The following is a 144,179-nucleotide window of genomic DNA, read 5'->3' as shown; positions in this document are numbered from 1 at the left end:
CCCAGTAGATGTACACACACACAAAAACACACATGTATTTACACATACATATAACCAGCCACACAGATACAGACAGAGACTCTCAGCACTCACACAAACAGCACTGATGGCCTCATCCTATTCCTCTCCCAGGCTGATGAGGATAAATGTTCATTATTGGGAAATATATACACATCCCCAGCAGTGACCCTTTAGTCTGTAGGTGATCTCAGGACAGGGTCTCCTCATGACTCAGAGGTCAGTGTCACCCCCAGTCCGTGGAGCTGAAACCCTCCTGGGATGTCCTTGGGGGGGCCAGGGTAGGGACTCAGATCCCTGATTGATTGATCAGGGTTCCCTCCCTCCCAGGTTTGGGCTGCTCTGCTCCTTCATGCCTGGAGAAACCAGCTTCTTATGACACATCCTAATGGGGCTGCTGTTCAGGTGCTGATTTACTGCCTAAAGTACTAGCAAGGTTTTGCTAGTAGTCTCGAGCACTTTTCAGTAAAAACCATTTTCCATCACTTCATAGTTTCCTCTTTTGTTATTTTAATTCAACAGTTTTTCATGACCTAAGCAAATATACTGAGGTGCTGTGTGGTATTAACTAGTTACTTTTCTTCCTCTAAGATATGTCTATGTATCTGTGGTACTGTAATAATTTGCATGTGCTCGTAAAATATTTTGGAACCTAAAAGTACTTGTATAACTCACCTCTACACTGCCTTTTCTTCAGATGTTCATAGCTGAGTACTTAAGAAAAAAATTAATAACTACTATTTTGTGTTCAAACTCAATAAGAAAGATGAAGGATTTCATGGTCACAGACTTCAGGTCAAATGCTTGTGCACTTTAAAAACAGCATTAGGGAAATTAAAAAATACTGCAGTCATTTGCACTGAATGAAACCTTCTTTCCCCAACTCCTTGAATTAATTTTTTTCATGCTCATTTCTGTAATATAACAACCTCTTTTAAATTACTCCAAGAATTTCCCTTTTTCTAGCTTGTGTTGATAGGCATATAATTACAGTCAAAACAATGGCAAAATACTGTGATTTCCATTTGAAATTTAATTGCCTTACCTGCATAATCAGTGCAGTGTGAATTAGGCATAGGTGTAGAGCAGACAGAAGGTTTCTTTTAATTAAAATTATTTCCTTTCTCTTTACTATTTTGAACAGGTGCATTTCAGTTCTCTAGACTTTTAGAAGTTCTTACTTTATGACTGGAGAGTGTGTGCGCATATTTTTAATTGATATAGGCAATGATTTATTGCCAGTTTTCTTTGAAATGTCTTAGTAAAACAGTCCTTTGCTGGAAATGTCCCTTTTGCACTGATGATTCTGCAGCTTATTTATAGAATCCTGGAACTCAAGGTTTTGGTTTTAATCAGGTTTACTCTTTAAAATTAAGGCAGCACATAAATAATCTTGTGGCATTAAATCAAAGCAGTTGTCATGCTTGTCAAATGTCTGTAGTCTGCACAATTAAAAGCCCTCAGAGAAGTGGGGCTGGGGGGCAGTAGGGTTTGAAAGAGAATTTACAATGAAAAAGAATCTTCTCTTAAACAATCAACAGGATGCTAATGAGGTCAGGATAAGCATTTTTGCTTGGTAGTTAATGCAAGAATGCTTGAGCTTTATCAAGAAGGAAGTAGGGAGCTTAAAAATCTACTTGCTTCATACATATGGAGATTGGTCCCTCTTCAGTACTCTGTCACACTTTCCCCAGGGCAGCTGTTAAAAGGTGGCTTGTCCCCAGAGTTTTTAATTAAGCTTCATACCCTTAATCTGAAATCTAAATTTATATTCCTCAGAGCTTTTGAGGGGAGGGGAAAGGTTTGCTTTTTTTTTTTTTGGTAATGACCTGGGGTTTTTTTAATCTAAATCTAGAACTAACTTTCAGAAATCATTAGAAATAAAAATACACTTTATTTTATTGATGAAAAGCAGGCAAATGAAATCTTTCATAGTTTGTCTTGAAAATTTGTGTCTCTACTGGGGAAAAAAAAGAGGTCTTTCTTAATGTGCCAGCCCATTTTTCAACATATAGAATTGTAGTGGTTTGAACCAGGTTTCCCCCTGAAGCTGAAAGTGGTAACCCCCAGGGGGTGGTGACCCTTGGGGCTTGACCCAATCAGTGCTCCTGCAAAATATAAACATATCTCTGGAGACCGGAAAAGAAGCAGTGGTACTTGTTGTTAGAAGAAGAGGTGGCCATGTTGTAGAGGCCACGAGGAGAAGGGGCTCTGGCCCCTTGGGGGCCTCTGCCCCCCCCAGCCCCCGGTTGGGGGGCTGCAGGGACTCAGAACTGAACTAAGTGCCTGTGTCTGAGATGCCGAAGGAGTTTTCTCCACTGCGAGTGGGTGACGGAGCAGCAGGGACAGCAGCGTCTGAAGTGCAGTGGCAAAGAGCCAACTGATAAGGACCAGAAGGAGGAACATAAGCCAGTATGCTGCATGGAAGACACAGAGATGTCTGAGGAGAAAGGAAAGCAGAAAGGCAGCACCTGAAAGAGGACTGAGCCAGCAGCAGGAACAGAGTTTCGGGGTAAGAATTGGATAACCCAAACCCCCAAACTCACTGGAGATTCCTCTGAGAGAGAGGAGGATGATTAGACTCACTTGGAAGAGTCCTAAAGTGCAGTATGCACTGCTGAGAGGAGCTAAGAAGCTCCGGCCTCCTGACAGATAAGGCAGGACGGCCAAAGGAATGTGTGTGGAGGGGGTGACCTTGGGCTTCCCCCCCCCTCCTTGCTGCAGCTTCAGAGAAGCTGGCAGCCATCTTTGAGTCAGAGCATGGGAGCTCTGCACAGGGGCTTGATTTCCCCTGAGGATACCAGACTGTCACGAAGACCCCCGTGCTTCGTGATATGACCGTGGTGATGCGACCTTGTCTGGGGTTACGTAGTCCACGGAAAGACCCCCGTTTGAGGACGGAGGGCCGAGGGGCTTGGAGACCCCCTCGTGTGTGCTGGCAGAGAGCCAGCAACTACTACTGCTGCCTGGAAGAGAAGAAGAGAGCCTGCTGCCTAGAGAAACCTGCTGCTCAGAGACTGGAAAGGGTCTTTTCTTCTTCTTCTCTCCTGGACTTTTATTTGGAGGGAGAAGAGATTTGCCCCATTGTAAATATTACTGTCATGGTTGAGATAGATATAGAGTTAAGATTGTATGCAGTGTATTATAGTATTTATTTATGTGTATAGTCTTTGTAATATATTCCTTCCCCCCATATTGAGTCTCGTGTTTTTGTCTGGAAAACCCATCTCACATGGGGTTGAGATGTGGTTGGGGGGCTAGGAATCAGAATTGGATTTTGGGCCTGCTCAAACCATGACAAGAATATACAACGAGTATTCGTTCTTCTCATTTTTCTTGCCTCAGGGATGCTGGATGATAATGCATAGTGGAGCTGTTTTATGATCTTTTAAGGTGTTCAGGGACAAGTACGTATTTAATCATTCAGTTGTCTGACTAGACATGGCAGAATAAAATGTGTTCATAGAAGATATACCTTCAAATACTTAGTGTTAAACGGGATATGCTGTAGAGAAGGTGGTCCTCTTATTGTTAAATAACATCTTGGGAGGCATACTTAGGAATTGCAGCTGCTGCCTTTTAAAAGTACGTTTATATATATATATATATATATGACACATACATATATACATACAAAATATGTTTATAAATATATATGAAGAGAGAAATCCTTTACTATATGATTCTGCATGGAAATGCTTTATTTTTATGTACACATACAAGAAAATTGTCAAACTAACATAGTTAATAAGGAGGTCTATACCACTTCAACATAGCTTCAGTACTCTTAATTTTGGAAACAATGCCAATTTCCATGGGTTTTTTTGGCAGTGAAATCTGCCCTGCAGCTTCCAATGACTTTAATATTTATTAAAATGCACATCAAGAACTGGTTTTGTCTGATTACTGGTCAGTTATTCTTTGAATACCATTGAAATAGAGAGAATCAGAACATGAGTTGTTGTTTAAGAATAGTTAAGCATGTTTATTTTACTTGGGTTTTTTTGTTTTTCATTAAGCTTTCCTAAAGAATATGCTCTTTCTCTATGGTCAAAATGCAAATTCAGTGTTAAGGGCAGATATTTTGAAAACATATATATTTCAAGCATATAAAATTCCTTCTGGTCATCTGTCTAAAATAACACAAGACATAAAGCCTTAAATAGCTACATTTGTGAATACCAGCGGTTTGAATCTATAGGTCTTCTTTCTCAGGCTCCAGGGCCTCTGATCCTTTACCACTCTCTCCTGCCGTTGGCTACTTTGTTTTTTCTTCTTTTTTATTTCATAAATTATTTGAAGAGATCATATTACTTATTTTCCAGGTCTGGTATTTTTAAAGGGCACAATTGTTTTCTGCAGATAGAGATTATATCTTGAAAATATGGTCCTAGTAGAAATTCTTGAGGCTGTTTGTGTTGTCATTGCTTGTGTGATTACAGCCAGGCTTTGTCAGCATGTTTAAATATGATTCTGAACACTTAAATGGGCTTGATACATGGATAGCTGGCACAAACAAGCACAGTCTTGTGTCAGACATATTGAGCATTAATATTCTTAATTAATGCAATTTTTTAGAAGTGGGCAAGCCCATTGAGAATTTTCAACGGTATGAGATCCGTACTCTTAATTCCTGATCTCAACCACATTCCTCCCTGTTTGATCACACATGGACAAGTGAGCAGGTGCAAAGAAGGAAAAATTATAGATTATATGCTCTTGTTTGTAAATGAGTGGGTGTATTTCATCCTTGTTTTGATTGATGGAAGCTTTATTCCAGGAAAGGTTATTCTCAATTTGTTATTCATATTTTGGATGATCAGAGTAGACTAGAAAATGCTTTTCCAAACAAGCTTGCTCTACTACCAGAGCCTATATGAATGAATTTTCAGGCTTTAAAAGAAGAAAAGGGAAAGGGAGGTAAGTGTCCAACACAGATGTTCTCATGAGTGTGTATTTAACCAGGAACAACCCCCTTCTTCACAAGCACACCTTCACAGGACATGGATGAAGTCATAGGTTTCTGCTCTGTATTTGAGACCTCAGTTTAAGTTTTGAATCCATAAGCGACTGCAGTCTATGCACAGATTTAGAGGTTCACAGCTCCCCATATCAGCTTTGCTGGAATGAGAAACTTATTAAAATACAAAAAAGAAGTAGGTCTAATGTTTGTGTTACTGTGCAGAAATAAATTCAAACTTAAGATACTGAAAATCAGATTTTATTTTTTTTCCGAAGCTGAAGAGGGTTTTTTTATCATTATTCATCATTACTATAATTGGCTTTTTTGCTTTCTATCTGAACACTGAGTCAATGACTGTAGTAAAAACACTCAATTTTGAAACTCAGTAAGCCAATATGATTTAAAAATGTTTTTGATACTGTAGTAGAATTACATTTTATGAGCTTTATGAGAGGAAACTGCTAGTATTTTCACAGACCATAAAAGCAAACTTTTTCAGGATGGTGTCAGCTTATTTTACAGCCATTTTGAACTTGCCTGGACACAACATATCATCTCTCTTCAGCTTCAGGCAGCAATTGTCAAAAGCTGTGCTACAGTTATGTTTCCTCACCAGTCATTTCTGCTGATTCCTTTCATCTCTGGCTCATCTGTTTCTTTTTGTACAGCTTATAGTCTACTATGTCAAGTATTTTTTAGACGCCATTGGCCAGGATGGTCTCCAATACCAGGCAGAGATGGAAGAGTTTGGGGCAGCTGCAGATCTGCCAAAGGACGGCAGTGGTCCACAGCATGCTGGAACATGGTGCCTTCCTCAAACACACCAAAGGGCAGTAGCCACTACAGTAGGCGACACACAGTGAAGCAAACCAAAGGAAATAGAGCTGGGGTGTCGAAAGTTTAGTCAAACTCAATGATCCTTGTTGGTGCCTTCCAACTCAGCATGTTCTGTGATTCTGTGAGACATGCTCTTGGAAGGAGGTACTCTGTGCTGTATGTCTCTGAGGGGCTGCAGTCCTGGGCAGCCCACCTGAGAGCAGGTATACTCCTGAGGGATGGCAGATTTATACCTGGTTTCCTCCTGTAGCATTATTTTATTTATTTTTACTTGTAAAGTTTTGAATTCTAGACCACCCCAACAAATATAAACTCTGAAATGTCTTTTCCATTAACTGCTTTTAAAGTTGTCTTTTAGCCATAGTTCTGCAGATCACACTCATTTTTTTAAAAAAGTGAGAACAGCACACTTTCACACAGTTACACATGGCAAATGAGCATTCATATAATCAGTCTTTGCAGAATGTTGTAAAGGATGTTCCAGTGCAAGTTTTAACTTTAGCATAAGTAAAGGAAGAAATAAAACCATATATTACTGTATCACCTAATATAAGTCTCATCCAAACTTAGCCATTTTTGCAGTGGTCAAGATGTCAGATTTTCCTAAGCCTTCTGCTAAACAGTACAGCATCATTCTTCCCTCACTACTCTTCTGTCAACTCTGCATAAGTAAGCAGTCAAGTTCTTGAGGTGGCATTTCCCTTTCCAGCTTGCCACATCAAACAGCTGAAGGTTCATGTTGTAAAGACATTGTTTTTCCAGCAGGAACACTGGCAGTCTGGAATTTCCATTTATGCTCAGCTGGCTGCCTTACCAGCTGTAGTTTGATAGCTACTGCAATTAATTTACACATAAAATGAAGGCTTCACTGTGCACTGCTGGGACAATTTACACCTAGCTGGCAGAACAATCACCTTTCTAATTACAATGCTGCTCCCGCACTGCCATGTCTGACCTTGCTGATAAATCTGAGTCAGACAAGTGTACAGGAACCTGTATTTCACAAACTGTCACCATTTGCAAACTGAAATCAGAATTGAAACTTTCATTGATTTGAAAGGGAAAATTCTTCATTTTAATGACTCAAATGTAGCTTTTGGTCAGAGAGAAAAGAATAACATCAGGAAAACTGGCCTTCACACATAATTTCATGTGGAAGAATGCATTATTTTGTTGTCTCCTAAGTATTGGTATTGGTTTAACTAATGCTAGGTTTATAAATAATGGCTTGAGCCTGAAAGCAGATGCATAGATCTATAAACTACCATCTACATACTCATATTTAAAACAATGTAACTTCTTTTTCTGTGTTGTATATCTTCTGGATTTGGAAGGAAAAAGTGCTGTATGTGATCATCTGGTGTCCTATAATGTAGTTAGCCCAGATTCAAAGAGGAACTTTTGTGTGATTATGTGGACTTGGTTGATAAAAAAGTTCAGCATAAGTATTACAACCTGGTTGTCAGAGCATTTGGGTAAGTTACAGATTGTATTTACCAGCACTTGATCACTATGCAAAAAATGTAAAGGATACTGGAAATGAAAGAAGGAGCAACAGCTGGATGCCTGACTATTGTGTTTGTTAGGGCACTTGCATAAGATATTTTTCATTTATACCTGTGCTTCTAGGGTAGCTCTCCCCTCTCCACATACTTCTATGGCTTTTTGATGCAAACAATATTGGGGTAATGCTGGAGTTGTTCCTCAGGATATGCTCCTGGAGTTATTCCCAGGGTATGCCTCTTAGATGTCCCTCACAGAGCAGGATGCCTAGTTTGTGACTGTCAAACGGCTTATGTACAGCATAAGGGTTGTTCCAGTTGCTTGGATGAGCAGAGGATGTGCCACATTGAACTTTGGAATGTTTGCCCCGAACTTTTTGGACATTTAACTAAGATTCATTACTTACAATCATTATTTACATCAGGTCACTCCTTTCAAGACTGAAATGTTAGGCACCTTGAAAGGGTAGTTTGACCCACATATGATCTGAACTGCTGTCTAGCTTGTATCTTACTGACATGAAAGACCCTGATCATCTGCCTTGCTGAAGTCTCTAACTCCTATGAGATCTCTCTGTGTTAGACATTTAACTCTGAATTTGGCTTCCCATATGATGCTGTCATGGTTTGAACAGCCTCAAAATCCAATTCTTGATTCCTAGCCCCCCTCCCACATCTCAACCCAGTGTGAGATGGGTTTTCCAGACAAAAACACAAGACTCAGTATGGGGGGAAGGAATATATATTACAGTGACTGTACACATAAATAAATAGTATAATACATTACATACAATCTTAACTCTATCTCTACCATGACAATAATATTTACAATGGGCCAAATCTCTTCTCCCTCCAAATAAAAGTCCAGGAGAGAAGAAGAAGGAAAGACTCCTTCCAGTCTCTGAGCAGCAGGTCTCTCTAGGGCAGGAGGCTCTCTGTGTCTTTCATGAAGCAGCAGTTGCAGCTGGATTTTTGCCAATGCACACGAGGGGCATCCAAGCCCCTCTCGGCCCCTCGTCTCCAAATGAAGGGTCTTTCCGTGGGCTGCGTTACCCCAAACAAGGTTGCTCCACCACAGTCATATCAACGAAGTGCGGAAGCATTCGTGACGGTCTGGTATCTTCAGGGGAAATCAAGCCCCTTTACAGAGCTCCCATGCTCGGACTCAAGATGGCTGCCAGCTTCTCTGAAGCTGCAGCAAGGGGCGCCCAAGGTCACCCCCTCCACACACATTTCTTTGGCCATCCTGGCTTAGGTCTCAGGAGACCTGAGCTTCTTGCTCCTCTCTCAGCAGTCTCTGAGGCTCTTCCATCTCCCTCCTCCTTGGAGGGGTCTCAAAGGAGTTTGGGGAGTTTGGGTTGTTCAGTTCTTACCCCCGAAACTTGCTCTCTGCAGTGGCTCAGTTCTCTTCCTGCTGCTGCTTTCCTTTTCTTCAAACAACTCTGTCTCTGCTTCAGCTGCATGCTGGCTTCTGCTGCTTACTTCGGTCCTTATCTGTTGGCTCTTTGCCACTGCTCTCCTCCATCCACTGCTGCTCTGCTGCTTCTCTTAGTGTCTCCTACTGCTGCTTACCAGAGAGAAACTCCCCCAGCTCTTAGCCACAGGCACTCAGCCCAGTTTAACACTGTTCTGAGTCCCCGTAACCCCCCAAGCAGCAAGGAGGGGCCCAAAAGTTGATGTTATGGTTTAGAGTTGGCTCCCTGCCAAGTCTCCAAACCTTACCAGATGCCCTGGTAGACACCGTGCAGGCATACGTTATTCAAGAATCAAGTGAAAAGTGAAAGAAGAGTTAAGTCTAACCAACTACAACTAGATTTTTCTAGGTTTCAGGCTCTTTGAGAAAAGGTTCTTTCACCAAGTATTTGAATGTTACCTAGCAGACAGACTGACCTTGGCAGGGGTTTCTTGATTGCTTGTAAGACCTTAAAGGTTATTAAAACCAGTAAAGAAATCACTAAATGGAGATGCACAATTCTATTCTCAGAATCAAAACTCTGGAAAAGGGCTTGTCTGGATTTTACATACTGTGAGTCACTGCTTTTCTATGTTGAATCTTGAATATCTGACTTCAAAACAAAAAATCTGAATTGATGTAAATTGTGAACGTACTGGAAAAGCTACCCAAAAATGCACAAAAAGCTTGCACTAAAAAATGCATGATAATTTAAAATAACATTAAGTCTTCAACATGTTTCTGATGGGAAATTATCCCAATTTATCCCAATAAACTTCTGAATTTTATTTTTAAAATTTTAGTGCATGAGAAGGGAGGCTATTTTTGGTATATAAGACCAAGATAGTCTGAAAATGCTATAAGAGAAAAATTGTCTGCTTTCAATTTTCAATCCACTTTTCATTTTAAGTGTCTTATTGTAATTATAAAATAGTAAATGGTTTCACAGCAAATTTGACTGCAAGTTAAATTTCATAAATTTAATTTTCTATCAAAACAATTCAAAGGATTTCCCAGTTCTAATGATAATCTTGAGCCCTGATAATATTATTTCATTTTCATCTTGTGGATGAATAAATTAACTCCATATAAAAATTTTAAGTTTTGAAATATGTGCAGGAGAATCCCCAGATACTGAGGTAAGAAGAAATATTATGATGCGAAGAAAGCTTGACAAAGACAGTAAATTCAAGAGCAGTGATGTTTGAAATTATAACGATCAAATCTAAATATTGTTTAATTAAAGAGAATTTTCTTTGCAGTCCTGGTCACCATGCCTTCAGATGGGAAGACAAGAAGTGGCTGTGAAATAATACATATTTTTATCCTGAGCAGTTGTTCATTTAATGTCTTTTTTTGACAGGTATAAGATAGGAGTTGTTTTAGAATTATTTCTTATAACTAAAGTAGTGAAAAAGTCTGAACAAAAGTGGAACATAAGTAAATATTGAATAAAAATTAAAACTACAATAACTTACCCAGAATTAGTTGGTGGTAAGACTTTTAAATTTTCAGGATGCTTCTAGAGATTTTTTTTTTCTTTTCGAGTATACGAATTCTGATGATCTCATTCTGACCCAGGATTTAGAAGAGAAAATAACTGGTTCCAGAGGTAAGTTCAGTGTCTTCTATCTATATGAACCTCAGGAGCTTCATGTGGTTCAATTATAATGTGAATGTATCTCTGGAAAAAGGTTAGCCTGTCCTTCATGATTCACAAAATATATACATGTGTATTTCCTATGTGTGAAAATACCAAGAAGAATAGGGATAACCTACTTAAAGCAAACAGGAAAAGAACATAGCTAGTAGGACTCATATTAGCTACTAAAATAATCAGGCTCAAAGAGATCCTATCTTACAATAATGACATTCTTGCTGATGAGTACTTTTGGACATACACCAGACTGCATCAATCTAGCTTTTTCATTTCCTTTTAACCCCTTTCACCAACTCCAGGTACTGAACTTTGCATGTTAAGAGATGGCTATAAGAAATAACTTTGCTGAAAGTACTCCATGCAGTACTAAAGTGTTACCAAACCAGCATCTCCATGGATTTAAAAATGCATAACCTCTTGGTGGAGCATGATCTGTTTACTGGCACTCTGGTGACCTTTACTAGACACCTAAATAACAGGCTCAAAACCAACCTTGGTATATAATGTGGTCATCTGAATTCAGGCATAACAATAGCTTATATATCACAGTAGTGTTCACTTTATTTGAGGAAGAACATCTCTTATATATCAACATAGATGTGGGTGCCGTGTACACATCTGTGTGTTTCATATTAACACTGTAGAAGCATACAGCTTCCAATGTTCTTATTATTTTTTTTTGTCTTTCTTCATCAGTTTCCATCTCTGAGACCTATCCCTCAATGTGATATATTTGAGATTGTGTTGTTTGGTTTTTTTCTTCAGATTCTTTCCCCTGAGCACCTTTCTTATTTTTCTAGATAATTTTTCTTCCAAGTCATCATTTTGACTTTTCTTTTTCCTCCAGCTCTTCTCTCTCTGCCTCCCTCTTTCTAGTGCACAGAATTCCACACTGATTGGTGTCACACTGCTTTGCTTCATATATCTGAATAAGGTGGAAATCACAGAACTAGTTTGTCTTGCTATTAATTTAATTTCATAAAACTGACTTAAAAAACAAAAAACATAAACTTATAGTAGGGTTCCATAGTGAAACCCTTAAATGTAATAGAAAACTTATTGTCCCACTGTCACATAAATCAGTGTATCTAGTATTTACAAAACCGAGCATCATATGGAAATGTTAGAGTTCTGGATCGTCAGTAGATAATTATAGGAATGTTATTTTCTATGAACTTCTGTAAGATAGAGTTTTTCTCTCATATACATGGACTCTTTGAGTCGTGGTTTGTTTTTAATATTTATTATTCAAGCTCTTTGTTCAGCATTTTCTTTTCCTCTTGCACCTCATTTTATACTGGCTGCCATGACATTTTTTCATGCTATACAGTAAGGATGTAAATTGTATTTCCTAGTCTCAAGTTGCCAGTTTAAATGAAGTTTTGAGTATGTACCAGCCAACAGCTACTTATCAAATCACCAACCTAAGGGCCCATTCAGCCATCACCTCCCTCAACTTGTTTACATAAGCTGTAGAAAAGCTATCAGATAATGAAGTGGGCTTTTTTCTGCTATATTTGTTTTGACCTTAACTAGTAACTTGAATGCACTACATCTGTTCTGACAGAGTATTCAAAGTGTTCCCAGTGGAGCAAAGAGCTCACATATTTCAGTAATGTAGCTACTAATTATCCACTGGATGGTGCAAACACATATTTCATTGTGAAGAGAGGTTTGCTTCGTATGTTATTTCTTTCAAGTACTTTTGATCTAAATAAAGCCAGTAGGTGAACAACTTGAGCCATTAAACTCCAGGCAAGAGCTTTTATGGAAACCTGATAAACCGCTTCTGACCATACCTCTAGTCTGAGGAGACAGGAATATAAATTCTCCCACGCAAATGTTGAGGGAATTGTCTGACCCACATTATGTCCCAGTGAGTTGTACAGAGTCTGTGTGATGGTGCTCAGACACACAGTTGTGACAATGTAGATATATATAGATTACCATTGCAAGGTCATGCATCTGGGTTGGGGCAATCCCAAGAACAAACACAGGCTGAGGGATGAAGGGATTGGGAGCAGCCCTGGGGAGAAGGACTTAGGGTTACTGGCCACAAGCCGGCAATGTGTGCTTGCAGCCCAGAAAGCCAATGCTATCCTGGGCTGCAACAAAAGCATTGTGGCCAGCAGGTCAAGGGAGGTGATTCTCCCCCTCTAATCAGCTCTCATGAGACCCCACCTGTAGTACTGTGTCCAGCTCTGGGGTCCTCAACATAGGAAGGACATGGACCTGCTGGAGTTGGTCCAAAGGAGGGCCACAAAGACGATCAGAGGGCTGAAGCACTTCTCCTATGAAGACAGGCTGAGAGAGTTGGAGCTGTTCAGCCTGGATAAGAGAAGTTTCTGGGGAGACCTTATTGTGACCTTTCAATACTTAAAGGGAGCTTATAAAAATAATGTGGAGGGAGACTTTTTGCCAAGACCTGTAGCGACAGGACAAGAGGCAACAGTTTTAAGTTGAAAGAAGGTAGGTTTATATTGAACAGAAATTAAAACTTTTTTTAAAATGAAGGTGGTGAAACACTGGTTGCCCAGAGAGGTGGTGGATGCACCATCTGTGGAAAATTTTAAGATCAAGTTGGACAGGGCTCTGAGTAACACCTGATTTAGCTGGAGATGCCCCTGCTCATTGCAAGGGGGTTGGACCAGATGATCTTTGAAGGTCCCTTCCATCTCCAACCATTCCATGATTTTCAAACTTTACTTTTTAGTTTTCACGTTTGAATTCAGTATAGTCTTACACGTAATGCATGAATATTGAGCTTTTCTGGTGCTGCTGGAGAGGAAGAAATACATGTTTTGTGGTGCATGAAGGGCTACTGTGGTTGTAGATACTCCTTCCAAGCACCTCACACACATTTTCTTCTAGTAGATGTGGCTCCAGTTTTTTGATAGACTGTAACATACTCTCTGTACCATACTCTCTAATCTAAATTATGGCAGAGTTGCCAAATGAGAGTAGTTCCACAGAACTCTTTGTCATTATGTTGTCTCCAAAGCTTTTTGTCTGGAAATACTTACAGTAAGAACTGAACTATGAATTATAGATCCACACTCTTGAAAATATTAAGGATAATTTTCTGTATCAAATCTGCTTTCATCTTTGGACCCTCATGTGTTGACCCTATAACTGACAGTCTGCAGGGGACAAAGTGGTTTCCGCACATAGTTTATACAACATCAGATGCATCAGAGAGCAGGATTGTCTTTCTGCTGCTTGAGGCCTTGCAGCTTCATTATGATTGTTTTACCTCATATAAGTACAAACTCGATGAACTGAAATAGAAGAATTAAACTTTTTAGAGTGCTGCAGGTGGAGTTTTGAGGTGCTAACCTACACACTATCAAATCTAACACTTTAAGTATATATTATGTGCAGAGGTATTCCCCTGAGAAGTACTAAAATGATTTCTCTAGGATTGCACTACTTTTTCCCTTGTTTTATACAACTAGAAAAAGTAAAAAGGACAAATTGATCACTCTCAAGTGTTAATTATGAACATCTTAATTGAATCTCCATTAATTTGTCTCTATACTCACCATCTAATTCTCATAGAATCTCCTGGCATTTGTAAAATAGGCACAGCAAAAAAATTTTCTGCTGACGTTTGTAGATACATCAGGAGGTAACTGCCATAAAGGTTGCATTAAGCTTTTCAATTAAAACAGACATAAATTTCTCTATTTCACGCTTTAATGATCAAATGTAATCTTCAAAGTTTCTAATAGCCATTAAATTTTTCTAGAATGTTTGTAAGCTAAAACAAACTGTTCCAATAGTAGCAGAACTAATGAAACTTGCTTTCCTATTGTCACCAGTCCTTGCACACCAGTCCACATTTGTATATTTTGTCATGCAACTACCACAGCAGGAGTGTCACTTTTCTGGAGCTGTGCACCTGCTTAATGGATAACAGATTTTTTTTTCCTGTATGTTGGCTGCTGCCACTTGAAAGAGATTTGGACTAAGCTCTTTCTGATTTTCCATTACTAAAGAAATAAATTGTATCTTTCTTCTCCCTGGAAGTAAATGTCTAACAAGGGGGAAAAAAATAATACTTTAATATCCTTAAAAATTTGTCCACTTTGAAACGTGAACGAAATAAGCCTATTGAGGGGACAGCAAAAGTATAATCACTTGAGTTTTACTTTTAAGGAAAGCTCATTAAATTTGATAAGCTCTATAAAAAAATGAGATGGGACAAGGTTTTGAAATGCAGCTTTAAGGACATCACTTCAAAGTTTTTGCTTTGGTCGTGTCTGTGTCCTGTCCCCTATTTTGTCAAGTCCTACCTTTCCCTCACCCCCCGTCATGGATTTCATCATAACTGAGTAGAAGTTTATTCCAGTTGCTTATAGAAATCACAAGCGAGAGGGGCTGTGGTATGAATCAAGGGGTGGAAGGGAAGCTACTTCACCTGATGCCTGGCAGCACACCTGGTGTGAAGCCACAGTGGCATGGATGCTGTTGCAACTCTGGTTTCCCCAAGAAATATATTTCTACCTGAATCAGTGACTCTTATTTCAAGTAATGGTTTGTGCTGCAGTAGTTACTTAAAATCAACAGTGACTGCGTGTGAAGTGAACTGATAAGAAAAGCAAAGATTCAAAAATCAGAAATTAAAGAATTAATTTTCCTGAAGCCTCTGCACTGTGAAATAGAAGGGCTGGAATAACTGTCTTAAGCTTCTTGCAATTAGCTTCCAACTATGTAGACATACAGCGCTATGTAAGCAGTTGCTATTTGCACTGTGAGTTTTTGTTTCTTGAATCAGTGCAGCAATTAACAGTGGTATTGCTGTGATGGGGGGGGCTTTCTGTTTTTGTTTAACAAAAGAACATCCTTTATTACTCTGGCAGAAGTATAAGCCACTTCGTCACAGTTTTCTTTGAAAAGGAGTCAGCTTGTTCTGTTGCTTTGCTGAAAGCAACTGTGACTCAGAAGATAAAAGCAGTTATGAACAAAAGACATTCATTTACATTCAGGCATCATTGCTTGCACAAGTATGTGAAAGAAATCTGCTTTTTAGTATGTATTTCAAAACTGAACGAAGAAAAGCAATATTACCCATGGATTTAAAATGTGCTCTTGTTAGTATTGAAGAAGGAAGTAATTTAAAACAATGATGAAGTTTTAAATTCTCTCAAATCTCATTTGCTGGTGCAATCTCTGATGACATTCCTCAGATGGGAAGTTAAGATTTTAAAACTTCAGGATGGATGGGACATGAAACCTTAAGCTTCTGACAAACTCCAGTCAGAGATAGATAAAACTGAGATTTGAAATTTAGATCTTGAGAGTGAAGTACTTGAGCAGAAGAGATTCCAGACCCTGGAGGAAGACAGAGATAAGAAGTGATTTTGACTTGGATACCACCCTCAGACAAAAATATAGACTGTAATTTTGAGATTTAGGACTGTCTGTAGTTAAAGAATAGGAACTGTATTTTCTTTCAGCACTTACTAGAAGGCAATTATTTTGAAGTTAAGTGATGACTGGTTTTCCTTTCAGTGTGGTGATGGTGTCCTGATGCGGTAGTGAATTTCAATAGCTTGGGTTTTCCTTTGTCAGAAGGCTTGAGAGGGAAAGAAGGAGCTATGACACAGCTGGTGACTATGATACCACTCCAGTTGTTGACTTACCAGTTTCAAGAGTTTATTTTGAAATAAAAATCTCCTATGCTCATTAACATTCTAACTTCGATGTTTTAAAGAGTGTTTTTCAATGTTAGAAACTAATAGCAATGTAAAAAACCCAAAATGTATCCCTGTTGTATTTTAAGTTTTCAGCATTTTAATTTCCAGATGGATCAAAGTCTCAATTTCATCTGGTTTTCTCTTTTAGTTGTAGACTTTTAAGACACTGTGATTTAAGGTTTTTTTCTCACTGCTATCTTGAAATGTGAGGTTAAAAATACTACAATGACTGGGAAAATACCACACCATTCTTACAAAGAGTTTCAAGCTCTTTGCTTGTTTCTTAATTCCTGTAGTTTTTGGTTTGAACTAGCTGTTCCCACCTTACTCTGGCCTGTAACTCAAACATGTGTTTAGCCTTCTTTCATTTCCATGCATATATCCATTGTCTTGATGGTAACTCTAAAACAAATTACAAAATGATTTCTTATTTTTCAGCCTTTCCTTGAAGGCAATGTGAATTTTGATATTTGCCTTTGAGGAAATTGTCATCAGGTCATGTGTAAGGAAAGCCACAATACTATCCAGACAATATAAACAGGTGGATAGATCCTTTTAATTTTTCTTTTTACATAAGCTTAATTAATCTAAATTATGCAGAAAAGCCTATGTTTATAAAGCTAACCTTTTAATCTTCATTTCCTCCTTCTGTTTGTGAGGAGTGCAAGGTATCTCATAACAAACCTGTGGCACATCTAAAAATCTAGTTAAGGGAATAAACTAGTGGAAGTACTGGCTTTAAAATGTGTAAGCACTGACATTCAGAATCTTTATTAGTATTCCTTTGCAATTTTTATTCCTTTTCTATTGAAGTCATGGAAAATAGAATTTATCTCCCTAGAGGTAATCTAATACCTGTGAGCTGCCATAACAATTAACTAATAAAAAAGTGCCCTACTGGCTAATGTTTATAAATCTGTGAGTTCAAATTTTACTGTGATTTTCTTAATTTAAAACAAGTAAATGATTTTTTTTCACATATTTTGCAACCACTTGGTATGTGTAAAATACTTTTATGTAAAGGATGTTTGCATATTAAGCGTGGCAATAATTCATCATGTTACAGAATCAACTCTCTGTATTTTATTTTTTGATTGAAAAATTTACTTCTCAGCCACAATAAGTTTTAATAGTGTTTCTCCCTTTGAAAAGGGTAGAAGGCAATTCTCTGCAGTAGTCTCTTTGCCTAGAATGGATCTGTGCTTTTATGTTTCTTGGTTCATGATTCTCTAAGTAGAAGCTTTACTGCTGGATCCGTAGGTCTAAATCAATATTATTTGTCCGTTTTAAACACATTTCAAAAGTGTTTGTCCTATACATGAATGTGTACTCTTTATCTGTAGTGTGAAAACAACACAAAAAATCTAAACAGTTCTAAATTTCTGCATGTTGCAATTAAGGGAACACATTTCCTTCAATTAAGAGCCAAAATTTCTCTTGTGGTATCTGACATAGTAGTTATAAGGAAATTTCAGTTTCCCATCCAACATTAAAAAAAATCCATTTTACAGTTGAAACACATATGCAGTATTTTGTGTTTTTATTTCTGTACAGTACTGCTGTCATCTTCAAATGTATAATTCTTTTGAAAATCTGTATAATAATTCACAAGCCTCTGTACATTCTTGGCCTGTGTTCAAATTGATCAATAGTTGCATCCTTGAAGAAATTTGATACCTACAGCCAGCTTTTCTCTATTCCAGAAAGTCTTAACAGAATACAAATATGTGTAAAGCTTTTATCTCAAAAAATATTGACAGAAAGATTTCATCTGTGTTTGAAGAATGAACTTTTGAAAAGTGTTTCCAGTGTTCCTTAGTATGATCTTACAGAATACATTGTAGTTGACTAAACTTTTTAATAACTTCTCCCTAATTACTGTATGTAGTTGTACATAGACTGAAGGAAAAAGCACAGGAGTGTCTTGATTGAAAAGCCATTGTAACATATAAGAAAGCTGATCACCGTTGTAACATATAAGAAAGCTGATAAGAAACCATCACTAGAGGCTGGGTTTACATGTTCGAACCAGGCCTAATATATCAAAAATTCTCATTAAAAAACTGACAATCACTACTTATGCACCTGCCAAGCTCTTATTACCAGCATGGGGTTTGTTCATGACTTCACTGTCATACCTGGAGTTTCGGTCAACCTCCTGCACTATACTGCAGTATGCATCACTGGCAAAAATTTCTGAGATGCAGTCTAACCTCTGGAAGAAGACAAACTTTTCATGTGGCCTTATCACATTCACAGTCCGTATAATGTAACACAATGAGGCGGTCTCATGCAGAAGCCAAAAAGAAAGCTAGCAGGTCTATGATTGTCACTGAACTCAGAGTTTGGGTTAAGTTGCTCCTCAGCCTTCTGTTGCCTGGGATCACTGTAGACCAAAGAATGACTGCAGGAGCTGAAGCAAGATCAAGGAATGCTGGCCAGGCTTAAACAGCCAAGATGTACTTAACAGATAGGTACATATATATATATGATGTACCTAACACTGGCCCATATAGAATAAATATTAGTAAATATGACACTTTTATATTCTATTTGTTAATATTAATGATTTTCAACATGTTGTAGAAGAGTACTATTCTAAGCAGAGTTAGTGTGCTGAGACTTTGTGACTACAGTGCTGTTTTGAGGAACATTTCTGAAACACATACATAATCTGCCCTTTAAAATAGCCATAATTTAAAACGATGAAGTGGATTTGGTATGCATGTCACTTTCTTGCAGTCTTTACAGAAATAAAATGTGGTTATACTAGTCTAGTGGTTTAGACAACCAGAAATCATCTCTGTGGAGATACAGCTTATTAGCTAAGCAGATAAATATTTTCCCCAGCTATTTTGTTTTTTTCTTATTCTGTTCTCGGTATTGACAAACAGTGTCTTGAAACACATGGCACCCCCCTTGTTTTTCTGAATGTTGCATGAATGAGTGATCTCCAGATTTCTCTTAGGTAGGATACCTAGTTGCATGAGAAAGACAGCTTTATTTACAACTATATCTCTAAAAAATTGAAGGGTTTCTTGTCTCAGGAAGAACCAAGTGACACAGCTCACACTACAGGGCAGAGTGTTTCCCTCTCTCCTCTCTTTTCAGCGTCCCCGGCAATGTCTCAAGAGGGTTTGGATAACTACTAGAATCTTCACCCTTGTCAAATGTTTCTTTTAATGTAAACTTAATTTTGTTCAGACTGGAAGTGTATGTTTGCTCTCTGAAGATGTAGAAATTAAATCACTTTTTAATGTTAGTACTACAACTCTAAAGCCTGTCAAGTGAGCCATGTTACCTTGTCTTGAAAGCTGCTGTCACACATGAAGGCCAAGAGCTATGTCTCTACTTTCATCAAGCAGACTGTTATGTTCACCAGGTGCTAAAGTTAAGCAAAGTTCAGAAGTGTGAGTGATAGGCACACGGGACAGATGTAAAGCATAGAGGATTTGGAGTACCGTATGGGTAAAAGTAATTTTGCATGACCTTTTGAGTCTGTGCATAGAAGCATACAACTTCATTAATAACCAGGGAACAGCTGTTCAGAAGAAGACAGTGCTAGTAGATCAGGTCATCAGCCAAATCTGAAGCCCTTCAGCAGACTGGAACATCTATTATTTTGTTTTCCTTTCTCAAGTGTTTTGCTAGTCAAGGACTGAGCAGTCATATAAAAATACCTATGTGTCCAAGAGGAGTTTCAGTAATTTTAATAAGCTGTCAAATATTTTGTAGAAAATTCTGTGTTGCTATTATGACAGATAAAGCTTTCAGTGAAGTTGAGTATTTACTAATTCTATTTTAAGAAATGCAAATTTTTGCCACTTTATCTTAATATTTGGAGTAGATTGAAAATTTTTTAAATAGTTTGATAGGAAATAGTAACATTTATTGAATTTTACAGACTGGTATAATCTGAATCTAAACCACTGAATATGAAAATCTTTATTCTCGAAATATAATGTGCTTGAATTTAAGCAACTACAGCATTTGGTGCAAAACTCTATTGTTCCTTGAGGACTTTTACATTGGTTTAGTCTTGTTTTTTTTCTAAACTTCAGTCCTTCACTGTTAACAACGAAAGTTAGACTTTCAGAAAGGGTAACTGAATACAGTTGATATTTTTAGGTATACAGAAAAAAATTCAAATGTGAACCCTGATGGTAAGCCTTAAACACACTTTTGTAGCCATCTAAAGATAGAACATGAAACATAAACGATAATGAGATTCATGGCGTGTAACATCAGATGACAGGATCCTATCTGTTCATTCACATTTCACAGGTCACTGACTGACAGAAATTCACTAAACTCCATAATCAGTATTTGATAGGCATGTCTGATCAGGAAGGTATTAATTATTGATGGAAGATCATCATTTACCACTTATTTGGTTAGCTTGTTTCAAATACTATCCATTTCTAATTTAAAATATGCTTACTTTTTAATTGGAATACTTTGATATGTTCTTCCAGACTGTAATTACACTTAATGCTTAAAGCACTGAGGAAGTAAAGGATGATCTTTCTCAAAGTCATCCCTAGAAAAAAGAGAGATGGATACTTGGATGGAGAAGGGAAATTTTCAGAGCTAAATATGCATGGGTGCATTGTATCTTTGCAGGGCATTAAAACTTGACCCTAAATTCTGGCACTGAAATCACGTACAAGTACATAATCATATTGTTTTCTGAAGAAGTTTAGAAATGTTTTTATGTGGTCTTTAGAAGTTATCATGTTAAAAATCCTTTTTATTTTAATGTAGATTCACTTTTTCGGTGTGTGGACTAGGAAATATTTTGCCTCTAGTTATAACAGAATGTTGCCTGTCCTAATGTTTTAATCAGTGCTAAAAAAGTGGGGCAGATTTTCAGTCAGATCAAAGGCAACCTTACCAAAATCATTGGTATCATCTGATCTCCCAGAGAGCTAGCTGTTCTATTTGAAAATCTGGCTGAGTGTATAACCTGAAGATGTTGCTTCTTTTTCTTTTTTTGAGACTTCCATTTTTATCCGATTATGGTTTTTGTCTATCATGCCTGTTAACTGCTTCAGAACCTCTGGGGAAAACAAACAACAAAACAAACAAATCAACACTGTTTATAAGAAAATACCTTTTTGTTCAAATTGATTTTCTACAGTGACTTACTGTCCTTTACTTTTCATCATGATAACACTCATGTGGCAGAGGGGACAAGTGATTTAATTTGGTTGAATGTATCTGTATGTCATAGGGCTATTTGAAAGGGAGGCACAAGTGCTCAACCAGTAAAGAAAAGAAATGTAGTAAAGGTCTCTCGAAGCCAGGCTTCATTAAAAGTTCTGAGCAGAAAACGTCTTTTTCTTTTATTGATGCTGTGCAAGTCAAACAGGGGAGGACTAAGCCACAACATGAATCAATGGAGGAAATGAGCTTTACTAGAGTGAATTGATATTTGAAAGTGTGCAACTGGTGTTACCATTTTTTCCAGCATGAGCTTAACATGTGCTACTGGCAGAAAATTCCTACTAGCATTCAATATTTTAGAGATTTGACAAATTATCTGCTTGTAATCCGTTGATGATGTGAGATCACCCTTCACAAGAATTTTAAAGTCTATTCTTTTATGTGGTAAACAATCAAATATGAAGCATTACAAGGTGTTTTATTTACAGAACTAGTATTTATACCATAGACATATATAATTTTGTTGATACGGAAATCGTGATCAAGAAAAACACACTATTCTTTCTATGGTACCTACTTCCTGCTCCAGATTTTCTCCCTAGTGCTTGTAAACATGGATGTACTTGTGCATAACTGGAATAAGTTTCATCTAGGGCTATGTGATTTTATTGATACACATTTTTGCTCTAATGTTGTGCTGGAGTCATAAAAAAATTGTGTATCACAATTGGCAATGATCTAATACTTCAAAGATATTCAATTAGGTAATTAGCAATGTAACTAGGGAAATAAAAAAAGTTAAATATTTCAAAATAATATTTACAGTAGCACTGGAAAGATCCCTTGTTATATTGCCATGTTGTTTAGATCAGCAAAGAGCACACTGAAATCTTGTTGTGACTAATGATTAATTCAAAATCAGTTCTTCTTAATTAATTTTTTTTTTCTTTCAGTAATATGAAGTTAAATACGTGTGCCTCTGAGACATTTTTTTGCATGGTCCTAAAGGGTTCTTTTAATGCAGTGAATCAGGCAACCTTTCAAAAATAGCCTATCCCCATTTTTAAGAGTTTGAGTATTCAGGCATTTTGGAAACTATCTGCAACTGGACTTCACCTAGAGCTTCTCTGTTTTGTAGAAGTCCATGATCCAGAAAAGTTCGTGGAAGTTGTATAAGTTATTATTTACCTGATACAACAAAGAACAAAGTAACACAGAAGGAAATACAAGTAAAATATAATAGTAAGCAATGTTTTGGCCTCTGTTAAAACTGAAAATTTATTATTTTGCATTTACTTTTTGTTGTAGAGCCTGTGAATGTATATATACATCTGTATACCTCCATTTGTTTTATAATCAGTGTGTGAATCAAGGACTAGATGCAGGCAGGATTTTAGCAGGATTCTTGCAGGGCTTAGTTTACTCCCTTATACGGAATCATTAGTTGCTTGTGGTCCATGTACTCAGGGCAAGCATAATAAACAGCATTTGCAGTTCTGCTGCAGTTTGTTTTCCAAGCTGAACTTTGTATCCTGGAAGTCCTTGTGGTGCCATACTCCTCTGATGTCACCACACTTTAAGACTTTCCAAAGGCAGGCATAGGAGGGTTAATCCATTACGGTAACACTGGTAAGGCATTTACGTTTCAAAAGCAATCTTCAAACGGAAATGTGCCTCACCAACCTGAAAATCCAGATGCTTGGATCTTTCCATCAAGAGGAGTGGAGTGGTCTTTGAAACAAGACTGGAGTGAGTCTTGTGATTGTGTGACCAGATCAATACGTGAAATATGCTGCTATCAAAGCTTCCTTTTTCACCAAAAATGAAAACTGTTGCTAAGCTCTTAATGAGTAAAGGAGATAGGACAGCTGTTTTGTAAAGCTAAGCTCAGATGTAGTTGTGATAAAGAAGAGGATCTGATCTCAAAATTTGCTTGTGCTTTTAATAGTCCATTTTAAAAATAAACAACAGACATTTGCCACCTAGGAGGTCTATGTGAATGGGGGAAGGGATATACATCTGGACCTCAAAAAGTTATTCTCTGCCTAACTGTAGTTCCTAGGCTTGTACTATAGACTCTAAAGTTCTGCAAATAAGCAGATGAACTCTGGGTGAGAAGTAAAATCATGTAATTCCTAATGGGTGCAACTACAAAGCAAATGGTATTGAGCTGGGCATTGTATATACTCTAGTAAGTGTCTCTGCCCACTTTGTTTTGTGTTACCCTATTTTACCTCTCTGTCACTGCATCCGTATTTAGAATGAGAGTAATACATGACACAATTGTTTTTTTAATAATGTTGCTTGGAGAAATAATTATTCAGAGTGTACAAAGAGTTCTGAAAATGTAAAATTCTGTATGAATTCACAGATGGCATTTGATTCCACATCTAGAGAGAAAGCTGTGTTTCTAAATATGCTACTTAGGTAATTATTATCAACACTTTGACAACATGAGTAGTATATTAGAAAATGTTTAGGTAATACCAAAGGAACTATTATAAAAAAAAGGAAAAAATGACTGCTAGTTCACTACTTGGAAAGGACTTTATAACTTATTGCAAATAGTAGAAAAGGTTAATCTATGAATTACAAAAAATAAGATACTGACTATTCCTCATATGCATTACATTTCTTAATTTGTTCTAATTTAGTGACAGATTTTTGAATCTGAGATGTTAGACAATTACATCTGCTTTCATGATAAAGAAACAGAATGTTCTCATGCATTCAAGCTATAAAATAACCCTTTGTATAGCATAGGTTAAGCAGTTTCATGATTTTGAGGGTTTCTAAATCATTCAAGCCAAGGTACTGGTGAGCTAGTGCTCTTACACGATTGTTTTAAAGTGACTGCCCATTGCTAGCTGTGTTCTTCCACTACTCTGGGAACTAAAGACTATAAAGAAGCTTGTTTAAAGAATGCTTACTGCTTCTTTTAGCATAGAGAGTACTAATGTGCCATTGAAAAAAGATTAAAAAGTACAGAGATTTGTCATCATCTTGGGGTCTTCAGTGAAATTATATCTTATGAGAAGAGACGGGGATTTGGGGACACTTCTGCAAGAGATGTAAAAGCACTAAATGGGTCATAAAGCAACTAACAGTGGCAGCCATATATGGGACTTACTGGTTGCTGTAAAGGAGGATAAGAATAATTATTTTCACATGTAGCATCAGGAATTATTAATAATGAAATGGTGCCTTAACTCCCCAAAGATAGATCAGTGCAAGAAAATAGTTGGAAAAGAGACCTGAGATATTTTACTAGCTGAAGGTCTAAGAGCAAACCTTTCCTAAGGAAACCTGTTTTTTCCCAAGATGAGTCATTTCAGACAAAGGACCAATGTATGCCCTTGCACTAGTTTCCCTGGCCAGCTACCCCTTCTTTGCTGAAAGGTTACAGAGAGACCCCTGTGAGCATTTTGTCTATGCTTCTATCCCCATATCTGGAGCTAAGAAGGTCTCTATTCACAGGTTCTACCGTTCATATATACCATTTCAGGAGGTAATTTAATGTTTTATATCACCCTTTTGAATAAGACAAGTAAAAACGTCATCTACACTTGTGATTATAGTTTTCAAAGTTTCAATCAAAGGCAGCAAGCAAGATGCCTTTAGAACCATTTCAGAAATTTTAAAAATTTACTCTTGCATTTCCCATCCTTGAACCTTTACCGACAATGTGATTTAGTCTTTCACCTGCCTTCACCTAAAAAGTTAGTCATGCATAAAAAATTTGTCATGTTACTCAGACAACTGATTCCTTAGATCAGGGCCTGTTGGAATTTTTGGGTTGGTTTATTTTTTTTTCTCTGCTGCTGAAGTTTTTTAGTTTTCCTCTAGCTAGTTTAGTTTACATTAAATTAAGTGGAGCACTAATGTTTCTTTCTGTCTCTATTTTGTTTCTCTCAATGTTCATCAGTTTCATCAGAAGATTTTCTAAAAAATTTCTGCTGCTTTTTAAGGTTTCCTGAGTCACTTGCACATTAATAAGGCAGTGTAATTTCCCCTTATGTATCTCAACACCTAATTCTCATTTTGACAATTTTTACGCAGCCTGTGCAATACCTTTGAAGAAAAGTATAGAATAATTTTAGAGTTAGACATATCAAGACAGGTTCTCTGAAACAGGAAATAGGGCTTATGGGCATCTTGCCTGTCTTTTTCTTCTAGAAGGCTTTTCTTTTTGCTGAGGCCCTAAATATGATTCATGTTGGACAGCTGAAATAATTTAAATCAGCTGCGTCATTTAAATGCCATAATCTGGAAATTCTGACAACATCCAAAAGACAGAGCCTTTTTGGCCTGAAAGCTAAAGCATAATATTTTATTTGTTGACCCAATAAAGGCATTGCATTATCTACCTTGTCAGTAGACCCTGACATTCGTAGTCCTGGCCCTTACCCTGGGACACAGGGTATTTTGATAAATTACTTATGAAAAGGCTGGGCAGAAAACAGGCACAGTGACAGTAGCATATCTCTCTTCCCTATCTCATTCTAACATGAGAGACAGTGTGTTTAGTTTTTCCAGTATGGGACATGTCAGAACAATTATAGTAATTGAATCTGGTAGCAGACATATTTGTGCTTTGCAGATATTGTAAGATAGCACTTTATGTTTTCTGTCTTGATTCTCCTGTAATGGCCCCCACCTCTTCCCACCAAGAATACCGACTGAGGTAATAGCTTTTAGGCTTGTTAAGGAGTTAGCCCTTAAAGTGCACATCACACCAGCTTTTTTATGTGTATTGACTTCTCACAGAATGTCAAGAGAAAGCTGTGGATTCATCGTTGCCCAGACTCTATTTTCAAAGCCATTCCTTCATACCCAGAGTTTCAAGGTCGAAAACTTGTCCCAAAAGTTGGCTCAAGCAAAAGGGAGGTTTCTACAGGAGCGTAGAGCTTGGCCATGAGGAAGACAGAGCTCACTGGCTGCTGGGCCAATGCAGTGCAGGAACATTTTGAACTGGTCATGGGCAGGGCTTAAAGTTCAGCACTCCCTCTCTAAGGAAACCCCAAATCCAGGCCTTACTAAAATAAAACATTCTGCAGCTGGCTACTGGCTCCCCTGGCTACTGGTGCTCTCCAGGGACTTCTTTTATAGGTGTTGGGGTGCTTGGTTGACATTGCTTCTGGCCTCTCCCAGGTCTCATCAGCCACTGTGGCATGATCTGTGGACTGCTGGCAGGTCTCTTTTCTCCCCTGAGGTTCCCCTAGATCAGGACACACCCCTGTGCACCACACTAGAGTACCCCACTGCAGCAACTGAGAACAGATCTCACTGGGAAAAAAAAACCTATCTTGTTAAATCTCTCATGTTTTTAAGGTTAGATATGGATGACATACTTGCTTTTCAGAAGTCAGTAGTATTCCAGGTGAAATACTTTTAACCTCTTTAATGTTTGTTTGTTGTGGTTTTTTTCTTTCTGAAGATGTTTTTGTTCCTTTTTCCTCCTCTACATACTTTAAGTAAACAAGTGAAAATGGTATAGAACTTTAAGACTGTTCTTGTGCCCACACCAGTTGGATGAATAGGAATGTTGTGGGCTTTCTTGGGTTGGAAATGCCAAAATTCTTTTAGTACATGAGGGTTCATCTAAATGACATAATAGTGTCTTTAAAATAGGGCAGGTGCTGAATAAATGATTCATATGTCCTGAAGTTCAAGAATATTGAGTTTTAGGAAGAAATTTTTGTAAGGGATCTTGGGGTTGAAAGAATGGGAATTAATGAAAGTATTATTCAGAAAACATGACAGAGTGAATTAATATAATCATGATGTGTTGCCTGCAGGAACTGAGGAACAAAAAAATAGCCTGATGGGTCCTGCAGAAACCTTGATTCAAAGAATCTCTGATCTAATACAGTTTTGTAGGTTGGAAAGGGGACCTCTGGTGGCCTAGTGGTTAGGATGCGGCACTCTCACTGCTGCGACCCAGGTTCAATTCCCGGTCCCCCAGACAGATGGAGCTCGTCAGCCCTGTGAGGCCATCCATCTATGAGAAGGTCACTCTAAACAAACCTACGTCCTGAGGACCTCACTGCCATTGTCCAAGCTTGCTTGGCCCCGGCAGATGAACCTTAGGATTAAAGGGTGGGCTGTGCCTCACCTAAAAAATCCATTGCGCAGGCTTGAAAGGTAAAAGACCTTTCCCAAAATCTTCGTTCGCGAAGACTGGTCATTATTATTATTAGGTTGGAAAGTTATGAACCTTAAAAAGAGTACCTGTAATCTATGAGGTACTCATTTCAGTACAAAAGAAAGGTTGTATTTAGGTTGTGAGTTTTCTTTTATCTTTTTCTGGTCTTCCAGGCCTTGCCCAATAAGTATGCAAGGATGCAGAATTTCATGAGAGGAAAGTCCTGCTTATCAAACCTGATTTCCCTCTATGACAAGGTAACCCACCCAGCTGATCAAGGGAAGCCAGTTGATGTCATCTTTTTGGATTTCAGTAAAGCTTTCAATACTGTCTCTCACAGTATCCTTCTGGACAAAATATCCAACACACATCATAAACACATCATGCGGTGGGTGAGCAATTGGCTCATGGGTCAAGCACAGAGGGTAACAGTGAATGGGGTGACATCAGACTGTTGACCTGTCACTAGTGGGGTTCCACAGGGCTCCATCTGTGAGATCCTGGATCCAAATCTCACTGAATTGTTGATATGGGTTGGAACCAACTCACTGTAAGCGTGTGTGCATATGAGGAAAGGCTGGGCCTAGACCTGCAGGTCCATGGTAAGGCCTGCACATCAGGCCTGTGCTGAGGGCACAGGGCAGAGCCAGAAGGCAAGGCCTGCTGCCCACACAGAGCACATGGCCGAGCTTCAGGCCCTGCAGCCGGGCTGTCAGTCAAGGCAGAGCTGCCTGGTAGCCCACCCACACCACACCCCTGCAGCCTGTGACTGGCTACAGCACAACTCACTCTGGCCTGGAAGGCACTGACTGGATATCCTGCCTGGGAGGGAAAACTGAACTCTATAAATACATGAGACTCCATGCAATCTCTCTCTTCTACCTCTCCAGATAGCACCATGAGAATCATCGAATCTTGTCGGTAACTATTTTCCTCTCCTTTCTCTCCTTCATTCTTTCTTTACCCCTTTTAATCTGTGTTCTTCTTTTATTCTTTTCGTTCTCTTGTGGGTAACTTAAAACCAATGAACTATGTTTTACTAAAGCTGGTATATGGATTGTTTAAGTGGGTATTTCCTGTGGAATGGGTTTTAGTGCTGAATGTTTTAGTGAAATGCTTTTTTCTTGGTTGTATTTTACATCTGTTAAAACCCTGTGCCAAAATATCTAATTTTTCTCACTAAATTAAAAAGAATTTCTCTTAGAGAAGAGTGTGTGACTCTTTCTCTGGACACTAATTAGAGGTTGTAATGAACCAAAAGGCTTTTAAAAAGTCTTAAATAAAAAATGGAACCACTCTGGGCAGTTTATAGCTTCATCTGGAACGCAACACGATTTTAGGCCCTGTGCTCTTCAACACCTTCATTAATGACTTGAATACAGGACTGGAAGGGATACTCAGCAAGTTTGAAGACGACACAAAACTGGATGGAGCTGCTGACTCCCTTAAAGGCAGGGAGGCCCTGCAGAGAGACCTCGACAAATTTGAGGACTGGGCAATCACCAACCATAGGAAGTGAAACAAGGGAAACTGCTGGATTCTGCACCTGGGATGAGGCAACCCTGGATGTACGTACAGACTGGGGAATGAGATGCTGGAAAGCAGTGTTGTGGAAAGGGACCTGAAGGTCTTGGCCGATGGCAAGTTGAATATGAGTCAGCAGTGCCCTGTTAACCAGGAGGGCCAACTGTGTCCTGGGGGGCATCAGGCAAAGCATCACCAGCTGATCAAGGGAGGGGATTGTCCTGCTCTGCTCTGCACTGATGCAGCCTCACCTTGAATATTGTGTGTGGTTTTGGGCACCACAGTGTAAGAAAGATATTCAGTTATTGGAGAGTGTCCAAAGGAGGGCAATGAAGATGGTGAAGGGCCTTGAGGGGAAGCCTTATGAGGAGTGGCTGAGGTGACTTGGTCTGTTCAGCCTGGAGAAGAGGAGACTGAGGGGGGACCTCATCATAGTCTACAAATTCCTTGTGAGGGGAAGAGGAGGGACAGGCACTGATCTCTTCTCTGTGATAACCAGTGACAGGACCCAAAGGAATGGCCTGAAGTTGTGTCAGGGGAGGTTTACTTTGGATATTAGAAAAGGTTCTTCACCCAGAGGGTGGTTGGGTTCTGGAACAGGCTCCCCAGGGAAGTGATCACAGCACCAAGCCTGCCCAAGTTCAAGAAGTGTTTGGACACTGCTCTCAAGCACATGGTGTGACTCTTGGGTACGGTCCTGTGTAGGGCTAAGAGTTGGACTCAATAATCCTTATGGGTGCCTTCCAACTCAGCATATTCTGTGACTCTGTGATAGTAATTTAAATTTCATTTGAGTTCAGGTAGCATGTTTAGTGCTAGAGTCTTGGACTTACCTCTTACAGTGGAAGATAACTTTGGAAGTACCACACAGGAAGACCAAGCCTGTAGCAAATAAATATTAGAAAATGTTCTTCTGCTTGTGTTTTATTTCTTCAATCCAACTAGTTGTCCATATCTTTTTCACTTCTTGCAAATGGAGGGGGAGATTTTCAGCTAATCTCTCTTAGAAAGAAATAAAATATTAGCTATTAGTCCTCTTTCCTTGGAGCATCAAATGTTCTGGGTTGAGTTTCTGTATGTTGTTTAATAGACCAAAATCTTAGGGAACAATGTTTCTTCCAGAAGGTTTTGTCAGAAGAAAAGTCCTTTAACTGTACTACATAAAATGCCTCTTAGCTTTCAAATTTTTTTTTTCTTTTCTGGAAATAATATCTTTGCACTTATCTGAAAGGTCTTTACATTAATTTAGTCTCATAATTCTCTTATAAGGCAGAAGGGCATTATTCTTCTGTCATGGACAGAATATAACCATTAAGTTTAAGTAACTTCTATCAGGTCATATATGGAGTCACTTCAGAGTCACCATGGTGCAAGATTGCTGAACATATTCTTTTCTCTTCATCTATTGTGCCTACTCTCACATACAGACATTGTCCCCAAAGATCATGGAGACAGATATATCAGTGGGAAGCTTTGTTGTCTTATAAGTGGTAGATAAAATTTTGAAAAATATGTGTCAAGTGGGGCATTTTGCTTCACTGTGAAGGATTAAAAGAGGAAGATTATATTTCTACCCTTCAGAGCAACAAAACAAAATGTTTGGCATAGGAGGAATCCTAGGACTAATTAAAACCAGTGAGAATTTGTATAAGACAGTTTTCTTTTCATGAAAGAAAGAAAATAACAAAACAACAAAAAAATCAAACCAAAACAAAAAACAAACAAACAAACAAAAAGAACCTAGAACCATAGTCCAAGCTTGCTGAGGGATGAGTAGGAATAAGAATAAGATGTGTGTACGAGTGTTCTTCTGAAGGAGAATTTCTGTTAGCATTTGGGTTAAAAAAAGGGCTGCAGTTTGGGCAATGATTTCCATTTTATGTGCATACATTTCACAGATGTGTGTTAAAGCCCTCCTCTTCTAAGTTCATGTATTTAGAAATAAATTAAAAAAACCTCCATGTTACACCTGTGAAATGTATCTTGAGATGACAACGAGTTATAGTAGGTTAGCAGTCCACTGTAAACCATTGGCTCTCTCCTGTGCTAGAACAAGCATGGTCTGTGAGTGCAAGAGCAGGAATCTATTTAGAACTTAAATGTCCACAATGGAGCACACTGAAAACTTGGAAATGGTTTAATAAAGAAATTAGGAAATTTTAGCTCTTGGAGAAAGAGAAAAGAAAAAAAATTAGAAAAAGAAAAACTCAGCAATAAGAAAAAACAATTAAAAATCCCACTTCAGTGAGAGATATAACAAACCCAGTCAACTTAGTGTTTATTTTAATTTAAAGGGACATTAAAGGTAAATCGATTACAGTGCAGAGGTACCTAGCAATTGGGATTTTTAAAAGTGAGTAGCTTATTAAAGTATCAGAAAAATGCAAAGTACTAAAGAAAGGCAGATTTCATGCAAATACGTTTCCATGTTTTCAGCACGACGACCCTGTAATGCTTGAGTCTTACGTTAAGATTTAAATTTAGATTAAATACGGTGAGGTGTGTGGTCTGTGCTACGGTCAAGTACTTGATCGTAAATCACTTGTTTAGCCTAAAGATTTGTGACTTTTCTGTAAAAGCTGTTTTCTTATTGGTATTTTAATCCATACTGCCAAATGTCCCTTAATCCTCAATTTAACCTACAGCTAGGTTTGTTCAGAGCATTTATGTTGTCCTTTAAGGAATGCTTGAATGCTTACATTTTAATTCCCTCAAAATCATCCATCCACCTCATTTGCACTTTTGAAGGTGGGAGTATATGGTATGTATCACTGGATGGGTTAGGGATCAAGTTGCATGGCTCTTTGATTACGCCGTGGTTTGGGTTTTGGGGCAGAGATGAGGAAAGGCCCCCACAGAGCAGTAAACAGACAAGTAAACCGTTGCCTGAATGTCCAGAATCAGTGGATTTTCCCTGAGCAGATGTTTGCAGTTGAAGTATTTGATGTCACATCTACTACTTTGATCTTAGGTAGCAGTAAGCAGATATTTTCTTTTTATGCATGTTAAATTTTGCTGGTGAGATGTGAAAGTAAATGTGTCATACTCCATCTCTTTGCTATCAGCGTGGAATAGAAGGGGAATGTTATGGATGGTGGGACTATGTAATCACTATGCAGAGCATATGGACTGACAAGCAATGCTAACAGAGGAGATGTTGTCCTTTTATACCACATTTTGTCCATGCAGATGATACAGATACATGTCTGTCAGTGACTAAATAGGACAAGACTATGTCCTTTTATTGATATATTTATTATCCAACTGCAACAATAAAAAAGGTGACTGCAGACAAAGTTTTCTGTGAAAGTGGATTTGTTTCTTACCCCATATCTAGGGTTTCATCTTAGCAAGGACATTGTCACATTTCTTTACACAGATGTTATGTGTCTGTCCATCAATGGAGTCAGTGTGGGTCACAGATATAGTGACAGTGAAAAGGCGTGGTCTCTATTATAATTTCATTTAGCTTCCAAATGATGAGATTTTGCTAGTTTTCATTTCATTCCAAGGTGAAAATCTTGGTTAACCACACTTCAATTAGAAAACTACTCACTTTGTTTCTGACAGAAAAACCCAGCAGGGAAGAATGATTTTTTGAAGTGGTAAGAACAAAACAGTCTGTGCCATCTTTCCTCACCCTAGTAAGATTAATTTCTGGCAGATCTATTCATTATACATCCAGAAGTGGAATATCAGTTCCAAAGAAAACCAAAAGCAATGAGTAAGTCAGCTTCACTTCCTTACAATGCTAGCAACGTATAGTGGCCTCATTAGCTAAATCAGAAATGCCACATAACTCTGAAGCCGTGACATTGTTTCCCCTAAAAACAGTAGGAAATCACTTGCTTTTATAATGAAATATAATTTGTGATGTGGGCTGTGCTTTCTAGATGTAGCCTGAAACAATTTTCATAGTGGTTAAAGAGTCTATTTATTGAGCGTAAGGGAACTAGAGGCCAAATGCATTACATCTTTTCAGCTGAATTCAATTTGTGGTTCTAGAATGGAGACTAGGCTTTTACTTATAAGGCTTGTAGTGAGAGTAAGAACAGAAAAGTCCTTTGCTCTTTTTGCTACTCATTTCTGGGACTGAAATGTGAAGTCTGAAATTTTATAAAGGTGCAGAACAGCACTTCAGGATTTTTTAAATAGCCTATTCTTCTTAATGGGCTTTTAAAAAACCTATTCTGGGTGTTTTTGAAGTTGTAGCTTATTTCAGCTTTTATCTAGTACTTCTTCCTTTACTCCACACTAACTGCATTGTGATAAGCCGAAACTGTCTACATTATATATCTGTGTTTCAGGGCAAGGCAGATAGAATATCTGTTTTGCTTTGTGGTTTTGTTTTGGTTTGGTTTGGTTTTTTACCTAAAGATTCACATTTTTTATTAGAATACCACAACATTTACTTGTTTATGTATCTTCAAATTGTTTATTGCTAAAACCAGCATTCAAGTTCAATCCTCACTGCAGTCCTAGGAGCAGATCCTCATATGGGTTAATTTTTGTAGTTGCCAGATATTTTGATGAAGCACCGACCACTTTATGTCAACAGAGCACTGTCTCTGCTCAGATTTAATGTTTCATCCATCTTGCTGGGAGTTTTCTCATCTTTCCTTGAAGGAAAAATAGAGTTATAGGAAAGAGACAATATCCTCTGTAACTGTAAATCATTGTAGGATTGATTTTGGAGGGAGGAGGAGATGGGGAGACAAAAGTATAAGAGGTGAGATATTTGGCCATAATAGGCAGACAAAATGGGAATTCATTGCAGTGCAGTACCATATATTGCTTCTTTCAGGAAAGATCTTTCTCACACAAAGGTGGCATCTGTAAGAGCTGGTAAATATCCAGCCTGCATGTACTGCAGTGGGCTAGGAAACTGTGGGGACGAGTTGCACTTGGACGTATCTGCCACCTGTATTCTGCCCACAAATGTCACCCTGGGAGTACAGTGGGAGCTCAATGCACTAGAAAATGTCACTGATCTGAATTAAAGTCAGGAAAGGGTGATTTCTGCATCAAATTGTGCAAGCCTAAACAGGAAGGCATCAGTATTCAGCATGAGCTGATAACAGGTTTAAAAGATGTAGTATAATCAGAGCTACCAGGAGACAGCATAGACACATCATTCCTTGTCTGCTGCTGAAGAATAGAAATTACATTGTCCCAAAAGGCTCTGTTGAAATAGAACTTCATGTCTGTGCTTTGTGCAGTATGAAAAGTTGTAATACTTGGAGATAGGTAAACCAAAAGTTTCTTTTTTCTTTTTTATTTTTTCATACTTATCTGAGGAAATACGAGAAGTTTTAGTATAGTGATATTTTCTAAGAGGAGTTGTTGAAGGTGTCCGCATACTGTAATGCCTACAGCAGGAAACAACAACTTAAACAGCCTCAGGGAAAGCTTTTAAATGGACTACAGGATACCCAATAGGCTCTGTTTTGAGGGTTGCTCTTGGTTTGACTGAAACCTAAGAAAAAAAATAAAAAAATTAAAGGAAATATTACCCAGTAAAAGGTCTTTGAGAGGGCCACATCTTACTTTCCAGTCTCTGCTGAGTGAATAACGAGGGAATCGACACTGCCAGTTGTCATGCATGAAGAAATAAATAACAAAATGTGAAAGAGAAACAGTTTTATGTAGTTCAGTTAAGAATCATGACAGTAACAGAATAAAATGAGGCATGTAGAAATCTACCTGGTTTTTTGGAATAAGAAGCATAGCAAGGCACTTTTTTCATTAGGTCCGCTGATACCTCTGACTAGTTTCTATGAGTACAACAGTCTCATTTGAAACCCACAGTCACCTCATAATGCTGGGCTGCTGTGGAGTGTCACTTATGCATAGTTCAGGTGGATGGAGCATTGCTCAAAGGGAAAGCCAGGAAATGTCTCAGCTATAAAATTTGAATCCTTAAATGGTGATTCATAAGAATTCTCAAGTGCCGGGGAGTCTTTATAGTTTTGCATAGTATCAGCTCTTCTAGTGAGATAAACGCGAAGCCATAATTAAGCTTTGTGGTTATTATAAAAATAAATCAGAACTTACTTAAAAATAATGGAAAAAGGTATGATTTCTCATTCTTCCTAAAATGCTAAAAGTGTATAGAAATTTTCACTTGTAACTTCTGTTAGAATTAAGGAGGGTGATACATTTATCCATGTACTGTAATGGACTGATCTGCATGCACTGATCGTGTCCAGAATCATAACTTCTATTTACAGAAATGTAATCTTTCTATATATTTAGTAAAGACCAATCTGATTCTGAGTGAGGATAAGGATGGTTGGTCAAATGAGAGTCAGTTGTGTGCACAACAAATAATGTTGCGCAACTTATAAATGAAAGGTCCATGAAGCATGGCATCAGTTCTTACACAGACAGGAAAGCAATAGGAACAGTTCCTTGCTTTCCGTGTTTGCCTTTTTAGCTGCCTGTGTTAGTTTTGCAATACCAAATCAATTTATCAGCAGTGAGATTCTGTAAGAAGGGCCTCATTGCTTGTCAGTCATGCACAAAGAAAGCTATTGTTCAGGACCACAGTGTCAGGCAAAATGGGCATATTCTATTTTCCCCTTTTCTCAAAGTATGAGCTTTTGACAGTGGCTGTTACTTTCTTAAAAGGGATTAAGTTTCAGATATTTCTGAAAGCCTGGAGAATGATCCTAAATACCTTAAAGAGGCTAAAGCACCAAGTCAGCCTCTATCAGTTGAAGAGTGATTAATTCTTGGGACCAACAGGAACCAAATGTCAATTTTCCCTGACACACTGCACATATAACATTGATATATTGCTCACAAAATCTCCCTTCTTCCTCATTGCAGCTATTAGATTACCAGGCACCCTCACAGAAGAGGGTTTATTCCCATTTTATTCCACATCATGGTGTGTAGTAAACTTATGTAGGATAATATAAAAAAGCCTGGAATGAATTAACAATCTGGGATCTTCAAAAATCCAACCCTTGGCAGAGCTGACCTTGTCCTGGGTGCAGGTATGGCATGTTAATGTCTGTCTGGTTCAGAGCTTAGGATTGAATTAGAGCTAATCATTGCAGGCAGCATTGCAGGACAGTGAGAACAAACAGCGATATACAAATAAAGCAAAAGAAATTTCTGCTAAATAAGGAAGGATTGAATGACTGACTGGGTGGTTTTCTTTATTATTTTGCAATGAAAAATTTGAATTTGCTACTGACATACTGTTAAAGCCAGTAGCATTAAAGTGGAACTGGAATGTTAATAATTTAACTCTTTCTTTCTCATACTTCTGGCTTAATGCACCTTTAATTAATCTTTTGGAACAAGTGCTTTGCTTTTCTTGGAACGGTGAAAAAGCTGTTGGTAATACTCCATTGCTTATTTAGGGATTGCATTTTGTAACAATCAATGCAATTAATAAATGTTACTTGAATATTCTGAAGCAAAATGAAATGTTAGACCTTTGCAATGCTTTCTGTACTCTTTTTACGTGTAACTCTTAGCATGCTGCTAAAATAGCAAAGTGATAACAATAAAATGATTATTCCTTTTTGTTAATTTTCTCAGTGCTTTTCCTACAGCAAGTACTGCTGAGCATGTGAATGATATGTCACTAAATCTTACCTTTTACATACAAATAAAGTGGAAGAACAAAAAGTGAATTATCGATGCTGTTGAAGTCGATGGGAAAATTACCCTGACTTTATCAGAGGCCAGTGTGAACTTAGAATGAACTCTACGTGTATGAAAGTTCAGTTCTGACAGTAGGTACTGAAAGCACAGCTGGCTGGCCAATAACCTCAGCATCTCACGAGTGCCTATTCACTTGCCGTAACTTTTAGTCACAGCTCAGGTAACAGTCGAGATAGGGTAATGAGCTCGGGTAAGATCTGCTCCAGAAGAGGTATATCCCACCCATTTGCTATTTGTGTGGGGACAATGGGGAAGGGAAAGCAGAATTAAAAAGGAAGGAATCAAAACCGTCTGATTTTTCTAAGGGGGAAGAAGGTACATAGTGCTTAATGGGTGATGGTAGACTCCTTATGGGGTCTAAGAGAAGAGTCTATCTGTTTCTATTCAAGAATATAACTGAGGAATTTTTTCCACTGCTCTGATATCCATGGAAAAAGATAAAATTTGCTGGGAATATTGCTTATGCAAAGGAGCTTCTGTTCTCATTAAAGTTCCCCCCATGCTGGCATATAGCTCAATTTGCTGCTACTCAGTCTTATTTCAATACCTGGCATTTGATGCATCAACAGGGAAAGAATCCTCCTGAACTGTAATCACGGGCCTATGGCAACGGATGGTGGTAATGACTCCCCTGGGGCTCTGTTTGTGGACAGAATTAAGATCTTCTGTGACGTACCCAGTATTGCTTTGCTTGAGGCAAAAGAGTTTGCATGAGTAAGATACCTTTAAAGCAGAATAATTGGTGTTCAGTGAGACATTTGTTAGATACTTCTGTTTTTTCCCAGACCAGTGTGGTTGGGTTGACCCCAGTCGGATGCCAAGTGCCCACAGAAACCGCTTTATCACTCCTCCCCTCAGCTGGACAGGGGAGAGAAAATGTAATGAAAGGCTTTCTGGTGAAGATAAGAACAGGGTGTTTTACTGGGTGTTTTGTGAAACAGAAATACCATTGGAACATCTGCTTTCCAGATACTCTTTTCTCAGGGACATCAAATGTTGCTGAAAGTTATTAACTGCTCATGGGCTGGGGAAGTTTTTACTTTCGGAAACTACATTTTTCATGACATATAAATGATAATAAATGCATGCTTTCTACTGATAGATTCTTTTAGTGAATCACTGCTATACAGAATGAATTTTCAGCAGCCCTACATTAAGCATGCATACTAGTCAGCAATAAGGTGTGCTGAGATTCCACCTCAGGGCAAACATAATTTAGAATCATTAATAATGTCTAATGACAATCCTGGAATGATAACAAAAGCCTTGAAAGTATAGCCACAGGACCAAGAGGGGACCTCGGACTACAAACACAGATGAATACTTATTGATCAGTCTGGAAGCAACTGGAGACAAACTGGGTTTAGAGCATAATAAAAACTTTGTTTGGTTTACCTGTGCTGACTGAAGAGGCAGTAGTGGAACTGAGGTGTGTATTCTAAAGAGTGTTGAAACAGGGACCACCTGCTGGAAGAAACTGTATATTGTGAAAAAGGGTAAGGAAAACTGGTAAATTTCCATTAAATCTTTTGCCAAGTACTGTATACAGGGTTCAGGTACCTTAATCATAAATAGAATTGTGCATCCACCTGTGAAAATTTACCATAATTCATTATACACGTATCTTTAGATTGTTTCTGCAAATCTGCAAGACAAATAACTGAGTTCACTGTTTCCATACTTCAGGAATGAACATGCAGAATTGATCAGTGTGATAGTCTCTACTGTACTAATATACGCACAAGTATTGTCACTGAAGAAAATTCTACCTGAGTATTTGGTTAAGGTTTGCTTGATTATGTTTTGATCAATTAGTTTGGTTATATGCCTTTGAGAACTGGGTATTAAACCTGAATGCAACAGGACTTTGGGAAGGGCTTCAAAATGTCAGTCTGTATTCACTGTCACAGATATATTTTTCTCTCTATGTTTGGAAATAATGCCCTCAATATAGCCACTGTGGCAAATCCTGCTAGTTGTCTGTTCAGCTGGTCAAGCATTACAATTTGGTTCATCCTTTCAAGTGGCTTAGAATAAATGAGATTTTCCACAGTTGAATTCTTAAATTGCCTGAAGCTGAATGCAGCCATGGATGATGCCGCAAAAAGGGTGGAAGTTGCATCACACTGTTCATCAGTATACTGGGAAAGTAACCATCTGAAAGCATGGGAATGAGGTAAATGTTATCTGTTAAAAAAACAAAACAAAACCAATCCCAAAACAATTACATTATTTGCTCCAGTGTTACAAAAATGTGGAAAATATCAGAAATAGTTGTTCATTTTTCTGAGTAGAAGAAAAGCTAAGAAACTGTAATAATTAAAGATGAAGTATTTGATTTCCTCTTAAAGTACAGGAAACAGGTGATTGGCAATATCAGAAAAAAACAGATTGTGTCAGGTTGACCTTGGTCAGCTGCCAGACAACCACACTGCTGGTCTCTCACTCCCACAGAAAAGGGATATTGTAAGGAACAAAAAATACCTTAGCACATGCTATGTAAAGAGGGGAGGAAAAAAGCAGGCAGAAAGAAATTATAGCATTCATATATGCAGACACCTGGAAGGGATGGCCAAAATATTCTCACTGCTTTGTTCTTGGTGTGGTTCCCATGGCAGGCTGCTGGAGCACTTGCCTTGCTGCTTTTTGATTTTCAAAATATTAGCTTTGAATGAAAAATACCGAGCTCAGTTTTGGCAAAGATTCAGAAAGACATTTTATCAAAAAACTAAGGACTTATGTGTTTCAAATGATCTGCTAGAAACTCAGCAGGTTGGAACCCATGTTGGAAGTGGCATATGCCATCATGGAGCCCCTTACAAGTTGAGCCTCACACAACCTCTGTCTTAGCATGCTCCCACCTGGCTCCTGGAGATAAAGCAGAAAGAGGATGGGGAGAAATGCTACTCAAATAAGTGTTTGTCTAAGTGCTAATATGATTTTGCGTGGGCCATCAGTTATAAAGCTTATGTCAGAGAACTCTGGCCTGAAATTAATTAATCTCTACTGGTTTAAACTGCAGGTATTTATGAGCTTGCTGCAGTCCTGGTGTTATGGGCAAACAGGGCTCAGGGGAAACTGGAGCAGTACATGTAAGGATCCCTGTCATATGCACAAGCAGTACAGAGAAAGAAGTGAAGTTGAGAAAGTGTTCCTAGTAAGCACAGTGGCCTTAGGTTGTGAAATAGCAGATCCTTAGAGTTTCTTTAGAAATGTTATACGTGTAGCAGTAGTAGTTGGTATAAATTTCTTTTACTGACCTCTTTTGTGCACAGGGAGGCAGGCTGAGATTATACGAAAGACTTAGGTATTATATGATACAGATCTAGGAATTATAGAAGAACCAGGTGTAAATTTTAGAGTTTTGGTTTATTTTGGAGATCTCCCTATCTGAAGTTTCACAGGCTGAAATGTCTACAGAGTTAGATCAGGGATCAGCAGTAATTTGTAAAAAATCAGAGGCAGATTAACCAAAATATTGATAGGTATTTGAGTCGTAATTCTCTTGGTATTATGGGAAATGGCCTGTATTATAATGTTATCACAATCATAAAGTGTAAATACCTTTCTCCTATTGGCATTAGACAGATGTGTGGAGCAGAAGAGAGTGAACAAAAGGTCACTGTCTATCCCCATTCTTATTTATTTGTAGTGGTTTGAGGACTTTTTTGGGGTTCTTTTCTTTCACTCCTTCCTTCTCCAATCAACTTTTGGTGTTTACTTGGAAATTTGAGAAACCAATATATTTTGTAATTAATTCCTCTGCAATTGCTTTTTTTGCAAACATCTCATCTATATCAGGTTCTAAGACTGGTGTTTCACTTTCAGTCTAACAGACAGCAAGGAACATGTTCCCTATCAAACTGGGCATGGACTTAGTCCTTACACTTTTGTTAGTGAAGGGGGTTAATTTTTATCCCAGTCTGAACTCCTCTTTGATGCTTTTGCTGCTGAAGAGCTTTTGTGCTTTTCATCTCTGGGCCAAGTAGAATGCTGCATGGCTGAATTTCAGAAGAGATTTTCTCTAAGAGTGTTCTTTATTCACAAAGAAGTAAATGGCTCTTGCAGAGTGAGGAGAGGGGGTAAGTCACAATTTGAAGAGAGTCAGAAAGAAAGCGGTCTCCTGAATTAACACAAGCAGTTGAGATATAGATTATTGGTGGCTTGTGGATAAAGCCTGAAGAAGATCATATTGTAAAGCAGATAGATATTGGATGGTAATATATCAGTGATGTATATCTGCAGCTGACTATGAATGACCAAAATATTGCAAAGAAACTGAGCAAATTCTTAGGACACACACCCATAGCTGGCAGTAAAACATCCAAACACCATTTTTAAAGGCTTAGATCCTTCTAAAGGTATAAAAAACACCTTCAGAAGGATGTGAGTACACATGGCAATTAGAATGCCTACACAAAGAATTGTATGTCAGGTGTTAAGTGCCCCAAACTTTGAAACAAGTTCGTTTCTTTAAGCTAGTTTCCAGGATTTACTAGCTCTTGTAGTGCTGTTGGAATAACTTTACCTAAACAAATGCACACAGTTGGGACTTCCAGTTGATTTTTTTTCCTGATTTAAAAATCTGGAACTATTTGAGCACTTCTATTTTATAAGAAGGTGTTCAGAGCTTGCAGTTTCTCAGTGAGATTGGAATTGGCTAGGCTGACATGGAGATGTGCAATGATGTGCTAATTCAAAGCTGATCACCCTTGCCTGAAAGTTGTATGGACATAACATAGGCACATGTCCATTCGTGTCTCTGAAAGGCTTCCCAACCTGGACTGGGCTGTGCCTTGTTATCTTACAGCCTGGGCAACTTGTCTGGTGTAACCAGATGATTACCTTCTTCTTTGCTCTTGATAAGGTTGCCACCACTTTCAGGGCAGCCAGACTGTGAGAGCAGGAAGAGCTTGGTTTCAGGTAATGCAAGTAGGGTTGCATTACCTGAAACCAAGTTTGCACCTGCTGTGCCTTTATAGAAAACTCCTCACTGTAAGAAATTTAAAAAGAGCTGCCTGAAGCCAATACCCTGGTAGGTTTAACAAAAGTGGCCTGTCAAGAAATTGTTGGCTCTGTAAACACAGTAAAGCATTGCACAGAAAACACAATTCTACAGTAGGGTAAGAACTCTGTTGATTTCATGTACCCCTAGGGGCTGATTGTTGTTCCAAGTGGAGGATGCTTTCATATCTATTGAAACTGCAGTTTTAAATTCAGATGGTCTCTGTTGTGCTCTGATTATTTTATGAAGGGCCTTGCATTCCAACTCCATGCTGGCATACTAATTTGATAGTTATTTCTTTTCTAATTTCTTAGTCTCAGACCTAATGTTTACACTCCTTCTAATTGTTTTTTATTATTACATTTACTGTTTTAAGTTCTGATTTCTCTGTGTACCTTAAGTAGCTCGCTGCCAGTGCATCTTTGCTACACCACTGTGCACACAGTGTTCATTGCCTGTATTCGCATAATGAGTTAATCTTTGTTGGCTGTTTACTTTGCGGAAAGAATTAAACATTTAACTGATAATAATTGCAATCTATCAAACTGCATGGTCACCCCACAAATGATCAAAGTATGTTTGCTAAAAGTTCTAATGAATATTATGAGCTTTCATTTCCCATATTGACAGCCAACTAGAAACTTTATCAGAAGAAAAATTGGGAACTTATTAGGCCAGTTGCTCTGGAATTAATAAAAGCAAAATATTTCTAAAAAAACCTCAACAAACCAAACCTGTTTTTTGTTAACAATAATGATTTATCTTAATATAATATTAATTTGAGGCCAACAGAGAAAAATATGTACTTTTCCGAGCTATAGTTTTAAATTAAGTGCCTTGCCTTGCTGTTCACTGAGCTTATAATGCTAAAATTTTCTTTGCAAGCAGAACACCCAAAGCTTTAATTTCTTCAACCAGATTAAATAATTCTAAAGTCACATATTAACTTAACCAGCACATCTAGCCTAAATTCCTCAATGTACCTTTGTGTAGAAAAGACTTAGCAAGTCTTAGCATGGTTTTCTCTATTCATAGATGAAACTTTAGAGGTTGAATTTTCAAATAGCTTAATCTAATCTTAGTGAAATTATCATTCGGATTGAATAAAACAAAAATGTGTCAACATTGGCCTTTACCATATGGAAGAGTGGAAAGTGCAGCTAGGTTTCTTGGTCTTTGTGAGCAGCACATTCTTTTTGTGACTGACTTTTTCATAAACATAAACCATGAGACTGCTACTGTATTTCAAGGGCTTCTTCATACATTCTCTCCCACGTCTTGAAATTGCAATAGAAACTGCTAGGACAAATACTAAGGAGAAGGCTCTTTCCTGCAGATCTTACAGGAGCTAAGGTGGAGGGGGACAAACATTCTTCTCCATGTTGTACAGTTGTGGATCTGCAGCATGGAGAACTTGTGATTTGCATTCCACTGCCCATGAGCAGGGATGTGAAGTCAGGAACTAAGCGCAACTCTGCAGACAAAAGACCTTTGGAGACATATATGTGTTTTCTACACTGTTCATACTTTTAAGTAACACTCAGACACTATATTTAGAGTATTCTGTTTGGGACAAGCTTTCAGACAGATTTCTATTAGGAGCTGTGACAACTTCTAAAGAGTAGCAGGCTAAGCAAAGCATTGTGCAAGGAGCCTATGCCTAGTATCATGAGGCCATTTCCAACCTCATTGAGAAAATGCAAGCTCCAAACACCTTCTTAGAAAATGGAAGTGCTCTAATGACTGTATGGTCTTCAACCTGGAATTTGCAAGTAATGGTTCAAGTACCCCTTTAAAGTTACTGGTTTGAGTGCATCCTTCTACTTGAAGATAACAAACCCTTTAAAATAAATTTGTAATCTTATACTGTTGCAGTAATTGTGTAATTTTGAGGTTGTTTTTTAAAAAGATGTAAGTGATATGAGTATACGAGAACCTTAGAGATAGACACTGGCAACTGTGGTAGATAGTTGGAAGACCAGTTCTGACATTTACCTCCTCTGATCTTTAAAGTCAAGTCAAATTGTCTGCTTACAACCCAGACCATGCTATATCATAAAGAATGTTAATGTATTTCTTTAAATCTTTCAAACTTCTTCAGTAGCTGAAATTTATAGCGGGATACGTTCATGTGGGGGGAAAATAAACTATTCTTACACTGGGGTTTTGACAGTTTCATCTTCTCTACTGTAACAAACGACAGTTTAACTGCTCATAACACAAGTGGAGGAGTGATTTTTCCATGTGTACGCTTTTACTCATGTTACAGGTTCACCTTGCAACCTTGATGGGGCTCCCACTCCCCATCTGAGCATCTAGAAAACAACCTCCACAAAATAAAATGATGTCTCTCTACTGCTTTAATGATATAAACCAGGTAGTGGAAGGATCTGGTAAGAATCAAAGTGGTACAAAGAGTGGGAGTATTTAACATAGGGGCAGGGATTACAGAAGATAGCAGCTTTAAGTTGTTTTAGCTATATGTAAGAGCATGTCCTTGGAGTTCTTTATTATGCCTTTCTGCAATGAATGTATTTTAAATAATTCCTTGTTGTTTTGAGGGGCAGTGCTGATGGAGAGGGGGACTATTTTTATGGGAGACATTTGAAAGGGTTTGCTACTCTGAAAAGAATCAATGTACTTTTGGAAAACCTTTGATGAAATTTGTTGTCAAAATTTTGTTGAGGAAAACAGTCCCATTATTATTCACCACAGAGAAAGAGCTAGCAGCTTCAAGGTGAAAGATCTTATTGTTTTCCTTAGCATAGTGTGTTAGTATTGCATGATGTTAATAGCTGTTTGAAACTCTATGCTGACAGAGGAAGAACAACTGACACTAAGAACAGCCATAGTGGTAGGCTGCAGCATAAAAACAGAACAATGGTTGTTAAACACTACACTGAGATTCTCCCACTGCTGCAGTTCTGGATGCTTTGGAAGCTTCAAATCTACTGCATATTGATGGTGAAGGCAATTACTCAGGATATAAAATTAGTTTCTCTAAAGGAAAAAGCTGCGAGACTCCAAGTGATTTGTTGAAAATTCATTAATTTTCACGGGAGTCTGAAAGGGTTGGTGTATCTAGAGACCATGGTTTCCCCTCACTTCCAGGTTCTGTACAAAATGAATTTCCTACAAATATCTGAATGACTCCAAAGTGATTTAGACAGATGGTCTAACTGGCTTCATGGGTCTGTAATTTCCCACAGAAGGAATTCCTTGCCAAAATTGTATTTGTTCCAAACTTTGGTTTTCTATTTTCTAGCAGGAGGCTTTTCTCTGTTGATTTAGAGCTAGAGGAAAAATAACATTATAACTAAACACCATCCTGAATCAACATGGGGAAAAAGTTCTTTTGGATCGGAAATCTTTACCTAGAAAGTCCATGATAGAAATTGTGATAGTATACACATTACGGCATTGTTCACAACAGTGGGTTTTACAAATCAAGAAAAAACAAATACTTGTAATTTGCCTTCTAAGTGAAAATTGTGCTGCAGGAGGTAGCCTTGATAACTCCAGAAAATTTACCTTATTTAAACCATCAAAAATTTTGAGGAGAGGGAGGTTCAAATGGAGTGTTGTGTTGGCTTATGAATGTCTGTATTAAACTAAAGCAGCATTTTAAAGTCTGAGTCCATTTTAAACTAATTCCCACAATATGGATGAATCTGATACCAGGATAGGCTTTGAGTTAGAGCACAGGACATTCCAAGAGCGGATGAAATCTTTTGAGAGAGTAAACACCAATTTCTTTGAAATTGTTAACTTCCCTTGGAGTTTTTATTTCTGTGGTGTTTGTTTCCTTAAAAACCTACTCCAAAAAAGCCTGCTTTCCCCATTCATCATTCCAAGCAAATTTCATGTATTCTCCTTGCCTCTTATTGTTGAGCAGGAAACTGACTTGATGAAATATTAGTCAAGTGTCAGTTCCCAATTTAACCCCATCTAAACTAATTTTTCAAACCACATTGATATCTCCCTATGCACCACTGGACTGTATATTATGCTTTAAGGCCTTTTGTTTTTTTGTGGTGAAACAGAATCAAACAACATTATGCTCTGGAGCTGTGGGGCTTTTTTAATTTACTGGTGGTTTGGTACTGGAGGCACAGGGAAGATGTTTTTTCCGTGATAATTTGCTGAGTATACAAAACTTTCTGAATCTGTTAGGTGAAGTAATAAAACTGGTACCTCATTCATGATCTGAAATTTAAAATATTGTTCTCCTGTAGGTCAGATTTTGAACAAAAATTAAATCTGAAAGGACATGATCTGTGTATATGAAAATGGCATTTTAGATTATTGGAAACTACGTTGAGTAATTTAGTTTTGAAGACCTGTACTTCTGTCTACTTATGAGTGATTAGTTAATAAATAAACTGCCGGAAGAGGTGTCATGAATATAGTCCACTGATTTGTAGAAACAGTGCAAACACTGCAGCTCTCCAAACAATTTCTTTGCAGGAAATAAATACCAGTAAGTTCTTCTGGCACAGATACAATGTTACATTTCAAACAAGTTTTGAATTTTTATCTGCTTAAAACAGTCAAAATTGTATCTTCAGTTCTAGTCCAATGTCATCATGGCTAGGCTTCGTGAACGAAGATTTGGGAAGGACTCTACCCACATTTGCTACAAGTGCGCTGGTGGCTAAAGAGGCCAGTGCAAGACAGCTAGTCCAATATGGTATATAGGTATATACTATACTTTAAATGGGAAAATGTATGCTGTCATTATCATTCTTAAATTCTTCAAATACCTTTTTTTGCTGTTCTTCATGAGATTGCTCCATCTCTACTTCCTTGTGTTGGTTTTGGGGGGAATTATTTTTTATGATTTGCCTAAAATATATCAAAGAGAACTGCAAGAGATCATATCCCATTAATACTAACTGAATTATTATTTTTTTAAAATATATTTTAGGGACCGAAAGATAAGATAGCAGAGTAAACTCACTGTATAACTTGGGCTGTGAAACTTGGAACAGACTATATAGTTTAGAATGACATGTTCTAGAATTACATGTTATCTCATAAAATCAGATCATGACTGAATATATTGATCTGCTGATTTATTATTTAAAAAGTAACTGTGTTCTACCGGTTAGTTATCTGCACTGTAAAACGCCAACCTCTTCCAGTTTGTTACTGTAGCTCCTCATTCCTAATCTCCCACATTCTCGTTGGTGATATGATTTTCTTGTTTGGTGGGTGGGGTGAGGGGGAAGATGTCAGGCTAGACTAAAAAGATGTCAGAAACCTCCACATCAGACAGTCACTAAATCCCCTAGTCTAACCTAGTAATCTTCTCTCCAATGAACTTAATTACAATGTATCTCATAGGACCTGAACTGTATAAGTTTCCTGGTATCCATCAGTTTTGCAGTCATCTGGAAATGTTCTGAGAGTGTTATAATTTCACCCACTTCACTGGATTTGTTGCAGTTTCTGATCCTGTTGCATTGCAACTCCCGTTATGTGTTCTTGCACTGTGTGGAAAAGCCCTATGAACCAGCCCTCTTTTCTCAAGAAATGAATTGCTTGCAGTTGTTGGTTTTCAGTAACAATGGCTAATAATGTACCTTTTTTCTCAAATGCTTACAGGCTCATAATTTCCTTCCCTGGGAAGCTGCTGCTGTAACTCACTAGTGAGTGAGGGACCTGCCAGTAATCTGAGCATTGCTCTTAGTAGGGACAGAGAGAACACGTATCCTGAAACTGTATGATGCTAACTCCATTCTGCTTGCCAAATTTCTTGCCATCCTTGAAGCATCATCCCTGTATCAAAAATGTAAATAACTGAAGGGAGTACATGTTCACCACTACTTATCCAGACAAGCAATAAAGGATGAGGAGGTGATGAAATGCAGATTGGCCATAAAGCAGTGTCAGTACTGTGCATTATATGACATCATAGCTTTGTTTTAATCTGGCATTTCCCAACTTCTTTCTGAATGTCAACTCAGCCGTTCTGCTTTTATTCTGTATTGTGATCTCTTGTCATTAATGATAGCATGCTATACTGAAATTCAGCCTATTTACTGGGATCCTTTAATGTTATTCAAACATAGCTCCTCTAGAAATCTATGGATTATCTAGAAAGTACTTTAAGACAACACAAATGGTTTAGAGAAGCTGAGACTGTTTATCTGTTGACCTAATGATTGAGTTGGACATCTTAAACCAGCTAATCCCAGAGTTTAGAGTATAAGTATTTTTCCTACCACACCTATAATATTTTGTTTTAAAGCTTAGTTGCTTTAGTTGCTTCCACTGCCAGTATTTCTCTTGTTGCATGAACACTATATATAGTAATGTGGAAATCATTCACATTTGCAGAAGTCATTTTTACAAAAACAAGTAAGAATTAGTGGGGGTTTTTTTGTTTGTTTGTTTTTGGGGTTTTTGTTTGTTTGTTTTGGGTTTTGTTTGTTTGGTTTGGTTTTTGTTTTTTTTTTTTTGTTTTTTAGACAGGTACTCAAAGTTTCCAGAAGTAAAATAACTTGTCAAAAGACAACAGGGTAGACATCATCAGATGAAAAATATTTTGCTATATTCCTGCTGTTTATCTGAAAAGGCTGAATCATGCTGCAGAGGCAAGCTGAAGGAGGTAGTCTGGAAAATGCATGTCTTTTGGAAATAACACAGATGTTTCTATTCAGTATGGCATCCCAACTGATGGTCAGGACGATATGACAGACAGGCAGAGGCAGCAGTGCTTAGCTGCCTCCAGTAGGAGCCTGGGTCAGGACTGCTGACAGCTTATTTGGGAGTGTCATCTTCCTACAACTGGCTTCTCAGTTTTTCCAAGCTGGAGACTTAGTTAGTGTCTGGGGGGGGTTGCATGATTATGTTTATTTTACCTCATGTTTAATTACACATTTTAGGGACAAGCAAGGAAACACTTCTTATCCTTTAGTGCTTGGATTGTCACTGGGGATTGGGAACAATGAGACAGCTAAAAATAGAGAGAGAAAAAGCCTGAGGTAGATACAATCAAGATGGAAAGCAGGGAAAAAGAAACTGGAAGAGGCAACCAGGAAAATACAAATAGATTTAGAGATAGAAACTGTCTACATGTCAGTTAAATAGTTCCCTGAAAGAAAATAGGGAGATGAATGGAGAAATTTATATATAAATGAGCAAAGCAGGATGAGGGAGTCCTCAAACTGGGGGTAATACAACATAATGAGCATGTCTTCAGGTATCTGTTGTTAAAATGGTCATTTGTTTTTAGGCTGTCTTTGATCCAAAGAAGATGAGATTGGTTTCCCTGACTACTATCACTTCAAGCTCTATTTCAGTCTACTTGTAACATGTGTCAATGTCCTGTTTCTGTCATGGGGCACAATGGGATTTTATATTATTAGCAGGTATTAAGATTTAGCATTTGCATAGAATTTTCATGCACTAAATGTTTTACGATGTTCTCTAATTAATCATCTCAGCACCTACACAGACTGTATGAAAATGCAGCTGTTTTGCAGATGGGGAAACTGCAGCTGATTGAATTGCTGGAGGCAATTCAAAAAGTGCTTTTATCAATGCCAGCACTTGGTAGTCAGGCTGTTTGCTTTTGATTTATTTGTATTTGACTCCTCTTCCCTGTTATTGTGTACTGTACCTCTTTGGATTAATTTGATGCAATATTGATGAAAGTTGTTAATATTTAGGGTCAGCTCTGCAGTGCCTCTGTCTTTGCTGGGGGACAAGGAATACAAAATGGTAGCTATTTGGGTGGCAAGAGTCCCTGGGTTACTCATAATCCTAGCACAAGAGCCAATTTCCTTGACAAACTTCTGCTGCTGCTAAAGGAACTGATGACTTCGTAATTGGTAATCAACCATGGTCTCTTTAGAAAAGTGCATGGCATTTCTAGAAACAGATACATATTAGTGTTCTAGTATTAGTCACCATCCAGATGTTTGTTATTTGGCTGTTTTGAGATATATTCCAAAAAATGTTACCTTGAAAAAAAGAGAGACTGCTATTAAGGTTAAAAGAACAGGTATTACGGAAGTCATAACATTCTTTGGCCTCTGTGTCAGGCAAATACTCTGTTCCATCAGTTCTTGTCATAATTCTTTCCTCATCCTTGACAGCTTCTTTTATTAATGTGGGTGAGATAACACAGTTCACAAAAGTCCAAAAATATTTAAAACATATTTTTTTTTGCTAGACAGCAAAAAAAGATAAACTCCTGAACTTATGAAATGCACAGTCAGTAAAATAGATATTAGTGACAAAACCTTAGTCAGTGTTCACTCTAAGGTTGCATATAATTTCAGAAATGTTTCCGCGTGTTCTAATGTGTTTTATAATTTGAATTCGTGTATCTGCTCAATTTCTGTATGGATATTCTTTTTATCTAACAAAGTTATTTTTCAAGAACTGTACAGTAATGTTTAGTTTATCTCACAGGAATGTGGTAACAATATTGAATAAGTCTAAATTCAACATTTGTGGCTTCTGTTAGACTTTGAAAAGATTTCTTCTATCATGCATTCTAATACAAATATTTTGGGATTCCAGACATTCTGTAAAGAAAATAGTATTGCAGGTGTTGACAAAACATAGCATTTTCCCTACTTTTTTAATCAAATAAAGAATTACTTAATGCCTAACTTGCACTATGTAACACCATCTGGTAATGCTACCTACATAACTAGGATGCATTTGAAGAATTTATACTGCTTAGTTACTAAACAAGCTACAGTAGACACGTGATCAATTATGCTGATTACTTATGCTTCACAGTATAAAGATGACTTCATCTAAAAATACAGCTAGTAAGTAACTTTTTGCTAGAGAAGCTAAATCTTTTTTCTTTGATAAAGAAGCAATTGGAAGCATCAAGGTACTAAGGGTCTGATATTACAAGGTATGGATCAATTTACCAACTTTTTATGCTAAATGATTACCAAGACCAAAAATCTCTTTAAAGATAACTGCAGAAATGGGGCCTTTCACTTCAATTTAAAGTGGTGCAACTATTACTTGGGCTGAAATGAAACTGAAATCCTAAGAATGCATAGATCTAATAATAAAAATATATATTCAGTATTTGTCTTTTAGAAACTCTGGGTAGTTGAAGGAGGAAGCACAAATGTCAAGAAACTTCAGAATAATTGTTGTAAATTTACTAAGGGAAAATGAGTATCTTGTGGTAAGAACAGGTATACTGTTCAAGACCAAGCCAAAAATAATCTTGTTTACAAAAAGCTGTTTAAGAACTTGATGTCACTAAAGAATCACTAGGCAGTTTTATGGAAAGACTTCGTAAATCCACAAGCTTGTAAGTTTTGGTTGAAGCTTGGCAAGCAAAAAGACAAGCTCAACCTTCACATTGAAGTCAAGAGATCATCAGTCAAAACTATCTGTATGAATGAATGAGTATTACAAAAGATCAGTACAGTTACTCTGAGGGGAAGGCTGTGGGTCAAAACGCAACAAATGCCTGTTCTGTACGTAGTGTATTACAGGAGAAAAAAGCAGACAAGCGTGTCTCACTTCCTGCGTGAATGCCTCTGTTCTGAAATTTTCCTAAAAGTTTTGCTCCAAGAGAGTTTCTGAACCTTACAGAATATGCTAAGCTGGGAGGAACCCACAGGGATCATCAAGTCCAACTCCTGGCCCTTCACAGGACACCCCAAGAATCATACCATGTGCTTGAGAGTGTTGTCCAAATGCTTCTTAACTCAGACAGGCTTAGTGCTGTGATCACTTCCCTGGGAAGCATGTTCTAGTGCTCAACCACGCTCTGGGTGAAAAACCTTTTCCTGATACCTAACCTATTGGCCTTGTAAACCAAGCTAATCCCACTGTCTGAACTCTTTCAACCTTCCCAATACTCAGGCAGTGAACTTCTGAGTAACTTATGAGACAGAGCTTTGAAACAGAAAGTTCTACAGGTGAGGTGGTATATGAGAAACAGACCAAAGTCCACTTCACCATAATGCCTCTTGTAGCAGAGAATGAAAAATATAGGGTAGAGAGAAATGGGAATTATTGCATCTACTGAGAGAATACCTTTAAGTACAGTTGAAAAGCCCTGAACAGAAGAGGCCAACAAAATACAAAAACGAAGAGGGGAAAAAAATCTTCCAAAATTAAAAGAACAAACAATCTAAAAAAAATATAGAGTGGGTATGAGGGAGAGAGAAGACATGTCTAGTGATGGTAAGGATGAGGCAAAACAGATCACAGTTTTTCTCCATTTTTCCATATAAATACATTAATAAACAAAATTTAGGAATAAATTTTAATAACTGTTCTAATTTGAGATTTTCTTTCCATGTGACATACGCTCTCTGCATAAGTGAACAAGAAACCCTTGAGTGGCCTGCTATTCATATCTCTGAAAAACAACTATAATTTTTAAAGATTATAATTTCATTAAGACAAGAAAACTAATTATGTTTTATAACATAAAATTATTTATTTTACTCTTAAAAAGACAGGAATATAAAGTGTTTTTTCATTGCATTTTTTGAACAACCCATTTTCTCAACATTATCCACAAAGTCAGAACAGAGAATTTGTTTTTCATTTGTTGACCTCTTGTGTACATGAACACACACTAGCAGTTGTTCCTAAATAGAAAAAAAATTCCCTCTGTCAGACCCTAACAAAATATGAAGGTTTTAGGACTGTGCTACAAGGAGATGACAATGATAGAATGACTTGGGAAGAGGTTCAAGGCTTTATAAGATCAAGCATCCTACAAGTTGCCTTCTGCTAACTGAAAATGAGACTGTGCACATAGCCTGTATGGGAAAATTTGGTCATCAAATTTAAGGTACTTCATTTTGAAAAACTATATTCTGAAAATCTTTGCTATTTATTTTACAGTATGTACATTTAAACAGCCTGGTTGATTTTAGGTGAGACTGATGTATCAATCAATCAATCAATCAATCAGCATCCTTTTAAAGGATGTAACCAAAACTGGAAAATAAAGTGCTTGTTTGCTTCATCTATGTATTCTGCACTCTTATGGTCCTCATGTCTTTCAGCAGCATAGGTCTGTAGATTGCCTCCAACTTTTCCATGTAGTCTAAATAATCACTCACTTGAAATCCATGGAGTGCTTCTTCCTGAACAAATACACACAAAAAACATTTATTAGCTAGGAAAAAAAGATGCACAACTCAAATTTAATGAACTCTAAGCTTCTAAAGATAGCCCATTTTGTTCTGCTTGTCATAGACTGGGTGTTTAAAATAGATTTTATTACAATTTAGTTAGAAATACATATTTGGCAAGATCTGCTTCCAGACAGTTTTTTCTAATTACAGACTTGGTATCAGATAGTTTTATTTCATGTGGATATTGTCTATCTCATTTTTGGAGAGCATGACATTGAAGATTTTTAAGAAAAACAAAGTAAGCTTTAAGAAGGGAAAGCCAGGTACTAAAATATTCTTTTGAAAAAAAGATTTCTACACCAACACGGGGCATGATAAGTGTGGCTTTTATATGCAGCCAGATTCTCAAGAAAACCAGGAGATTAATAGTAGATGCATATTTTTAGAATCAGTGATAAGGGGAAGACCTGTATGAAGTGCTTAAATAAAACCAAAGTATTTCTGCATCACCACAAGTGAGTAATTCTTTGCAATTCCAAAACACAGAGTAAAAGAAGTTGCCCTGAGAAAAAAGAAACAAACAGACCATGTTCCTTGTAATGGCTACTATATTAGAGGGAGAAGGCAGATGCACCATGGAAAGCAGGATCCTGAAGAATAGTTAGGTAAAATGGGTGAATTCGTTGCTGTTGTGTACCCCTCATCTACTAATCAGTATTACCACTGCTGGCACCATGTGTTGCAAAAAATTCTCTGCAGCCAGACAGTCCCTGTGGACACATGTTGTACGTCTGGTGTATTGACTGTGCATCTCTGCTAAGTGGAATTCTCCTGAGAACATACATTCAGGCTTGGAAGGCTGCACTTTGGCATCTGAACAGGAATTCAAAATGGTCTTTCTTTGTATTTCTGCTCTCCTATACACAGGCAAAAGCGAAGGTACAATTTAACCTTTCAAGTTGTTCTTCATGCACTGTGAGAAGGCTGACTACAGTGGAATATAAAATATATATATCATATATATAGCTGAAATTGAATGGCGTGTAGTGACAGGACAGGGGGGAATGGCTTCAAACTCAGAGTAGGTTTAGATTAGATATTAGGAAGAACTTGACTGTGAGGATGGTGAGGCACTGGCACAGGTTGTTCAGAGCAGCTGTGGATGCCCCCCCTGGAAGTGCTAAAGGCCAGACTGGATGGGGCTTTGAGCAACCTGGTCTAGCTGAAGGTGTCCCTGCCTATGGCAGGAGGTTGAAACTGGATGGTCTTTAGAGTCCCTTCCAACCCAAACCATTCTATGGTTCTATTTTTCTTTTTTTTTTTTAATTTCTCATTAATATAACAGCACCATGTCAAATCTTTGGCCTGTTTATACTGTAAGTGGCAACATACAAATTCTCTCTTCTATAATTTACATATACTATCCAGTAATGCCATAAAGATGTAGCTTTTAAGCCACATTGTCCAAAACCAGGGAAAACTAAACAATACATTCATTAGACTGTGTACCGAACATTTTCAAGGAAACTGACTGACCTGACATATCATTCACATTTAAGAATATGTAAGTTGGATGCAAACTAGTCAGAAAACTACTATTCTTAGGACAGACTAAGATGCAGTTCTCAGAAGAATTTTTGACAGGAGAAAAAAGACCAGAGAAAATGGCAAAAATGTCTCTGTGAAGAAGAGTAAAATATTGTATCCATTTGTGACTGCAGCTACAGCTAAGCAGTACCCTGCAAAAAATCAAAAAAACCCAAACATAATTTATAATATCAAAAGGATATGAAATTGTGTGGCTGGTTGTACAGTAATTGCCATCTCATCAATATGAAAGCTTGCTGAGCTTGCTGCCACATCTCTTCAAGCTTCAGTAAGAGACCACTGTGTAAACTCACCTTTTCTGGAGAGCATCTATTTTAATGAGATTGGGTCCACATACATGCCTTACTGTGGCTATTTACTTTGCTTATGAAGGGAACTGATTAGGACAAAACACAGGAAAGCTATTCTCTAGAAAATACTATGCCACAGTTTCCTGCCAGGGAATGAATCAAATTGAAGTATTATCCCACTCACTTAAAATAACTAAGTGAAACTCAGTAAGAGTTCCAGATTAAGTATGTTTTCAGTATTGAGAGCCTTGCTTCTCCTCAGCAATTGAAAAATTAAAAAAGAAACCATTACTTTAAGAAAAACCTGAAGATCCTGGGCTTCAGTGTGCTTCAGAATGTCTTGCTGTAGGTGTCTGAACACAGAAATACACATATATATTTGATAATCAGGACCAAGTAAAATACAGATAGCAATGTAGTGACAGATCTCACTCCAGTCCATGTAATTCCAGAAACACTGAGTTATCCACTGCAGACAAATCTAGATGAGAATGAAATTATATATAATTAAATCATTGTAGACAGTCATAACTGATCAGCTTTATCTCTTTTCTATAAGATAGAACTCTTTTCCTATAACAATTAAAGGGATGATGTACAAAAGAAGCCAAGAATCACCATTTTTAAAGCACAGCCTCTGAACAGACTTCTAGCAAGTTCACCTAAACTTAACACCCTGCATCCATGCATCTCACTTATTTGAGTATATTCTAGCAACTCCTGAGGTTGAGACATAAGACTCAAAGTCCAAGGAAAGCAAAGGTCATTTTTTTCAAGACTTTGTTTTAAATGTGGCCCAAAGGGCAATGACAGTGATGAAGGTGTGTTCAATGTGGTTTTTCCTTTACATTACTTCTTTGCCTTATAAGTGAATATTAGGCCCTTCCTTAAGACACATTTTCATTTAATGAAGTGGGTATGGAACACAGCTAGTGACTCCTTTTCCTGTTCTAAATTACAATGTATTAAGATGTATACTGGACATTTCATTTAGTTCTAGACCACAAATCTTCTGCTAATCAGTCCTTAAGTGTTTAAAAATATGCAGCAGGAGAAGTACCAGGATTCTAATTAGATGACAACAGCCGTACTCTGGCAGTAAATCTGTTTTGAGGTATTTATTGATGCACACAATCACTTAAATACATCAGAACTGTTTCCACAGTTCAGAGTTTGTTTCTTTTTAATGCTGCAGTAGAACTGCAAAATCACACAAAAGATACAGTGGCACCCACCAGTGGCATTTCAGTAACGCGATAAATAGATGAAAAAATCCTTGCCAGCAGTTTAGAACAGTAACTAGTCTATTACTGAGGGCACACAATTAAAAAAAGTGTAATTTGCACAAGAATAGGTGAAGAAGTGACTCTCCCCATGTGTTTTCACACCCCAAAAGAAGGAACCTTATTCTAAGCACCTCATTCCTATGCTGAGATAAATTTCCTCATCTGCCAATCTTCTCAAAGACCAACTCCAAGCTATTTTAAGCAATACCTGAACCACACTGGCATCTGCCCCCATTAAGAAGTCTCTTCAGCTGCAAATCTTGCAGCAAAAAGGAATTTTGAAGGCGTAAGACGAACAACATTTTCCTTGCCTCAGCACAGCAATAAGCTTTCTTTCTGTGGTGCAATGTCTTCTGCATTGGCCATCTAACTCATTACTGCATGAAGCTCTTTATGCTTCATCATGATTGCAGTCTTTATAAGTAATGCTTCATACCAAAGAATTGTTATAAGTACACAAAATGAAAGCTATCATTATAGATAACTATTCTTCTTTAATAACATCTCTTTACTATAAAAGAATATTGTGTTACCTGACTGTAATAGATATGGTAGCTCATATAAAATTAATTTTGCTCTAATATCACTGGAACTGCTTCCTATTATATAACTATTCCAAATTACTCATTTCCCACCTATAGAAAATTTAGAGAATTATTCCAGATACTTGGTTTAGTTTTAATGCTAAATATGAACATTTAGTATATATTATTTATATCAAGTTTTCCGCATGAATATGTAACAGAAGGTCATCAGCTTCAGTACACTGTTGTTATTCTACCAGTCAGGTGCTTTCTATTTTCAGATGCTCTAAGTCACTATGTGGTCAATACCATCTCTTACCCCCCGTTTCATAACCACTACACAAGCGCTGCGCAAAAAAACCACAGTAGTTCCTCAGCATTCTTGATTTTGTGCATTTAAGTCAAAAGGTTGATGATACTTTAATACACTTTGATCAGTTACCTGGGATGGAGTGAAGCCAGACATGTGGAAGGCTGAACAGACAAGTGGCAACTCAGCTTTCAGCAACATTTCAATGTGGTGAGCACTGCAAAAATAGACTGGATGGATGCCATATTCCACTGTTGTAACAGGCAGGTGAATCTGGTTAACATAATCATCAACAAAAAAATTGAGGAATAGGATCACAGACTACAGAAATTTGTTTTTTATAATACTTTGCTGAGAACAATATATAAAAATATACACTTACACGTAAGATAAGTAATTCTGATTATTTTAGAGACAGGAAACAGAATAAACAAAAAAGGACACACTACCATCAATAAAAACTTGTAGTAAAACTAAAGAAAAGTGTTGATAACATATCCTGATTATTCCTTTTAATTAGAGTCTAGTTTTTTACATTAGTTCTTTTTTAATTGTCAAAGGGTTGGAGAAACCATTGTTATATTTTAAACAAAGGAACAGAAAGAAAAAAAGACCAATTTCTGTTGGATTTTTTCCCCATTTGCTGGTGGAATGGAACTTCTATGGTATTTGAAGTTTTTTTTCTGTAAGCACATTTCTTTGTAGGACGTGTGGAGTGTATGAGTGAAATTCTATTTTGTGCAGCAAAAGCAGCAGAGGTTTTATCCCTATGGAAGGCTCTGGATATCAATGCCCAGTTTCTAGGTAATGAGTCCTTGGCACCAATGGTTTTCAGCACAATTATATTCACACAATGGAGCAAATTTCAGCACGAATTTCATTAGGCTGGAACAACCTCAGGGCCAAACTCAGTGCTGTGAATGGACCAATACGGTCATCCCTTCTAGTGACAAGACAGATCTACTGATATTAATGCGTACATTATTCTACATGTAGAAGAGGTATGGAATCTACTCCACGCATCTTATACCCCAGAGTTCTCTAGTAGAGACTAGAGTTGGTTTAGAGTGTATGTTCAAAACATTCAAGGCAACATGACAATGTCCAAAGGGTTTTATTTTAAATAGATGGAAACACCCTAATGAAAGATAGAAATGATGTTTTCTATACTACAAACTTGATCCAAAACACCGATAATTTAAAATTCTCAATCACATAGTATTTTTGCAGTAAGAATGTTTAAAATTTAGTAAATACATTCTAATGTATCAAGTAAATTTCAAAACCAATACTTTTACTAAAAAAAAATCAGATGGATAGACTTGCACACTATAATAATTAAAAAAGGTCATTCAACAGTATTGCAGCCTTCGCACAGAATTTAATGCCACTAACGAGGTTTGCTTTACTGCCAGCTCTAAGATTCAATAACATTGTCTTTACTATCACTCCCCTTGATATTTCACTCCTTTTAAACAACAATTTGAGCAACTGTCAAAACTATATTGTTCTGAGACAATTTTCCAGGGCTACATATTTAGTTAGGGGGCTTTAATGTAAACTTAATGCATTAAAAAAAAAACAAAAAAACCTCCCAAAATTAGGAAATTAATCAAGTCTCCCTTATAAACTTTCAAAGCTGCCTTTCAGAAAGACACAGATTTTAAATTCTTACAGATAAATGCAGTCTTGGTAGCCAGAGAAATGCTGAAACAAGAAGACGTGAAAATCGCTGAAGAAACGTCAGCGTCCTCTCCCTGTCCCCTGACATTATGAGGAAGATGGAAGATGCAAACCAGTCATAGCCAGCATAGCGCTCCTGCAAGCAGCCTGAATGAGAAGGTTAAGGAACTCAGGCAGAGATCTCCTCCTCACTGCCCTGCAGGAACTACAGCCCTTCTCCTCCCCAGGCCGTGCTCACAGAGGCAAGAGCTGGTTTTTTAGACATGGGCCAAGGGGAATATAGCTGCACAGAAGGCAGCATCTTGAGGCACAATTGTCTCTCAAACTGAATTAAGAGAAACAATTTGTTTTCCCCATACACTAATTTTCTTTCAGTCCATAAGTAGTCAAGGTAAACCAACAAAAGTAAACAAAACCCAAGCAAATGCAAAAAACCCTGCACCAAAACAAGTGTGCTTATAAAGTACAAGAAAGGAGAACAGTGGAGAACATGAGTTGTTAAAATTATAGAAAAAAAAACAAAGTAAAAGAAAAGCTTTAAAAACGAAATTAAGCATATTGTGACTAATATATCTTAAGTGTATTTAAGAGTGATACGCAAGTCTAATGGAATAGAATAGAGCAAAGCTTGTTGGAAAGGTGTATCTGTTTTGTTTAAAAAAAAACAAGTTCCACATTAGATCTAAAAGAGTCAGAAGTCAAAACATTCCTGTTGATCAGATTACATTCACTTATCATTACACAGGCAAAACCATTAACAGTGCTGGTATTGTGGAAGTACCACAAATACTCATTAATGCTCAAAGCTGCATTGCTGCAGACTCTTTATAACATACAAAAATGTGATCCCACTCCAAAACAGTTAATGATGAAAATGAATGAGACTTGCACTTCTGAAAAAAGTATGGGAACAAAAGGGTGAACATTTTCTTGGGTGCACTGGGTGTGCATTTTAACTTATCAGATTCTCAAAGTAAAAGTGCTGCTTTTTAAAAATTGTTTTCCGTAAATATTACACATCTATGCCACTACCAAAAGCCCAAAGCAAGACTTCAAATTCCATTGGCATTTTTAGGCAATATAATTTATACCATCAACAAAGGATACAAAGCGAAGATACCACAGTTCTTTGCTGTTGTTTCAGGAATTTCTCACAATTCATTAACACGAAACACAGGCCATTTTCAGCATCTTCTTTTAGCAAGTTTAAATGTTTTCCATATCTAGCACAAAAAGTTCAAAACCAAAACTGTTTAAATACTTTTTTTAATTCCTAAAAGCAAGAATTCATATTTAATAGTCCTGTAACAGTAAATCTGTCATAGCATTGTTCATCACTGTGTTGTAGATGTACACATAAATGATTAAAGAAAACCTATTATGCTCCACCTAGGAAGGATACACACCAAACATCATCTACTCAGTGTTACAGTTCCTCACCTAAACTCCTTTTAGTTCAGTTTTGGAGACTGTCATGGGGAGGAGCAAGTACTCAAACAGGACTCAGTTTCTTCACATACAATATTTAGAATTCGATATAACTATATTGTACATGTAATTATTATAATCAGAATTCAAATATTACTGCTAAAGATAGCAACCTGTGAAAGTACAGACATCTTAGCTTTTTCTTCATCACAGCTCTGAAAATTACCAGCCAAATAAAATGTTTAAATGGCATATAAGTAAGCTTAGCTAAACAGAACCATTTAGAGAAGTAATGCAAGGAAAAAAAGACACATAATTCAGGATAATGCAATTTTATGGTAAATCTTACTAGCAAGTTACAATTAGTCTTTACAAAAATGCAGGATAATAGCATATATAATCTGTAAAGATAATTTAATTATGTACTAAGACTTTTTTTAATTTACAGTTAGAATTCATTTTCTTGAAGTTTATCTTGGATTAGATAGTATAAAGCAATGAGTTGATGGATTAAGCATCATTAAAGTCATTCCATGAAAATCAAACAAATCCTAGAAATACTCTAAGGAAATATTTTAATACCATGTACCTGACTGTCATTTCAACACCAAGCTGCTGCACAGATGAAAGGCTTTCTTTCTTCACATCTATTTCCATGGCTAAAACAGAAGGAAATAAATTAAATAAAGTATTATGGAAAATATGATTTTAACTGAATACGAATGAAAAGCTTCTTTTATGTATGCATACCAATTCTCCAGAACTGTTTCTTATTCGAAATTAGTTTAGCAGAGTTTGGAAAGGATACATCAAGAAACTGCATTCTTCATATATTGTTTTTTATGAAAATCACCTTCTTTATAAGGAAATCCTCACAGTTAATATGATTATCATTAGCTTAACAGCATGATGTAAGCGAGCAACACCATTTTCAGTCCCATTTCTTAGTAGTACTTTACCATTTTTTGCCTAGAAATCAGGCAAGGCAACATATTCTGATCTATTTTCTTCCATTCCAGTAGCCTTAAAGTCTCTTAGCAGTAATTCCAACTTTATTAAAGAAAGTTCTATTTTGATATGAATCACAGAAAACTTTATAACTGATGGATTTTAAAAATCCTGTATTTCTATGCATTTTTTTCACACAGTAACACATACTCCATTTTCTGTATTTGTTTAAATTAAAAATCCAAGTTAGAAAAATTAAAGAAACCTCTGCTGTAGTATTTTCTTAAATTTTAAATTCTAATTTCAATTAAAAATGGGCATTTTTTCTATCATGAACATGTATCATCTAATAGAACTATACTTCAGACAAACATTACAGTCTAATAATATTACGAGTTACAAAACTGAGGGCTTAAACCTTTAATATAATTCTTTGAAAGCGCTACTTAAAAAACAGCAACAAATGAAACAAATAAAAAACCCTAATAACTGACAACATTTGTTAAAAATGTAATAGATATGGCAGCAGAAGTTAAAATGTATTCATGTAAATGATAAATGTAAAAATCTGATTAAGCAGATCACACAGTAACTTAATATGTATTTTTTCTATATCCTCAGACAGATAGAGAAATCAAATTGAAGGATTCCCTTGCTACTCATTCAAGTAAAGGCTCTATGTTCCCGGTAAGCAAACAGGGACTAAGGGATTAAAAATGAAATAGGTTCAGGAAGGAAAGCCCCACCAACCCCCCCAAAAAAAGGCACTCTGCTCAAACGAGTTGAGGTATGTTGAAATTTTTATGAAGAAAATAATACAACAAAATTACAAATTACACTCAAAAATGAAGCAGTAAAATTCAGCAGAGGGAGTATGGCAAGAAAAAAACCCTCACTCTGTTTTACAACTTTCACAGAGGACAATAATTTAAAGTGTTAGAGTAATGAGAAATTATCTTGTACTTTTGACAAATACATTTATGTATAAGAAAAATCAACTGACCTTCAAGTAAAATGAATTTATTCAATAATCTGATGGTATTGAAATATAAACCCACATCAGAGAGGGGTTTTTTTACCCGAAGAACAGAAGCTTCAATACCTTTTGTATAGCATACCAGCAATGCAATATTTGGAAGAATACTTATAAAATTACAGGGCCTTTCAGTTAAAAACCCAGAGATAACTGAAACAGTTCTTAACTTTTTACAGCTCCTGTTCCAAGTTACCTGTTTGCTCAGTCTGCAATTACCATACTAAGTCAATTCATTTTCAAGTTCCTGCATGCAACCGTGAAGGCAAGAGGCATACTTACATTTTAGAAAATAGGGGGAATTTGAATGAGTTGGTGATGGCTAATGGCTAATTCACTCCTAACACCACCATTTATTTAATGGCAAGAGAGATGCAAGGGGTACATCAACCTCTAAGCCACAATACAGCTCTGCCTACATTCTGAGATGGATCTTCTTGCAGGTGGCAATGCAAGAGCTGGGATTCCAGTCCAGCAAGGGTGTAATGAGGAATAGCTCAATCCACAGTCTGAGCCCACTTTCCATTTTGTAACAGTTTACAAGTACTAAATGCTTATTTCTCATTAACATTAAAAAACTACAACTGACTTCACTGATTCTCATTGTCTTTTCTTCTCTGTTGTAATAATTTGTTAGTTGCTGAAACGGGTTTTCTCCCTATCAGTTTTCCTTTTGATATTTTCCCCTGTATTGTTAAAGAAGATAAAATTAACATAGAGTTTGGATTGAATAATAATTTTCTATCACACGGTATCTTATCAAGGCAAAAACTCTTGCTTTTAGACACCACTGTATTTGACATAATCATAGTTCTGTACTCTGCTAATCCACAACTCACGATGGGAACATGCAAACTATGGTTCTTTGTCCTGGGTAAAAAGTTTTTATTTTCCATTTGGTTTACCACTTCAAAGAGTGGGAAGACTAGGCTTTAGAACACTATAAAGTCATTTAGAATACACAAAGGACAACCTCCCACTGATTAAAAACTGGACCTAGAAACCTTAAATGCTCCATTAAACTTAGAAAAATGTTATTAAAACCAAGGGAAATATTTAAATACTGCGTATTGCAATCCACGATTAAAAAGCTGACTAGTAAGCTTGGAGGAAAATGTTGTGACTGTACTATTGTAATGATGCCCATACCTCTGAATCAATACACTCAGTTAATTTTCTACAAAACTTATTTGACAGATATTTTTTAATACACCAGATATAACTGCCTTGAAACACAATAGTCTTCATAACAAAAGGCATGGACATATCAGTTTTCTAAATAAGAATGCCGTTTATCCTCAAAGGCCAGAACACCTCTCTGAACTGTGAATTAATAACAACATGATACAGCACTCTGGCTATTATTAAACGGAATGAAAAACATGCTTTGGTAGCTACCTTTTTATTTATCTAATAAAACAAAAAAATCTATGTTGAACAGATATTTTACACTTCTTTCTTTAAAAATGCAAAACACTGTAAACTAGAAATTGAGCCAAAATTAAACTAGCGACTTGAAGGATACCAGAATTCTCTGGGAGCTGATGTACAATTTTAAAAAATTGTTATAATAGAAAGCACCTCAGTGGGCAGTACTTTTCAGAATGTTTTGTAGCATTCAGGAGCGCAAAATCAGACCACCATAAGGCATGATTTCCAAAGGCTCCTACGTATAATTATTGAACTCGATCTATAGCTATAAACATTTCAGAGTAAGTTAACTGGCATACACAATTCTGTAGTATTCTCTCTCATCAGACTAGACTTCAATCAACTTTACAACTTACATGAAAGATTGCTTTCTTATTCATTTTCCCTCTTACCATGATGAATCTTTTATGTGTTTAAATCAGAAAACGAGCTACACTGCATTCATACTGAAATGACAGGATGCCAAGCTGAAACAGCTTACAGCATATTTCAGAGAACTTGTATGGTCTTTAGATAATATTTAATTTATTTCCCTCTTTAAAGTGCTGTTACCCCAAAGAAACGACTGGCTTCCTTTTGTGTTGAGTGAAGAAGATTATTAAAGCTCTCACATTATTGATTTAGCTTTTTCACTCCCTCATGCCCTGGCCAAATGTTTTTACGTCTACATAAATGATCTTTGGAAAATGTTAATGCATGCTAAATTTTAACTTCAGTGATGTTCAGAAAGATGAGTTTTCTTTGTATGGATGGAAAAGACTTTTGATTCAAAGGAACTATGCAAGTAACTATTCTGCAAGCATTCTGGATTCTGAAAATCCCATGATAACCAGGGTCACCTGCATTATTCCTGCAGATACTTCAAAAATCTTACAAGCATGTAGTAGGTACGTTTGCTATCAGATCTCTAGTCCTTGGCTTGGTCCATATAAACTGAAATTGTGGAACTCATAATTTATTTTTTTTGTTAAAAAAGAGCAGATTTTTTCTTATTGTTCAACAGGTACCTAAACATTGCCCATGGACAGGTGCCCAAGCAGTCAATATAAATCTTTATGTTCTGTCAGTATCCATCCTCTCTCTGATGTTCTTAAGAAAGTTTTCTATTTTAAAACATTATTTGCACTTGGGGCACAGCAAAAGTCATGAGTTTCTCTATGTTCCGCTCTGTCATTTGCTACAATTTTTTGACGGTGTCACCTCCTCCACCAGGCTACTCATCTAGAGTATTTCTGACAGTCTGAATCTCATATTCCTTGTTAGAATATATAATTGTCTATAAAAAAATCTTATTTCAAAAAAACGTATTACTATGTTGGATTTGAACTGCGAATGGAGACAGTATAAACAACATTCAAGAGTACTTGCTGGAGAATGTTGTTGGCTTCTCAGAGATAGGTAATCTCATGTGCTATTCCACCCCGAGTATTGAACGTATATGTTATGTCATCAGTACACTTGTCATAACAGTACAAAATCAAAATATTCATATTAGAGCTTCTTTATGTATAGGTCATAACAAATACTCAAGCTATTTTTGGCAACAGCCTCATTAAGAATGACCCACGCTTTCAATCCATTACCTAAAGTGGCAATGGGAAAAATGCTCTCTGCTGACAGCATCCTTAAAGTGTAGAACAGTCTTTAAAGAAGTGGATTAATCAAATAACGCAGGAAGAATGTAAGAATGCCCTTCCTTTTCCTTCCCTTTAAGACCAATTTGGGGTTGAAAACCTGTATTTCTCATTTGCTACTCCTTCTGAACAGCTCTATACTGACACCTTCCCACTGGTGTTTTTAAAATTTCTTAGTTCATTACTCAACCCACCTGACCCTTCAAAGATTAAGAGCTCATTTAATGGTAGGAAGTTCATATGAGATTTTGTTCAGCTGGAGAACTAAGCCTCATTGAAAAGAAGGAACACATTGTGACATTTGAGTGTTATGGCCAAGGCCTGAAATCCCTGAGGTTCTGTCCCTTTGGCAGTACATGGAGGAGCTGCTTCAGAAAGTCCATTGGAAAAAGAAGACTCGACTGCAAGGGCATCTGCAAAAGTAGAGCTACCAAAAAAACCTGCCAATCAAAAAAGGTTGCAGCATTCCCAAATTTGGGCAGTTTGCAACATATGGTGGAGGTCAATTAAGAAGCACAGACACCAACATATTAAATGACTCTGCACATGGAATTTCTCTGATAAATGGGTTTGCTGAAACCTTGAGAAAACTTAGACATTTCCACAAAACATTTCTTTTGCATTGAACTGGAATTTGCTAACAGAAAGAGCAAGAGGCTGTTTTAGGAACTTCATATCCCTAAGGCATAATGCATAGTATTTTATACTATAGCAAATTTCAGTTTCTTGCCATTCTATTGCCTATTACAGCTACGCATCAATGATTTGGTTTTCAGTATTTTGGGTTTTATTAAGAAGAAAGAAAAATGAAAGCAAACTAGAAAGTATTAATTCTAGGAAAGGGAATAGACAGAGATCATTAACACATAACGCACAGATTCAGTCATCAATCCACGTCACAGCAGTGTCATTGCTGCTAGCAGCAAGTAAACTTCATGTAAGATTTTTGTTGGTTTATAATTAAAAATTGCAACTGCATAGTGGTTTATCAGATTTTTCCTTCTCTCATCTTGAAAATGATAACAACCCAAACTAATTTGATTTTTTCCTATTTGCAATTTTATAATAGACTGAAATCCTGAGGGGTTCCACAGCAGATGGATGACTGTGTTATTCTAATTACAACTAGCTACACGTTTACAAAGCTGTCATTTTTTAAGATAATCAATTTCTCATGCCAAGAAATATGATAAAAACTGAATATCTTTGTGCTGTACTGAATCCACTTTCATGAAAAATGTGACTTGTCTTCATTAAAGAACTATCAGAAACTGTTTCCAGTTCCTCAGACCCAAATTTATTTCAGAGAATGGTGGACACGAGCAATTGCCAAGTGCATGTTTGGCTTACTTAGATGTGGAGCTAGAAAGATGTTACCTTCTTACTTATTAACTTTACCTAATACAGAAAAATGTCTCTACTGTAACAGTAGTTTTAGGATTTAGCTTAGACAGCTCTTACATGTGAGCGTACGAAAAAGAAACTGTGAAATAATGTCATTCAATAATTCTCTCTGAAGACATCGCAATGCTTCATGAAGATTAGTAGAAAACTGTGGGAAATGCACAGAAATTTGATCACTCATTATTCAATCAGTGATAAACCTAATTTTAAACAAATAAGGTCTGATAAAGATTTGAGTGTGTTTTGTTTATCTCTCCAGTACAAATATAGGAAGCATAATGCACACTTGGGTACTCAAAGTGCATTACCCTACCTTCATAGGAATGCCACACTGTATATTTTATGATGTAAAAGAGAACCTGAAATGAGTGTGAATTTAGCTATACAACCAATTTCTACAATCAAGTCCTTTTACTGTTTCAGAGTGGAGTATGATCATAGGTTCAATTTTAGAGCCAGACTTTTGTTTCATGTCAATCAGTATTAATTTATTGGCCTAAACTAGCTTCCCTGGTCAACCCTTATTGCTACACCTCTCTGAAAAAGGTGCTATGAAATCTTAATAGCTATTTTCCTATAAAACTTAAAAGAAACCCTTGATGAAACAAGTGGTGTTTGACTGAGTAACATTCTCTGTTGGACTGGAGAACTCTACGCAAAAGAAGTCTGTGCTAATGGTGTTGCTGACAGGGAAAGAACACAATAAGACACCATGAGCCCTTTGCTTACATTTCACATCAGTTTCTTACCACCAGATTACTGACTATCCTTGAGAAGATCTCTCACTCTCCTATTTCCAAGCTTGTCTTCATTAAAGCACGTGCAATATGAAAAGCATTTTGCACATGAAAACTGTTCATCAGACAACCCTTTAAATGTTGCAGCCTTTATTTGATATTTGAATAGGCAAACTTATCCAGAATTAATGTCCAATGGTGCCTGAATAGTGCCCATTCAGAAAACACAAAAAGCAGTATCAGACAGGCTGAGTTGTTTATCATGAAAAGAAAATCTGCCAAGTTCAAGAAAAGCAAGAACCGAGGCTTTCACTCTGTTATCTCTGTCTCTGTATCTATTTTTTGGGATTTTTCATCCTAAAATATTAATTCAATGTATGCAACTGTCACGGGATTTTCAAATGTGGTCTTTCTTCAAAGATGGCATTAAATTTTAGATAAATAATGCAGTGGTGTTGCCACCGCCACCTAATCAGTTTATGGTGAAATCACTTACATAGAAGATCTAGGTTCAACCTTCCTGAACGTGTTTTAAATCCTAGCTTTGACCAAAATGTTAAGAAGAGAGGATTAAAACTAAGGTATTCAACATCTAAGTGAACACAGTAAGGCCTACTGCTTCTTTTCCTTAGAGTTTTTTCACATTATATGGAAGCACTTAGCTATCATGATTAAGAAAGAGCAGGATTGCTGTATTTGCTGGGCAAGACATCCATTTGGAGGCTGCACAGATGTTTGTTCTTCCCCTAGGTTAGTTTTTCCCTTATTCAAACCACATGGGTTTTCCTGTTTTTTTAACAGGAAACACTAAGAACCTTGCAAACTTAGGTCTGCAGGCTATACTTTTCTCCAAAGAAATGAGAGATACACATTCCCCAAGGCAGAAAAGAAAATCCCACCTGGGCCTTCAATTTGACTGGAGAATGTGTGGTATTTGGAACTAAAGAAAGAGATGCACGTCAAGGAGCAAGAGGGGCAGTCTAGGTGTCAAATAAATAATTTACAACATAAAGACATTTTGTGAGGTTTTAAAGGAAAAATCAAAATAATTGCTTGAATTAGAAAGTGTCAGAAATATGTAATTAGCAAGCCTTATGAGTCCATGAAATTATTTTATTGATCATTCTGACTCAAAAGAAATTGAAAAGTAAATGACAATCTAATGCAGGACAACACAAAACACTTCCAGGATCTTCTAAGAAAAAATAAAATTGTGATAAAATGTGACACTTCAGTAACTCTCTTCATTAAGCAAAGAGACAGATTCTCAAATAAAATTGAGGGTGTTCTGTTTGCAAGCTTTCAGACAGTAAAGGCCACTACATAAATGAAAGAGAGCCTCTAAATTACTAAAGGGTTTTATGCTTTGAAACTTCAAAGGCAAGCCTGAAGTCTCCAAGGATACTATATTTGCATCCTATGGATAAGAAAATAAAATATCAGTATAAATAACAGACTCTCCCCAAAGCAGGCTTAGTTCTCCACACTTAGTGGCACAGTAAGTACTCTAAATGGCTGAACTACAACCTAAGAGGAGTCCTGGACAAACAGTAAAGAATGAAAAGTGCATTTTCCAGCAGATATTAACATTGCTTCTAAATCTTCTAATTTTGCCAGTGCTTCAAAGCATTAAAATACATTACTTTACACTCAGAATAAATCAGCTTTATCATTCATCCTTTGTTCTTGGCTGTAAGCATGACATCTGTAAAAAACTAACACTCAGATTACTCTGACAACAATAACAGTTCTTTAACACATATCCTTTAATGCAATATAAATTGCATACCTTTTAGTTGATTATATGTTGTGGGGCTTTCAAAAGGTGTGCCAGATTGCTTACACCATCTAAATATTTATGCCACCAGCTTTGCAAATCGTGCTATAATAGCTGTCAACAAATACTCTGAATCATACCCTCACCTGTTCTGCATCTCCATTTTTCCCTTACACACATAGAAATGTGAAAGCCCATCACTAATAATTACCTGTACTCTTTAATCAAGCACATTATCTTTTGCTCCAAAGTGAGATATTTCCCACCAGTTAAGTAACGAATTTCTGAACTGTGAAAGAACATTTTAAACAACTCCCAAAACGCTACAGTTACATTTAGAAGGAAAGTAATTTAAATATGAAGAGGCTGCATGGCAATAAATTATTAGGAAACTGACCTTTATAGTTTCCCGTGCTGAAATAACAGTCCGTTCGGCTTTCAGAAAGATGTGACACGAACTTTTCAATTAATTCTGCCAAAACTGCAAAATGTAAAAACCCATTAAAACATTAGAGGCAATGAACAAAATGTGGAACTACATTAATTAAAAAAATGACAATATGTGAGAAAGTAAAGCTATTTAAATTCCTGCATATTTATTCATGTTTTTATGGGGCAACAACTCAAAGCATGCATTGTGCTTTCACATTCCTAACACCATTCCTAACTTAAATTAAATTTTAATAGCTTCACTCAAAATATATTCAGTGTAAACAGAGAGTCCCATATTATCTCTATATCCTCCAAGGATTACTTCAGAATTTGTCACACGGTTTCAATATGAAATGAAAATTAACTATAATTAAACTATAATATTTTACCATATTTATCTCTGTATGTAGACAGGAAATAAAATCCCAAATAAAACCAACTCACATACAACAAAAAACTGACACCACCACAAAATTATGCTAACAAAAGTACATGAAGTTTTAAGGGCTGTTTACACAAAAAGTCAATATAAAACCCCCTCAAGATAAACCATCACAAGATAAAAATTATTCACTTAAAATTATGCAACAGGAGCACTTCCTTTGGGGAATTCTGTAGTTAGCGATGACCGTGAAGGTTCTTATTCAGTTCTTGCTATGGAACTTTTGAGTCTGCAGATACTGCATAGATGAGTGAGATGCTGACATCTGTTCACTATGGGAGGAAATCTTATCTCCCACTTTGAGAGGAAGCGAGCCAGGAAGTTAACAAGAACTCTCAATGACAAATCATTATCAAAACTGTTCCTGATACCTCAATTCTGCAAGTCTGAGGCTACGGCAACTGAGCACATGACATCATACAAGTTTAAACAATGGATACAAGGAGCCTTTACCCATACTGCTGGGAGGAAGCCTGTAGAAGGTAAGCTTTATTAAGAATTTAAGATAAGAACAATGAACAGCTGTTATCTCCACAAACAGGATTTAAAGCATAGTGATATAACCTTCTTCTCACAATAATGCAAAGCAAGGGAGTGTATTTAGAGAACAACAAGTGCTGCTACTTATGGGATTTCCTGTTTACAGGCTGCATGTTACCATTTCCTTGGCAGCACCTCAATTTAATAGCAATGAAGCTTCAGCTCCTGTTCCCCTGTTCCTGCACATAACTCCATGCACCCACAGGTGGTTTTGCTGGTCTTAAACCAAATAATTCGTAGAATCATAGAATGGCCTGGGTTGGAAGGGACTTTAAAGATCATCTAGTTCCACTACACCGTTTAAGCAAATAACTGTATGAGCAGCTGTAGCAGCACAAGTAAGGCATAACAATCTGTGATGGAGGTGCAATGGAGAAAACTAAAAAACTCTTGAATTTGCCTCGCTGACAGGAAAACTATCACAGGAGACTGCAGAGCAAGTTCTTTCAGGAATGAGGAGGAGGAGAAAGACAGAACCTCTACCCACAGTCTGATGCTTGTTATGCCAGAAAAACAATGAAAAAAAAGATATCATAAAGATAATTAACTCTTCTTCCAACCATTTTTAACTAACATACTGACATTAAATCACGATTTTTTTTTTGTTTTGATTAGTTGTTTAAAACATTTACAGAAATTAATTTACAGTAAATGAGTCCATAAAAAGTTTTTAAAAGCCTGACTTTTGGTAATACTAAAGAAGTTTCACTACAACAGCTAAACATGAATTTATAGTTAGAGTTACAAACCCAACAGTAACAAAATTAATTTTGCATTGCAAAGGACTATTAATTAAAACAAAAAAAATTACATATGTAATCTATATTCCTAAGCAATCTTATAGTGAAAAGAAACTGCTAATTAAATATAACGTAGCTATTTTTAATCATGGTTAATAAACCACATAGGGCTAGGAAAAGCAATTTATTTTACAGAAGAGTAACAATTTATTCATTTTGGGAGAATAAACAAGCTCACTAATCTCCACTAATGTGCTTAGTGGAATTTAGCCCACAAACAATATACCAAATATTTGTGTAAAATGAGCAAACGTGTCTATTCCTGGAGCTGTAGATAGTAAAAAGCAGAAATTAAATTTGAAATTTTTAACTAGCTATATGTTTACTGTATGACTATTAGTATGCCATACTATGATAATAAACAAGAACTATGTTAAGACTAAAATACCCCATGATTCAGAAAATTTAAAACCAAGTCAGGACATTGCACATTTCTTTCCTTTTTGTTGGAAGACATCCACAAGCTTGACCTAGTAGTTGAATACTTCAGTTTAGCGCTTAAGTTAATAAGAGAAGCGACAGCACAACTGCTAAGCAATTTTTTCAAACTCAAGCACTAAATTGATTTCCAGCATTTGAAAGTATTTATCTATGTGCCTGTCAGGATCTTTGAAAAGCTGTTAATCAAGTTTGAGAGAGGAAGACACAAATGAGAATTTATCAAAACACACGTGGTTCATACATAAATAGAGGGTTTTCACAAGACACTGTCTCTCCCAAAGGAATGTCCATGTGAAATGACAAGTAGCTATTTTAATTTTTGTCTTTTAATACTAAATCATTTAGCTACCATTTGGACACTATCATGGAAACTGTTTTACTGATTCTTCATATAACCAGAAAAGTAGACAAAAGAAATTTCAGCAGGTTCATTGTACAGTACAGTCAGTATTGCTGTAAAAGCCCAATTTCTCATGCAGAGTTTATATGGCCTACCAACTCGGTGAAAATGTTGATTTTCTTAAATTATGGTAGCTTGGCTGTATTAGTGTTGAACATTTTAGGAGACTGGCAATCACCTAATGCAAATTTAATTCACACACAAAATAAAAAGAATTTTAATGTAGGTATGTATAATCATATACAAAATAAATGAAAGAGTTTTAATCATTGCAGTATGCTCATAAAATATCCAAATTCCTAAAGGATTTTTTTTTCTTTGGTACGAAAGGAAGGTAATTGAAATGGCTTTAAAACTGCATAAGAGCACTGATTGAAAAAATTGATGTGATTAAATCTGTTTTATTAGGCAACGACCATGAGAGGTTATCTGATCCCTACTCTGAAATTTTTAAGTCAAAAAGATCAAAAACTGCAAAAAGTATCAGATTTTTTTGAATCATCTAATGTAACTAGTGTTACTGGATCATACTCTATGATCATATTCCATGATCCATACTGGATCATATTCTATGTATGATCCAGATGCTTCAAATCAGTTTAAGGGAAAATACAAAAACCCCTCTCTTAAGAGCTAACAGTATTTCTGCTTGACTTGTGTTAGAGGTTAAAAATTCAAGAGTGAAAAATCTTGGACCGATGACTTTTTTGAGTAGTGTCAGAAATTTTCAACTCCATCAACCATACTTCAGTATAATAAATGTATGAAAAACACAGTTAGCAATTCCACTCTTAATGGCAAAAACAAGGAGGACTTTCAACTACTGTACATTAAAATGACAAAGGAACAACCTCCAATTTCTTTGAAAAGAAGAAAACAAGATAATAAGAATTCTGTCAGTGATTCCATTAGAGATAAAGATTGCATATCTTCTTTATTAATGGAAAAAACAACCTTTCAAATCCTACCCAAATGCCATAATCTTTACACACCTGCATGCACATTCACATGCATTCACATGGCTTACAGGATATTCATTTGGAAATGGCTCCAAACTGGTTTGGAGGACAGAAGAAAGAAGTTTTGATCTGCAATTGTTCTTCCTCTTTAATATGAAAGACCCACTGTTCCACTCTAATTCTGACACAAGCTTCCTTGAAAAATCAAGGACATAAAAAGGTAAACAACTCTTTTGTATTATTCTAAAAACTTCTTTTGCAAATACAGTATTTTTAAAGCGGTCATACCGAAAAATAAGAACAGACCACAGGCAGAGTCAAGATCTGAGTGATCTTGAAGGTGGAAGATTTGGTCCACATTAAAAAGCACTTAATTGAGCTCAGAGAATCTGTGTTCTTCTCACAGAGAAGAATAGGCTCCTCTGAGGATCAATTCAGAATTGAAATCTAATGCAGTTACCCTGATGTGGTTTTTCTGAAATCACAACATAGAGAATTCTCTCTCATACTTAAGTTAAGACTATGGAAGACTAGAATGCAAGAACAAAGTTAGTCAAATCTTCTTTAGCTAGACATAATGAAGACTGAAATGAAATACTTTTCTTAAAAAAAGAAACAGCATCATAGAATGGTTTGGGTTGGAAGGGACTTTTAAAGGTCATCTACTCCAATGCCTCTGCAATGAGCAGGTTCATACTCAAGTAGATGAGGTTGCTCACAGACCAGTCCAACCTGACCTTGAACATTTCCAGGGACGGGACACATACCACAATTCAGGACAACCTGATCCAGTGGTTCACCACCCTCATTACAAAAAATGTCTACCTCTACCCCCTTTTAGTTTAAAAACATTACCCCTTCTCCTACTGCAACAGGTGCTGCTAAAACATTTGTCCCAATCTTTTTAATAAGTCCCCTTTCAAGTACTGAAAGGCCACAATAAGCTGAAGCCTTCTCTTTTGCAGGCTGAATGACCTCAGCTCTCTCAGCCTATCTTCATAGGAGAGGAGCCCTAGCTCTCTGATCATCTTAGTGGCCCTCCTCTGGACTTGTTTCAACAGGCCCATGTCTTTCCTGTGCCAATGACCCCAGAGATGGACAGAATAATCCAGGTGAGGCCCAGGGGAAGGATCACCTCCCTCAACCTGCCTGCCATGCTTCTTCTGATGCAGTCCAGGATCCAGTTGGCCTTCTGGGATGCAAGTGCACATTTGGCAGCTCATGTCCAGCTTCCCATCCACTAGCACCCCCAAGTCCTTCTCAGCAGGGCTTCTCTCAGTCCCTTCATACCCCAGCCTGTACTGCAGGTGCCGGACCTCGCACTTGACTTGTTAAACCTAATGAGGTTCACAGGGGCCCACTTCTCTAGCTTGATTAGGTTCCCCTGGATGATATCTCATCCTTCAGGTGTCTCAGCTGCACTGCCCAGCTTAGTGTCATCTGCAAAATTGTTGAGATTGCACTCAATTTCATGGATTCAATTGTCTATGTCATTGATGAATGTATTTAACAGCACTAGTCTGAATATGGACCCCTGAGGGATATCACTTATCAGTGACCTCTGTGTGGACATTAGGCCAACAACCATTACCCTCTGGATGCAAGGCAGTTTTCTCAGTCCACCCAACAAATCAATCCATAACTCTCCAACTGAGAGTTCATATAGATAGCATCCATGTCTCTTCTCTTGTCCACTGATATTGCTGCTCCATCATAAAGGCCATTAGATTGGTCAGGCAGGACTTTCCTTTGCTGAAGCCGTGCTGACTTTCTTGCATCACCTCCCTGTCCTGCATGTGCTTCAGCATAGCTTTTAGGAGGTTCTGTTCCATGATCTTCCCAGCCACAGAAGTAAGGCTGACAGATTGGTGGAAGGGTCCCCCTTCCAACCGTTTTTAAAATTTTTCCTTTATCCAGCCACCTGGGACTTCATCTGACAACCATGACTTTTCAAAGATCATGCAGAGTGTCTTGGCAACTACATCAGCCAATTCCATCAGGACTCTGGTATGCATCTCACCAGGTCCTATAGACTTACGAACATTCAGGTTCCTGAGATGGTTATGAATCTGATCTTTTCTTATGCTGGGAGAGACTGTGCTTCCCCAGTCCCTGTCTTGCCGTCCATCCATTTGAGAGGCATGGGAAGAGAGATGGACAGTGAAGACTGAGGCAAAATACTAAAATGTAGTATTCCACTGCCTTTGAATACAGGAGAACCTTTCCATCAAAAACTAAATTGCCTCTTATCTTTACTTCTATACACAGAAGGGGTGATGACTGAGATAACCCTCCTTGTTGAGATTCTGGCAGCTGTACAGCATACCTTGATATAAGTTGCATTTACAATGCCCGATTAGGCTACTTTGATAAACTGCCAAAGTTTAGCATTTTGTTATCTTGAATTAAGAACACCACAACAGCACACAACAGTCATACCTAATGAAAACATCCATCTTATTGTTTCTTTATCCCATGGGGAAAGTTCTGCAGTTACTTTCAACTTTTTGCCGCAATTCCTAAAGGCTGCAGCACAAATACATCACAAACAATGACACTGACTCAAAGGATCACAGTATTTTCTGTCAACATGTTTCAACAGAACTAGCTGAGATGATGCAGAGCTCACAAGACATTAATGGATTCCAGAACACTTTGTTGATTGTAACCGCTCTCTCCATCATCCATTTCACTTGTAAAAACTGAAGAAAAATCCTATGTTTTCCATTAAGAACTCACATGCAATTTCAAGAGCTGCTGTCTTTTCTTTTGTTGTTTGGTTGTTTTTAAAAAAACAACTTGATGGCAAATTCATAGGCCCTAAAGAATACTGGTGATCCAAATCCAGATCCTCAGGGAGACAGGTGATGGAAACTCCAAATGACTCCATGGAGAAAGTAATTTTAGCTGAGTCTACTATCCCTATCCACATCCACGTATGGATATAAAGCTTGAGAAGAATCATTAGGATTTGGGGACTGAGTATCTCTCATTATGAAGGGAGCTAGCACATAATTGATATGATCTCTGCTACACTCTTAATTTATTTTACTTTGGGTTTATAGTCTCCTAAGAGAGGGAGAGGATTAAGGATGTTGAATCTCTCCAAAAGTCAGTTGCCAATACAACATTAACTGGGAACAGATGAAAAAAGAAAAATCCTACACTTTCAGTCCTGACACATTAAAAGACATACAAGTCTGAAGAAGGTTTGTATCTCTGTTTAGCAGCTCAATAAAGCCTTTCAAAACTGGGTCTTGGTGTCTGAGCACAGAAATTACCTCAAAGCTACAGTCTGCTTTAGCAGAGAAAATGTCAATCCAAGGATAAAGATGGACATTCCCAAAAGTAATGCATCACCAGAGCATTTAGCACGAAAGTATTGACCAAGTCAACGTGAGCGTAATCAACACCAGAAGCGTGAATTAGAGATACTGGTACTATACAGTTTGCTCAGAATTTTCTGATGGAGTTCAAGCAGGTTCTATAGATTTAGCATCTGGTAATCCTGATACCAGATCACAAAACAGTTTTAATAAATCAATACACGCTATACTATACAGTCATTGAATCCAATGTTGTCTTTGCTCATTATGTTCTGGTTCAACTCGAGTTAATGTCACTCTCCCTTAAAAAGGGCCCACTACAGGAAGCGCAAACATGCATCTTTGTTCTGTAAACCTTAGAGATTGCTCCATCTGTAATTACAGAGAAAGTTTTGATTTCTGGGCATCTGGACTGAAGTCTCTCAGTCCTCTGAAATTTAGGAGAGCTTCACATGCTGCAAAAGATACACAGCAGCACAGCTGTTTCTCTTAAAAGGGATTCAATGAACATGATGTCTCAAACCACAGAGCTTGCAGATCTTTTCCTGCTTCTGAAATATCTCCAAGCGCATATACAACATCTGAAGAGCTGTGCATCCATATTAAATTACGAGTACTTACACTGAGTTCATATTACTATCACTTTGTAATGTGTTTTCATTTACTTTCTGATTCACTATGCTATTCGGTTTCTATTTCATACTTAACTTTTTGTATTATTTGTGAAAGCACTTGCAGATGTCCATGTGAGGCTTAACAACAGTTCCACAGATACTTTCTTGTTGACTTTTACTCCCAGTTCCATCTCAGTTGGAAACAGTTATCCAGAAGCAAGCATAATTTTTTGCTTTGGGTTATGAAATCTTAATGACTGTCCTTAATTCCTCATTCTAGATGGTACCTCCAACCAAGTTGCAGAAAACAAACTACACAAGTTTTAAGGCTATGTACAGATAACTACAAAACACAAAAGGAAATACTATTCCTTTTCTTTCTAAGCCACCTACTTTAAATGTGTGCTGTTTATTGAAAAAAGTATGTTTTTTTCAGCAAGTAAGTGTTTTTAGATGCTGGAACACAGATGAACAATTTTCAACAAAAGTTTCATATAATCCCAGATGAGATCAGTCTAGAAAAAATATTGCTTTCAAATAAAATTGGTTTTACAAAGACTAAATTATTTGTGCTTCAAAATATGAAACACCAAAAAAACCCCTCACGGAACTACAATATCAGAGTCATACAAGAAAAGTAAAAATACATTTTTGATAGAAAAATCTAGGGTTTTTTTATTGCTACTCTTCAATATATTTTTCTTATACTAAGAGAAGCTCATATAAAATACATCCAGCTATTTTTGAATGGTGATGAATCTCTATTTATATACCTGTTTCACAAAGCTGCCTGAATAGGTGCATTTGTGGATGTGTACTATATAATGTATATCATTAAGTGTATACATGCATTACATACAAATATCTATGTATTTTGCTACATATGTATTCTGCCTACACACACATTCTTCCAAATCAAAGGTGAAAGCTCTAATTTACAATCCCCTAAGACTACAGACTCAAACTTGTTTCAAACAAGCTGTAAGAACAGAAAGCTCAGAATTTAAAAAAAATAATGGCCCATCTTCGCGAACGAAGATTTGGGGAAAGGTCTTTTACCTTTCCAGCCTGCGCAATGGATTTTTTAGGTGAGACACAGCCTGCGCTGAACTGAGCCCACCCTTTAATCCTAAGGTTCATCTGCCGGGGCCAAGCAAGCTTGGACAATGGCAGTGAGGTCCTCAGGACGTAGGTTTGTTTAGAGTGTCCTTCTCATAGATGGATGGCCACACAGGGCTAACGACCTCCATCAGGCCAGGAGACCGGGATTTGAACCCGTGGTCGCAGCAGTGAAAGTCCTGCACGCTAACCACTAGGCCACCAGGGGTCTCAACACAGAATTTAGAATCATTCAATAATTACTGAGTTTTACCACATTATACAAATGACAACTTTAAATCAGTTCCTGTAAAAATAACTTAGTCTTGTGTCAGGGGAGGTTTAGGCTGGATATTAGAAAGAGGTTCTTCACCCAGAGGGTGGGTGGGCACTGGAACAGGCTCCCCAGGAAAGTAGTCACAGCACCAAGCCTGCCAGAGTTCAAGAAGCATTTGGATGATACTCCTGGGCATATGGTGTGACTCTTGGGGTTGTCTTGTGCAGGGCCAGAAGTTGGACTCAATGATCCTTGTGGGTCCCTTCCAACTCGGCATATTCTGTGATTCTATGAAACTGCTGTATAACTTTTATATTGCTATATAATTAATCATAAAATTCAGATCTCTTATGTAAAACAAAAATGGTGGGTTACTTTTATCCTTTATAAATGATCTTCATCTTTTACTGTCAGTTCTATTAACTGCATATCTACATAATATAAAGGGAAATCTTTGGCATCTGTAAACACAAAGTTAAACTACGTACTGACCATTTGACTATAATCAGAATCATAGAATCATAGAAACAACCGGGTTGGAAAAGACCTCCGAGATCATCAAGTCCAACCCTTGATCCAACACTGCACTAAGTGCCACATCCAGTCTCATCTTAAAAACCTCCAGAGAAGGTGAATCCACTACCTCCCTGGGCAGCTCATTCCAATGTCTGATTACTCTCTCCGTAAAAAATTTCTTCCTAATATCCAACCTAAACCTCCCCTGGCACAGCTTAAGACTGTGCTCTCTTGTCCTAATGCCTGGGGAAAGAGACTGATGCCCACCTGTCTACAACCTCCTTTCAGGGAGCTGCAGAGAGTAATGAGATCTCCCCTGAGCCTCCTCTACTCCAGGCTGAACAACCCCAGCTCCCTCAGCTGCTCCTCATAGACTTGTGCTCCTGTCCCTTCACCAGCCTTGTTGCTCTTCTCTTAACCTGCTTCAGCACCTCAACATCCTTCCTGAACTGAGGGGCCTAGAGCTGGACACAGCACTCCAGGTGTGGCCTCACCAGCGCTGAGTACTGGTCCTGATCCAGAATCACTTCCCTGGTCCTGCTGGCCACACTGTTCCTGATCCAGGCCAGGATGCCACTGGCCCTCTTGGCCACCTGGGCACACTGCTGGCTCATGTTCAGCTTCCTGTCAATCCAAACTCCCAGGTCCCTCTCTGCCTGGCTGCTCTCCAGCTACTCTGTGCCCAGCCTGTAGCGCTGCAGGGGGTTGTTGTGGTTAAAGTGCAGGACCCGGCACTTGGCCTTGTTGAACCTCATCCTGTTGGAATCAGATCGTCTCACCAGTTTGTCCAGGTCCCTCCGAAGAGCCCTCCTGCCTTCCAGCTGATCGACACTCCTCCCCAACTTGGTGTCATCTGCAAATTTGCTAATGGTACACTCAATCCCCTCAACCAGATCATCAATAAAGATATTAAACAGAACTGGGCCCAACACTGATCCCTGGGGGACACCACTAGTGACCGGCCGCCAACTGGATGCAGCACCGTTCACCACCATTCTCTGGGCCCAGCCCTCCAGCCAGTTTCTAATCCAACACAGAGTGCCCCTGTCCAAGCCATGGGCTGCCAGCTTTTTTGGAAGTATGCTGTGGGAGATGGTGTCAAAGGCATTGCTGAAGTCCAGATAGACCACATCCACAGCCTTCCCCTCATCCATCATGAGGGTCACCTGATCATAAAAGGAGATCAGGTTGGTCAGACAGGACCTGCCCCTCCTAAACCCGTGCTGGCTGGGTCTGATCCCTTGTCCATCCAGTAGGTGTTGTGTGATTGCACTTAGGGTGATCTACTCCATAACCTTGCCAGGCACTGAGGTCAGGCTGACGGGCCTGTAGTTTCCCGGGTCCTCCTTGCAGCCCTTTTTGTGGATCAGTGTGACATTTGCCAACTTCCAATCATCTGGGACATCCCCAGTGAGCCAGGACTGTTGGTAAATGATGGAGAGCGGCTTGGCAAGCTCTTCCACCAGCTCCTTCATCACCCTATGATGGATCCCATCTGGTCCCATAGACTTGTGAGGATCCAAGTGGCTCAGCCGGTCACTAACTGTTTCCTCCAGGATTATGGGGGGGCTATTCGCCTTCCTGTCTCTGTCCACCAGTTCCGGAAGCCAGTTGTCCTGAAGACAACCTGTCTTACTGTTGAAAACTGAGGTAAAGAAGGTGTTAAGTACCTCAGCCTTTTCCTCATCTTTGGTAATTATGTTCCCCCCATGTCCAACAAAGAATGGAGGTTTTCCTTGCCCCTCCTTTTGCTATTGATGTATTTGCAGAAGCACTTCTTGTTATCCCTAACAGAAGTGGCTAGATTGAGTTCAAATTGTGCCTTTGTCTAATTTTCTTTCTACATGACCTAACTATATTCCTAAACTCTTCCTGAGTAGTCAGCCCTTTTCTCCATAGAAGGTAAGCTCTCTTTTTTCCCCTAATTTCCTTTAAAATCTTCCTGTTCAGCTAGGCTGGCCATCTTCCCCCCTCGGCTCACCTTTTGGCACACTGAGACAGCCTGCTCCTGAGCGTTCAAGACTTGCTTCTTGAACACGTCCATCCCTCCTGGACCCCTTTGTTTTCAAGGGCTGTTTCCCAAGCTATTCTCTGAACTAGTCTTCTGAATTTGCTGAAATTTGCCCTCCAGAAGTCCAGGGCAGAAGTTTTATTGATGGCCCTCTTTGCATCCCTGAGTATTGAAAACTCTATCATTTCATGGTCACTGTGCCCCAGATGGCCTCTGACTACCACATCTCCCACCTGCCCATCTCTGTTTGCGAGCAGCATGTCTAGCTGGCCCCCACCCCTGGTATGCTCATTTACCAGCTGAAGCAGGAAATTATCCTCCATACATTCTAGGATTCTCCTAGACTGCCTCTTCTCTGTTGTGTTGAGTTCCCAGCAGACATCCGGCTGGTTAAAGTCGCCCACAGGAAAAAGGGCTGGTGATTTTGAGACATCTGCCAGCTGCCTGTAGAATAATTCATCACCCTCATCATCCTGACTGCGTGGTCTATAACAGACTCCCACCAGAATGGCAGCCTTCTTGGCCTTCCCTCTGATTTTGATCCACAGGCACTCAACCTTATTGTTACTGACTTCAAGTTCCACAGAGTCAAGAGACTCTCTAACATACAGAGCCGCCCCTCCACCTCTCCTACCTTGCCTTTCCCTTCTGAAGAGCTTGTAGCCACCCATGGCAGCACTCCAGTCATGTGAGACATCCCACCACATTTCCGTGATGGCAACTGTGTCACAGCTTTCCTGCTGCACGATGGCTTCCAGCTCCTCGTTTGTTACCCACACTGTGTGCATTGGTGTACATGCACTTCAGCTGCGCTGCTGGTATAACTTCTAACTCTGGCTTTCCACCCTTAGGCTCATCTCTGGAGAGCCTGGTTTCAACCCCTTCCCCCTTCAAACTTAGTTTAAAGCCCTCACGATCAGCCCTGACAACTTATCGGCTAGAGTCCTTTTGCCCTTGCTAGACAGATGAAGCCTGTAATTCTTATGGAAATGGAAGCCAGCAATTTCCGAAAACACCTAGCTTCTTTTTGCTGCACAAGTTTATATGGTATTGCAAGTGAATTATTATGTCTGATCACTGACAATTTATGTCATATGGATGATCATTGTTTTTGCTTTGGCTGGTTTGTTTTTTAACTGATCTGTACCAATGCTCCTGCATGACTGCACTGGTCACTAGAAAATAACATGTGAAAATTAATAAAAAATGTGAATGAGTGAGTTCTTTGATGTTTAGTATGGCTTAATTATGAAATTTTTTAGTGAAATTGGCTTTTAATATAATTTCCCAATCCATTTAAAGTCATTCACTGATCTCTGAGAAACGTGTGTTTTCTTTCAGGCTCTCTTTTTCATTTTCTCAGCATGTCAATAATGGACTCTTTAGAGATCAAAAACAAAAACTCACATTTTAGCCTTCTTTCTGTGACAAATTTCACAACAGAGGGATTATGGTCATAAAGACATAAAGAGAGAAAAATAGGACATAAAGCACAAACCCTATTTTCTTGAGAAAATCCCACTGAAATAGTTTCTAAAATCAATGCAAAATTTTTGACTACTTGTATTGATAATGTAATCCTCAAAGAAATTTTAAAGAACAGTTGCTTACCTGCAAACAGGTCTTCTGTTTGCTTCCTTTGTTAAATTTATTGAGTCATACTCACCTGGTCCACTGATACTATCCGATCTGGCTTTCATGACTTGGCAGAACTGTTTTCTATAATTTTCTGTCCACCCAGTTGGCTTCTCTGGACTTTTCAAGAGTGTCAAGAGCTTGTCAAGATCGTTATCTAGAAGAAATGAAAAATTAGTGTTATTTTGCAATGATCACAGAACGATAGAATGATTTGGGTTAAACAGGACCTTAAAGGCCATCTAGTTCCAACCCCATTGCCATGGGTAGTTTTGGCAGAACTCATACCTTTGGAAAAAGAAATTATATAAATATGTCTTATCCTAAGAGAATTTTTAAACTGGAGAAGCAGTCCTAAAGCTGATGACATTCTGCTTTATACAAAACAGAAATATTCATTGTACCTACTGATGACTTTTTTGCTTATTTTGGCTGGGGTAGAGTTAATTTTCTTCACAGTGGCTAAGAGTGATATTGACATGATTATAGTTGATATGGTGGTATTAAGTCAAAGGTTGGACTCAATGATCTCTGAGATCTTTTCCAACCTAATTGATTCTGCGATTGCATTTGTCTTCCCAAGTAACTGCTACGTGTCATGGGGCCCTGCTCTCCTGGAGATGGCTAAAGACATGCCTGCCCATGGGAATCAGGGAATTAATTTCTTGTTTTGCTTTGCTTGTGTGTGTGGCTTTTGCTTTCCCTATTACAGAATCATAGAATATACTGAGTGGGACCAACAAGGATCATTGAGTCCAACTCCTGGCCCTGCACAGAACACCTCAAGAGTCACACCATGTGTCTGAGAGCAGTGTGCAAACACTTCTTGAACTCTGGCAGGCTTGGTGCTGTGACTACTTCCCTGGGGAGCCTGTTCCAGTGCCCACCCACCCTCTGGGTGAACAACCTTATTTCTAATATCCAACCTAAACGTCCCCTGACACAACTTCAGGCCATTCCCTTGGGTCCTGTCACTGGTCACCACAGAGAAGAGATCAGTGCCTGACTCCCCTCTTCCCCTCACAAGGAAGTCTCAGTCTCCTCCAGGCTGAACAGATCAAGTGACCTCAGCTGCTCCTCATACAGCTTCCCCTTAAGGCCCTTCACCATCTTCATTGCCCTCCTTTGGACATTAATAGCTTAGTATCTTTCTTATATTGTGATACCCAAACTGCACACAATATTCAAGGTGAGGTCACCCCAGTGCAGAGCAGAGAGGGACAATCCCCTCCCTTGACTGGCTGGCGATGCTTTGCCTGATGCCCCCCAGGGTTGGCCCTCCTGGCTGCCACGGCACTGCTGACTCATATTCAACTTGCTGTTGATCAGGACCCCAAGGTCCTTTTCTGTGGCACTACTCTCCAGCCCCTCATTCCCTAGTGAGATGGCAGCACAGTTCTGTAGAACATGAAATGAAGCATGATAAGACAGCAACATAATACTGTTCCACAGAAAATTTCTGCTTCTTTCTGTAAGAAGGTTTCCCTCAGATGCTGCTGCTTTGGATGTGCATGCCTTCAGGCTTCTAGGACACCTATTGAGTAAATTTGCCAAAAATATATTGGGCTCCTTGTGTTATGAGAATTCTTACAATGGCTTTGCTGATAATCTCCAGTGTTTCTCAACACATAAGGACTTAAATTTGGGACAAAACATTAGACTAAAAGTATACTTCTGCTGTTGCTGAAATGTCCCCTTGCAAGTTTTGTGTTAACTTTTAGAGAAATTCAGAAATTTTAATTAAGTTTTCTGAAGAATCTAGGTGTACCCAACATGCTCCAGCCCAGAGCCACAGGTTTTTTGCTGGTTCTGTCAGAGGCTGAAACAATATAATTTAAGCATTCTTTTTAACTTCTGAATGGTTGACTTTTTACCTGAGCATTATTAAAACACAGTCTTTGGTATAATCGTTATATATGAGGCACAAATATAATGTTTTTCATGACATGTTCAGCTTGCTTATAAAAGACATTTGTGGGACAGTTTATGAAAAAGATTTTAATGAAATATTTATTTTTGATGAAAAGAAAGAATTTCAAAGATTGCTCCTTAGTGTTACTCTTGCCTTGCTACTAAAGATACATTATCTCTTTACAATAGGGAAACATGCCTTCAAAGTTAAAATTGTCATTGATGCCATGACAAAAGGACAGTATGTTCTCTTCTCTCTTGGCTAGAAGTGATTTTTTTCACTTCTGTCTTCTACTGAGTTGGAGGCAATTACACATACTTTACCAATTTTCTAGAATAAAATATCACAGTCTCTGGAACTCAATTTCATAAGCAGCTGACGCTCACAGAAGTTTGAAAACAGAACCATAGTGACAAATGCAGAACTAGCATGTGTAATCATACATGACAATATTAAGTTGGCTTTCAACAGTATGATGTCTGTACTTAAAGCCTTAAGAGTTCTTTATTTAAATAAAAAATCTTATGTAACCAAAATGTCTGTCTTGGAATTCACACTGAACAATGAACATTAGCAAGCTACCATTAAGCGTGATGATGCTGAGCACTGAAAATTATATGCAAGATAGCAATTAAATAATGTATACATATGCTTTGGGAAATCAAAGAGGACATAATTTCTTACCATAAGCAACATTTGTTCAAAAATTTTAATATATTGGGAACAGTTGACTATTTAAATTGGTTTTCTGAAGCCAGAACAAATTTCAAGTTCAAATGCCAAGTAATTTTACAAAGTAATTTTGTGCAAGATAAAACTGATCAAAATCCTACAAAATGGAAACAGTCAATTAGACTGCCTCTCGTTAGGCAGCTTGGTTCCCAGAGTACTTGATGCTGCTATTAAATACTTTCTGGTCAACTTGAGGGGAAAAAGAAAAAGATGGTATCTGTGAGAAGGTAAATCCACATGCCCTTGCTCCAGCTGTACACACTCCCTCTGCTGTGGGACCATGCAGTTCCCATCATTACGAAAGGATTGTAGCCGACACTACTACTAACTAAGGGATGAAGGTTCTTCAGACCTTGCAAGCTCTTCTTTGTTCTTTGTTTCTACATTTTGGGCACTACAGAAATTAATTCTGTCATGAAACGTAACAATTGTTTGAGCCAGTCTATGGCTATTTAAAATATTTGCTGTTACTTTCTTCTTTGTAGTATTTCAGTTTCAAAATACTATTTTCAAACTATCTTATTCTTTTAAAATTACTGGAATATTTTCAATAGAATTCCAATTTTGCATATAATTTATTTTAAGCTCATCTAAGACCCTAATGATTTATAATTAGTAAATTGTATCCCTGTCATTGGAAATTATTATACAATACACAACATTTTAAAATAAGTTTATTATAGTAATTATTATAATTAATAATGTTTCCAAATTAATTAACCTGAAATGTCTCTGTTATCCTCAAATAACTAGTCCTCAGTTTCTTTCCAAATAACATGCACTGATACTTAGAACAGCCTATTTATCAAAATTTAATGTGAAAAAGGATTTAACTCTTACAGTATTGTCAGTAGGACTTCTAGTTCTTTCTCTGCTCTTTTCTGTTACTTCTGTAACACGTGAATATTGAAGAAAATCTTACAACTACAAAGCAACACTCCTCTGTACAAGTTAAATAGTCGTTTTACTTCCTAATGGATTGCATTAAATCAGTTTGGCAGACAAGAACCAGAAACTACAAGCTAAGATTTAATCAGTCAACTCACCAGAGACAAGGGTGAAACTCTGAATCCTCTGAAGGAAATACAACTACTAAAAAGTATCCTCCAATAATTTCAAGAAAGCAGGATTTCAAGATCATGGCATCTCTGCTGCCCCCTCCTGGCTTCTTGGTATGACCCCTAGATTTTTCTTTGCACAGTTTGTGTCTCTAATATTCTTCCTCTCCTATAGGTTTTACAAGCTTAAATATTTGTGATTGCTGAAATGTGCACACGCTACTATCCAGCAGGGTCAATGAATCCAAAATTGTACTGTTTAAACATGTAACCTTCTACAGTGTTCATTTATGCTCCAACAACAGGATAAGGAAATAAAGGTTGCAGGATTAACAGTATTTTCGGAACTTTTGCTAAATACCATGGACCACCGCACTTGCCTTAAGGTTCCTCTGGGAAGGTAGTATTTAATATAGAAGGATCTTAAGCAACTTGGAAGATAACCAATGCAGATAGGCATGTGCTCTGCCTGTCATCAGAACAGTGAGTGGCAAGCCCTACTGAGAATAGGAAATCATTTTTATATAACCAGTGGACTTCCTTTCTCTCAGTCAAGGAGGATGCAAGACTTAGGATCGTCAGAGAGCACACAAGAATGTTCAAACTCAAATGACAGAGAAACAAGCTTAAGATCCATGCAACCAAGATTCTGTAGTGGTCATGTATTTAATACATCCATTACATTCTGTAACTGGCATTATATAGTGGAAACTTGCTGCTTCTCATTTTCTTCCAGGTAAACCACTTGCTCCCCTAACTTGTCATTAAATGTGGACTACCGCTTCTACCAGCAGGTCATCATAGTACAAAGGAAAGAAAGAAAAAGAAAAAAAAAAAGAGAATCTTGGGAGGTTTTTTGAATGAAAATTGCTTCCAAAAAACTCACGATAGCAAATAAACACCAACTCACTTTCACAATTTAGAATGCAACTATAACTTGCCCAATGGTATTACCATAGACCTGGAACTCAAACAACCACACAGTCCTGGGCTACCTGTATTACTTGTTACTGAGCGTGGGCTTTCACACTACCACTAGAGGTGTTCTAAACACACAGCAATGCCAATAAAAGAAGTTCTGCTTTTCTTTATTCTCTTTTCTGGTATGTCATTAAATGAGTTCACTAGTTAGCCTAAATTAATGACTTTACTTTCTTTTTTTCTGGAAGAAATATCAGAACTGCTGAATGGGGTAAAGGGACAGAAGGTGAAGGAACAGCAGAAGGAAGGGAAAAAAAGTCAATAGAAAGAAAAAGTGAGGAGGAAAAAGAGTAAGACCTTCCTCTACTGATGCTAGTGAGCTTTTAAATATATCATGAGTGAAAAGAAACTAACGTAAATTTAATCTGCTGCACTCCTGCTTTTTTCCTCATATGTGGTTATATTTTGCCATCCCATCTCTTGCTTTGTGCTAGCATTGGTTGCTCTGTGTAGTCATGTGAAAAAAAAAAAAACAACCATCACATTTACTAGTTTATGAAGCTATGAAACTGCACTACAAATAAGCTACAGTTACCTGCATGTATGAAATCTCAACCACCACACCATAACTGCAAGTTTAAATTGACCTCCTTCCCTGAAAGATGCTGCTTTATAATTCTTCAAATAATTCTTCAGCTAGCTTTTGTGTCTAAAGCAAGTAAGACCTAGGAAAATTCATCAATGTTTTAGAAAACATAAGAAATGCAACAAATCCTTTCTCATCTGATTATGCATTGTGATAAAAGTGTTTTTCTGTGACAAAGAAACTAAGATCTGTAAATCCATGTGTCTCTTATTCAAAACCTAAATTGAGAGATAATGAATAACCTGACGATATTGTATTTGACTACTACATGAAAACAAATCCATATAAGGATATATAATTTAGGAAGCCCCATGTACAGTTCTCATAGACCTGTTTACTTACTGCTCTTTCATCTTTCATTAACTTAGTGGACTTAGAAGCAAAAGATATGAGTCTCATACATGAATATTGAGACAAATATAAAAAGGAGGACAAGTTAAAGAAGTGCAGGTGATAAAGACGTTTATGTGAAATTACAAGGGATAACAGGAAAGCTAATATAGCTGATTCTTTGACAGAGGAAGTTTAGAATAAAAATTAAGAAGCAACTGCTAGTTTCAAACAGGTAGTAAAAAAACAGTGCTGAGATCAGATTTAAGAACAAAATCCAAAACAAAACCCAAAACAAAACCAAACATACCAAAACAAACAAAAAAAACCCAAAAAATCCCCCCAGCGAAACCAAACAGAAACATGGCAGCATGTTCCCATTTAAGTTAGAAGTACAAAGCAAAGAACTCAGAGAACAGTGGCTGAGATAAATTATCAAAATACTTTAAGAACATTACCAAAGATTTTTGGTAGCAATTCTGGACTGTAGGAGTCTAGAAGGAAGTAAGAGTACTGAATGGTGGGATACTTAAGTTTAGGGAAATGCTAAGCAGTGAATACATCATTGCAGAACATTTACGGACACTTCTTCAGTCACACTCATTACCAACTGTCATAACTGCAGAGCTAGAAGTAGAAAAGGAAAACATCGTCTGTGCAAATATAACAGTGAATATTACAGTTTAATAGAGTTCTAAAGAATTCTAAAGAGTTTAACTTTTAAAAATCTACACTATAGTTAATATCACAAGTAAAAAAAATAACTTTTTCATAGTTGTTTCCTGAATGATAAAGAACTATCACTTTTTGAAAACCACTTGATAGTTCTTTCTCAAATTATCTTAATGAAATAATAATTGAACAATTAAAACAAAAGAAAAGCAACAGGTGTCTTGCTACAGTGTAAACAAGTGGAAACGGCATAATTAATTTCCACATGTAAATAATGATTCACATAAATCATTTGAAGCTTCACTATAAATTATCTTAGACAGCAGTGCATCATTAATATACTGCTAACCAATAGTTTTCAAACTTTAAGTACCGGCTGAAAGAATTCGTGCATATTAATACACAACCAAGCAAGTTTATTTTTCTATAAATCCTTTCCGACAGACACATATACCACATGGACAAATACCTAACATCTGCAAAACCAGTGCAGATAGTTGTAAATAGTGAAGCACTACAGATTTTCCCCAAGTACAAATACACTTTTGGAGTGAGTCTACTTACTCAAAGTGTCATCATGAAATGGAGGAATTACTCCAATACTCCAATTCAGTTACTAATTGTACCAACATAAATTACAATAAATTAATTTTTGATGCAATGAGTCCAAATATCCACTTGCTGATGTCTCTGAGCACTACAGTTGCACAGAATAATAGCAAGAGTGTTAAATAAGTGTTCTCTTAGTTGTAGCCTTCAGGCCTTGGTGCTGGGAAACACATGTTCTATCAGAACAATCTGAGTTAGCACTGCTCTGCTTTTTCTTACAGCTCTTTAGTTCTCCTCCCTTTCCACCCCAAACTGAACACCCAAAAAGGTGCCAATGTTACACGTTTACCACTGTCACAGAATCAACTAGGTTGGAAAAAACCTCTGAGACTGAGTCTAACCTTTGACCTAGCATCCCCTTGCCAACCAGGCCACGGCAGTAAGTCCCACATCCAGTCTATTCTTAAATACCTCCAGGGATGGTGACTCTACCACCACCTTGGGCAGCCCATTCTGATGCCCCTTCAAAAGAATTTAGAGAGAGAAAAAAAAATCCACATTTCTTAGGTTTTCTTTATAGAAAACTCAGCGTGAATAAGTCCTTTTTAGTATCAACCCCTCTTACATTACTTTCAGCATAAGAGTCAAAGTGGTTTCCATGGCTTGTGTTATACTAGACACAGTCACAGGCTATATGAGGTCTAGAGCAGTGGAAATGAAGCTTCCTGTTCCCTGACCTCAATTCAGCTCACTAGTTCCAAAATATTCAGTAAGCAATTTCAGCTTGCACTCAGAAAGACACCTTCCATTAGTTGAGACACTCTTCTGGGAAACAAACGTTCTGTTATTGCAGCTGTCTTTCAACTCCATCTAAAAGGAGGGTCAAAACCAGCAGTATCAGCAGTGTCATATTTGAGAGCACATCTGTAAACTTTATTATTATTTTTTTAACTCTCCCCTGGCTATCTCCCATATCTATTCTATAGATATATTAAAAAAAATCAACTCAGGTTATGTTTTAACATCTGATATCACAACTGTATGATGGACACAGGATGTATTTTCAAAGCAGAAAGAAAAGGTAAGCTTCTCTTTAGGTGTCCATGTCACAAGGGCAATAAGAGAGGAGGCAAGTAAGAGGTCAGGACAGACAGAATAAAACCTACGGTTACTGCTTTTACAGCCAAAAAAACCTTTATATTCTTTAATAGTAATAAGAATCTAGTAGACTTAATTATTCGTGTCCTAGAAAAGCCCAAAAAAAGAGGACAGGAATGATACCACACAGGTTACATAATGGAACACTGCAGTATTAAATCTGAACACAGATAGGTTCAGGGAACCACAGAAACATTGTGCTGGCTTTCCATCCTTGATGACAGATACGATGAAGCAGTCATGCATTCCTCCTCATACGATGTACAAGTGTTTTTTCATGGCTGCAGAATTCTTGCATAAGTCCATGTGAACCCTGTCCATCTCCTAGCACTGAAGTAGAATTAAAATTTAACAAGTGTTTTTCTAACCTGTTTTTAAACCTCTGAGCAAGCTGTGCAAGTAACACACAACATGAATTCTGAATATTCAAAACCCCAAAGAACTTGTGTAAAGGTGCTCTTCTATCTTGTATAAATGTAATGTACAGATCTTTATCATAATCATATTTTTAACCTCTCTTGTGAAAGAGGACTTCTATCACTGCCATATTGTAGTGCTGAAGAATACAGTTCAGATATTCTCCATTTTCTACTCTTGCTCTTGATGTCTGTTTTCCCAAGCAGTGGAATAGTGATTTATGAATTTTATTCTTTTCATTTTTGGTCTATTTATTTCAACACTTTCTTTCAAAATAACTTACGCATACTGAAAGCTTCAGTCTGGCAAATCATATGTTCACAGTTTTGTGATTTTGGAGTACTGAAACAGAACACTTTCAATGTTTGTTTTCCTTTTTCCAAATAACAAACAGAAAATATTTGGTCTCTGAAACTAAACGTTCTGTTCATTTTGCAGTTATATAATCTTTTACTTAAGATACTTTTAATACCAAAAATGCCACTTCAAATTGAAATACTTCTTTGATACCATTATTTCAATTATTCATCAAATTAATTTGCAAACCCTTGAAAATTTATTTCAGCAAACTTACTATTAATCAAAGTTTTACCCAAGTTTTCCTAGCTGGTTGTCATCTGCAAAACGGACAATTGTAATCGTTATTCCATTAGCCCACTATGTAATGATGAGCAAGAGAATTGCTCTGAACAAGAGAACAGAGAAGTTCTGAGGGATACAATACGATATGCTTTTCCAACCCAAGAGAGATACTACCGCCTCCCTGAAGACATATTTAAAACAACTGGGCACCCACTTTTTATATGATTGTTGTCTTATGAATATTGCCTTGGGAAGCCTGGAACAGTATTAGAAAAGATATAGAAAACTCCCTTCTTTTATAATTACATGGCCTTTCCTCTTGTGAGAGGAGGGAATCACCTTTTCAAGTTATTTTTTCCTAGAGATTTACAAACAGACTGTTTTGTCTTCTACAGTTAATATAGAATTTCTACCACTTCTGAAAATCTGTCTCTGCTAAGGAAATTAGCAAATAATTTCCAATACGTACATCTCAAGGATATAGTAAACATGAACAAATACAATGAATTATTTATTTACTAAACTATTAATCAGATTCTTTTGCATTGTCTATGCAAACTAAAACCTCAAACAGGTTTCTCTGTGTGAATTAAACTGCTGTGACTAGTCACTTCTTCAAAGGATTCTTCAGTCTGCTCACATTCCAAATTGATGTTCAATGTGGAAACCAACTATCCTAAAAGCTGTCTATTTCACACACCACCAAGCTCTGTAAACATGGGGAAGTGAATCACGAAAATAGTGTAAAAAAAAAATCTGTAGCTTAACCATACTGTCTTGCTTCAGTTACTAGAGGGATGATATAAATGTACCTTATGAGTCACCCACCTGACACAAGCCAAAAGGTTAATCTTGACGTTTGCATAAGAATTAGATTACTAAACAGAGCTTTGCAGATTGACAGTTGCACAAAGCCAGACAAGCAAAACCAAACCAATTTATTTAGCTCAGAATGCAGCCAACAATAAAATATCCTTAAGTACTTAAATAGATTATAATCCGTGGGATGTGAGGGGGGAAGTGGAGGGGCAAGGAGGAAGGAAAAGGAAATTTTAAAATTGACCAGGATGCTTGTGTGACATCTACACTGCTTGCATGCTTTGTATGTACCTTGTCTGAATTCAGCTTTCCTAGGAATTTCTGCAAGATAGCACTTTGGCAAAGGGAACGATGAAAACATTGGCCAAGGATATGGATCACTGCCCTAGAAACAGTACCAGAAATAAATTAATTTAGGAGAAGAATTGATAGCTTTTGTGCAATTAACACACAAAGGTGCAGTTCCCAGAATTACTACCTATGCACCAAAATTACACTTGATATTACAATTTGCAATCAGATGTGCCATAACTTAAAAAAAGATACAAAATCCAAAAAGTATTTGAGCCAGAGTTTTTTATGATATATACCACTGACAGTTTTGATTTTACAGCTTTTATTTCAACCACAGAGGAAATTGCAAGTTTTATAAAAATTTAAAAAAACCCACAAAACACAAAACTGTATTTCCAATTTCATACACTGATCTAAGTGTCTTGGTTGTGCTGACAGTAATTTGCATTTCATCTTTATGAGACTGACAGCCAGTGAGAACTAGAACACTTAAAGGAGTTGCTTAACAAACACTCTACATTAGAGCATTGATGAAAGCTCCAGGTATTAGATACTGCATACGAAAACCCAAGCATCGAAAAAATATAAAATAAAAAGAAGACAAATGGAAAGCTAATAAAAAAATCCACAGAAATATAAAAGCAAAAAAAAAAGAAACTGTATTCGTTTAAAAGTAACATCGAAATGGAGCAAAATACACTTGTCATCTGAATGCAGTATGTCCTAGGTACATGCCAATCCCCAGACAGTGGGAACAATTTTTTCAGTATATCACTTCTTTAAATGTTAGCACTTTATAAAGCTAAAGGTGGTCTGGTATTTCTTAATGTTAAGTAATTTTTCACATGCTGAATTATCAGCAAAAATGTTCAATTAATGAAGTCAGGAGTTAAGCAAAGAGAAACTGCTAAACTTTAGGTTCTAACCTTATCTAGTGCTCTCAAAGGCAAAATCCTTTCCTGTGGTCCTCCAATCAGATTTATCCTTACAAGAATGTGGTTTCTCTCCACTGATAGACCATCGATTATAAAAACTCTGTGTGAAAAAAAACCAAACAAAACTAAGAGAAACATAAAAAACTCCAAAAATTAGAATTTGATTTACTGACTATTTAATTCGAAAGACTTTTATATGAAAGAATACTTTGAGGAAGACACTGGACTTAAAAGACAACCTGGAGTACACACAGACATAAGGAAATAAACAGAAACATGAAGTACTTTGTCTCTGAGCATTATTCTAACTTTGTATTCGCTACGCATTACTGATTAGAAACATTTGAGCAATTACTGGACACGTAAGAGTAGAAAATTTACAAGCTTTGTTATGTCCACGTGTTCAGTAATTCGGGTAAAGATAGTTAATGGACCATCAAAATTTGTTCCTTATTTGGCCTACCAGTATACTTCTGCTGTCACAAACAAGTAGAGTTATTCATAATTTAAAAGACACTCAACTTGCTGTCTGAAGTCATTGTGCAGGCCAAGATACAAAATTTTTTAAAAGCTATAAAATCCAGTTTTTATACACCAGGGTTCTTAATAAAACTTTTGCCTCAGTACAGAAATAGTAGGTTTCATCCTCAAATGGTAAATAACTATGATCTATATCTGTGGAGACTTCACCCATACTGGTTGATTTACATTCTGTAATGGCCACATACAACAAACAGCAGGAGGAAAATTCTTAACACTCAGCATGCTATGAGAAAGGAAAAAATGTCTGTAACTAAATGACTGTCCACTTCTGACCCAAAAATATACTTTTCCTTTTGAAAGGATGCTCTGTGTAATTTTACTTAGAAGACAGCAATGGAAAGTCACAGAAGTTGGAGAGTCAACTAAGTTATAAATAAATAAAAAAGCCAATACCAAACCACAACAACAAAAAAAACCCCACCCTCTCAAAGAAACCCAAAGTACAGATGATGCCTTTAATTCATAAACAATAAAGCAATACCCTAATTTTATAATAAATACATAACATTAAAAAACATACAGAATTAGAAGGCATATTTACATATGCAAGTTATGCACAGTTTTTGTTTAAGAAACAACTAAGATTAATACAGATCAAAAGTAGAAAAATATTTGCTTTTTTATTTCTAATACTTTTGGTGTGGACATGGGAGAAAGGGAAGACCATGGTATCTTTTCATAATTTAAGATTGCTGACAAACTGGCACAAGGAAACCTGCACACAGGTTTAAGTGAAAGCATTTGTATGTTTGAAGCCACCAAGGTATTCATGTATTTGTTCTCAGGAGAAGAGTTTGACAGTTAAAATAACAGTCACATCAATCAGTTCTTACCTTGGTCCTTCTGAAGCTTCTGTGACATTTTCCTCCTGAGCAGTTAGTAAAACTTGTGACACTTTATACTGAGTCTCCAAGAGTAAAAGGGTATTGAGCTCACAGCACAGCACATTTAACAACCTGCAGAAGGACACATTGAAACAACAGCAGATCAGTCAGGAATCCAGTAATGCACAATAAGACAAAGGTGAACGTGTTTATGAGATCTCACAATAGATAGGGAGGGGGGAAAAAAATCAACAAAAAAACCAACTTGAAGTATCTGAAAAATACCCGGACAGAACTAGGTCAGGAACACTCTTTTATATCCTTTTTAGCCACTCAAGTGGCACGACCTTAAGCAAACAGGGAATGGTTTCCAACAGATTTTTTGTGTGCATTGAACAACCAGAGAAAATATCCACTGGTCAGTTCAGTTTGCTTTTGATTTTATATCACAGAGTAACAAAAGTGATGCAGACTTAGTAAGACAATCCATGTGAAATGTAAGGAAATTATATAATAATAGACTGGTAAGGCAACTTAGAATCAGGTTGTCTGAAGGGGAAGGAAGGCAGGAAGAAAAAAAATATCTTTCCTTGAGAAAATAGATTTTTAAGCCCCTCTGTATAATCCAATTTAACACAGTTCAAAAGCAATAAAAGATTTAATGTGAAACAAAACCAACAAATCTTCTGTGTTCGTTTTTTTCCAGAGAAAATAAAACAATGGTAAATTAAATTCATAATCACAAAGGCACATGACAGTATATTATATACAATTTTCTTTTACTTCAGGACAACTTAACGGTGAAAGTACTCCAATATATTTTCATATAAATCTGACATAGAGCAATCCAAATCATGCAATTTTTTTAAACTAATGTATTCACTCTAAGACCACAACAGAATAATTTCATTGAGGGCTTCCTGTTCAAGAAAAATACTGTGACTATACATTCTTTTTACTGTTTTTATTTCCTGTTTTATCACAGTCATAACACACAACAAATTAAGTCTGATCAGTGTTATATTTTGCATTCACATAAAACTTGATATGAACTGTAAAATACATACTATTTTAAATTTGTAGTCTGTTAGTCAATGCTTATTTTCTTCCCTGTAATTCCAATATGCTTCTCCTGACAACAGCAAAAATTCACAAGCCATTCTCTCAATAATTTAACACCTCCAAATTCAGACAATTGTGGCCAAGGATAAAGTCAAGATGAGAATATGTCTCTTTTTTTTTCCTGTTGTTTTTTAATTCGACTTGACCTGCTCAGTTTCAGTCCTCTTCAGGTTTTATTTATTATACATTAACTATTTTGTGACATTGATTTCTTTCCAGTACTTTTCTAAATCACAGAAGAAGAAATGACAGCTCAACTATAATTTTTATTATTATTATTATTATTATAGAGAGGAAAAAATCCAGAAAATAGCACTGAAACCATTATGAAGATGGATAATTTTTTCTTTTAAGTATAATAAATGGCAAAGATGTGTTTCCAGCAGTTAAAAACCGCTTGGGAGAAGACTGGTGGCTGAGAATGCCTTCTAACATCTCCTCTGGTGGACAAGGCAGAGCAAAAAAACCCCAAACCAACCAACCATAAGCAAATAAAACTAAGTAGATGGGACAGTGGTAGGATAAGTGGCAAAATATACAAGATCTAACATGAGCAGCTACTGCTTTGGAATTCAAATGAAATTTTCACCTACACAGAAAAATCCATTTAAAAATGCTATCGCTGAAGTACATGTATTTAGCTAAAGGTAATATTTCATTATTGTGCCTTCTAAAGTCATAAATGTATAGACTAAAGTTTGCAACTAAAAAAGAAGTCATATTGTGTGTATATTTGTAAACATACTTAAATATGGCTGTGGAGTTTTTTCTTCTTTGGTTCTTTTTCATTACATTTGGAACTTGAGAATTGGATCAGACTCCTCATCTCAATATTCCACCTATACAGAGTGCATGCTTATGAAAATGTATAAAACCTTTACACATATAATACAATAATATCAAAGCATATCTTTTTGAGATATATTTTAAAATTTTGTTTGGATGCAGAAGATAGAATTCTCAACCTGAATACTGCTAAACATTGGAAGACAGGCTTTGATACAAGGTCTTGTACCTTGGAAGGACCCCACGCAACAGTACAGGCTGGGACTGATCAGTTAGAAAGCAACTTTGAAGACAAGAACCTGGGGGCTCCTGGTGGACAACAGGTTGAACATGAGCCAGCAACATGCCCTTGAAGGTCAGTGGCATCCTGTGGTGTGTAACAAAGAGTGCTGCCAAAAGGTCACGTGAGGGAGGTGACCCTGCACCTCTGTTGGTACAGGTAAGGTTACAGCTTGGCATGCTGGGTCCAGTTCTGGGCTCCCCAGTAAAAGCATCAGTGCAATGGAGCAGGTCCAACAAAAGGCCAAGAAGATTGATAAAGGGTTTGAGCCATTTGACACAGGGGCTGAGAGAGCTGTGACTGCTCAGCCTGGAGAAGGGGATCCTCAGGGGAGATCCTGTCAATGTGTATAAGTATCTGACAGGAAAGTCTGAAAATGGGGTCAGACTTCTCAGTGATAGCCAGTGAAAGTACTAGATGCAATGGGCATGAACTGAAAGACAGGAAATTCCATTTTAACATACTGTGACAATGGTGAAACACTGGAACAAATTGCCCAGAGATGCTGCAGGATCACCAGCCTTGGCAATATTCTAAACCAGACTGGACAGAGCCCTGAGTCATGCTCTCTAGTTGAACTCACTCTGAGCAGAGCAGTTGCACTACAGTTGTACAGCAGTTGCACTACACAATCTTTCCTCTCCCTTTCAAATGTGATTATATACTTCTGGGAACACTACTAATAAGATATACCATATTGCCAGGAATAAAGTGTAATGCAGATAAAACAAAAGATTATCTGGAAACAGTCTTCTATAGAACTGTAATTTTAAATAAATTAAAAAATATTAAAATACATATCATATATGGTAGCAAAAAGTAATTTTGTTCTGAATTCTGCATTTCCTGCCCTATCCCTGTCTTTCTTGGAAGGTGCTCCCTGCGTTCTACTCCATCAACTACAATTTCACAACTTATACATCACCGTAGAACCCTCTGATCTAAAAAAAGGCATTCTAGCTAGTACTTGTGTACCTCCACAAACCAACTATCTCCTTGGTTTTGGTAGGTGGAATCATAATGACCCCTTAATTACAACAGAACAGAAGTCCTTCATGGGATATAAACCAGCTAGTATATAAACCTTGCCACTTTTTATGTTACCTCTTTTAAAATTTTTCATTAATTATATTTAATAATATAATTAAACTGCCCATGATTTTCTCCAAGTTGCTACAAACACATATTATGAGGACAGCTTATTATCAAACTTCTCAGTATTTTTTCTGTGAGTTCCTTTTAAAGAATTCCCATTTTCTCAAGTTGTCTTTTTTCCCCCTAATATCAAATCATGTCTCTCTCAAACACCATCTTTATTATGGTAAACACAATTTTATTTTTCTGCAGTTCCCACTAGAGTCCAATACATCAATTTTTCTTACTTTCATAATATAAGTTCTTTCCAAAGTCAATCTGATGCTCTGTTCTCACTTCAAGGATATCAGCAAATGCTCAGCTGGAGGTGAAAGATGCAAGATACTGCTTTTGAGTAACTCTGCAGTGGGTTGACACCAGTCAGCAACTAAGCACCCACACAGCTGCTCATTCACTCATCACCTTCCACAAGCAGACCAGTGTCTAGACACTCTCTGAGCAATGGTTACCTTCAAACCACAAACCCCCTGCTTTTATTACTGAGGGGGATATAATATGGCATAGAACATCCACCTGGTCAGCTCAGGTCAGCTGTCCCAGTCGTGTTTGTTCCCAGCCTCTTGCAGACCCCTAGCCTACTTGCTGGGGAGTGGGAAAAAAAGTAAGCCCTGTTCCTGAGCAGTTGCTTGCACAGTGTCAGTGGAAACACCAGTGTAGTATCAATATCGTTTTAGTCACAAATTCAAAACACGGCACCTATGCAGAGTGCTATTAAAAAAATTAACTCATTCCCAGCCAGTACACAGTCCACCAAAAGAAGACAAAATTTCATGCTATAATCAGCAGTCCATCCACCATAGGGAAAAAAGAAACTAGCACATCCAAAATAAACTATACTACAATCTCTGTAATGTATGTGTTCATAAAGCATGCAATGGCTAACTAAACATGAAATTCTTATGTCTATGCTGCCTGTAAGGTGTTCCTGTGATGTGATCCTGAAATGTTAAACTGGTCCTTAGTGAAAGGTTTTCTTTAGGCTTGCAGTTACTGCCTTCTGTAGATATAGGCATGGCTGATTAAGGCCAGTGCAAAATATATAGCATGACATTTGTAGAGAGCTCTCGCCCAGCTGTGGGACAAGGTAAGATGTTTTTTTCTCTTGTAGGAATAAAGATTAAAAACTTAAACAGAATAAAACAAGGACTGGAACTTCTTTGCAGCAGCAGGATCTCCTTCTTCCTAAATAAGTACATATACCAAAAGCAAAAACCAAAGCAAAACTTTCATTAAACAATTCCACTACTGTCATCATGGGAGACAGCCTCAAAACGTTTAACATCAGAGCCTACATTACCAACTGATTTATTCTCTTATGCTCTGAGTAACAGCCTGAGCTTCAACAAGAACATGGATCCAAATAGCGAGTGGCAACTACTGGCAAGTGCCAAACATGCAGAGAAAGGAAAAGGGCTACCAAAAAAACCCCAAGGAAGGTAAAAGCTACCTAGTCAGCATTGGAATGCAAACGGCCTTTGCACACTGTCTTTGCAGACTGAACAAAAGGCATCAGTAATGAGCAGAGAGGAGATGTCTCCACACTTGGTCTTGCTAAAGGATCAAGACTTGAAATTGTTCCACTGAAGGCAAAGCACAGTTTTGAAAAAAATATGAGATCTTCTGGATATAGAAGTTACACCTCCAATGTCTGGGGCACTGTAAGCTACTACCTCAGGGCAGTCATGTTTCCCAGTAAGAAAACTCAGGGACTGATGTATTTAAGATGTTTTTCACATGAAAAGATTTTCAAGAGAGCACCACACCACTTTAGCTACCCCATGTACCTAGAAATCACATGTAATGTGACTGCCAACTGTAAAAGTTTCCCTAGCTAAACAAAAATGCTTTCCATGAGCATCACTTACAGCCTAGAGGACTCCAAAGAAAAGTGTTTTGGATTTCCCTCAGTGAAGTTAAGAAAAATAAGTGACATAATCTGATCACAGAATCTGATGTTTCTATTTTATTAATAATAAATAGTTTTAAATTAATAACTCTAACAAACTACTATTAACATATAAACTAACAAAAAAATGAATTAACTGTATAACTACATGATCACAGATGATGTGGAAGCATGCCCACATAATCCTGTTGCAAAACCCCATCACCAATAATCACTAGCAATACTGACTATGTCCTCTTTTACCTTTAGATTCTGCTACTCAGAATGCTTTTTAATAAAGAGAAAGGGAAAGAGAGACTAAATCTAAACAGCATGTTGACCTGAAGAAAAAGAATGATCAGGATTCCTGTCTTCTACCTTTAGAAAACAACATAATTAATGCTTTCCCATTGTGTTGCAATCATTAAAATCACACCTTCTCTTAATTAACAATACAAATAAGTACAGTTAAGGGAACAAACTATTTCATATGCTGAATATACCTAATTATTAAAATTCAATTATATATAAGGCGAGGTGTTTAAAATGCAGTTGAAAAAAAGAAAGGAAAAGAACACAAGGGTGTTTGTTATCTGTATTTCCTAAATCCACAAAGTTATCTTTGGCTATCACACTCTTTTTCATTTCCCAGCTCCTGCAGGATTTAATTCATTCATCTGGATTTCATTGGAGTGCACTAGATGAAATTTTTACTAAGACATACTGCTAGGAGGCAAATTTCAAGAGGTCGATTGATTTTTATGTCAGTTTAATATAAGCTATTTAAACTTTCTTTCCTAAATCTTTCTCTAGCAGTTTTGTAGAGCAACAGAAATAGACAAAACGCATTTTTATCATCTTCTGCACCCATCCAGTAAGCAAGAAAACTAGCATTATAAATAAAAAATATATTCACCACGGTATTTTGTATGACAAAGAAAACAGTTGCAATTTGCATATCTGAAAGAACAGGATTTACCCTCAGAGTCTTCCAAGTATCTCCCTGCAGAAAGCCAAATTCTTGAACAGGGTGCTGTCCTTGCTTCTTGACACCCACTAGCAGGTGGTGTGGCTAACAAAGATTCTACCAATTCAGAATGTACATACAAAAGATCTTTTGATCTTACAATATTTAGGAGTTTTATTGATTTATGGCCAAAGTAAGCCACTGGGGGAAAAAAAAGAAAAACACAAATTTGATAGTGGCATATGTATGTATATAAGATAGGCAAAGAAAGAAAGGGTCTACTCTTCCTCTTCAAAGTATTCTGATGCCTATTACTGTCATATTATCATACATACATGAAAAAAAGAAAAAAAGGAAAAAATAATTTCCAGGAATAGTGTATGTTAAGAAAGCACTCTGTTAAATAAAGAAAATTTTTGCAAAGCTGCCTACTCTGATCCCCTCCCACTGCCCACAGTCTATGCATATTCCCAGTAACACCGCTTCTCCTTCTGCTTTTTATTCAAGCTGACACTGAAAGATTATCTTTGAATTTATTTTGGAGTATCGATATTTTTTAGTGACAGAACTTTGATTATCAAAGGTACAAATCTGTTACTCTGCCACACTTCAATCCTGCCAACAACACGGTGTCACTAACATTCACAGGAAACTCATTTTCTGAATAGAAAGAATAGCAGTATGCAAATGCCTGAATCAAGCTTTAGGCAGAAGCTTTGAAAATATATATATTATGCATATACTTTCTTGGCAGGCTGTAAAAACTCAAAACTCGTGGATGTATTCACTGTACTGCAATACTAGCTAAGTTGCCTTGATGACATATAAAACCATAAATCTGAAAGAAAAAGTATGTTACTGCTGTTTTCTTAATTCTTTTGTTAATATAAGTTACAGAAATGCAAAGAACTTGGTCTTGAAAGGGAAGTGGTTAAGACTTCAAGTGTCAGATTTTAAGAAAATTGTTATTTCTCACATGCGATACCTTCAATGGGAACACTTGCAGCAAAGAAATAAAGCAGATCATTAAATTAAGAAAATTCTCTGGTTTTAGTATGTTAAAAATTTACTTTCATTACTGCTGTCATTTTCCTTTCTCTAGGATTTGTGCTCTGACGGCAATTTAAGTTCAAAATCTTCTAAAACAGAAAAAGCACTGAGAATTTTTGCATTAGTTCCTGTGCATCCAGATTTTCAGCCTGTACAAAAGAGTGGTTGAGACAGCTTTTATCAACCAATACAGGTCGACTGGGAGACTTCTCTATTCTAAATACTGTAATTCTGCTTCGCAGTTGAAAGTTGAACTGACAGTTTGAAAATCTTTCTATATACAAATTATTGTGGAACTGAGTGTTCTACCTTGATCACACAGGCCCTAGTCTGTACGAATGCACTGAGAGATACTGGCTTTGCAAACCATATCTAGCTTCCCTATGTTTCCCTTTGAAAATGCAGCATTAACACTACAAACATAAATAGATACACCTGTGCATTCTGGATTAAACAGACTGCGGAAATATCTATATATTTTAAGTTTTATATGTAATTAAAGAACTAATAAAATAATTTAAAGTCACTAAAGCTCAGTATACACATGAAGAAAAACGCAGTTTTGAATTGCAGAAGTTGTTTGACATTCACAAAAGTAAATCTGTAGTTGTTTTGAACAAGAAAAGCAGGACCTTTGTAATATAACCTGTAAGTTAAACAGATATGAAGTTCAGCACTCAGCTCTGGGTGAGGAACATGTACAAATAGAAAGTATATGGCTGTGTAAATCTGTGAACAATTAAAGGAATGTGGCTTTGGTTGCACTATTGGTAATAAGTGTAGAAGAAATGTTTCTAGACAAATATTTCACAAAATCATTCTGTTTTTCAATGCTGCAGTTTACCAAAAACACCGATATATTTTATTTCTACACAGCAGCAAAAAGAAATGTAGATCTTTTGTTCTTTCTAATTTCTAAATTTTCAGAGCATTAGCATCTGATATTATTTGATCTAACTGCTGCTGAACTTGGTATTCTTGATGGAATTTGGTCAAGGAGCAAACCAACTACACAAGGCAAGGTTTGTTTTACAGATGTCTGCAGTAAGTAGCGTTCACAAGAAAGATCACGGAACTGTAAAATGAACTGTGTATCTCTTATGTTCAGATAATATAGGCCAGGGTTTCTTGCAAGTCTTAATACTGTAAATCCTGAGTTGGAAGGGACTCACAAGAATCACTGAGTCCAACTCCTGGCCCTGCACAGGATAACCCCAATAATCACACCATGTACTTGAGAGCCATGTCCAAACGCCTCTTGAACTCTGTCAGGCTTGGTGCTGCTCAACCACCTGTTATTTTAAACTGAAAACCATCTCACTTTCTCTTAAACCTAATTAAATCAATGGAAGTTCTGTCAATCTTTTTATGGAGCCAGTCTAATCCTAAATGAAAAACAGTATTTTATTTTTCAAATTTCATCTTACGACTTCTCATTCCTCTATAAACTAATGATTTCCTCCAAAGCAGCATTTATAAATTCTGATTCATATGGCAAAATCATTTATCTCCCAACTCCAAACTCTGCCATTGTTCATCTCCTCCATGCTCATCCTTATCAGTGAATTATACTGTATCTTATGGCTACTCATACACAGTATGAAATAATTTTACTGTGATATCAAAGTAGAAATACAGAAAGCAGAAAGCTAATGTTGCAGGACTAAATCAACTGCTCAAGAAAGGTTATCAAAGTTTTCCATACTATGAAGTACACTCCAATACGATCTTTTATTTCAGTTGCACAAAATAGGTTCCTAAAAAAAAATGAATTCAAGGATTTATATATTCATCTTTGGAAAACAGAATAAAAATACAGAAACTAATTTCAATTGATGCCTATGGATTTTTTGATTTTTAGCTTTTTGTAGATTTTAGAAGTAGCTGTATTATTACCCTTAGCACAGTAGTTTACACATTTACCCAACACTGTTACCCCGTTCCATATCACTCCCTCAAAATTCCGTTAGCTTGTTTAGACTTCCTTCAAGGTAGGCCTTTATTCTGTTTAACAACATCTGCACCCTGGCCTGGGCAACAAGATATCACACAGGCAAAGCGACCTTCAAACCCAGAACTTTGGAGAAGCTTCAAGGACTGAACATGCTTTGATGAAGAGGAGGATGAGGAAGAGGGGGTCCGAGAGCCCCCTGCCTCAATTTCCAGAGGGGTGTGCCGGAGGGAGTTGCTGGGGGGCGGATAAATCTGGGATTGGATGGGACAATATCTTAAATTGTGGAACCCTGTGGACATGGGAGATGTGTCACGTGTATTCCTGTGGGCCTCAGGCCTGAAATTAAAGGACCTACTCATTTTATCTTATATTATACACTAAGTTGGCTCGGAGTCCTGTTTTCTGTGGTCTCTTAAGGCAACACAGTGTTAAAATATTATAAAGCACTTAATATTACAAAACATGAGCATGACAGTGTGAGCACATTTTAAGTGTACCTTCAGGTTCTAGAAATACTTGGGATCAAATGGTACTCTCCTCAAAATAAGTTTTGATGAAATTGGTGATAATTAAACCAAGACTTAAAAAAATAATTTTAAGTACAGGGAGACTACATAAACCAAACTCTGATATAAACACAGTAATTTGTTTATTTTAGCATTTTGGTATGATTTTTGTTTTATACACTACAGTGGATGTACAACACATTTTTTACAATCAAGTAGGCAAAATAGCATGCAATTTCTACCACTGCTTCTCATATTACAATATAACCATTTACAGGTAATAAGATTGAATTCATCACTGTTCTCATTTTGCAGGTCATTTTTCATTTAATCTTATGCTAAAAAAAGAGGGGAATTTCTCCTTCATACATAATAAAACCCAAACAATATTATCTTGTCAGAAGTAACACATCCAAGCATGTTATATCCTATTTAGTTAATGTGACCAGAGAATAAAAAAAAAAAGCCAAGCAACTTACCTCAGACCAAATATATGGGATTGTTCATAACTGAATAAGGAATGAATTTTAGCTTCTGAATTTAAAATTATAAGCCTGTCAATGATATCCTGCCAAAGGAAGAGAAAAAAAAAAACAAGCATAATTTTATATTTTATGCATGTAATAGTTTCATAGGGATGTTTACTGTTAAATGAAAACCATTATTGAAATACCCATTGAAATTATTTCTGTAACAAGAGGTGTTTTCCACTCAAAAGTCAATGGCAAAAAGAAACTATGCAGAAGGTTAGGAAAAAAAGAAATCTGTTAAAAAATATAATTCACTAAGCATACAAAAAGATCGTTGCATACCAACTATCCTAGTTCCTTAGTATTAAACCACAAAAAAAATGTTGAACAGCAAATTCTTTAATATAATACCCTTTCTAACACTGGTTAGTACTACATGCTGCAAGACACAGCCATTTATTCTCAATGTAGCAAGGCTTGGCTCAGATGTTGATGCTTACACCCCTTATCCTAGAGCATCTCATGTAACAGACAGTGACCTGTGGCTGCTTCCCACTTCTTCCACAAATCCAACCTAATTATCTTCCCCTCTGGTTTACTGCATATCCAAACTGCTTCTAAGAAATATTTTCATTAAAAGACTAAGAGATGCACAAAAACATTCACTGATGTTACCTCAGAAACAGATTGCTGTGCTATGCTCAGAAGACACAAACCACAAGACCCTTATGAGCTTTATTTAATCTGGATTAAATCAAAACTTTTATTTCCTCCATATTTAAGTGCAGTTTCAGAGACAGCAGAGAGAGTTATTATTCAACTACTTAGATCAATGAATTATTTCAATATAATATGAGAGAAAAGTTAAGATCCATACTTTCATGAAATCAACAAAAGCTTTGGTTTTCAATAGAGAAAAGTAAAAATCACAAGTAAAACTGAAAAGAGTAGAAAAACAGGTCTAGAACTTGTCCAAGTAAACTGGCTTAATAAAATGCATTGTCATTCAAAATATGGTGAAAGTGTATTTCTCCTATGAGATTTTTTGGGGCGGTGAGTGAGACAGATTTTTCCACATATAATTCACACTAAAACAATTCAGCTTGGACCTCAAGGCTGTTCATAAAATTGGTAATGTAAGCAATTGATTTGTTGGGGTTTAAGACTTTTTTAGATATTTGCACATACAAAGACCTAAATGCTAAGGGATATTTCTCTGGCAACAACCTCCTTCTCTCATTTATACATCAAAGCTTGAAGCCTGCAAAAGAGTGGAAAGAGCAGGCAAAGTGAGAGGACTACTAAGAAAGGAGACCAAACTCTGGTTTGAGATTTTAGGAAGGAAGATTATGAATGAGATCTAACACACTGTCCCACCAGAAAAATGTGCAGATAGATCTGCACTGCTTACCTACAGAGCAGTTATTAAATATTACAGGTCAGATGTCATCTACTTTGAACATCTAAGATAAACTATTCTAAATATAAGATTCTCCATAATCAGTAAAAAAAAAGATTACCTGTTTTAATATGTCTTTCAAAGCTACAGATCTGGAGGGTACTTTCCAAGTTAGATTCCCTTGAATACATGTACAGTAGATACCCTCAAAGTAAGACTGGAAGCAGGCAGAAGGACCCTGATTTATGTGCTCCATTTTCTAAAATACCTTTACATGCCAAACACAGTAAAGAGAGATCTTGAATGTATTAGGAAAAATTTTCTACAGGGCACAAAATAAAAACCTGTTTTTAGTCAACAGCTGAAAATAGTAAAAGCCCAATAATCTGTTCAGTTAATAATGCAACTAGTCAGATAAAAACATAAAGGAGGAACTAATGTTTAAATCCTGTGCATTTAAGAAAAAAAGGGCATACAAACATGATTAAGTTCTGTGCATTATCACATATAGTTCAGCATAAACAAGTCAGATTCTGTGGCAATGTGACACGATTCAGAAACAGAGGAAAAAATGAAGCCCACAAAGTAATTAGGTCTTCCAATCAAATCTTCTAGCGGTATAGAAATTGCTTTTACTTTGCTTTCTAATCATAGTCATATTCGGTCAAAATCTTTTATCTTTCACTTTCTGCAATCACTGCCCAAAAACATGGTTCTAACAAACCTCTATTTCTGCTTAACTGCAAAGTTTCCCGAGTACTTAGTCTACTTAGCCATTATATGTTCAAGTAACATTAGACAATCTGACAAATTATTTTTTGTTAATATACATAATCTTGGATGTCGATCTTAAACTTACAAAACCCACTGCTGCACAGTAGTTAAGTGAGACAAAGCCCATCAAAAACATCTGTAACTGCTCAGGGAACTTTGAGCAATTGTATTGGTGTTGGTATGCCTGGAAACTAGAGATTTCCATAAAAATACTGAAGTGCCTCAGAAGTGAAAACAACACTGGCTTTCAAAAATCACAAAAATCATAACTTAAGATCTACCACAATTTGAAAGCTCTCAAATATTTATCACCTTCAACATACATCTATCTCCCTTTCTCCCAGTAGCTCAAAAAACTTCATGACTGCACAGAACTATCCATTGGTGGACGTACCAACACCAAGTAGATTGGAAAAATGAAATTTATCATCCCCTTTCCTCCTGAAATCAGCAAAACAACATTACAAAGGAGAACTCAAAAATCCCTTCCAAACATAACATACACTATTATGATATACTCTGTCTAAACAACCTAAGCTACCACCAATCCAGAGTTTGTGCTAACCAGACACTTCAGCATAACAGCAATGCAAAGTGCTAGCTCATTAGAAAAAAATCTGATTTTAATTGCCACTCAAGGTCACAAATTAAACTTGTCTGTGCTTTGTATATGAGAAAAAAAACCCTAATGGACTACGGTTGGATGATCAAATACAAAATAATGCTAAATACAGAAATGGTGAAACTATTTTTCTGAAATATGCCATTATTACTAGCTTTCCAATTACTGATTTTTTGTGTGTGTGTGCATGAATCATGTGTTATTAAAAAAAGCTGAAGGTATGAGGGTTTTGTACTTTGGTTTTGTGGTTTTTTTAAATTCTGTTTAAATCCACGGATAGTGTGATAGAGCAATATTGTATGAAATACAAGTATACACGTTTTCCAGCATGTAACTGCATGCACATACAGAGGGGTTTATGTATGTCACTTTTTTTCCCATGGAAAAACACAATTCTAGCACCAGCCAGAGAAGATGACCTTTAAATTAGGCATCGGATTTTATATTATCTTTAGGGTTTCAAAATGAAAATTTAAGTTAACATGAAGTGATATGTGCATATACTGCCCTCATGCTGTATATAATACAAAATGCAGAAAAATTCAAAATCTCTCAATAAGAAGAGAAAACAACTTATTCTATTACAAAAAAATAACATTTTCTTAGGAAATATGTCTTCACAGAAGTATTTATTTTTCTTTCAAAATACTTACAATAACATGTGAGGGTACTTCACGGAATGAATACACTGGTTTATTTGGCATATTTCGTTTACTCAGGAGCTCAAAAACTGCAGGGTAAGTGAGCAAGTTTATCAGAGACAAAAAAGACTAGAGAAAGAAAAAAGGAGAGACAAAAGAGAATATTAACCAGTTAAGTATAATTAAGTATATATTAGCAATTATTTCCCATTTAGGTTGTTTGTTCTTATCCTTTACAGGCTGAACTTGACATAAACAGAGCTGCCCAAAATAAGACTGCGTACCCAGGCAGGCAACTGTATAATCAAAAAGGGCAGAAGTGTCGGTGAAATATGTATTATATGTGACATATATGTATTATTTATGACGTTGTATAGCAATTTTGAAAATGACAGTATTTCATCACATAATTCTAAAATCACACAGAATACTCTAAAACACATCACTCTTCCTGATCGTACTACAGTAATCAGATACATGAACTGATGGTCAGTATTTAAGACTTTCAGTTTTGTCATGATTGTTATTCATTAATTTACAGTGAATGCTTGGCATTGTGACCTGCCAAGCAACACAAGTATCCTTTCAATCAGTCATCATTTGATTAGTGTATTACACCGGCTTTGACACATGTGCCAAGAAGTAGGATTAGATGCAATAAAAATTTACAGAAAGATGTATCATCCTATCTGAAACACAGCACTGCTTTTTTTTCTATGATTAAATAAGACTAAATAATAAGATTAAATAATTTCTCACCTTCTGACAGCTTTGGTCAATAGGGTCAACTGGAGCAGATTTGGGATGGGTTATCCTCAAATCATCTTTTCCACACTCCAAAAGAGACCACAATTCAGTTACAAGTGCCTTTATAAAGCCTAAAGAAAATTTTTGTTCTAATTATCAATTTCATATTAAAAACATTTTACACTACACTTTTAACTCAGATTCTCAAAATTCTCTACACTGCAGACTAAAATTTCATGAGACAGACTGCCTGAGGGTTACTCTCCCTGCTATTCTCAATCCTTTAGTCAAAACTACTTTTCTACAGTGGTCTGCTTATATTCAATCTAAAATCTACAGCAACAGTTTCCAAAGACTTTTACATTAGATTAGGATGATATTTATATATTGTCCATATAAATGAGCTGTTGACCTTCTTTAAGAAGTTAACTGCAACAGATCAAGGCCTAGCTAGTACTGTCTCTATGGTTCTAAAAATACCGATTTACCATAATTCATTAATAAATTAAAACATACCACAAAGAAAAGGACTAAAAAAAATAATTTAGGAGAAGCACTACTAGCTGAATTTAAAATATTAAATATTTAAAGAAAAGAGGAAAGATAGCCATCTAACTCTGAAATCTTCAAAGGTAAGTTACAGGCTTAACAGAAACTTTACATACATCACACAACCTCTCAGGGTTGAAAATCAATGCTGTTAGGTCTATCATTTGTCTTTGACACCAAGGCCCGTAAGAAGCAATTTGGGTGAGAACCTTAAACAGGGCAGATGGGTAACTCCTCAAGTAGATCTGCTCCCTGCTTTCTGAAAAATCCCAGAGGCATAAATAATAAGCAACTAACAATGAGTTTCCTTGACTAGTAGAATTTGCCTGCCTTTCTGACAGTCTTTCAGTCAAGCCATCTTAGTTACACACCAGTCACTTCTACATACTCGGAGAGAAGATTTTCAGCTTTTGTACCTCATGAATTTCCTTAGCAACTTCAGACAGTACCTTTATTTTATTGATGAGATTCTAGTTTTAATATAATGACTACTTGGATTGCTGATATGGTAACAGTTGAGTTATCTGAGATTGAACCTGAAGGGACTTTGTGCTATGGGTTGACATATAACAATTGTCAATTCAGGCATTTTCATTTACATCTCACTACTGTATAAGTGCACCAATGACATTCAGGCCTTTGAAGTTCCTCACTCTCTGAGCAGTCAGTAACCATGGAAATGTACACACAAATTAAAGACATCAACAGTTATTAATTCTGATCTGCAGATCAATAAGAAGCACTTGCAAATTGTTCCTAACTTATTTTTAAGCAGTATAAATGTCTTCACACACGTACAGGAAATTTCTGGAAATCCAAACCAATGAAGTAAAGACTTTGCATCATTTCAGAAGAAAAAATAAAAAAAAAACCAAAACATGGCATCAAGATTAATGAATGACTTGAAAGTTGGAGAGAATAAATTTCAATTAAGAAGAAATTAACAGACATTTAAGCAGTCTTTGTTAATACTGTGTAATTATTCCATTCAGTTTATCTTTTTTAACATCTTTCTCACTTTTCTAATATACAAGACTACAGCATGCAACTATTCATAATAACATCATTCTTCAATTTACCTGAACTCTGTAGAGCTACTGCACCCATTGGTGTTGTTGCCATTTGTGTAACAATCACCTGATTACCGAACTCTTCATATTCATTTTTCTGTTGATAACAAATACAGAAGCACAGTGTTACTCAGAAGACACGAAACTGTGAAATGATCTCTTAAATACTGATCTTTCCTACACTTGTTTACAGAATTTAATCCACTCCATGATTAGACTTGAACAGCTCATAGATATTATCCTCTGCACACTTACCAGGGTAGACTCCAAACCAAACATCTTTATCAAGTACCTTTTAAAAATTTAAACACAAAGACTCTGGTTGAGACATGTAACACCAGCAAATAAAACCATTAGCATTATAATGGCTCTTGCACACATTCAGTAGGATGTCTGTGACATTACTTTTTTGCCCTAAAAATGCATATTATCTGATTTTTTTGTTATATTTTAAGTACTGTCTAGCATATCTAGATTTCAGCATCACCTGTCAGCTTGGTCTAGAAAAATCTGCACTTAGAAGAAAAAAAAAAGAAAAAATATCTTTCCCAGCATTTCAAACTTTACAGTAAAAAGTGTGAGAAACTAAATATATGTCCAGAATTGTGAAGATGAGCAACATCCAACAAACTTAGATTCAGTGTGCCACCAATATCAAAGATTATAAGTTACATTTTACATTCATTTTTGCAAAAAGTAAGTGACAACATGGTTTCCGGATTTATTTTCTTTCTTCTTTCTTTTATTGTAGTAATTAAAAAATAAAGAAAAACCATGCACACTCTAATGCTTACCTGGAGTTTTTTTGATAAACTGCTGAACATAAAGTTCACACAGTCATTCATGGCACCTGTACTATGAAGCAGAAATAATCCTTTGGGTGTGGTAGAAAAATTTAGCAAGGCATCTAACAATGTCTCTTCCCACAACAAACTGCAAGAGTAACAAAATAGTAATTAAAAATTATATGTATAAAAGCATGGGAAAAAAAGAAAACATGCAATTTCTAACTTTGAAAAACAACAGTACTTCACTCACTGAACTCTATGATTATTTTATAAATTTATGTTAGTTCTAAAAAAGCATTTGTAAAAAAGATAATAAATATGAGACTGTATTTTGTGCAAACACTCAAACTCATCTTGGCAAAACTAAGATTAGGTAGGAACACAGAACAGAAAGATGATGTAATAGGGAACCCAAAAGACCTACACCATCCTTAAACATATGTATGACTTACTATCTGACTCTATACAGTCTTCAGGTATTAATGTGGAGTTACAAGTTGGCAAAGGCACAGAATTTCTCAACAATGTAAAAACACCATGAGAAACTCCTGCTAGAGATTAGTACAGAATTATGAAGAAAGGTGTTATATTTACATAATAGCTTCATGTATTAAGAGCAGTACATAGAAAATATTTTCTACAGACATGGTAGGAAGAATAGCAACTGCAAGAATAAACTATGATGATAACTTCTGCCCTACAAAGAAAAGTGAAGCAATTACATCACCTATGACTAGGTACCACTCTTGCAGGTATCACTAGACTGCTGTGATCCTGCTTTTTTAAAAGCATTTGCTTACTGGATTCTCATTTCCCATTTTTGAGACACACACCAGCAAGCAGCATGCAGCTTCTCCAATAGGAGTGACCCACCACCTCAAAATTTAATCACTACTTCTGCAGAATTCCTGCGTGTCATGTTCAGAAGCAAAGATTTCCCCTAGAAAATTATCAGCATGTCTTGTTCCACAGTTAAATGAAAAATTTAGATGCTAGGAAGACATTGTTGCTTATGTCAATGGTAGAGTCAGAGCTCTGCATCCATAGATCTCTTTTTGCTACTAGATTTGAATTGCTATAACCAGTCCACATGCTGCCACCGCAGGCTACAGTAATAATTGTTGAGGTGTCTTTACAAATTATACATTAAATCTACGGTGAAGTATATGTAAGAATCTACTTAACTAACTAGTTTCTGCACTAACACCAATATTGGCCAATCTTACTACATAATACTTTGAAGGTGTAAATATGATTCAGCAGAACAGCATTTTAAATTAGCACCACATCAAAGCCCTAAGATAAAATGACAGCTGTTCTGTTCTATGCTTTCCAATTCAAATTTTCTCAAACCAAATTCTGTAGTCAAAGAGAATCAACTATAAGTCAATTTTATACCACTCCCTAAGCTAAGAATTTCCTCAAAGGTCAGGAACAATTTTGTAACTCTACTGAGACCTATGCTGGGATGATTTCACTCCCTCTACCTACCACTATCATTTTCGCAAAAAGACTGCCCTGGTTTTGGCTGGGAAAGAGTGCATTTCCTTCTTAGTAGTTGGTACAGTGCTGTGTTTTGGATTTAGGATGAGAATGATGTTGCTAAAACTGATGTTTTTGGTTGTCGCCAAGTAGTCTTATCCAAGTCATGGACTTTCCAGTTTTCCATGCTCTGCAGCGAGCAGGTGCACAAGAAGCCATGAGAGAGTACAGAACAGCTGAGCTGAATTGGCCAAAGGGATATTCCATACCACAGTACATCATGCTCAATATATAAACTGGGGGGATTTGGCCAGGAGGGGACAATCACCGTTCGGTGATGAGCTGGGTATCAGTCGGAGAGTGGTGAGCAATTGTGTTACGCGTCACTCGTTTCTCTTGTATGTTATTTCTCCTTTTCATTCCTATTATTGTTATTATTATCATTAGTAGTATTACTATTATTAGTATTACCAAATTTTACTTTGTTTCAATTATTAGACTGTTCATACCACTCAACCCATGAATTTTAATTTCCTTTTTTTTCCCTGATTCTCCTCCCCATCCCACTGGGATGTGAGCAGCTGTGTGGTATTTAGTTGCCATCTGGGATCAAACTAAAACAAAGACATGGGGTTACAAGATGTCTCAATTGTGGTTAAAGAAGAAGTGTCTGTTCACACTTTTACCTGTGCATAAATTAAGCATAAACTTACATGTTTTTTGACTCCAGACTTATTGATGAAGTCGAGTCCACACCAGCTACAGGAGTAGATACTCTTTCTGAAAGCAAATTTGTCTGTAAAACAAAAAATAAATAAGTACCTCCTTACTGTTTATTTACACTATTTTTAAACTCCAGATCTTGCTAATTCTCTTGTTATATATTAAAGAAAAAAATAACAGTGATCAGGTTTTAGTTTAGTCTTTGGCACAGAATACACTATTCCACTACATTTTTTATTCCAGACAAGCTTATTTTTTCCTTCTTCCTTGGGTAGAAACAATTTTAAAGCTAGTACATTTTTAAAATTTTTATTAGAATTCCTAAATAAAACCTCTTTACTTCCCACCTGGAGATTCCCAAAGCAAAAACTGGTATTTAAAAGAAAAAAAAAATCGAACACAACTTCTTACTCCATTTCTGTCACAGGTAATGGAAATAACAGTCTCTGGAGTCAACAATGCAACATCAAATTTATTGATTAATTCTGCCACTTTTTATTTATTTAAAAATTATATAAATTTATCTATATTGGTATGGAGATAGAGCTACAGACATAAATATATATGCATATTTTTATATTTGATAGATTTTATAGTTTAAATAATATGTGAAAATACCTGGTGTGAAAGACGTATATTTAAAATTAATTATTTAAGTTGTTTTATGTTTCTAGGTATAAAAAGCAAATTGCACAATTCAAATGAAAGTTAGCAGTCCTTAATTTACTCTCTTATAAATATGACATATCAAATCCACAAAAGATTCCTCTATTAAACTAGTCAATGTACTAGATCTGTTGCTCCCCTTTTATTGTCATCTGTATAAATTCTGTCCCAGAATTTCATCAGGATCTGCCAAGAAAAGAATTGTTTCTCTGTCAGTCTTAAAACTTCAAGAGACATGTAAAAGAAAAGAAAACAAATTACCAGTCTAGCCATTTAAAAACTGACACTACTGCTTGGAAAGAGTCCATCAAAGTCCACCATTTTTGCTACCCTATAAATGGCAGAATATTTTATAAACTGTAGGTGTTTTAAAATTGAACAATGACAGAAAATAACTTAAAAAGTAATAGCATGATGGAGTTGCAAATGGAACTTTCCTGTACTATCTTGTTGATTCCTGAAGTCCTGACTATGTTGATACTTCAGTCTCAATTTGACCACCAAAGTGATGGATAGAAATGGCATTTTGTCAATTAAATGTTTCTTTTTTTTAATTCAACACATTCAGTCTACATATCTTGTATGTGTCAAGACAATTCCTCTAAATAATGTTCTATACCATAATAAAGGATTTTAATGTGCAAAAAAGTCTTTTGTACATGTGTGAATGTGTTTTAGAGCAAATAACTGGAAATGCCCATCAAAAGCTTTTAACAGTCTGCTCAAGATAAACATTAAATAGAGCAACAGTTTAGTTCAAAAGACTGACTAGTTACACAATAGGAAAGCAGAAAAAGATGAACAGATTGATGAAGTATGTAAATTATAGCATGATTCAAGTGAACTGAATTCCTTAATTCAAGGAAAAAACCTCCAGCTTTCAATGTAAGGAAGAATACAAGTTTCAAAACCAATATTCTTTGATGAAAAACATAGTTTACTGCGATATAATTACGATTCTAATTAATAATATATTTATTTGCAATAAAAATGTATGCCTTTGTGACAATATTCATATTTGAAGCAGTGAGAAATACCCACAAGCTGGTGATTTAAGTCTCTTCTATTTATGTTCTATCTTTCTGATATTTTCTGCCTCAGTTTACACTGTGATCGTATTTTTTAAATGTCTAATCATAATAAAAACATACAACATTTGACAGTAAAAATAGCTGTTCCATTCTCTTTACCTTGCATTCATTTTCCCTCCTGTTTCCTTGCCTCCAGAAAAAAAAAAACCTAGTCTTTTAGCCAATTCTTTGTCCCAGCCTGGTCTGATCCTTCTCTAAGAAAATACTTTACAAAGGACATGGTTCCATTTTTCAGTATGAACAATGCAGTGGTCTTCCACTAAGAGTCTTAATACCTATAGTTTAAATACGCTTTCAGTTTAGCTGGAAGCCAAAGCTGAAGATTTGTTTGCTACTTTTACCTAAATGATGCCAGTTTTATTTTAATGACTCAAACATTTTTATTAAATTTGCTTCACTGTGAACTTTTTGAAAACTGCATTTGAAGGAATTGCTGTCATTTCTTCATCTAAAGTAAACTTTTATAATACATAAGAATTTTCACACTGCATATGACTATCAGAACAACAAAACCAGAAAATGAATAAGGCAGAGATCCATATACCTTGTTCAGTAAATTCATAACTGAACTGAAGATGATATGGGGACTGAAGCACCTCTCTTATGAGAAAAGGCTGACGGAGTTGGGCCTGTTCAGCCTCAAGAAGAGGCTGTACCTAAGTATCTGAAGGGAGGGTGCCAAGAGGATGGAACCAGGCTCTTCTCAGTGGTGCCAAGCAATAGGACAAGAGGCAACGGGCAGAAACTGATGTACAGAAGTTCCACCTGAATATGAGGACGAACTTCTTTACTGTGCAGGTGACCATGCACTGGAACAGAGACCAGAGTGGTTGTGGAATTTCCCTCACTATTCAAGAACTGTCTGGACGGAATCCTGTGTCATAGGATGACCCTGCTTGACCAGGAAGGGTGACAAGATAACCCACTGTGGTCCCTTCCAACATTACCCATTCTGTGATTCTGTGATAACAGAAAGCAGAATACACAGAACTGTTCGATCCAAGTTCTTTCTTGCCTGCAGAAAAAGCACTGGACTAGCAATCAAACCGAAGTTGAAAGACAGAGTCTACACTTCATAAGATATCCATACACAGATAAGACAAGAACTCCTGCCTGGTACTTCGCATTATGGTCTCTTTTGAGGATAATTCTACGGCACCTAACTGTTTAAATCAAATATTTGGAATCTACATTTTCTGGTCCATCATTCTCACTGTAACCAACTAGTTTACCAAAAATTAGTAAGAGCATATCTCAGTACTCTTTCCTTTCAAAATATCCTAAACCAAGAGTGACAACAAGATCTCTGGTGGACAGCGGTTATCATGACATCAAGTGACCTCAAGCACCAAGCACAATGAATGACAGGTCTACTGATGCATCTTTAGAATTCCTCTTTTAATCTTAAGACATAGAAGTCTCAAATCAAGCTTCTGTTAGGTTTACATACAGAAGGAAAATTTGAAAAGTAGAACTTAATTTTTATATTTTCAAGCGCTATCTCACTACTTAAATATACTCAACCTGAAGCAAAGAACAACTATTACACAAGTTGGACCTCTTACAGTAAGATTTTTTCTAGTTTCCCCAATCCAAAAGCAAGATTTACCTTTCTCCAGGCCTCTGCAATAGATTCATGCAAGCCATAAGGAATTAACATCTCCAGGCCTTCACAAGTTCTGTACATTTGACGACATATAAAAATGAAAGCTCCTTTAACAACTGGCAAAAGCTCGGATCCAGATAAAAGAGAGAGGTCATCATGAAGAAGTTTCTTTGTGAACTGAACAATTACATGAGCAGCTGTAGGACTAGAAATAAAATAACACATTTAAAATGTTGTTTTGTAGTATTCAATAAGCCTTGAAGCAAATCCTCTGACTAAACTACTTTAAATTTTTCTACAGCAAAAGAAAATACAGAAAGAGACTAAGACAAACTATAACTTGCTACACCAGTCAGAAGAAATGTACAGCAAGTGATTTTACTTTGGGTAATAGGTCTACGCAATGCAAAAATACATCCATTGTCTTCCATCCAGCCCACATGACCATGAACTACACAGACTCTGTGTTTAGAGGAGTCCAATTCTGAAGAGTAACCAGACAATCATTTTTCCTTCTGCTTAATCAGTGTTAAGTATATCACTACAAGATAAAATTTGTCCTTCTTCTTACTTTTTCCTATCCAAGATGTCCTTCTCAAGTATTCTACATTTGTAATGACAAGGACAATTCTTTCTCCAAAATACTATCTTACTACCACCCCCTCAAAAACATAATTCTGAGACTTCTCCACTTAGAAGACATACAGTCCAAACATTTTCAGGACCTGTAGCTTAGCTATTTTCAAAGGCTCATCCCAATTTTATTGCCGTTTCAAGTTTTAGCATCAGCCATCAATATACAACCCAGAGGATCACACTGATCCTAAATGAGGCACAACGTTACACATGTGAGCTTCTTATAAAGGATCTGTCTCTTGTAGCTACAGTCTCTACTAGCTATATTGAGATGTGAATGCTACATTAAATCTACTCTTTCAATAAATTTGGTTTATTTTAATATTTATTTTAAAATCAAAGAAAAATGGCAAAGAGAGGCCATTGGTCTGAACAGTAGCACCACGAATTTACTGGAATTACATTCAGAGAAAGTTAAGTTCTCACATGAATTAGAAAAATAAGTAAAACATGGAAATCTTCCTTATTATAAGTATTTCTTTATAATGTCATTTCATCCAGTTCTACACATAAATACCCTCACAATACATTCTCCAAAACACTTAGAACTTTACTTCATAATCAGATACTTTACTCCAAACATAAGCAAAATGTATCACATTATAGATAAATGAAAGAAGAGAAAATGAGTCTATAAGAATAATGTAATTCATAGAAGTGCTCACTAACGCCATTCATTAATGCACTCTTACCTATCTTTGGAATTTTTTTCATTTTCTCCATACAGGAGAAGAGAAAGACCATCTTCTGAAGCAGTAATCCTTGCCAAAATATCAGCTACATCAAACAAAGTGGCTTCCAGACAATTTATACACACCTATTTGAAAGAGAGAAAAAAGGAAGTTTTAATTTTAATGGTTTCGTGAAAGCCATTTTTTCAAGTCTGTCTTAGGTATCTGAAGGTCACCTTTCTGATGATTTCTTAATGGCTTAAACATAGTAAGTAAACAGCCTATGTTCAAATGCCATCCCATAGAAATCTGCATCCCAAATGCCACTTTTAATTATTTTAGCAGAAGTTCAATGACTGCACAGATACAAAGAACAGGCATTTCTAAACTTTTTCTCCCTTCCCACCATGAATGTGGAAAGGCCCTTGATATGTCATTTAAAGGTGTAAGAACAACAATGAAATCAAGGTGAGAAACATGCTAACTCCCTCCTTGATGCATTGGCAACTCTTTGGCTAGACATGGAATTCCAGTTGCCAAAAAGATCTTCCACATCCACCTCACTTGAGGAAAACCTTCTCACTGAGGTAAAGAAATAGACCTCTACCAATTTCTTATTCACTTCACAGCACTGTATAACAAACAATTATGCAGTAATCAAGCAGATTTGAACATTTAACACTGGTATTCAGACTAATTGGTATGGTTATCATGACTAATGAATATACTGCCCAAATTAATGTTAAATTTGCCATTGCTTATTAATAAGTGATGTCAATACTCCATTGGTACACAAGCAGAATTGGGTGCTCCATGAAGAATCTGTCAGGAAGCTCTGCAAGGGACTAGAAGCCAGGAGCTGGACATGGTAAGAAGGCAGGCAAAGGCATTGTTTGCCATCAGATGGGCAGGCAGTCCCACAATACCCAAGCAAGGTCCAGCGATAGTAACCTGGTCCACCTACCAGTTCAGATTCCCTGTACAGTGATGGGGGAGATCCAAGGTTAAGCCACGAAAACAAGCTGGTGAGTTGGAGTCAGCTCCAGACACAGTGACCAGGATCAAACATAGCCCAGTGATCACCATGCAACTGGATTTATAGTGAAAAGGTAAGACTGAGGTGAAGTAAACCATGTCTGAAGGTCAAGGTTCAGACCAATGGGACAGTGGGTTTCACTGCTGCTACAACACAGTACAGGCAGGGAATGAGAACAGGATAGAGATGTGCGAAGGGCCTGAAAGTAGCTGTAATTCTGCACAACTTAATGCAGCGTCCTAAAGGTGCTGGGCAAAACTGTTTCTGTCCATATGCCTCAGTAACACAGTCAAGATCCCTTCTCACCCAGGGACTGTACAAAAATTCCTAGCATTTATGCATAAACATGCTAAAAAAGGAGGAGGACAGTTTGCAAAAGTGAGAAGTCCCATGCGGCAGCTTTCCCCTATCAACACCCAGGACAATAGCGTGAAGTCAACAGTGAGATGAATTTTAGGCAATAGAGAGTTAGGTGGGACTATTGTTTCCAGCAACACTTGTTAAATATCTAGTATGTCAGAATAGGCAATAATGCACAACTCTGCCAAAGTTAAAGTCCACTGCTTAAATCTTTTCCACTCTTCTGTTAATCATGAATGACAGCTGGACTCACAAGAGAAATTATTTTAAAATACCATTCAATCCAGCTCCTACTTCTTCTCTTACAGGTAGCTTTATATTTTATATAGTGCACAGAAGAAAAATAAATAGCCTTCCTACCTTAAAATCTAAGGAATGTACTATTAATCCTGGTAGGTTAAGGCAACCCAAGAGAAAAATACAATTTTGGCTTGTTCTTTTCAGTTCAAATTTTCAATGACAGACAGTTAAAAATCTCCCTGACCTTTTATTTTCAGGTTGCTGGGTATAATTCTTCAGGACCCTAAGAAAAGAACATATTGGGCTGTCACTGTTCCTTCAAGTCTGTTACTATTTTACTTTCTCCGTGAAACACCAAAAAAATCTGTATATAAATTAAAAAAAACCCACCAAAACTATTATATGTTTTTATTTAAAATGTGAATGCAATCTTCTGCACCAGGTATGCTTCAGCAGCAACTCAGAGGTTGCAGAGTCCAAAAGGTCTCTGCTGCCCACAATCTGATCCTTCTGACAACTCCTGCTCACTGAGTTTCTCCTCCCCTCTCTCCTACAGATACACAATACAACTCTGCTTAAAAGGCAAGTAAGGCTTGCACTTATCCAAGTGAACTCAGAGCTCAAATGTAAAATAACAGCACTGTGGTTGCTCATTAGGCCCACCATACAACCAAGGAGCCCCACATGCAAGTCCAGAGCTACCCACTCTCCAACTCCAGCTGAAGAAAGAAGCGTGCATGGCTTTAGCCTTCCCTTTGAGACAGGCATGGTCCAGAACTAGGATTACTGGGTGTCTAAGAATTGCCAATGGCTTTGCTGGGAAACAAAACCAGTTCAAATTCTCGTAAAAGAGAAAGAGGGCAATTCTCTCTTTTTTTATATTTTTTAGCTATTGGTTTGCCAGATGCAATACTAACAATTTGCACTTTCACTAGAAAAAATATGACTTGTTCCAGATTCACAACACATACACAGCCTCCTGCAGCTACAATGCATTAAATATTCCTGGACATGAGCTGTTTTTTTATCAGATCAGTTACAAAGTCATAGGAGGGCTTACAATTTGTTAAGAGTTCAGCTACTTATGAGAGATAGCTGAGTACAGCAGAAACAACGAAAAAAAAAAAGGGAAGATGTTAATTGTTGAGATAATTTATTTTTAACTACTAATGTATAATAAAGAAGATAGAGAGTTGTATACACTTTAGAATATCATGTGACCACAAAGACTGCCTGGGGTATTACACAGGCCTCCATGACAGCAAATCAATGAAGTATTGCCTTAGTACTGTTTTCAGATTTAGCTATCAATGTTCAAAGCACGTGCAGGCTTGGTCATTTTTTGTACTTAAAAAAAATCTCCACTACATTTTTGCTATGTACAGTAAAAACTACACAACATTATGTGTTAGTCTTGCAAAAGCATCCATAGTTAGCCTTATATAAAATGTATAAGTAATGCTACTGTATTCAGTACAGAAGAGTCCACAGAAGAGTTAAGTTATTGGCATGATCAAGTTTTTACAGGACTATAGTTTTAAGATTTAGAGAAATACATACTTTAAAATATGTACTTGTAACTGGTTATTTACGCTTTTGAAAGAGCACCGGAATATTTCTATATAGGTAAAAATATTTTCAGGATTTAATATGAAGAATCTGTTCTGGAAAATAAACTGTACTGAAAAAGTCAGCAGAAGGATATTGACAAAATTCAACTTTAAGAACCTAGATGAGATATTTAAGTTCAGGACCCAAACTGAGTTTTAGGATGTAAATTCAAAACTTCTCAGCCAATAATTTCTGTCAAAGTCTCATGTAAGATAGCTCAGGCTCCTCCATGGGCATTTCAGACCCACAGCCTGTCTTGAGACTTACAGTCACCTAGATCAATTAAATCATCTCAGTCAAAACAAAAGCAACAGGACAGACTGAGACTATAACTAGATTTTCAACCACCTAGAGACAGACAATGTTTCCCAATATGTTTATAATTCTTACAGAAGAGTTTAAAAAAAAAGAACAGAAAAAACCCCTCTTCCTTTTATCAATTCAGAAAATAGTAGTTTCCCATAAAGAATTATATATTTTACATATAATACTTATTGAGAACACTTAACTTCAAATTGCCAACTGAATTTAAAAATAAAAATAGGTTGCCTTTCAAATAGCTGGTAAAGCAAATTTCATCCAAGAAATATTACAAATGACAGAAGAAAAACCAAAACCAATAAAAAAAATTAAGCAATATTTTTGTATAGTCTCACTACAGTATAATTTTTGGTACCATTCACAAGACTTGAAGAAAACCAAGTTTGTCAGATCAATCATAATGACAGCTTAAGTTAGTTAATGCATACTACAATAGCTAATGTAGAAAATATCACAGAAGCTACCATACCATGTGAGTAAATAAATCTACACAGAAAAATGACAATATTCTATACATGTAAAAATTTCCTGGAAGATTACTACAAACCTCTGTGTCACTCAGCAAACTTTGAACAGGATGAAGTAGGGCATCTATCACTGCATCTGTATATAAACATTCAGCCACACATCCTGTTTGATCACAAAAAACCTGAAGAATCTCCATAACAAGACCTTCTGGAGAATAACTGTCTGGTGAACACAAGAAATATTTATTTATATTTTAACTTACATAAATATCTATATGGTTTATGTAGTTGCTTCTGAACTACAATTTCATTAAGCACTGATTTAACACAGAGGGAGGAAGGAAGGGTAAGGAAGGAAAGGAAAAGAAAAATATGTACAAATAACAGACACAAAAATTGCAAAATAAGTTATCCCATGCCTCATTATAATTACATATATTAGCATATAATGAAAAAAAAGCATTTACCTGTATGTGCTGTCAAAGCTGTCTTTGGGTAACTTGGAGAGTAATAAATAAGCTGAGTAAATAATACCAACATATCGGTTATGGATACACTATCTATTAAAAAAAAAACAAATCATAGGAAATTAATCTGAAAATTAAAGTATTACTTTAATTTTCCAACTAAAATGGATTTTGTAAAGAACGTTTTGCTGTATTGAGGAAATCAACTATGTACAAGTAATAAAGTAAAGGACATGCATGTCCCTGGGACTCCATCAAGTATTTCATGATCAACTTACAAGCCTTGATCTCGACTCTCAGTTTAGCCAATTGAAATTTTACAATGTCTTTCACTGAAACAAATGTGAGCCAATATTTGAGAATGGTCAGTATAGGTGGCCGTAGAAAAAAAGCATTATCTTACTCTTAGATTAGCTGAAACAACTGGAAAAAAGACAGGCTGACAGACAACTCCTCCTCAGGTCTGAAACAAACCCAACAAATGTAGCTAAATGCAAGTTGGGAACTATTGTTCCAAGTTTAATCTAATAATGCTAATAAATCAGACAACTTGTGAGTAAATAGTTGCTATCTATGAAGTTGAGGACACTATTAAGAAGACAAGTAGCAAGACTGTTACATTTGTAGGGGAGAGAAAAGCAGCAACCACCATCCATGGATCCCTGCTTCAATGGTGTTATACAGATAATCCATAAACGATAAAAGCACTATATGAGTAGATGTTTCTTATAACTGCTCTACACTGGATCTATCAAGTTCTGATCCTCAAACCAGAGGGACAAAAGGGAAGGCTCAGAATTAGTATCCAGTAAAGTTTTGAATTCTACACTGAAGTAATAGAGATACTAAAGTAATGGAATACTACAGGTGCCCTCACATACTTGCACAATGTATCACTCTATGTAGACTTTCTGGATGTATGAGGGCTCTTCCATCTCATATCTTCTGTCCTTATTAACACCTCTGCTCCATGGGTACCAAACTATTCTTCTACCTTTATTTTATCTTAATTAATAGGTTAAACTCAGAGCACTTGTTTTCAATTTGTAATTAGCTTGAAATACTGATTTTGTTTGACACATGAAAAACAGTTTTGGTCCCTGGACATGTCTCTCTTCCAACCAATTACATCAACTGGTTTGACAGAAATATTATGCACACTTACACACTGATCCAACTGTCCTTCAACATGAAATTAATATATTAAATATTTAATATAAATTTTAATATATTAATATATTAAATACATAAATGATCTACTCAACCATATCCATCAAAGATTAAAAAACTATGTAGGTGCTCAAAATTACCTATACCATCTTTATGAAAGTTTCCAGGCACAAAATTGAACAGAATGTTGTTCTACAATGTCCACAACATTGGAATGAAAACATATATCAAGTATGGATAAAGTGTTTCTCAACAGGTTCCATTTTCCTCAACCCTCCCCTTACCTTTTTTATTTTTCAGCTGTACTGGAAAGAGATTCTGGCCTTCCTTATAGATCAACAATCTTCCTAAGAGGCACAGTGAATGAACAAAATAGATGTACTGCAATTCTTGTCCAGTGTAAGAAAAATTCTGCTTATCACCTTTAACAATAAAGCAAAAAAATTAGAAATTTACTCTTTCAGTTTCCTTTACAGCACCTAGCTACTACCTGCAACACAGGTGGATCATTTCGTATATAAAGACAGCTTAAGTAACTAACCACTGCTACTACCGTCCTCTCAAAAGACAGTCATACAAGATTTTGGGAAGAAAAACAATGGACGCAATGTCTTCCTCTCGAGGGAGCATGCTCAAAGACAAGAATGTGGATATATATGCATATTATGCAATACATGCAAAGATACTCACTGTAGTGCTGCTGGAAGAAGCCGCTGACTTTGGAACTTTTATTAACTTCTGCCTTGCAAAATTCAAAATAATCAAGACATTGCTGGACAGCTGCATTAATCTGTGGAATAAAGCACAAAATAATAAACTACTTGATATTTTACAATAAACTCATTCCCTCTTTATGCAAGTACTGTCCTTTAACACAAGAACTTAAATATCCACTTCAATGACCTCATATTTTGGTGCTTTGTATGGATTAGCCAACAGGAGGTAAAGTTTTAAAGGGTATTAAAATACACTAACATTATTATTATCATCACATGACAAGCATTAAGACAATCTATGAAAAAGAATACAGAGAATACGCAAGTGGTTTGAGAAGCCAACAGCAATCTGTGATTTCCATATTGTCATTACTATGGAAGATTTTCATTTTCCACAGAGAAAAACTCTGTCTTGAATACACTTGCTAAACTGTAAGTTTGGTTGCTGGGTGCTGACAGTGATATTACTTCTCTTTGCAGAAGTGGTGTATCATTATCATACCATTATAATCTAATCAAGTTATATAAAAGTTTAAAAATTATAAGCATGGTTTTAGCAAGGAAACACAAAGCATATTGTTCTAGTTTCAGCTGGCATTAAGTTCATTTCTTCTGTTTTCTTATGATCTGAGAAGGACACTTAAATTTATTACAGTGTCCAGCTGTCAAGATTTATTCACAAGTGTAAGTAAAATATACAGACAAGCACAATAAGAAAAAACCCCAAACTTAATCAGATGTTTACCCTGTGCTTACATATTAGATTAGACTACTCTGCTCATGGACTTTCTATTATAAACTCTTTGTTGCATGGAACGTGCTTTATTCTATGCTCTGTTCTATGTATACTGACAAACAAAATAAAGGTCTTTTATAGTTGTCTGTATCCTTTTCTCCCATCTTAAGGTTTTATCAGTCCCATATGTTTTACATTATATTTGTATTACAAGATTTTACAAAAAATAGGTAAAGTCCTTTCTATATGAACGGATCTCGTATCCATATTTGTCTTATTGAAAAAAAAGTCATTTCCATCCCAGTGTAGAGATCTGCCCATACAAAATATTTCACAGGATTAACATCTATATTACTGAATATATTTTCCCAGCTTGATTTATCTTGCTGACATTTTGAATCCTTAGTGCTTCATATCACAACTCAAAGAACACAATTGTGGTTTTTTTAGTCTCTTTCTATCAAAAATCCAAGTAGAGCAGAGTATTTATGATATTTTTTCATTTACCATTTCCCATTTTTATGCATTTTTGGAAATAACTCTAATTCTAATAATTCTAAATACGAATGCAACATAACAAACTAATCAATAATAATCCTACTTAAACACCTGATATAAATATGCTGGTCACATACCCTTCTCTGCATTTGCAATCATTCATTTAAGGAAAGACAAACATGGGACAGAAAAAAAGGAAAAACGTTTGTTCCAACCACATTGTGTAAAAGAAGAGTAAGTTGCAAGTAAATTTGCCTTGCTAAATCATAGAATCATAGAATGGTCTGGGCTACAAGGGACGTTACAAATCATTTAGTTCCAAACCGTCACATAAGCAGGGACAGGGACACTGTTCACTAGACCAGGTTGCTCAAAGCCCCATCCAACCTGCCCTTGAACACTGCTAGGGATGGGACATTTACAGCTTCACTGGGCAACCTGTTCCAGTAGCTCCTCACCGTCACAGCAAAGAAGTTCTTCCTAATAACTAATTTAAATCTACCCTCTTACAGTTTGAAGCCATTATTCCTTTTTTTATCAGTAAATTTTATTTATAGAATATATATAGAATATATAATCAATAAAGTATATTAAGAGAAGTACTTACCAAGGATTTATATTTCTTTTCCAAAAGCCTAAGTACCACTCTTCTGCTGTAATATGCATGCTTAAATGACAAAGAAGATGCAATGTCAAGTGCAAACGTGTTTTGCTTTTTAAACTAAAAGGTAGACATTTTGATCTCTGATTCTTTTCTGTTAGGGATCCTGTGCACAATACATATTCAATGTATTGAACTCCAGCTCATGCAAATCAGTATTATACTCAACTGAGTCTTTTGTTTGCAGTTCGTTTCAGATGACAAAAAAATTACTACATTAGAAAAAAGTGTAGTAGAACATTCAGTAAAACAGAAAACCAATAACTACACTGAAATGCTAAACCACGTGTTTTGACATTCCCATGTAAATCCTAAGTTATAACTTTATACATGGTAGGCTGCAAAAAGCTCCAATATCCACTGGAAGCTAGCAAGTTGTGTGCAGTGTGTCATATATATCTGTACTTTCCTGCTCATCACTTCTTCCAGAAAACTACTTGTATCTTTTGATGGCTGTCAGTCAATTATACCAAAGGGACTGAAAGCACAGGAAATACTCAGAAATTCTGTGAAAACTAGTAACTGAACAGAAATTGAGGGACAGAGTAATATTAAAAAGCAGTGGAAATAAATGTCTAAATAAACCTCAGACTTTCTTAATTACAATTCTTGGTATAGGACAGAATAGGTCTGTGATGTCATAACTCAGACTTGTCAAAATATATGTCAGACATGAACAAGCTGTTGAGTTGGGGATTTTTTGCTTACCGTCCACTTTTTAAACCATACTGCTTTGATATCTAGCAGAGCCAAGAAGTACACGGGACCCAAAAAATCTGGTGAGGCAGGATGATTAGGCTCATGTTTTACTGACAAAAGTGACAAGGTACTCTCCACTACATCTTCCATGTACCTTATGACACAAATAGGAAAAAATGGACAGAAACCAAAAATTTAATAAGTCTTTCCACCAGTAATATTCAGGATAAACTTCTTGTAAAACCTTGTTCAGATAAATCATAAATATCAACAATATTAACTTTATCTTGTAGGGATATTAATTCTTTGTAGTACCATAAATAAAACTAACATGCATGTATAATCTCCTAAATTATTAAATCTTTTGTAAATGCTAAATATTACTCTTGTTACTTTTAAAACATACAAATTATTTTTTTGTTCAGAGGTATGTAGAACACTTCAAAAGCTAAGCAGCTTAATATGACTACTATGCAACTTCCCTATTCTAATTTTCCCACTCTCTATTTTTATTTCCCCTGTTGTCACTGACCAGCCATTGTGCATCCTGTAATCAACACTTTGCCAAAATTACATGCGTCTAATTATATGTCAAAAATTATTAAATTAAGAAACAGTTACATGGTTTTGAAGGTGACATACTTTTCTGGATGCCGAATCCAGGAAGATGGTGCTTCCTTTTGGTACTCATTTAAAAGGCGAACCTGAAAACATAATTATTAAAATTAAAAAATAAGTATTGCATGATGTTTCAGTAATGATAAAAAAGGTACAGAAAGTTCATTTATACCTTTTTAAGTAAACGATTTATATCTGTGTTAGATACATCCAGACCAGCTGAAACATGAAGAGAGTGTTCTCCAGAAAGAAAGTACAACTCCAAGTGTCTTGCTAAAAAAGAAAAAAAAAAACACTTTACCTCCATGACAACAGTGACAAAGCATTCCTGATTTTCAGGAATTACATGAGTCATGAAGTCTAAAATGTAATTAAATGCACATACCTAAACTTGTATAGACTTCTCTTGTCATATTAAATGGCGAAGAAGAAAAGGTTTTTGCATAAAACCTAAGAATTTTCTCCTAAGGGTGGAAAAGCAAGCAATATATTAAATAGTCACGTAACTGTGTACTACAATTGCAAAATAATTAATATGTAGTGGCATTATTCTTAATATTGCATATGACTCAGACATCTGTAGAGATGTTAAATATGTTTTATAAAAATATACAATTGGGGATCATAGAAATATCTGCAGTCCAAAGGAAATTTTACTTAAATACTTTAACTGACAGCACCAATGCAAAGCCTCGCTGAGATACAAAGAAGTAGCTCAAGGAACACTATTCTACTTTTTCATTACGCATCAGCGACTCACAATTAGCACTGTTTTAAAAAAAACTGTAGAACTAAGCTGAAAGAGAACTATATGACAGCAGCTGGGGCAACTTTCCTATCTATTTTGTAATTATTTTAAAATTCAAAGAAAAGAAACTAATTTTAATTGACATAATAAATAATCTAAAAGCAGCTTAAGCAGCTGCCATTTTTTTCGTTACCAGCGCCTGTGTAATATTACTATGTATCATTTTCTCATCATCATAGAGCATAAGCCTGACTTAAACAGAAAATATTAACACGAACTGTTTTACAGAATAGTTTTGTCATTTTTTTACATGTCTTTTTGCTATAAGAAAATCAAACCTCTTCATTCCCATTAAAAGATATGGAAATGAGTGCCTAAATATTCTATTGAAAACCTGTTGCAATCCTTTAAACCAAGACTTACTGGAATCATGTAGTTCTTTCACTTAAAAAAGTAGTTTATGTGACCCATACACAAATAATAAAATGTCTTGGGACCCTGCTGGACTACTTGTAATACATAGGTAGCTTCTTACACCTCTTCATTACTCTTTACTATGGATACATATCTGATAACTATATACAAAACATTCGCTTACACTGAACGTTGCATCAGGATCCGACAGAGAAATCGTCAGGTGCTTACGCAGATTTGGCCAATTCTCAGAGCTCAGTATATCAGAGGGGGGGGCAAAGCACAGCATCTGCAATGCTTCTTGGCGAACCTGAAGTGGTAAAAAGACAAACACGATAAATCCATTCAGAGCAACCTCTCAAATACAAAATTTACAATATAATTCATAGGAATGAAAGAAGGAACAGAACCTGGCTGTAGAATAGATAAGGAATTCTAGAATACTTATCTTCTGCTATACTTTTAATGGCAATTTAGACAAAACACTACATCCCTGAGGGGAAAAAACCATACATTTGGAGAAGCAACAAAACCAGTTTAAATAGGTTTTCAATACTGGATGCCAGGTTTACGTTCTACTTTCTTCTAGTAATCAAATATTTTGTTATCAGGGAATATAGCTCTCTAAATCTGTCAGTTAAGAGAAGTGGACACAGTTATTAGACATTACTTTTTACTGCTGAATTTTCATCACTATTGTATTCTAAATATTTTTAAGTAACTTTTCACGGTTCTATTCACAGACAACTGTAATCTCTAGTAATTTATCTTACTAAAACAAACCACATGAAATTTTAACAATATTTAATAGCATCAGACTTTTCACCTGGCTTTCTAACAAAACTCAATCACAATGTTTATACCAGTTCCTATCTACTATGCCTTTTTCAACTGCCAGACAATGCCAGACAAACCGTACTGAGACAGCGTGCTCAAACTGGTATTTCTCCAAGCTTCTAAAATAGCAGCAGCTGGTGCTGATTGCTGGTTAGAGACACAAATTAATACTGCCACAGGAAAGCAAACCTAACTTGGACTTTATACCTTCCATCTGGCAGTAGCTCGTTGGCAAATCAGCAGGCATCTCTCTCTTGTGATAGGGGTAACTAAAAGGGCAACACGGAAGTTACCAAGAAGGGCAAGGGAGACATATACAGGACAAACTTTATTTCTCATAGAACAACTTTTTTCAAATTAAAAATGCCCATCCATAGTACATAAACTTCTAAAAAAAAATAAGACACCTGCTGCAACATTACTTTTAGAACCACACAGTTACAAACAATGAAATACTGCACTGCAGAGCAATTGCTGCACTGAAGCCAAGATACATGAACCAACAAAGTTTCCACTTATTAACACAGCAACTCTTATGTACATACAGTCTGTTCTCCAATATGCCATAAACATTCATTTGTATTAACATTTCATTTCTGCTTTTAAACTCACTTCCTTAGGCTGAACAGGGTCAAGCCTTTCTGCGAGCAGCTGCAATTGTTCTTGACTCATGAACGCATAACTCTGCAATACACATTATAAAATGATCGTCAGTATATTTTATTAAACTGAACAGCAGAAGATTAAAATCATCAGTCTTTCTGATATCTAATTTACTTTTAATAATTAGAACTTCAACATTTTTAGTAACAACAATAAAGTCAACATTCAAAATGTTTTCTGCTGTTTGCCCAAAGTTAAATTTACCGCAGTGAAATCAGCATTACATATTTTGCTTTGCTTTACTCAAAGTTTCCTGTATCTTCCTGTATTCAATAAGCAATATAGCATAGTGCAGTAATCTGGAAATGAACTGCATGTAATTTGGTTCCTAAACTAAAAGAACAAAAAGTTAGATAACATAGTGCTTTTACCATTATTTTATCTTTTGCTATACAATACTTGGATAGGTACATCAAAGCAGATGGTCTTCATATTAATCTTATCTAGCATATGCTGCCTAAAGGTTAGTTGGCAAGTGAAAGAAAGGTAACTTGGAAGATAGGAAGAATGAATCTTTTTCTAGGGCTGTTCTCAATCTTCACTCAATTTACCAGTACCATGCTTACTTCATAACAAAGAGAGAAAACACACTGTACTTGGTTGAACGAGGAGTCACTGTCAGAACAGTTGTCTGTAAAATAGCCACTCTGATGTTCTTTCTTTGTTTTACTATCCAGATCCTTATTATGCATCCGATCTTCTTCAAACTTGTTAATCAAAGATTCTACCACAACCATCATGACATTCTTCAAAGCATGCATCATTTCTCGGTATCTTCAAAGCAAAGATGATTTTAATATTAAAGAACATAAAAATCACTATATAAAAAAAATTGCTAAATCATGAATAACTGAATATGACATAAAGCTAATTGGACCTAAACTCACTGAATTTACAGAAATTAATGAATACCAATTGTAAATCCAAAATGCACAACAAAATATGTATGTATCTTAAATGTTTCAGATAACTGTATCTTAAAATTATAATAAAATTCCTTTTTTTGTCCTTCTAAAATCATTCAATGAAATACCACTAGTATAATTCTGTTCTGGGATGTTAAGAAAGAACAATATAAATCCACCAATAGGGAGGATCTATCCCTGAAAAAAACAAGCCAGTTCTCATTTTTGTTACTGTTTATGTTTCTTCTAGTTTCAACATCCAATTTTTCTTGTAGAAAGTAGAAGAGAACACATCATCCTGATTCAAGATCTTGAATACAGGACATGCATACAAAATAATTTTCTTTCAACAAAACCAGGGGTTTTCTAACTTACATAAATTGAATAATATCCACAGGGAAGCAATTCAAAATAAAAAATGCTTCAGGAAAACATCCTATTGTAAAATGTTGATATTTTATTTCAAATTATTTTTTTTTAATTTAAGGCTACTTCTACTTATTCCAGTCATCAAAAATATGAATTATCATATTGTGCTTTAATATCCTCCTACCTGTCAAATCAAAAATATGAGATACAGACATATTTAGCTCATTGAAGTTTCTTCTACCAATTTTAATGAGCACAAGAACTCTAAGGTCCTGATCTTTGAAAAAAAATGATACAAACAGCATAATTTGAAAAACAGTAGCCCTAAGATCTATTTTCCAGGTGAAAGTAAAAGCCTTGTCTTTTTGTTTTCTTCCTCTGCAATACATAAAAATGACCACTAATGCTAAAATCTTAAATGCCTCAAAAACTTCACAGATTTGCTACCAGTGTTTTTATGAAATAGTTCACAACCTTAATTCCAGGGTGAGACTAAGTGTGACAAATTGCAATGTAAGGTGGGAATATCTAAACTGCTTAGCACTGACTTTTGTTACAGGTTCAGAATTATTACTGGTTCAGATTTTATTTTTTCAAAATGAGTTATGGAAAAGAGAAAGGATGACTAGGATCAAGAAGAAAGAGAGTTGTGAATTACATATATATACTCACTCTTTTGATTCGCGGGTCTTCTTAGTAAGATGTTGGACAAGTGTGTCATAGCCAGATATTTCACCCTGATTTTGAGCAGAAGTATATTTTTCTGTTTCTTCTTCAATCACAGGTCCCACGGTATTTTTTATATATTGCCTAAGGTATTTCACAAACTCATAGCTGCAAGAAATACACAAAATTATAATGTAACAGGTATCCTTGACTTCACCGTGAAACATTTTCAACATGATATCAACATTCACTATCGCCTCTCTTAGCAGACCTATTACTTCAAGGCAAGGGTTATGACTTGCATAGAAGTACACTTCAGCAATGTATAAAAACACATTAAAGTCTGATTTTCTTCAATATGGTAATTACCAGCATATTGCAGGAAGAAACAATACCAAATAGTAAAAGTCCACTCAGAAAAAAGAGTACGGTTTTGTAGACAAAAATTACAGAATATCAGGAAATTTCAAATTTAAAATTCCAAAGGAAACATTACTTGGAGCATCCTGTACGTATCACTGTCCTACAGTATAACTCTCTGGTATTATTATTTATGCGTTATACACACAAGATTAAAAGAAACACAGAAAACTTAGTTTATAAATTAGAGCAGATAAGCATATCTATGGCTTATGAAATTCTACATGTCATAACAGCATGCAGAAGATCTCAGTCAAACCGACAAAACTGCCATCTGTGATTACGTAAGGAAATTAGCACTCTTATGGACTCTTATGATCAGATGCTCACAGAAACTTGTGAAAACAGGAATGAATAATATGGGATTTCCAACTAAAGACTCTCCAAGTCCTCCATCTCAGTATTAGCTATAGGTATTGAAACAGGATATATGTTTTTGCAGTGACTGCTTCACTCTGAAATACAGAGCAATCACATCACTAGTCATGCCACTAAGTTTATGTCTGCTTGATGTCCTAGTCTAGATCTTCTGTATCATTCTTCCTCCTTAAAAATATTTTGTAACAATTCAGTGTTACAGCAATGACAGATCTACTTCTTCACATGCAGAATCAAGTCAGACTTATCTGGTGGGGCTTACAAAGGAAGCGCGAGGAGGGTTGGTGTTAAAAAACCTCTAATCTAACAGAAAATATGCTACTTATATAGTTTAAAATCCTCAATTCAATTTTCCTTTTTATTAGTTTTCTGAGGATCTTGAATTTCTGTCTTTTCTACATCAAAGTGGGAACGAACGATAAAGTAAGGCCTCAAAATCTGGTAAAATTACTGAGTCAAAATAAGTATGAGGCAGAAACAGTGCCAATCAAAATGCTAAGCTGAGCTAGACTACTGGACAGACCAAAAGCACACAGTACTAACAAGGAGCTTGCAGACTTGGTGGATGGGTTAAGGGTCAAGGAGAAAGTTTCCTAATGGCCTCACTAAGAAAGCGCCATAGAACCTCTCTGACCTTCCGTGAAAACCAATCTGCACTGCTGTGGGTGATGAACAAGACAAGAATACCCCCAGAAATATTCCAGCACCAGAGAGTAACGCTTGTGGTCTGCATTTAAAGCATCACTTGATTTTCCACTAAATGTAACATAAAACTGTTCTCATGAAAAGAAAATATCTTTAGGACCTCCATATAAGAATATAAACATACAAGAAAAGAGTAATGGATGTCATTGTTTCACTGTTCTAAAGTAAAAAGCTATGTAGGCATTGTTTCCACCAGCTGCAGAATTTACTCCCTCAACCTGGCTATTCTATTACGTTCTCAGAAGAAATATCGACAGAAGTAATTTCATAGGTTTTTGGTGTTTGAGCTTTTTTATTTTACATATCTTCTTTTAAGGAAAAATGTTTTTCTTTCAAAATTACATGTAACTTTCAATTAGCATCATCTTTGATGTGTTTATAACCAAGTCCTTTTATTCTCATGCTTGTCACCCAGGAACCTGGTGCTCAAAATTCACAAGACTGCCAACAAAAGCATCACCCAATACAATTTGTAATACAAATTAAAATTGAGCTAAAATACATTTTAAAGAATCTTCAGAATGCACACAAGTTTCAAAAGTTTAAAATTATAGTGAAATTTTAGATAATCCCTAGCTCTATTTCATTTATTTATTTTACCTAACTTCTACCACTGACAAAGCAACGTTAAAAACTACGTAAATTTAAGAGAATGAAGGTAGTGCCACTTCTGAAAAAAACTGTGAGGAAACGAGCTTTTTCAGAAGCTGTCACATCGCAGAGCTCTGGGCCTTATTAAAATGTCTTCAACATCATTTCAGCTCAATATTCTCTTGGCTTGTCATAAAATTCATTCTGAATATCTCTCATGTAGTAAAAAAATAATCAAGTTAGAACATCACGGGAAGTAAAGAGCAGTGTGCGCTGCAGAAATCTAGATCACATGTAAGTGAGGTCATACAGTCAAGTCTGATTTAACAGAAGTGTGATGGGGATACATTTCTGCTTTATTTAAAACATAAATTAAAAGAATAACAAGATAAGATAAGCATGTTCAGTTCATGATAAGTTCAAGTTAAGACAAACATGTTCATGATATATGTGATAAAATAAACATGTTCAGTAATATAGGCCAGATGGAACAATCAAATATGAAAGCCAAACAGCCTTCTGAAAATTTACTTTATTTTGAAAAACAAGATTATATTGTCTAGCAGGTGTCAAAAACACTGACAGTCTTCAGTGAGGACTTCTTCTACCTCCTCTTCATATGCGCATTTAGCACCTAAAAAATCCATTGCGCAGGCTGGAAAGGTAAAAGACCTTTCCCCAAATCTTCGTTCGCGAAGACTGGCCATTATTATTAGATTACATGTGCACATGCATCAGTTGACTGCTAGGTAGTTTTGTAAATTCCTCTCTCATAAACACTCATAAATTACTCTTACAGTAAGAGTGGAGGAAAAAAATGCAAACCAGAAAATGACAAAATTTATTTTATTCTCTAAATTAGCATCATCTGAGAGTTGATTATTGACAGGAATATCTGTATATATCAACACATACATATTTGCAAAGCAATATGAAATGCAGACGTTTCCCAGAAATAATACAGTTTAGCACACATCACCTTCTTCAAAAAACTAAAACCAGCAAAAATATTTTACTTGTGAAAATTCTCATCCGTTTCCTCCAAATGCAGGAGAATCTCTTCTGCACATTCTACTGATGGGGCTCCAGTGATTTTTTCCTTTACGCTCTGCAGCAACTGTCTAAGCATACACTGTAACAGAGCTTCATCTTCACTTGTAAAGTGAGACATCTGTAGAAAACAAATAGAAGAACAACAAGCTCTCATAGTTTAGGGGTTTTCCTCCCCTCAAGATGCTAAGAAAAGCACAATTCCCTTAAACTACCAATTTTTTCCTATTATCAACAACATGAGATTTTCTACCAGAAGACATGATCAGAGAGGAAAACTTCACACAAAACAAAATAATCAAATCAGTTTTAATGAAACTCCTGAAATTGTAGCACAATATTCTTAAAAGAAATATCACATTAGGAAAAGTCTGAGTACTCCTATTTGTAGTTGCTTGAGGATTTGCCCATCAAACAGGCACAAGACTACACTGTAGGCTAAAAAAATAAAAAGGAGGGAGAGTTTTACAGACGTAATGACTGTATCTTAATAAGAAAACTCTACAAGTCTCTCAGCTGCTTCTCATCCAGTTCTGATTTTTGGATCCCTCTATTCAGAGCTGTTGCCATGTCCATGACTGAAAGTGCTGTCAGCTTCTGCAAGGGCAGGTGGAATTATCAGACCTGTTTAACTTCCCTGTAGTAATCATCTGCAGTGACCTGACAGAGTTCTGTCAAATTAAACTTCATCTACTGGGAAAAACTGGGAGAAGCAGAAGCAGTGAGAAAATGGAAACATCTGTCAAGTCCAGAAGACAATCAGTTAAATTCTCAAGGGTTGCAAAAAAAAGACAAAAGCTCGATTTTGATTTTGATTAATTAATTAACCAAAATTAAGGGCTTAAACATCTTTATATGCCAAGAAATACTTTCAACCCTCAGTGGGAGTTCTAACTTATATGTTTGCAGTAGAGACCTTTGACTTTTTTTAATTAAAAAATCAAAGACTTTCTAAGCACCTGTGAAAAAACAATACACACACTTGGAAGAGACAATACAGTCAATCACAGCTTCAGACAAAAACCCCCCAAAAAAACAAAAAACAACCCAAATCCATATAGCACCAGCTGGTGGAGTTACCTCTCATGAAAAGTAATAGTTCACCAAGTCAGCAGTTCTCTGTAATAAGTGGTGCAGTTGCTGAACATTTTATTTTGATCAAACATAACTCAATATTAACTCAATCATCTTACCAGAAATAGCATTAAACTAAATTCAGAACAAACAAACAAAACACTGCAGGTTCCTTGTAATATACTTACCCCCTTGATTTGCTGTCCTCTTATAAATCAGAATCTCAGGATATGGTCTATATAAACCTTAATATTGGATAATATCCAATTACCCCTGAGGTAAAAAAATCACTTAGTATTCTGGTATAAATATGCATTTTTAAAAGTACAAATTATCCAGATACCAGAAGGCAGTCGGTGCAAAGCCCCACTGAAATTATTCATAGAGACAAATCAAGAGAATATCTGCTTTAAAAACCCTTGATTTATGTAATCACTAACAGAGATACTTATCTTACATTTGTAAAGGTTTGTGGTTTGTTGTGTTTGGTTTTCTGGTGTTTGTTTTGCTTTGTTTTTTTTTCCCCAGCAGGCATATCCCCCATTCAGTTTCCTGGCAACGTTTAAATTATGGTTTTCTCCCTAAAAAAACCTTACCCAAAACCCAGTTTAGATAGTCTTTTCAAGGTCAAACTCATTTTGCCGGCACTGCCCCACAGCTGCAAATCCCGCCCCCCAACCCACGGGACGATCCAGAAGCGGCCTGTTTATCCTTACACAAGCCTTTGCTTGAGTAGGGCAACGAAAAAAAGAAGTGGCAATTTTAGCAACAAAACAAGGACAGCAGTTCGCAGAATATGAGCAGTGCGAGAGAATTCCTACCCCCTCTCGAGCTTCATCGCCCGTCACTCAGCTGCGCACCAGTTCTGGGCAGCAACCAGCATTCTTAGGGCAACCCACGTACGAGCAGAGCAGCTGGTCTCTTTCAAAAACGTCGGCACAAGCTAAACCTGGCCAGGTGCTCCTGTCACGCCGTCGCTGACGGCGCGGGTGGGCTCCGTCAGGGCGCCTCGGCTGACGCCGTCCGCGCCGCGCTCCCCCCGCCCCGGGAGCCCCGCACTCCTGGTTTCGCCCAGACTCCGGGGTGTCGCCTTGCGCGCTCCTGCCCGGCTCCCTAGCCCTGCCCGACTCCCTGCCCCCGTCCCGGCGGGAATCACCTCTCGGCGGCGGCAGCAGCCCTTGGCAACGGCGGCGGCCGCTTCCGAGTCTCGCAGGACCCCTGGTAACATCGCGAGAGGCCGCAGCCCGCCCGCTCCCACTGCCTGGGGCGCGAGGGCGCTGTTGTGCGGCGTGTTGCTTTGAGGGTCCCGGTAAAGCTGTGGATCCGGGATACGTTTATCCATAAGGGTCTCCCCACACACTCAGTTGCTGATAACATGGGCCTCCCTGTCTTCAGGCTGGTGCGTCAGGGCTCCTGTCTGTCCAGCCCGTGGTGGCCCCCAGGTTTTCTACTGAAATCGAAGGAATACAGTCATGCTGTTATTCCCAGTTTTCATCATCAGGGAAGCAGATTGTAACAATAAATAAAATAATGAATGGCGAGGTATTTTTCGGTGCTCTGTAACTCTTCATCTCCTCCTGTGATGAAGGAAATATTACCAAAAAAAGAGCAAATAGTATTTTTTTCTGTTCAACAAATAAATGCATAACACAAAACAGCAACAGCAGTTTGATTTGGAATCATTTCCTATTAGTTCAGATACAAAAATCCAGAATTTAGTTATAATAAAAACTCATAATGATGTTTGTCAGTGCTTTCATGTAAGGTGATACATTGTACATTATTATCCTTGACTCCTACATTTTTCTAATCATTCGGATAATGTCGGTAGCGCTAAGCTTCCATGATGACATATTCCTTTCTTCCACGTAATGCTAATCCTCCATGGTGATATGTTCCTCTAAATGGATCTGTAGCCCCTTCAATTAATAGAGCTCTAACTTAGTGTGGGGATCCACTTGCACAGTAGAACTACTGGCATGTTGGGGCCAAGCACGTAAATGGCAGTATTTCCACCGAAAAGTGATGATTCAGGAATTGCAACATGAACATGTCTTACTGCTTGTTCCTCAGCAACAAGATTTTGATCAGTTGCAACAGAATTGTTGTGGTACCTTTAACACTGATCTCTTCGGTGCTTTGAAGTGGCCAGGGCCCTCAGATACCCAGGAAACAAAACTGGAAAAATTGTCTGTTGACTGCTGCTTGCAAGATCTTCGGTAAACTCACCAGAGTCCTGATAGCTTGGCCATGCAGTCTCCCCATCTTCCATAAATTCACTGTTTGGAATGGGCTACAAGTGATAGCATCTTATTCCTCATCCATGCCAGGCGCTTCTTTCCCAACAAACAGAGTCGCTTGCTTCTTTTCTGTCCTCATACCTACTTACAGGTGCTGTGGTACAACACTTCTAATTTCTCTGTCACTTCACAAGTGCTGATTCAAGCAATAACATCTCAGTTTCATAGCTGATATGGAATAAAGAAATGCAATGTACATAGTGTTCAGTCCTTAGTCAAAGAGCCTTTACTTTAACCTGCCCTTCCTATCTTATAAAACACCCTATAAGAAAAATTGCACTTGTAGTGGCATCATAGCAAGATGTCCTCATGGTACCTGTAGTGTTTCTGAAATCCTTCCATTCCTTTCTACTCTCTTTCACCTTCTGTATTTCACCCAGATTCTTTAGCCACATATTTGCAGCAGTTGTAAGCTGGGGCCCTTTCTTATGAGCAAAGCTGGCTCAGATGCCATTTGCCATGACCAGTACAATGCATCCAGGCAGATACTCTGTGAGAGTGATACTGCAGAGTAAACAACACTTCTGAAATGCATTATGTTTACACAGATGGAGATCAGTCGTATGAGAGAGGTTTCAGTCACTGTAAAATTGCTCATGTGGATTTCACACTGGTGAAATTCCACTCTCTCTTACACTAAGACATCCTTCTCATTGGTAAAAATATTCCAAATTTTCACTCCGAGTTGTCCAAACAGGAAAACCTGGCTCCTAACCCCAGCTCAGGAAGGCATGAGATAAAAATAAGTCTTCTTAAGATTTCAACATTGCTAGAAAGTCCTAGTGCTGACTTCCATAATTTTAGAAACTTAGAGGAAACAAGAAATGCACAAGTTCTTAGAATGTGTAGCATATGATATAAGCAAAGTTTCAAACTGTGAAACATTATAGGAATGTGAGTAATTAAAGTGTTATAGAGAAGTTTAATTTAATTTAAAATATTCTCTCCCCATACCTTGAATATATCCCAGTGTTTGAATTACCAGTTTATTACAAGTTTCTGTAAATTTAAAATGTTCCTGCAGTGTCTCCAATGTGGCAAATCAGAGAGGAGAAAACTGTGGAAAATAAAGGAATTTTCTTTACAGCTAATGGTAGTAGTGGAAACAGCTGGTCTTGGTGTTCATGTCATTACACCAGGGATATAATTTCTCTCCTCTCCTTCTGCTCTGTTCTGACTCTTCTCTCTTCCTTCACTGTAACTGCCTACAAAAACCACTCTTTTTTGGATTACACTAAAAGGTCTGGAGAGATTTTAATTTTATGTAGTTAGTGGACAGCCATTAGTTTCTCCAAGAATGTTTATCTTTCAGCAACTCCATATGTAGGACCTACTAAAGGAATTGGGTTCTAGTATCTGATAGAATAATTTAACATAACCAGTATGTATTGAAATCCCACTTGAAGCCTTGCCTTGGCTGATACAATTTTCAAAGGAGTATATACCAAAGAATTAAAGAGCGCAAACTACACTTGACAAAAAAAACCCAAAACAAAACAAAACCAACTTTCTGTACTCCCATTTCAGAGCTAAATCAAGACCAGAAGGAGCCAAGGTATCCTCACTTTAGAGTTTCACAAACTAGGACTGAGACTGATGTTCAGAAAGGAGAAGTAAGTGTGAATTCTGGTTCTGGAGGTAGCACAAGAAGTCTATACTATCTTTCTGCACCCTCTGACATCCCTTAAGCAGTTCTTAAGCCTCCAAGTAAAAGATGAAGACAATTAATCAACCCTTTTATGACCACTGTGGCATTTGTTGCCCTCTCGCATCACATTCATGGGAGTTTCCCAAATCTGGAGGAACAATGAACATGTTTTGAGACTTTACTAGATCATAATCTAATCATAAATATCCAAAAGGAAACTGCTTAAAATATTACTGCTGATGGGAAAATCTTTTTAAATAATCTCCAAAGGAAATTTTCTGTTTTGGAGACCATCTGTCCTTTCCTCCCTGTGCACTCTGGGGAAATACTAACCCATTGCTAGATGTTTCTGTTTAAACAAACACTAAGGAATTGGTGAGTAAATCGTCATAAGGTTTGCAGGCTGGATCACTTCATACTATCAGCTGCACTTGGAAGACTTGTGTTAAAACACATTCATAGAGAATTTATATCAGTTCCATAACAAGGAAAAAAGTGTCATGACTTTAGTCTAAAGTTACATCAGATGACTTTGTGTGTTCCTATTGAGAGCTCAACTGATATGAGATGCATGTGAGCTCTAACAGGAATCAAAAAATAAAATTTGGTCAGTTTGCTTATTTGGTAATTAATGTTCAGTTATGCTGACATTTCAAAAAGACCGAAGAGCTTACATTGCTATTCCTGATCTCTTTTTTCTGAGAAGTGAGAAACTGGCAGGAAATCGATAGGACTCTCACATAACATTGTAAAGCACCCAGTTGATAACAGCCTGTCCACTAACAATCAGGAATGTTATTGATTAAAAATTTAACTTAGTGAATATATAGACACTGATTTTTCCATCTGTATTTTATGATGCAGTTTTCAATAGATGCTCTGCTTGTGGTTGGAAAAGTAACCACTGAAACTGAGGTTCAGTGCAAGTAATAAAATCTTTACTGTAATGCTAAGTAACTCCCTCAAAGAATCAAAGACAAAATAAGCTTTATTGACAATATATCCAAATGCCAGTAACGTAATTTTCTTATCCACAGCTCTCTCTTGGTGAAACTTCAAGGAGCTAAGGACATATGTGTCACTGGCTCTGACTGTTCTTAGGCAAATCTCCTAACACTGGACTTAGGTCTTTATTGGTAATTGAGAATAGTATAATTATCTTTATATACTATTATGAAAATTAACTTTGCAGAAGTACAATACAATAACCAAGTGGCATCATAAATCTCCAATTTATTTGCCATTTCTTTTCTACATAGTATTTTGGCCTTTTTTTATCATGTGTTTCCTGAAGGTGGCAGCAGTATTCAGAAGTTGTGTGGATGTCTGACTTTTGAACCTATTGACAGCATTTATTTCAATGTAAATGTATTTGTATTTATGACCATTATGCTAAAATCAAACTTTGATGACATAGATATTGTAGTTGTAGACATATAATGTACAATATCAGCACAGAATATGAAAGAAATTATGTTGACCTGGGGTGATAGAATTGCTTATTCTTTTGCCCAGTAAAAATCAGAAGCTAAAGGAATATTCCCAAAGTATTAAATGTTTTTAATTGACAAATTACCATTTCTTGCAGTTAAAATTATCCATTTCATTAGCTTTAGTGAAGTCTGTATCAAACACATTTTCTGAAGTGAACCGTTAGCTCATTTGTGGGCATTACATTAGGACTTCAAAACACTGCAAATAGTATGTGTGATCACTGAAGGAAGAGTATAGTCTGTCTGTAGGTTTCCTTTCAGTTCCGTTCCTCCATTTGATCTTAATCATTTAAAATCACTGCTGGAGTAACTCAGGACAACTATTTCTAACCAGCATTACAGGGTTTTAATTGAAAGAGAATCTATAACACCTGTCCTATTGCCTTAGATGTAGTACACTGCACTATTGTGAAATGTTTCTTGCTACTGAGGTAAGGCAGTTACATCAACATTAGAAATAGGAACAATTTAGAGAACTCTCTTCTCCTTTCATTTTGCTAGCAGTTGTCTGCACAGGGATTTGCAGATCCCAGATGCAATCTGAATGGAGGATCTTGTAAGCATGCAAAGACATCTCTGCAGCAGGGCTCTCCTTCCCTTTGTCTTGCACTCCAGACTCTCATACCTGCAACCCTTCTGTCAGCTCCAGGTCTGCTCCCACAGTGCATCCAGGACAAGGGCCCAAGTACTGGTACTGCTGCCCCAGAAAAACCACTCTGAGAAAGGGCTTCTCAGTACAAGAGAGACATGGAGATCCTGTAGCAGGTCCAGCAGAGGGCTATGAAGGTGATTAGAGGATGGGAGCACTTCACTTATGAAGAAAGGCTGATGAAGTTGGGCCTGTTCATTGTAGAGAAGAGATACCTGAGAGAGAAACTCATCAATATATAAAAATATCTGAAGGGAGAGTGTCAAGAGGAGGCAACCACGCTCTTCTCAGTGGTGCCAAGCAATAGGATAACAGGCAATGAGAAGAAATGGAAACACAGAATTTTCATCTGCATATGAGGAAGAATGTCTTTACTGTGCAGGTGACCAAGCACTGGAACAGGTTGCCCAGAAGTTGTGGAGTCTCCCTCACTGGAGATATTCAAGAACTGTCTGGATGCAATCCTGTGAAATGTGCTCTAGGGGTCCCTACTTGAGCAGGGAGGTTGGACCAGATGACTTTCAGTGGTCACTTCTAACCTTACCCATTCTGCGATTCTGTGAATTGCATTGCTGCCAATGGCCATGCTGCCAAAGAAGGTGCAAAACTTAGGCAGAGGTTTCCCTGTGACTCTTCACTGGTTCAAATGGACTTCCCAAATCCTCTCATACTTTCAGACCTGAATGTCTCATCCTTAGAGAAAAGTAAGGAAGGAACTGCAGTTTTTAAAAAAAGTAATCTCCCCTCCCAAATATGTATGGAATACAAAAGCTATAATTTTAAATTATGCTGACAGAATTTATTGCACTGTGCTTCCTAAGGAGTTTGCTCAGCAAACCTGGCGGCCTTTTTAGTAGTTGTACATTAATATTCCTGTGCCTTAGGATTGTCAGTCTTTCTTCTTGTCCTTACCAATGACTTTCTGTGCTACCTTGTGTCATGGGTAAAAAGAATTTTCCCCTGGAGTTGGAAAGTGGTCAACTCCAGGGGGGTGGTGTTCTTGGTGTGGAGCCAATTGGAGCTGCGTTTTCACTCCTGTGAAAATCAACATATTGCAACAGGCCGGAAAAGAAGGGATATGATGTAGTTGGAAGAGAAGTAGCCATGTTTTAGGCCAGGAGGAGAGAGGGGCCAGGAGCCCCACTGGGGGCCAAGGCCCCCTAGCCCCAGCTGGGGGCTGCAGGAACTTGGAACAGTGTTCAGCAGAGCAGCACTGAACAGAGAGTTGTGGCTGAAAGCCAAAAAAGATAAGCAGCAGAGATGGCATGGAACCAAGCTGAGAGACACAGAGCTATCCGACGGAGAGAGAGA

At 36.8% G+C, this 144,179-nt stretch overlaps 1 protein-coding gene across 10 annotated transcripts; it reads right to left on the bottom strand.

The window, feature by feature from the left end:
* Nucleotides 1-52,498: 52,498 nt before the first annotated feature.
* On the bottom strand, nt 52,499-138,056 carry TBC1D32 (TBC1 domain family member 32). 10 transcript variants are annotated; one of them, XM_027692258.1, is made up of 35 exons: nt 137,930-137,955; nt 136,967-137,045; nt 135,671-135,825; nt 132,567-132,728; nt 131,217-131,394; nt 130,570-130,641; nt 129,305-129,430; nt 128,344-128,422; nt 128,131-128,231; nt 127,983-128,044; nt 127,350-127,494; nt 126,588-126,647; nt 124,721-124,820; nt 124,315-124,452; nt 122,861-122,953; nt 122,474-122,616; nt 118,380-118,504; nt 117,055-117,256; nt 113,679-113,761; nt 111,490-111,628; nt 110,705-110,792; nt 109,089-109,207; nt 108,342-108,458; nt 104,903-104,991; nt 94,728-94,850; nt 93,343-93,451; nt 92,414-92,507; nt 82,358-82,483; nt 69,233-69,316; nt 60,461-60,530; nt 59,551-59,666; nt 58,436-58,590; nt 56,893-57,033; nt 54,933-55,121; nt 52,499-52,751 (listed from the first exon to the last, which is right to left on the bottom strand). In XM_027692258.1, exons 3-35 carry the CDS (start codon nt 135,823-135,825, stop codon nt 52,632-52,634), a joined length of 3,903 nt encoding a protein of 1,300 aa, XP_027548059.1. In that variant the 5' UTR covers nt 136,967-137,045; nt 137,930-137,955; the 3' UTR covers nt 52,499-52,631. The 10 variants fall into 10 exon arrangements, with proteins under 10 accessions (XP_027548059.1, XP_027548039.1, XP_027548050.1 ...); XM_027692238.1 differs by lacking the exon at nt 137,930-137,955 and adding an exon at nt 137,375-137,907 and having other exon boundaries at nt 136,967-137,051; XM_027692249.1 differs by lacking the exon at nt 137,930-137,955 and adding an exon at nt 137,600-137,907 and having other exon boundaries at nt 136,967-137,051.
* Between the last annotated feature and the right edge of the window lie 6,123 nt (nt 138,057-144,179).

The sequence above is a fragment of the Neopelma chrysocephalum genome, unplaced genomic scaffold (assembly GCF_003984885.1).
Source record: "Neopelma chrysocephalum unplaced genomic scaffold, ASM398488v2 Primary Assembly neopelma1_23, whole genome shotgun sequence".
In the NCBI taxonomy this organism is placed as follows: domain Eukaryota; kingdom Metazoa; phylum Chordata; class Aves; order Passeriformes; family Pipridae; genus Neopelma; species Neopelma chrysocephalum.
The sequence above is the reverse complement of the archived record's forward strand: the minus strand, read 5'-3'. Positions and strand labels throughout refer to the sequence as shown.

Coding starts and splice junctions, on each gene's coding strand:
- TBC1D32 (XM_027692222.1), bottom strand. CDS start 138,006: ATGTTACCAGGGGTCCTGCGAGACTCGGAAGCGGCCGCCGCCGTTGCC. Junction 128,232..128,343: donor AGAAGTCTATACAAGTTTAG/GTATGTGCATTT, acceptor TTTCTTTTTTAG/CAAGACACTTGGAGTTGTAC. Junction 109,208..110,704: donor AGTAGCTCTACAGAGTTCAG/GTAAATTGAAGA, acceptor AATTTTCTTTAG/GCTTTATAAAGGCACTTGTA.